The 129,944-nt window shown below is 59.1% G+C and overlaps 15 protein-coding genes and 1 long non-coding RNA gene across 36 annotated transcripts; 5 read left to right on the top strand and 11 right to left on the bottom strand.

Moving 5' to 3' along the window:
- Positions 1-9,201: 9,201 nt before the first annotated feature.
- On the bottom strand, positions 9,202-12,689 carry PRDX5 (peroxiredoxin 5). Of its 2 annotated transcripts, XM_030333947.2 has the most exons (6): positions 12,427-12,689; positions 10,811-10,945; positions 9,922-10,053; positions 9,800-9,838; positions 9,567-9,628; positions 9,202-9,457 (listed from the first exon to the last, which is right to left on the bottom strand). In XM_030333947.2, exons 1-6 carry the CDS (start codon positions 12,616-12,618, stop codon positions 9,352-9,354), a joined length of 666 nt encoding a protein of 221 aa, XP_030189807.1. In that variant the 5' UTR covers positions 12,619-12,689; the 3' UTR covers positions 9,202-9,351. The 2 variants fall into 2 exon arrangements, with proteins under 2 accessions (XP_030189807.1, XP_030189806.1); XM_030333946.1 differs by lacking the exon at positions 9,800-9,838 and having other exon boundaries at positions 12,427-12,686.
- Positions 12,690-13,253: 564 nt separating this feature from the next.
- On the top strand, positions 13,254-14,147 carry TRMT112 (tRNA methyltransferase subunit 11-2). Its single transcript, XM_030333949.1, has 4 exons — positions 13,254-13,404; positions 13,488-13,589; positions 13,716-13,805; positions 13,889-14,147. Exons 1-4 carry the CDS (start codon positions 13,327-13,329, stop codon positions 13,994-13,996), a joined length of 378 nt encoding a protein of 125 aa, XP_030189809.1. The 5' UTR covers positions 13,254-13,326; the 3' UTR covers positions 13,997-14,147.
- Positions 14,093-22,268, bottom strand: ESRRA (estrogen related receptor alpha). Of its 3 annotated transcripts, none has more exons than XM_032594907.1 (7): positions 22,057-22,268; positions 20,212-20,548; positions 16,811-16,927; positions 16,538-16,666; positions 15,957-16,124; positions 15,588-15,857; positions 14,093-15,152 (listed from the first exon to the last, which is right to left on the bottom strand). In XM_032594907.1, the coding sequence occupies exons 2-7, from the start codon at positions 20,534-20,536 to the stop codon at positions 14,893-14,895; spliced, it is 1,269 nt and encodes a 422-aa protein (XP_032450798.1). In that variant the 5' UTR covers positions 20,537-20,548; positions 22,057-22,268; the 3' UTR covers positions 14,093-14,892. The 3 variants fall into 3 exon arrangements, with proteins under 3 accessions (XP_032450798.1, XP_030189805.1, XP_030189804.1); XM_030333945.1 differs by lacking the exon at positions 22,057-22,268 and adding an exon at positions 20,908-21,401; XM_030333944.1 differs by lacking the exon at positions 22,057-22,268 and adding an exon at positions 21,043-21,401.
- A 709-nt stretch (positions 22,269-22,977) lies between these two features.
- Positions 22,978-25,867, bottom strand: CATSPERZ (catsper channel auxiliary subunit zeta). The gene is made up of 5 exons (XM_032595094.1): positions 25,847-25,867; positions 25,257-25,764; positions 24,248-24,327; positions 23,967-24,033; positions 22,978-23,212 (listed from the first exon to the last, which is right to left on the bottom strand). Exons 1-5 carry the CDS (start codon positions 25,865-25,867, stop codon positions 23,103-23,105), a joined length of 786 nt encoding a protein of 261 aa, XP_032450985.1. The 3' UTR covers positions 22,978-23,102.
- A 452-nt stretch (positions 25,868-26,319) lies between these two features.
- KCNK4 (potassium two pore domain channel subfamily K member 4) lies at positions 26,320-32,535 on the bottom strand. The gene is made up of 6 exons (XM_030333943.1): positions 32,120-32,535; positions 29,098-29,221; positions 28,789-28,949; positions 28,404-28,590; positions 27,727-27,866; positions 26,320-27,035 (listed from the first exon to the last, which is right to left on the bottom strand). Exons 1-6 carry the CDS (start codon positions 32,498-32,500, stop codon positions 26,631-26,633), a joined length of 1,398 nt encoding a protein of 465 aa, XP_030189803.1. The 5' UTR covers positions 32,501-32,535; the 3' UTR covers positions 26,320-26,630.
- Positions 32,536-35,607: 3,072 nt separating this feature from the next.
- Positions 35,608-40,282, bottom strand: GPR137 (G protein-coupled receptor 137). Of its 3 annotated transcripts, none has more exons than XM_030331438.1 (8): positions 39,685-40,282; positions 38,142-38,541; positions 38,001-38,050; positions 37,051-37,276; positions 36,782-36,931; positions 36,528-36,656; positions 36,303-36,421; positions 35,608-35,980 (listed from the first exon to the last, which is right to left on the bottom strand). In XM_030331438.1, the coding sequence occupies exons 2-8, from the start codon at positions 38,496-38,498 to the stop codon at positions 35,821-35,823; spliced, it is 1,191 nt and encodes a 396-aa protein (XP_030187298.1). In that variant the 5' UTR covers positions 38,499-38,541; positions 39,685-40,282; the 3' UTR covers positions 35,608-35,820. The 3 variants fall into 3 exon arrangements, with proteins under 3 accessions (XP_030187298.1, XP_030187299.1, XP_030187300.1); XM_030331439.1 differs by having other exon boundaries at positions 38,142-38,513; XM_030331440.1 differs by lacking the exon at positions 39,685-40,282 and having other exon boundaries at positions 36,303-36,394; positions 38,142-39,477.
- A 115-nt stretch (positions 40,283-40,397) lies between these two features.
- Positions 40,398-49,990, top strand: BAD (BCL2 associated agonist of cell death). Its single transcript, XM_030331441.1, has 4 exons — positions 40,398-40,468; positions 40,742-40,936; positions 48,753-48,946; positions 49,493-49,990. Exons 2-4 carry the CDS (start codon positions 40,750-40,752, stop codon positions 49,616-49,618), a joined length of 507 nt encoding a protein of 168 aa, XP_030187301.1. The 5' UTR covers positions 40,398-40,468; positions 40,742-40,749; the 3' UTR covers positions 49,619-49,990.
- A 477-nt stretch (positions 49,991-50,467) lies between these two features.
- PLCB3 (phospholipase C beta 3) lies at positions 50,468-67,270 on the bottom strand. 2 transcript variants are annotated; one of them, XM_032594906.1, is made up of 32 exons: positions 67,141-67,270; positions 64,576-64,653; positions 64,243-64,311; positions 64,021-64,161; positions 63,705-63,784; positions 63,570-63,623; positions 63,405-63,480; positions 63,201-63,301; positions 62,517-62,683; positions 62,285-62,431; positions 61,133-61,373; positions 60,872-60,956; positions 60,607-60,793; positions 59,601-59,806; positions 58,590-58,686; positions 58,421-58,505; positions 58,024-58,148; positions 57,585-57,739; positions 57,343-57,504; positions 56,603-56,702; positions 56,410-56,514; positions 56,097-56,188; positions 54,695-54,839; positions 54,569-54,604; positions 54,280-54,472; positions 53,778-53,919; positions 53,605-53,681; positions 53,397-53,486; positions 53,256-53,313; positions 52,815-52,901; positions 52,515-52,734; positions 50,468-51,450 (listed from the first exon to the last, which is right to left on the bottom strand). In XM_032594906.1, exons 1-31 carry the CDS (start codon positions 67,237-67,239, stop codon positions 52,531-52,533), a joined length of 3,684 nt encoding a protein of 1,227 aa, XP_032450797.1. In that variant the 5' UTR covers positions 67,240-67,270; the 3' UTR covers positions 50,468-51,450; positions 52,515-52,530. The 2 variants fall into 2 exon arrangements, with proteins under 2 accessions (XP_032450797.1, XP_030187297.1); XM_030331437.1 differs by lacking the exon at positions 50,468-51,450 and having other exon boundaries at positions 52,124-52,734.
- Positions 67,271-72,500: 5,230 nt separating this feature from the next.
- PPP1R14B (protein phosphatase 1 regulatory inhibitor subunit 14B) lies at positions 72,501-74,911 on the top strand. The gene is given in 5 exon segments (XM_030332435.1): positions 72,501-72,535; positions 72,537-72,924; positions 74,039-74,122; positions 74,442-74,474; positions 74,570-74,911. Coding segments are annotated over 5 exon segments (609 nt in total). The 3' UTR covers positions 74,639-74,911.
- Positions 74,912-75,309: 398 nt separating this feature from the next.
- On the bottom strand, positions 75,310-78,057 carry FKBP2 (FKBP prolyl isomerase 2). Of its 8 annotated transcripts, none has more exons than XM_030332429.1 (6): positions 77,966-78,057; positions 76,552-76,720; positions 76,110-76,222; positions 75,942-75,988; positions 75,559-75,594; positions 75,310-75,469 (listed from the first exon to the last, which is right to left on the bottom strand). In XM_030332429.1, exons 1-6 carry the CDS (start codon positions 78,025-78,027, stop codon positions 75,408-75,410), a joined length of 489 nt encoding a protein of 162 aa, XP_030188289.1. In that variant the 5' UTR covers positions 78,028-78,057; the 3' UTR covers positions 75,310-75,407. The 8 variants fall into 8 exon arrangements, with proteins under 8 accessions (XP_030188289.1, XP_030188292.1, XP_030188290.1 ...); XM_030332432.1 differs by lacking the exon at positions 77,966-78,057 and adding an exon at positions 77,564-77,643; XM_030332430.1 differs by lacking the exon at positions 77,966-78,057 and adding an exon at positions 77,437-77,496.
- Positions 78,058-83,659: 5,602 nt separating this feature from the next.
- On the bottom strand, positions 83,660-87,029 carry DNAJC4 (DnaJ heat shock protein family (Hsp40) member C4). The gene is given in 8 exon segments (XM_030332434.1): positions 83,660-83,801; positions 83,895-83,981; positions 84,705-84,866; positions 84,975-85,066; positions 85,068-85,157; positions 85,652-85,745; positions 86,628-86,725; positions 86,728-87,029. Coding segments are annotated over 8 exon segments (792 nt in total). The 5' UTR covers positions 86,755-87,029.
- A 526-nt stretch (positions 87,030-87,555) lies between these two features.
- Positions 87,556-90,168, bottom strand: NUDT22 (nudix hydrolase 22). Of its 7 annotated transcripts, none has more exons than XM_030333890.1 (6): positions 90,151-90,168; positions 89,312-89,809; positions 88,856-88,954; positions 88,265-88,362; positions 88,033-88,126; positions 87,556-87,721 (listed from the first exon to the last, which is right to left on the bottom strand). In XM_030333890.1, exons 2-6 carry the CDS (start codon positions 89,789-89,791, stop codon positions 87,611-87,613), a joined length of 882 nt encoding a protein of 293 aa, XP_030189750.1. In that variant the 5' UTR covers positions 89,792-89,809; positions 90,151-90,168; the 3' UTR covers positions 87,556-87,610. The 7 variants fall into 7 exon arrangements, with proteins under 7 accessions (XP_030189750.1, XP_030189752.1, XP_030189753.1 ...); XM_030333892.1 differs by having other exon boundaries at positions 90,084-90,157; XM_030333893.1 differs by having other exon boundaries at positions 90,091-90,153.
- Positions 90,169-90,238: 70 nt separating this feature from the next.
- Positions 90,239-93,528, top strand: TRPT1 (tRNA phosphotransferase 1). Of its 2 annotated transcripts, none has more exons than XM_030333896.1 (8): positions 90,239-90,283; positions 90,658-90,744; positions 91,001-91,082; positions 91,940-92,109; positions 92,201-92,375; positions 92,605-92,661; positions 92,737-92,847; positions 92,964-93,528. In XM_030333896.1, the coding sequence occupies exons 2-8, from the start codon at positions 90,670-90,672 to the stop codon at positions 93,053-93,055; spliced, it is 762 nt and encodes a 253-aa protein (XP_030189756.1). In that variant the 5' UTR covers positions 90,239-90,283; positions 90,658-90,669; the 3' UTR covers positions 93,056-93,528. The 2 variants fall into 2 exon arrangements, with proteins under 2 accessions (XP_030189756.1, XP_030189757.1); XM_030333897.1 differs by having other exon boundaries at positions 90,241-90,283; positions 90,661-90,744.
- FERMT3 (fermitin family member 3) lies at positions 93,042-112,393 on the bottom strand. Its single transcript, XM_030333886.1, has 15 exons — positions 112,263-112,393; positions 111,514-111,686; positions 108,420-108,653; positions 108,071-108,190; positions 107,815-107,983; positions 107,489-107,591; positions 96,233-96,340; positions 95,937-96,071; positions 95,801-95,850; positions 95,584-95,708; positions 95,273-95,379; positions 94,913-95,146; positions 94,426-94,550; positions 93,768-93,909; positions 93,042-93,603 (listed from the first exon to the last, which is right to left on the bottom strand). Exons 2-15 carry the CDS (start codon positions 111,671-111,673, stop codon positions 93,424-93,426), a joined length of 1,992 nt encoding a protein of 663 aa, XP_030189746.1. The 5' UTR covers positions 111,674-111,686; positions 112,263-112,393; the 3' UTR covers positions 93,042-93,423.
- Positions 112,263-118,785, top strand: LOC115526511. The gene is made up of 3 exons (XR_003972614.1): positions 112,263-112,346; positions 118,180-118,183; positions 118,766-118,785. It is a non-coding gene; the product is annotated as an uncharacterized LOC115526511 (long non-coding RNA).
- On the bottom strand, positions 114,724-127,845 carry STIP1 (stress induced phosphoprotein 1). Its single transcript, XM_030333887.1, has 14 exons — positions 127,741-127,845; positions 124,330-124,539; positions 123,699-123,840; positions 122,698-122,839; positions 121,577-121,745; positions 120,364-120,490; positions 120,169-120,271; positions 119,786-119,906; positions 119,032-119,128; positions 118,549-118,673; positions 116,312-116,348; positions 116,005-116,108; positions 115,623-115,795; positions 114,724-115,212 (listed from the first exon to the last, which is right to left on the bottom strand). Exons 1-14 carry the CDS (start codon positions 127,747-127,749, stop codon positions 115,140-115,142), a joined length of 1,632 nt encoding a protein of 543 aa, XP_030189747.1. The 5' UTR covers positions 127,750-127,845; the 3' UTR covers positions 114,724-115,139.
- Between the last annotated feature and the right edge of the window lie 2,099 nt (positions 127,846-129,944).

The raw sequence follows: 129,944 nt of genomic DNA, 5'->3' as shown, positions 1-129,944 counted from the left end.
GGAGAGTGGGAGCTGGGGACGGGCTTCCTCATCAGATGACAAAGAGATCCTGGGATCTCAAGGCTCAGTTAGCTGTTGAGGGATGTTCACCAGAGTCCAGCAGGGGTCCCTTCCCTTTGGCTGGATTTCTCCTGTAAAATTTTTTTCAGGGGCACCTGGGTGGGTCTGTCGATTAAGCGTCCAACTTCGGCTCAGGTCGTGATCTCGAGGTTCACGAGTTCGAGCCCCGCGTCGGGTTCTGTCTCTGGGCTGACAGCCCAGAGCCTGGAGCCTGCCTCGGATTCTGTGTCTCCCTCTCTCTCTCTGCCCCTCCCCCACTCGTGCTCTGTCTCTCTCTCTCTCTCTCAAAAATAGATAAACATTAAAAAATAAAAATAATAAGGAATGTAAACTGGTGCAGCCACTCTGGAAAACAGGATGGAGGTTCCTCAAAAAATTAAAAATAGAACTACCCTACGACCCAGCAATAGCACGACTAGGCATTTATCCAAGGGATACGGGTGTGCTGTTTCGAAGGGACACATGCACCCCATGTTTATAGCAGCGCTAATCGACAATAGCCAAAGTATGGAAAGAGCCCACATGTCCACCGATGGATGCATGGGTAAAGAAGATATGGGATATGGGTACAATGGAGTATTACTCGGCAATCAAAAAGAATATCTTGCCATTTGCAACTACGTGGATGGAACTGGAGGGTATTATGCTAAGTGAAATTAGTCAGAGAAAAACAAATATATGACTTCACTCATATGATGACTTTAAGAGACAAAGCAGATGAACATGAGGGGAGGGAAGCAAAAATAGTATAAAAACAGGGAGGGGGACAAAACATAGGAGACTCTTAAGTACGGAGACCAAACGGAGGGTTCTGGAGGGGTTGTGGGAGGGGGGAGGGGCTAAATGGGTCAGGGGCATTAAGGAATCTACTCCTGAAATCATCGTTGCCCTCTATGCTAACTGGACATAAATTAAAAAATAAATAAATTTAAAAAACAAAAATTAAAAAAAAGGGAAAGAAAATGTGTCCACACAGAACACTTTAAAAATAAATAGATGAGGGGCACCTGAGTGGCGCAGTCGGTTAAGCGTCCGACTTCAGCCAGGTCACGATCTCGCGGTCCGGGAGTTCGAGCCCCGCGTCGGGCTCTGGGCTGATGGCTCAGAGCCTGGAGCCTGCTTCCGATTCTGTGTCTCCCTCTCTCTCTGCCCCTCCCCCGTTCATGCTCTGTCTCTCTCTGTCCCAAAAATAAATAAACGTTGAAAAAAAAATTTTTTTAAAAATAAATAAATAGATGAAAAAATAAATAAGTAAATAAAAATAATAAAATAAAGTTTTTTCAGACCCGTGATCAAAAACGTCAAGACTGCGTAAAGGTACAGAAAAGAAACCAAGTCTCGCCCTCATCACTGCCAACCCCTACCCTCTGGACCACCCCCCCCCCCCCCCCGTTAGCATGTTCTATGTCATTTCTGAGATGCGGCTGCTCACGTCCGTCTGTAACAGGTGGATACAACCACACACGCAGGGCTGTGCACCTCCGTGCTTCGCAAAATATTTTACAATCTGCTTCATTTCTCTTCAGAGCCATTGGCCTTGGCCTTTTTAATGGCGACGTGGTATTCTGCTGCGTTGCTATTCCATCATCATTTAAACTCTGTCTTGTTGACAAATATTCTGAATATCTGCAGTGCTACAACGGCTCCCCTTCTCAGATATCTTTTTCTGGAAGTTTTTAAGCAAGTCCAATACCCACGACTGCCGGCATGGGGATCCACGGGAGACAGCCCGAGAAGCAGAGAATGACAGACAGACAGATGGACAACGTAGTCACCTGCAGTCCCGCCCCCCCACCCCCACCCCACGCCGGGGCTCAGCACAGGATAGGAGTGGTAGGGATCGCATCTCCCATCTCCCGGTTCCCTTCTGGTTTTGAATTCTCTGGATAGCCTGGTCCAACCCCAAAGGCCAGAGGCAGGAGGGCTCTGGCGTTCGAGGAAGCAGAGTCCAGGGAGGCCAGGCAAGTGGTGACCAGGTCCAGCCGGAGCCTGGGACCCACCAGGGCTGAGTCAGAGAGCCGCTTTTGCCCCCTGCCTGCAGCAGGCCCAGAGCCCCACCTGGTGCCTCCGAGGCCCTCCAGGAGCCCAGTTCCCTCGGCAGAAGATTCAGGGCTCAAGAATTAAAGAGAAAACACAGCCTCCAGGGCCTTCTGGGCACCTGGCCCTCTGGTGTTGGGTCTGAGGGACTCCCTCCCCCTCCCCCAAGCCTCTAAGAAGGGATGGTTTTCCTCTCTGCCACTTGGGGGTGGAAGTAGCTGAGCCAGAGTTGGGCAATTGCAGAAATGCCCAGCGGAGCGGCAGGAACCAGCCGCCAAGGAGGGAGGAGGCGGCGGGAAGCCAGAGCCAGGGAGGGCGGGACCCAGGGCCATGCACCCAAGTGCGGGGCCAGGTCCCTGGGGACTCGGGGAGCCACCTGCAGGACCTGGGCCCCAGCAGCCAAAGAGAGCATGCCGCAGTCCAGCCGCCACCACCTGACACTTGCCTTGCTCTCCCCAGGGTGCCCCCACACTCCTGGGGTGGGGGGGCACTCACCCGGCCTCATCCTGAGACTCTTCCCCAGGCAGACGCGAGCTCCGGTCCTCCTCCAGCCCGTCTCCACCCGGCGCCCAAGGAGTCTCTTGGAACTACTGGCTCGTGACCTTTTCCTGCTTAAATCCCTCCCATGTCTTCTCCCTGTGCGGTGAATCAAGTTCCACCCTCTCACCGGGACCTCCGAGGCCCTGCCGAGTGGCCCCAGCTGTCGGCAACCTGATCCCTTGCTTCTCCCCACCTCCTCTGGCGCGGGGCCCTCTCCGCTTCCTCAGTCTCCCACCCTGGACACCTTCGAATGTGCTGTTTCTCCAACCCGAACCGCCCCCCCCAACACACACACACACACACACACACACACACACACACACACACACCCTCCCTCTTCCCCCGTCCGGCTCCTTCTCACCCTGCTGGTCTTGCTTTGATGGCCTGTTTCTCGGAAGAGATTTTCCTTTTCTAAAGACCCCGGTCCTTTTCCCTAATAGCCTATCTCACTCTACATCCTCTCTGTTTGTGCACAGTGCCTGTGTGAGCGCCCCGACGGGCACCGACCACTGCCCCCGTGCTCTGTCCTTCACGTGGATTCACCGCTCAGTCCCCTCCTCCGTAGGTGTGTAAAATACCGGGGCTATTATTATCACCCCCCTTTTGTGAGGAAGAAACTGACGCACAGAGAGGTTAAGTCGCTTGCCTAAGGCCACACAGCCAGGAAGAGGAGGAGCCAAACTGCAGAAGGCGGCCGCATTAATGCTTCTGAACAAACGAATTCCTATTTCAGAGATCAGGAAAGTGAGGCTCAGCGCGAGGGGGTGGGAGCCAGCACAGTTAAGGGTAAAGCCAGCATTTCTTGGAGGACTCCAAAAGCTGCATCCCCTCCCCTCGCTCCCCCACTGCCTTGGGGATGCTGGGGGAGCAAGGCGGGAGGCCGGCACCCAGTTAGCAGGCACAGGGGAAGCAGCACCAAGCCCCACGGGTGCCAGCCTCACTCGTAATTAAAGACACGCACATTAAAGGCAGCTCCAAGAGACCATGAGCTATCCATCAAGCTGGCAAAAATAAACCCAGAAGGTAAAGCTCGGGTTGGCACACGGTGAGGAGAGAAGCCCACGTCACTGATGGCTGTCAAAACGGCCTCAGAGTTTCCAGAGCCCTTGGACCCAACACTCTAGCATTTGGGAACGCTCCCCGAGGAAGGACCCCAAGAAGAAACGAAAATAGAGAGTGTCGGAAGCCTCCCCTCGCCAAACACCGGAGACACCCCCGTGTCCACCGAGGGAAGCCAGCTAAGCTGTGGCCTCTGGATGAAATCCCATCCCTGCCCTCACCTGGTCTGCTCAGCCCAGACCTCGTTCCTCTCCCGCACCTTTGGGCTTTAACGAGGCTGTTCCCGCCACCTAGAAGACCCTTCCTGCCTCTGTTCGCGTTGTCTATCCATCTTTTAGCCACAGCTAGGAGCCGTTTTCCCCTCCCTTACCCCGTGGCGGGGCGGGCCAGTGGGCAGAGTCCTTCTGTCATACCCCAAACGCATCGAGGCAAGCACGGAGCTGTGGTGGCAGGGCCAGCTCCATTAGGACAGGAGCTCAGTGCCTGGAGTCCCACCTCGACGTAGTGCCAGCAGGGCCCGTGCCCAGAGCCCTCGGCGCCCTGTCCCTGGAGCCCAGCACAGCACGTGGCTCCGAGATGACCTTCGGCCGGGGGGGTGGGGATCAGGCAAGACACCCGATGTGACCAGAGGGCCACGTGGGGGCGAGCAGCACCTCCAGAAGGCCAAACATGCCTGTCATAACCAAATAAGGGTGTGCACACGGGCATCACTCAGAAGCCACTGAGATTCAAGATCTGTCACTCTAGTGGTGACAGTTATACAACTTGGTCAATAGACTAACCAACCACTCAACTGTGCCCTTTTAAATTTTTTTTTAACGTTTTATTTATTTTTGAGACAGGGAGAGACAGAGCATGAACAGGGGAGGGTCAGAGAGAGGGAGACACAGAACCCGAAACAGGCTTCAGGCTCTGAGCCATCAGCACAGAGCCCGACGCAGGGCTCGAACTCACAAGACCGCGAGATCATGACCTGAGCCGAAGTCGGCCGTTTAACTGACTGAGCCACCCAGGCGCCCCTCAACTGTGCCCTTTTAAAGAGTGGGTTTTACGGGGCACCTGGGTGGCTCGGTCAGGTAAGCGTCCAACTCTTGATTTCAGGTCAGATGATGATCTCACGGTCCATGAGTTGGAGCCCCGCATCGGGCTCTGCGCTGACAGCTCAGAGCCTGGAGCCTGCTTCGGGTTCTGTGTCTCCCTCTCTCTGCCCCTCCCCTGATCATGCTCTGTCTCTGTCTGTCTCTCAAAAATAAATAAATGTTTAAAAAAATGTTTTCAAGGGGCGCCTGGGTGGCGCAGTCGGTTAAGCGTCCGACTTCAGCCAGGTCACGATCTCGCGGTCCGGGAGTTCGAGCCCCGCATCGGGCTCTGGGCTGATGGCTCGGAGCCTGGAGCCTGTTTCCGATTCTGTGTCTCCCTCTCTCTCTGCCCCTCCCCCGTTCATGCTCTGTCTCTCTCTGTCCCAAAAATAAATAAACGTTGAAAAAAAAAATTAAAAAAAAAAAATGTTTTCAAAGATGGCAGATTGATATGCATGTTGATTAGCACCAAAAATCTGTGTATTCACGCAGATGTTATCCAAACTTTTGCAGCTGTATAAACACACACACACACACACACACACACACACACACACACACACAATTTTCTGTCTCTACTGTCTCAACATCCATGTGGCCAAAACTCAACCATGACCAGTACGGTGGGTTCCCCCTTGGGGTCAATACCCTCCCGATCATGGTACCTGCCTAACTACAGCCCAAACCTGGTCTGGGCCAGGAATGCCGCACCCCTCCAACCCTCTCTTTCTCTCAGAAGCTAATGCCTGACTCTAGGGCCTGGCCAAGACAACCGCTGGGGATGCTTTCCCAACCCCTTACCTCCTTAACCTGTGAGGCTTCAGGCGTCAGACAATGTATGGAGAATCCTGAGGACCTACATAATATGGATAATAAGAGAGTCACTAGCCCATTATACTGATGAGAAAACTGAGGCCCGGAGAGGCATAGTCACGGGAATCACAAATGACAGGACTGAGGTTTGACCTCTCTCCTAACTCCCAGCCCTTTCTCTACCCACATGCAGGCTTGCATGGTGGAGAGAAAGAATTCTTTTTGTGTTCTTTTTCTCTTTTAACCATGTTTTGGGTTCTGACTGCATGCCAGGCACTGTGCCCAGGGCTTTACATAACTCTCATCTGTTCCCCACAACAACTCTATGAGGTGGGTTGGATTATTCCTACTTTTTTTTTTTTTTTTGAGGTTTATTTATTTCTGAGACAGAGAGAGAGAGAGAGAGAGAGAGAGAGAGAGAGAGAGAGAATGTAAGTGGGGGAGGGGCAGAGAGAGAGGGGGAGACCCAGAATCCTTAGCAGGCTCCAGGCTCTGAGCTGGGGCTCGAACCCATGGACCACGAGATCATGACCCGAGCTGAAGTCAGACACCTAATTGACTGAGCCCCCAAGGCATCCCTATGATTAGTCCTACTTTAAAGATAAGGGAAGTGGGGTCAGGGAAACTAAATAGCCTGCCTGAGAAGGTCTGACCCTACTCTGTATAATGCCTCTCAGGTGGAGGTGGGGGCTCACCTGAAATTTCTGGAAGGACTTCAGGGGACGTCTTCAAAACCCTTAAAAAACATGCAGGTGTCCATATGTGCACACACATGTGCAAACATGCATTTTCTAAGGAAAAGGGCAAAGCTCTCAGCAGCTCATCAAAGGAACTCCTGGGGCTGCCTGGGTGGCTCAGTCAGTTTGGCTTAGGCCGTGATCTCATGGTTTGTGGGCTCGAGCGCCACGTTGGGCTCTGCACTGACCACGCATCCTGCTTAGGATTCTCTCCCTCCCTCTCTCTCTGCCCCTCTGCCCCCAAATAAATAAATAAGCATTAAAAATAAAAAAAGAAAAAAAGAAAAAAAGAACTCGAGCAAAACCCTTGGCCTTCCGGGTCGGAGTTGCTGTGCCCTTGGGAAGGTCAGGACAGGTGGGTGAGCTTTATCCAGAGATGTGCTGGGCGAGTGTCTCAGGGTTTGTTTTAACACGGGCCCTATGGCCACCAACAGCCCAGGCGGCTCATGCCCACTGCCCTGCCAGGTACAGCCCCGGGCCTCCAGAACCTGCTGGCCCTGGCCTGCCCTGCCCTTGTCTACAGGCCTGAAACACAGTCGGTCTGCCCTGGAGATGGGGCTCTCCACCAGATTCTCTTACAATGTGGTCGTTAATCTCAGGCCCTCCGGTATCCAGGGCCTCTCCCAGGACACCAGCCACCCGAGCAAGCTGAGATGTATGGCCACCTCCACTCACACCTGACTCTCATCCCTGCGGACCGAAGGGGCCACCAAGGCCCTGGAAGCCCCCTCAGAGGCCACTGAGGGGTAGCGACAGAGACTCAGCTTGCCCTGATGGCGAGGGGCTGCAGGGAAGAGAAATAGGGTCCGCAGCCCGTGGGGGAGCCGTTGGCCAGCCATTTGCAAGAGGCTCCGAGAGCCCAGCCGCTGACTTGGGTGCTGTCTCCACCTGCGGCTCTCAGGAGGCTCGAGACCACTCACTGGGGCGCACACAGGTGACCCTGGGGGAAACTCTCACTTGTATAACGAAAAGACTCAGGGAGACGGTGTCCAGACAAGCAAGGCCCTTTCTGCTGTCGTGTCATCGAGGACAGAGCTGTGAGCGGGAGCTTGGTAGAGGGAGATTATGAGGGATTGGGAAACTGGAGGGAGGGAGGCCCCTTGCCCTGCCCCAGCCCACGACCCCCAAGGGGCGGCAAGTTGTGGGATTTGAAGGGACAAAGGTCAGTGGGTGGGCCATCTCTGGCAGGGAGGTGGTCCCCCTGCTGAGTGCCCCCTTCACACAACACCACCTCTACTACCCGGCCCCCAGACCTCCAGCCGGTGGCCGCCCGACTCGCCCTCCCTCCCATCGTCCGACAGGTTTCCACGTCCCAGCCCCCACCTCCCTGCCGCCATCATCCATCGTCGGCATCCCTCCCTGTATTACCTACCACTCGCCGCCTCGCCCTGCCCCCTCACCGGCCCCGACCCGGCTCTGCCCCACCCCTCCCCACGTGGGAGCCCAGGTATGACACTCACCTGTCGCTGCCGCACAGAAATCCTTCACTGGCCTGAGGTGGCCACAGGGTGAAAGGTAAGCAGCTTACTGCCCAAGGTCTAGAAGGTTCCCCTGCCCTCCCTGCCCCCGTCTCGCTGCGCTGCTCTCTGCGCTGCTGGTGGCTGGGCTGTTCTGCTCTCCGTACCTGTGGCCACACTGTTCCTTCCCTCTGCCAGAAGGCCTCGATGCCACTGCCTCCAGGTCGTACCCTCCTCCCCCTCCCTGACCTTCTCCCCAGCCTCTCAGGAAGGGTGGCCTGCCCTGACCAGCTCTGGGGGTTGCGCCGCCACAGGGAAGGCACAGGGCAAGGCAGCCCCGGATGGTGAGTAAGGCCCACACCCATGCCTGCCCTGCGGCCAAGTGACTGGCTCAAATCCGAGCTCCTCTGAAGTGGCTGAAAGAGCTGGGCCCATTTGCTTAAAGTCTCTGAGCCGGAACAGGGCAGTAACAGCTTACTACCGACTGGATGACTACATCTGAACACGCAGTTCTAAGTATCTGCCCTCCTTAGGACTATGCTCCTAAACACAGCAGGGGCCTAGTAATCCCGCCCGGGCTGCCAAGTGCAAGGCTGCCCAGGGACAAAAGGCAGAAGCCCCGAAGGCAGGGCCCGGAGATAGCAATGGCCTCCCTGACCCCCAGCCCCTCACAGGACACCCAGCACTGGTCAGGCCTCATCTTCTTCCCCACACAGCTCACCTAGACTCCCCTCCCGGGAAGCTTTCCTGGACTCAATCAGTACTGCCCCCAGAGACGGTGCCCTTTGTACCCGTCAGGTGGTCTCAAGGCGCCAAGAGCCCTTTTGCGCTGAGGGTGCTCCTGGGAGGGGTTCGACAGAATCTACGAGAACGGTGGGGCTAAAGCTTGGCCCAGGTGGTGTGGGTGCCTCGAGCCAAAGCTCCCACCTTAAGGTTTAGGGTCTGAATGAGATCAGCCAAGGGTTGCCTGGGCGGCGCAGTCGGTTAGGCGCCGACTTGGCTCAGGTTGCGATCTTGCGGTTTATGCGTTCGAGCCCCGCGTCGGGCTTTGTGCTGACAGCTCAGAGCCTGGAGCCTGCTTCGGATTCTGTCTTTCTCTCCTCTCTCAAAAGTAAATAGATAAACATTTTAAGTGAGATCAGCCAACACCCAGAGATCAAACCATGGCTGCGAGCCAAGCTCTGTCCGCCTAGAGCCCTTCCAGATATACTCCCTCTGCACTGACCGTTCTTTCCCTTGTTTTTCAGACCACTGGCCCTTTCTCTGCTTCCTAACACTTCACTCAAAGGCTCTCCCCGACTGTCTCCTCAATTACATCAGGGTCCCCCATCAGCACCCCTTCAGCCCCTGCCCATAGTCTCACAGCCGTGACTGTGGTCAGGCCTGGCCCTCACCAACCAGCAATACACAACCAAGGAGTAAAGGTGAACCAGAAATGTTTATTGCAGAACTTTGGTCCAAGTTCCCATCAGGGAACTGGCCCCTCTTGGGTTTGGACTGGCGCCCTCTGTCCGGGGCTGCGCAGGTGAGACCGGGAGGGGGAGAAAGAGTATGTCTGGGCCCAGGGTCTCAGAGCTGCGAGATGATGTTGGAGGCCAGGCTGCAGGTGAGGCCTGTACCATCCGGTTCCACATTCAAGGACTTCACTACGCCATCCTCTACCACCATGGAGAACCTGCCAGAAGGAGAGACCGGGCCAACTGCAGCGGCCTGGGCCTGGAGGCTGGGAATGGAGATTGGAGGGGCGGCAGGGGAACCCCACAGGGGGACCCTCCCACTTTTACCTCTTGAGCCGTCGGTTTCCAAAGAGAGACACCAGTGAATCATCTAGTAACAAACCTGTCTCCTAAAAGGGAAGGCAGAGACAAGACCTAGAATCTTCCAGAACAGACCAAGCACTACCCCCACCCCACCCCACACACACCCAGCTGCTCCCCATATTAGCCTCCAAGTTCCTGTATCCAAAGCCTGGCAGAGGGATCACCCTCTAGGGTGGGGGTTGCAGGGGTACACTCACCTTCCCAAAGGCCCCTGTGGGGTCAGCCAAGAGCCTAACCTAAGGAGGAAGTAAAGGTCAAAAGAAAACTCCCATACCTGGCCCGTGACCCGCCCCCCCCCCCCCCAGCACCCACACCTCACCTTGCCTCCAGAGTTGTGAGCTCGTCCCCACTCTGCGGTGACAAAGACATCATTAACGCTCAGACAGGCTATCACCTGGACCCCTTTGGCCTTCAGAGCCCCAGCCTGCTCCACAAACCCTGGTAGGTGGGTCTAGGAGGGGGAAACGAAGGGTCAGCCCAGGGATACTTGCCTCGGCTCCTCAACCTCCCCTTGATCCCCAGGCCACCCTCACTTCCCTCTCTGACACCTTTGATCCAACAATGAGAAGCGTGTAAGCCACACTCCCTTCTTGCCTTGGCCACAAGGAAGCTCGGATCCAAACTTAAGTGTTCTGTGGTCACCACGAACTTCCCGTGGACAGGACTATAGTTTATTTACCCCAGTCCCAAGCGTCTTCCATAGAGCCCCTCGCCGGCAAAATCAGTAAGAGATGTTGGATTTGATTACAAAACCCTTTTCTCCTACGTTCCTGGCACCACTACTGTTTCACAGCCTCCCCAGATTTTCTGAAGGCTCTGGTGTCCTTCTTAACCATCACATCACCTGCATACTTTAAAAAAAATTTTTTAATGTTTATTTTTGAGAGAGAAAGAGAGAGAGAGAGAGAGAGAGAGAGAGAATGGGAGAGGGGCAGAGAGAAAGGGAGACAGAATCCGAAGCAGGCTCCACACTCAGAGCAAGCTATCAGCACAGAGCCTGATGCGGGGCTTGAACTCACAAACTGCGAGATCATGACCTGAGCCCAAGTCGGACGCTTAACCGGCTGAGCCACCCAGGGGCCCCTCACCTGCATACTCTTGTCGCAAACTGCCCTAGGACTACGCGGAAGACCTACGAACAACACAGACGAACAACACAGACGTGGGCACAAGACTCCAACTGCGGAGTCCCAGAAGGCAGGTCTCACCTTGGAACAGCCAGGGGTAAAGGCCCCAGGGACTCCAAACAGCACTCCCTTCTTGCCCTTGAACAGCTCTGCCAGGTTCACCTTGTTCCCAGGTTCCCCTTCGAAAACCTCCACCGAAGGGATGGCCTCTCCTACCTAGAGGGAAGGATTCGGTAAGGAGTTAGTTGGTTACCTGGTAAGTTACCAGAGGAGATTGACTAGATGAGGAGGGAAATGAGGGGGTGGATAAGGGAGGCCAAGGGTAGGGCGAGAAACCAGACCTGGCAATTGCTCCTGGTGGAGCGGAGTTGATAGAGTTGGAATGTCCCAACCTGTCCAAGCTTCCAGAGGTCCCTCCCTGTGACCCTCCCCTCCCCACCCCCACCCCCACCCGCCAGTTACTCCCAGGTTTCAAGGTGGCCCTATTCCTTTTACCAGCCTGTTGGTGACAACAGAAAAAGGGAGAGGCCTCTCTGGGTGTTGCAAGGGATTGAGTAAACACCACACTTTTCTGACCGTAATGAAGTGGGATAAATGGGCAGGGGAGGAAGGGCAAGGGCTCCATTTGGGGGTGAGGAGGAGACCGTGGCAACAGGGAGGGAGAGGACCCCGGCCAGGTCTGAGCATCCAACCCCCAGGAAGAGAAAACGGAGGGCAAAGGAAGGTGAGAACGTTGCCTGTAGGGAGGGGGGAAGGGGGAGGGGAGGAGACGGGATTGGGAGGGAAGTATAAAATAAAAGGAATCTCTCGGGGCACCTGGGTGGCTCAGTTGGTTAAGCGTGGGACTGATGATTTCTGCTCAGGTCACGATCTCACGGTTTGGGAGTTTGAGCCCCGATTCGGGCACCATGCTAAAAGCGTGTAGCCTGCTTAGGGATTCGCTCTCTCCCTCTCTCTCTCTCTGTCTCTCCCCCACTCTCTCTTTCTCAAAAACAAATAAATGAACGTTTTTTAAAAAGGAATCTCTCAAAAGGGATGGATTGGTCTACCTGGGAGTGTGTGAGGGCTTCGTGGAGCCAGAGGAGGCAAGCAAAAGAAGGGCGTGTCAGGAATTGGGAGGAAGAGTAAGCAGGAGGAGGAGGAGGTCTCAGAAGAGTGTGGAAGGGGAAGGAGGGGGTGGTTGCAAGGAGCAGGGGATGGTTCCAGATGAGGGGTGAAAGACTCGGAGAAGAGTGGGAATTAGCCACGGGAGAAGTGGAATGGGAGGAGGCACAATATTGGCCTTCACAAAAAACACTTGTTTCAAACGATGGGTGAAGAACGATGCCCTGCAATAGAACAAAAACGTACAAGAGGGTACGGGGTTGGGGGGGAGGGACATGTATGGGGGTTGAAAGGGGGTCCTGGACAAAGGAGATGGTTCCAGAAGGCGCAGCAGGCCATGGTATTCAATCGCCTGAAAATGGTGGAGACCCGTCACAGGGTGTCGCAGGGTGGAAGTGAAAGGGTGACGGGTGGATATGGGGCATGCACGGGGTCTCGCTGAGGGGATGAGGGAGAACTACGGAAGAGTCCAGCGCGGCGGGCAGCGGTCCGGAGGGCAGGAAAGAGGGTGATTCTCCTCCCGATCACCGGGACGGAGAACACTGGGAAGACGGGCGGGAGGGGAGGTCAGGCAGAGCCCGGCCAGCGGTCACCTTGATTGGGGCCATAGCTGGGGCGGCGCTTCTGAAACCGCAGGCCCCTCCGAGCGTCCACTCCCCTCCTCGTCGCCGATACCCTCCTGCTCTCGCCGCCGCCGATGCAGCCGACCCGATGGCAGTCGCCCGGACGAGAGCTGAGCCCGCCCTGCCACCTAGAAGACGCAGCCCAGCCAACTGCATGCCCATACCAGAGGCCACAATCGCTCCGCCCCCAGGCCCGAGCCTCGGCAGGAGGCGGGGCCTGGCGCTAAGCGCCCCCGCGGGACCCCGCGAAAGGCGGAGCCTCGGCTTCGCCCGCCCCCGGCGAGCCTCCTCCACCGCGCAGGCGTAGGGGCCCGTGCAGGGGCGGCGCTCCCGAGACGCTACGCTCGGCTTATTTACATTTGGGGCTGGACCACGGGGGCAGCAGCCAAGGGGCGGAGTTTCCGGCGGCCGCGCAACTTATTTGCATGCAAGGGTGGGGGTGTCGCTGTTTTGATGTGCCTCGTTTACGAACTCCTGCAGTGTTTCTTTGCCTTAACCGGAATTGAGGGGCGGGAGACGATGGTGTCAGGCGCCCGCGTGGGAGAAAAACATGGCTTATTTTGCATTCAACGAAGACCCCTGCATTGCGGCGGCTCTACATGTGATTTACACTATGCGTGATTTGTAGCGAATGGAAACCACTGGGCCTGCGCCGTGGCCATCGCCTGCCGAGACGCTTCCGGTAGCAGCGCGTGATTCGACCAAGCTTTTTCAAATACCTCCCCGGCTAGCACGAGAAGCTCCGTCATTCCGTCACTTCCGCTCCTCCAAGCCGTCCAATAGGACAGAGACTGGAGCGGCCCCGGAAGTGATGCCACGGAGTTTCTAGCTTTTTCCGGTTCCGGCCTGGGGAGATTCCGTTTTGGCGACATGAAGCTGCTCACCCACAACCTGCTGAGCTCGCATGTGCGGGGGGTGGGGCCCCGTGGCTTCCCTCTGCGCCTCCAGGTATCGGCCGGGGGCAGTCTCGCGCCCGTGTCCTGGGGGACCAGGATCCGGCCCCTGCCTCACAAAACCCCTCCGCCCCGCAGGCCACCGAGGTCCGCATCAACCCCGTGGAGTTCAACCCCGACTTCGTGGCGCGTATGATACCCAAGGTGGAGTGGGCGGCGCTTCTGGAGGCGGCGGATACCGTGAGGACCCTTCCCCACGCCCGTGCTCGCCCTGAGTGGGGGGGTGGACGGGGTCGGTCTCACCGCAGGCCAGGTAGCCTGGCAAGGGTCGGCATGCCCAGAGGTGATTTAGGCCTTTGCCCACAGTTGCACCTGGTCGAGGTACCCAAAGAGCCGATTGAAGGGTATGAGCATGACGAGAAGTTTCTGAGGAAGATGCACCACGTGCTGCTGGAGGTGAGAACCTGCCCGTCGCCCGTTTCCCCGGCCAATCAGGCCGATGCTTCAAGTGCTCAGCTCTGTGTCCCGCTTTCCCGCAGGTGGATGTGTTGGAGGGCACCCTGCAGTGCCCAGAGTCTGGACGTCTGTTTCCCATCAGTCGTGGGATCCCCAACATGCTGCTGAGCGATGAGGAAACTGAGACTTAATCGTGCGAGTCGCTAGTTTTTCATTCTGTAACTGTGTGTATCTTAGTTCAAGGTCATGTGTATCCCCAACCCTTGAGCCAGTGATACGCAAAACAGTGTTCTTGAGCTCGATATATTTTTTTTTTTTCTCATTAAAGGTTCAAAACCAAAAGCGGTTTCTCTTTGCAGCAAATATACATTAAAATAGAGTCTCTGTACAGCCAAGGGCTCTGGGCCCTGGCTTGCCCTATGTCCCTGCACCTCCCTGGCCAAACCCAAAAATAAATATAGTGTTATTGCTCTGCAGGGCATAGAGGCAGTGCTCCCCCTACCCCCTGAGGAGGCCGGGTGGGAGCTGATGGGGGGGGGGGAGGGGGACCCTGGCCACCCCAGGGGTCCAGGGGCTGGAGCCTGCTTGGAGTTATTGCTTCAAGGGGGGGGCAGTAATGCCCAATGCAAATGACGAGGAGAGGAGCGAAGGGGGCAGGGGCCTTTGCTCTCCAAAAACCCCTCTGCTCTGGAGAGAGGGCTGGATTAAGCAGCAGCAAAAGCATCACCCACTGGGAGACTGTGGCCTCCACTCCCTTCCCTCCCTGAGATCAGGCTTCCGCTCCCCCCCACAAACGTCCCCTGCAGCCCCCTATGGCTTCCGCAAGGCCCCCTTAACACCCCGGGGGCACGTTATGGCTTGCGAGGGACAGCACTGTGCCCAGAGCCTGGACACACACGTTCCCAGCTTCTAAGACCCCCTGGGAGGGGGGAGGGGAGGGCGCAGGGCCTGCTCCCAGGGGCTGATGGTATTGCCCTGGCCCTGCCAGCAGGCTGTGGCTCTGCCCAGACCCCAGCTCTGCCCCCTTGGGGCTGACCCCATACTGGGCGGGTCCTGCCAGCACCCCCACCCGTGCCCACCCCTTGCCTCAGTCCATCATGGCCTCGAGCATCTCCAAGAAGAGCTTGTGCATGGGCACCTTGCCCTCCAGCTTCACCCCATAGAAATGGGCCAGCACTTTGCCCGCTGTCTGGCGAAGGAGTGGCAACGTGAGCAGCAGCCTGCCTGCCCGCCGCCGCTCGGCGCCCCCTCCGGGGCCCGCCCGGCCTGCTTCGTACTCCAGCAGGGCCTCGTGTAGAGCTTCTCGCAGCTGCTCCACGGCCTCGGCATCCTCGATGTGCACAGAGTCTGCAAGCAGAGAGGAGAACGAGGCTGACGTGGGCCAGCTCCGGAAAGGGCACAGCCAACACCTGCTTGGGCACCCTTGGATGGGGCCCGAGAAGCCAGGCACAGGTTCGAGTGGCTGGCTGGGGCACCAACTCCCTGCCCCTGCCCAGGAGCCAGGGCCCACGCTTCCCCCCCGCCCCAACTATGGCCGCCTCTTGTCCTCCCCGCCTTCCCCTCCACTAAATCGTTCACCTTTCCGTGTGCGGGTGACGCTAGAGCTCAAAACCCTACGTGCGGTTCCTGGGCCTGCCCTCGGCTTCTTCGTGACTTTGCACAAATCACCCTTCTCCCCTAAGCCCCAGTTTTCCTGGTCGGCAAGATGAGACCGGGCCACCATCAGAGCTGCAAGCTGGAAGGCCTCAGGGAGACACCTGTCCCCGCCTGCCCCGGACTCACCTGAATTGGCAAGGGCCAGGGCTTTCAGCAGGACATACTCCTCACGCTCCAGCCTCAGGGCCTGTAGTCGCCTCACCAGCTGCAGCAGGGCAGCCCCTAGTTCCCCCAAGCCCGCTGCTCGCGCTCCCTCTTCATCCAGGACCAGGTCCTCGGCGAAGGCCAGCTCATCCTGCAGTGGCAGCGAGCGCTGGGCCACGCCCAACACCAAGACCTCCATCCATACGCTCTGCAGCACTGACATCTGGTCAGACAGGGACAGTGACGAGAAGCCTGGAGGGTGGTGGGAAGCAGACCTGGCTGAGCAAGTTCATCAGAGCCAGGCGTGGCCCGGCCTACACAGGGAAGCCCCACATCACCTGGCCCCTTTACCTGGGATGCTCTTGGCCCAGCTGATGGTGACCACGATCTCTCGGTCAAAGAGGTCACAGAGGGTAGCCACGGCCGGGAGGTGTCCGTCAGGGCCCGCTGGGTCAGGCATGGCATACAGCTTCTCAGGCTCAACCACCAGCAGATGGGACACCAGTGCATTTACCGGGGCTGCAGTGACAGTTGGAAGAGGCACTCGAATGCATCACCTTGCAGGCCCCTTCGGGGCCCAGCATCTTCCCGGAATTCCTTCCCCGATGGCCTTCTGAGGAGCCGCTGGCCAGCCACTCTTGGGACACCTGTCTCCAGGAAGGGCTCTCACTACTTCCCAGGGGAAAGCCAAGTCCACGGCCAAGTTCGGAGTGTGAGAAAAACCTGTCCCTGTGCCCAGCTGTGCGACTCAGGGACTGGTGAGAAAAAGGTATTTTCAAACACACGTCTTCAGGGAAATGGGAACAGACGAAGGGAAAATTGGGGTCCTGGTGCCCAAGATAACTACTGCTCTGGGGGGACTGACACCTAACGGGCCTCTCGTGTCCTGGCCCCACCCCAACCCTAGAGCTCCAAGGACCTCCAGCTCTCACCGGTTTTCCGAGGGCCTCCAGCTCCCGCCAGGGGTCCCGCAGGGAAGGAGCCCGGGAAGGGCAGTGGGTCCACCTCTGGCCGCCGCTTGTATTTCTGCCGCCCTCCCCGCACACGGTCCAGACGCACTCCTTGAATTGCAGGACAGCACTGTGTCCATGGGACTGGGGGGGGTACTTGCTCTACAGAGCCCCCCTGCCCAGTTGAGTCCACCAGAACTTCCCAGGCCTTACCCACCCCAGCCCCAGGCACCCGGGCCCCTGCCCAGCGCTCACCCTCCTTGAGCATGCCCACCCGCAGGCACTTGGTGAAGCGACAGGCCTGGCAAGCCTTGCGTCTCCGCTTGGTGATCTCGCACTCGTTGGAGGCCGGACAGCTGTACTCGATGCTCCCTGCCAGAAAGAGGCAGAGCTCCAGTGGCGGCCTCCCAGGGCCCAGAAGACAGGAGAGCCCCGACTCCCCCCGGCCCCGGGCAAGCGCAGGTCTAGAGAGAGCAGGGGTGCCGGGAGCGGGGCAGTGAGGGGAACGCCCCCCCCGCCCCGGGCCCCTTCCCTGGGCAAGGGAAGCCTGGGACCGGGGGAGCCAGGAGGCTGATCTCCACCCCGAGCCTCTTGTCAAGCTGCATCTCTGGGCCCTCCTGCCCTCAGCTGCTCTCCTCATCTTACTCGGCCTAGAGAAGCATCTAATGCTGCGGATCGTGTCCTGCTCCTACAAACACGAACGCTTTTTGTCTTTTGCCTCTAGAACGCCACATTCCTGGGGTGCCTGGGTGGCTCAGTCGGTTGAGCGTCCAACTTCGGCTTAGGTCATGATCTCACGGTTTGTGAGTTCGAGCCCCGCGTCGGGGCTCTGTGCTGACAGCTCAGAGCCTGGAGCCTGCTTCGGATTCTGTCTCCTTCTCTCTCTGCCCCTCCCCACTTGTGCTCTCTCTGTCTCTCAAAAATGAATAAACGTAAAAAAAAAAATTTAGAACGCCACACTCCTGGTTTCTCTTCCGTTGGAGAACCCCAGGGCTGCCCTCGGACCCTGTCCCCCCCGACTCAGATCCCATAGTGAGCTCACCAGTCGTGCGCCTTCAAATTTCTATCTCCAGACCCGCGTGAACGCTAGACTTCTATTCTACTGCCTCCTCGACATCTTGTACGTCTAGAAGGCGTTGCAAACTTAACCTGTCCTAAAAGCAGCCCCGGGCCCACCAGTCCCAACACCCACAGCTCCATCTGTCCAGGTCCTCGGGCAGAAATCCAGAAGAACATCTCTTCTCACACCCAAACCGAACCGGTCAACAAAGCCGGGGCCAGCTTGACCTCCTCGTAGGTCCAGACGCTGACCCGTTCTGCCCGGGCACCCGCTTCTTATCCTCGACCCCAGTTTACCATCACCTCACCGCACCTCGTGCTGGTCGCCTCCTCTGTCCTTTTCTCCTTCAGCGAGTGTGGACACGGGTGCCAGAGGCAACCCCTTAAACTCGAGTCAGATCCCGCCCCAACCTTGCTCAAAACCCTCCAGTGATTTCCCTTCCGGGTTAAAACCCGAGCGAGGCCGATGAGGCCTACAGCCCCCCACCCCGCCCCCCTTGCTGTGAGAGTGTCAGGTGCCCTTCTGCAGGCTTCGGCTGCTTGTCCCTGCCTGACGGCTTCTCAGCAGCTCTCCGCACCAGCTACGCACGTACGCATCTTCGTTATCTGTCTTCCCGCTTCGGCGTCTGCTTCATGAGGGCCAAGATCGCCGAGCGCGAGAACAGGGCCTGGCTGTAGAGCAGGTCCTAACGACTGGCTGAATGAACGCGTGGTGGCCCTCCCGGCCCCACAGGGCTACCACGAGGCCTGAGTGACGCAGCCAGCCAACGCGCCCTTGGCCCGCGCATTCCTTCCCACGGTGTGCCTTCTCCTATGCCCCACATCCAGGCCTGCGTGCACAGCTCAAGACACCTCCTCAGGGAAGACCTCCGGGAGAGCCCCCAGCCCGGCCAGGTTCCTTGGCACACATCCTGCTCGTCCCCCTCCTGCACGTGCAATGGCCGTACTACGACACTTCTGTGCAGCTCACCATTTTCTCGCTCCCCTCTGCTAGAATGTAAGTGGCTTCAGGACGGGAGCGGTTCTGCCACCGTCCCAGCTAGGTCCCCACGCCTGAAACAGTGGCCGGGACAGCCAAGCGCAGGTCTGTGAGGAACAAGGGCTCTGGAGGCCCATCCTGACACTATCACTTACCGACCGTGTGACCTCGGGCAAGTCCCGTACCTAAGCCCTCAACCCCTCAGTTTTCCCAGCGATAAAACTGGGATAAAAACAGGAGTTTCTACAAAGATGGCCGGTGAGAACTCAAGGGAATATCGGGGTAACACAGGCAGCATGGTTCACAGCGCCCAAATGCTCAACAAGTGATTGCCATTGGGGCGCCTGGGTAGCTCAGTCAGTCAAGCATCTGACTTCGGCTCAGGTCCGTGAGTTCGAGCCCCGCGTCGGGCTCTGTGCTGACAGCTGAGAGCGCGGAGCCTGCTTCGGATTCTGTGTCTCCCTCCCTCTCTGCCCCTCCCCGCCTCACGTGCACGCTTTCTGTCTCTGTCTTGCAAACATAAAAAACATTAAAAATCAAAAAAAAAAAAAAAAAAAAAACCAAAACTTGCTATTTACGGCTAGTGCTCAGTAAAGATTTGTCAACTGAGTCAACAGAGAGTGAAAGGTTCCAGGGTAGGTAGAACCTGTTAGTTCACTGACCTTCAGAACCAGAAGAGAGCACAAGTGGTTTTAGAGCAGTGGGTCTTGGCCAGATCAAAACCCACTGGAACGTCACAACCCACTGGGAGCCGTCGGTCCGAAGTTCAGTTATAAGTCATAAGCAGAGGCAGCAGTCAGCGGCGGACCTAAATCGACCCAAGTTCAAATCCCGGTTCTGCCATTTTCTACCTGTGGGACTCGAACAAGGTTTTAAAAGGCTTCCTGGGCCTCCGCCATGGTCCCAGTGCTGGCACCTTATGGGTTGCCGGGGGAGTAACAGATCAGACGCATAGAGGGCACAGTGCCTGGCTTAGGGTAAGCCCTCAAGAAATGCTCCCCAAAAGTACACGTTATCTAAGCCCTGAAGTAACCAGTGATTTCCATAAAAATGGAAGTAACAAGCACATCTCAAGTAATGCTTATGATGTCTCCGTCATGCTCACTCATGTTTTGCTGGGTTTTCCCTGAGTGAGAAGGATTCAGCAAATACTGGCAGCAGGCCTGTTTTACCTAAAAAGTCTTTTTAAAGTTAGGTGCCGAAGTATGACGTAGCCGCTCTCAGTTACCCATAAAAACCTGCCTTGTGCTGCTGCTGCTGCTGCTTTGGGGAAATCCACCAAAGGGGAATGTTCTATGCTGCTGAGAGGTGAGCAGCTGGCAGAAGCTAGAACAACATTTTGGAGCGGGCAGAGTCTGCCTCAAATCCTTCAGAGCCACTGTGGAAGGTGCTAGGCCTACAGTACCCAGAAACCTAGAAGGCTTCCCGAGGCCTCTCTCACGTTCCACCTCCCATCCATCAACACATCCTGGTGGCTTTCACTTTTTAGCAAAATGGCATTCCCAGGAGGTAGGAGGAACCCGGGAACCCCAAGTTGTACCGCAGCTGTCTGGGGGCCACCCGTTGGGGGACGCTAGGCCCAGAGGGCAAAGGGCATAGGAGTGTGGTGGGGGCTCACCCTGGATGGTCCTCTTGAAGAAGGCTTTGCAGGCCTCACAGGACGCCACGCCATAGTGGTAGCCGGAGGCCACATCCCCACAGACCAGGCAGAGGCGTTTGGGCAGGGAGCTGAGCACCAGCTTCCCACCACCCTGCTCGCCAGGCCCAGCCCCCTCCCCATCCTCCTCTTCCTTGTGGCCCGGGAGGCAGCGGGTGGGAGCTGGGCCAGGGGCCAGGGCCACTGGGGGCTCGGTTTCAGTCTCCGAGGAACCCTTTGGGCTGTCGGGGCTGGCTGGCTCTGCCTTGATGTAGAGAGGCTCAATGCCCACCACCTGGCTGGACATGGCGCTGGTCACCTGCAGGGAGAGACCTGTCAGGTCACAGGGAGACACCGGGATGGGGGATGGAGACACCGTGCCACCCGGGTTGCCCAACCCCAGGCCTAGAGCCAGGCTTCCAGACTCACTGAGGGGGAGGGAAGGGGGGCAGAGTCCAAGGAAGGGCTGCCCATGAAGACGCCCCCCCCCCAGCTGTTGCTATGGGAACAGAGTCTCCAAAGCCTCCAGGGCCTGTAACTGATGGCAAGGTCTCCCACTTGGGATCCCGGAGGAGGCCTGGAAACTCCTTACTCCCACTCAGAGCCCGGAAGCGGGTTAATCTTAGTCCCCAGGCAATCTTCAACCCCTTCTGGAATCCCCAGCCAGTAGCAAGGTACCTCTCAATTTTCACCAGATGTTGGGGACCTCGATGATCTCCCCCTCACCTGGGTGTCCTCCATTCAGAAGCGCAAACCAGGCACACAAGGGCAGTTGATGTGCTCACAAGTGTGGGTTCACACACTCCCACTCACCTGGGTTCTAGGTGTCTTCACATGCTCACACACGCTCACTCTCTGCGGGGCACTTCCCATGCCTCACCCATGGCCTTCCCCAAACCCCACCTCTCACTCGTGCTCCCATTAATCTTCACACACTCCCCCCAAAGTTCACACCCCATAAACAAAGTCACACTCAAGGCTCACAATCACCCCCCACACACAAACTCACTCCCACTCACCATGCCCCCCACACTGACACACACTGGCATAGACTTGTGGGAACACACTCAGAGCCTTTCCACACCTGACACACCGCCCCTCCTGCCCAAGCATGCCAATCCCAGGCCCACCGGCGGACGCGGCTCCACCTCCTTACACCCCACCCCACCCCCAACCCCCGGGAAGCACATTCACTCTTCCATTCCCGCTGCCGCAGAATCCTCCACCTCTGGGGCGCCCCGCCCCCCCCCAACCTGCGCACACCTACGGGAAGTTGCCTAAAGTTGCTTCGCCTCCCCTCCCCCTCCGCCCGCGGGGGACCTCTATCAGGTTATCAGGAAGTAAATGGGGAGCGCCAAGGAGGAGGAAGTTCTCCCCCGCCGGTGCGATGACCTTTGACCCAGAGAGGAGGGTGGCCCAAGGCCCCTTTGAGCGCCCCCACGTGGTCTTCAAAGCCCCTTCTCCAACAGGGAACCCTCCCTATCTTCCACCCCGGCCCGCCCCTGGGACTTCGACTTGCTCCAGGTGCCGGATTGAACCCTGCCCTGGGACTGGACCCGAGGCCCAAGCCTGACCCTGGCCAGGACCTGCAGCCCGAGCCAGAACCGGCCCCTGTCCCGGGCCGACGCACTAAGACCTGAACGCCGGATCCCGCCCAGACCCTAACCCCGTCTGGCTGTCGACCCGGTCCCAACCGTGACCCGGGCTGGTCCTGGAGCCGGACCCGCCCGGAGCCCGCCCCCCCGCCCGCCTCCCAACCGCGCTCGCACATGGCCCCCGCGCCCCGCCCGTCCACCCCCCCAGCGGCGCTCCCCTCCGCCCCCGGACCTGGGGCTCCGGCAGGGCGGGCGGGCAGGCATGGGGGCCGAGCGGCCCGGAGCGCCGGGGTGAGCCTGGGGCCGCGAACGGCCCCTCCTCCGCCGCCTCCTCGGGCCGCACCGCCCCGCCGCGCCGCGTCCCCTCACTCGGCGGCGCCGCCGGCGGCTTGTAGGACACAAAAGGACATCGCGGCCGCTTCCTACTCTGCTTCCTCCAGCTGACAGCGGGGGTGGGGCCGGCCGTGCGCATGCAAAGCAGGGGGCGGGGCTCGGCGCCCTATGCTAATCAGACAAGTGGGGCAGGCAGCGCCTGCGTGCCCGGACCGGTCGAGGCGGAGCCGGCGAAGCCAGAGGGCGGGCCTTCATGAAGGTCCCGCCCACCGCCGCCGAGCCAGATTGGCGCACTCGGGGAGGCGGCCGCCAAGGGGGAGGGGCCAGAGGAGACTCGGCGAGGGGGCTGGAACCATGAGCGCTCTTACGTAACGAAGGAGGCGGAGCGCGCTGTGCGCAAGAGGAGTGGGCGAGGTGGCTCAGGGGCCGCAGTTGCGGGGCAGGGAGACTTACATATGTAAATGAGGCGGGAGGAACAGAGAGGTTAGTGTAACTGCATATGCATGAAGGGCGGAGCGTAGCGTGCCCATACTAGAGAGGCGCTGCCCCTTTCCCTTCTCCCCCTTCCCCCAAGATTACTCCATCGGGGCACTTGGACCGCAGATCCAATATCCCCACAAAGCCGCTGGACCCGGGGTGGGAGAAGCAGACATAAAACATGCAAGAACTCCTGGATTTCAAGTCCCGGGAAGGCGGAGCCAATAGGGCCTGGACAGAAGAACGCTCAAGGTCACTGCGGTGACCGAGTGAAGGTCACGGGGAAAGGCGGGGCCACGTGCGTCCGCCTCACGCGGGCAGCCACGCACTGACTCACCGATTGTGCACAAGAGCCTTTTATTTCTCTAGGACTCAAATTCCACGTGGACGGGGTCAGGTTTGGGTCTGGGGACAGGACAAGGGCCCGGGGCTGGAGTCCGGTTGTCCCTCGAGCCCGAGGCGGTGCTCTCAGTACGCCAAGAGGTTCAGCCTCTTGCTCCGGCGCCTCTTGAGCCCTTCGATAGATCGCTGCAGCTGCTTGGTCAGGAAGTGGTCCCGGCCTATGGCTGACCGGTAGCCTGGAGGGCAGAGCTCCGCTTAGGTCAGTGAGCAGGGGGCATGGCCTCCCCAGCAGTGCGTGCCCCATGTGAGAATTGAGCAACCGCGGGTGATTTGGGGTGGCAGGAGCGCTTGGCGCTCGGGTGTGTGTTAATCTGGGAAACTTTGAATCTCCAAGGTGCTGGGCCCTGACGGTTTTCTTTCAAAAAGGTCAAGTCATACACCTGCACTCCAAACAGATGGGGGGTGTGGAGGAGGATCAGAGTGTTGAGGTGGAGGGTGGATGAGGGCAAGGTTAGCGATGTTGCAGGCCTGAACTAGGACAGTGGTAGCCTGCCGCTTTGTGAACCCCTGCTGGGCCACCCACTCTAAGTGATTAGCCAGCAACCCCTCCGTTATTTCATAAGCAGGGCAAACAAGGGAACTTTCACCCAAGGAATCCATTGTTCAGAGGTTCCTCACAGCACCAAGGGAGGGGGCCAAGACCCCACCAAGATTGTCATCCCCATTCGGCAGGGGGATGGAAACGGCTTTAGAAAAGCCACATCAGCTAAAAAGGAGCTGCCCCGAGGCGGGAGCCCAGGCCTCATGCTCTCCCCACTGGGTGTCCCTGTGGCCAGTCCCCCGACTTTTTACTTATGGTGGGGCTCCTGGAACATCGGTGGGTGGTAAGGGAATCTGACAGGGTAGTCACATCCTGAACTCCCACTCCCAGAAGCCTGAGCCCTGCAGAATCCCCCAGGGTCTCTTGTGGGGTCTGAGGGAGGGGCTTACTCCGGAGGGCTTTGGTGAGGATTTCCAGAGCTTCATTCTCCATGAGTTCCATCAGAGGCAGTGGCAGCTGGAGAGGCAGCAAGAGGTTCAGATGTCCAAGGGACCCCGGCCCTGCCCAGAGCTGAAGTGCCCCACCTGCTTGCTCCCTCTAGCCCCAAGACCCCCAACTAACATGCCTGCCCCACCACCCTACAAAACACCCTCACCCCTTCACCTCTGCCACCCCCACTCGCCCATCCCCCACTCCACTAAAACCCCTCATCTCCCTGGGTGCTGCTAACCCTGTTCTGCTGCTCTGCCCAGTAGGCTCGATGGGGTGTGTGCTTCAAGATATTGAGCGATGACTCTGAGGAAGACATTTCTGGGAGAAGAGAAAAGAGAGATCAGTCATCTCCGGACTGCTGGGTCCGCCCCGGAGGAGAGGAAATGTATGGGCAGGCATGTGATGGGGGGGGGGGGGGCTGCGGGGAGTGGCCTTCAGAGACCAGCCCCAGGTGCCACCTTATTGGAAAACAGTATGGGACAGTAATTTGCCACCCTGGGCTTTATTGTCCCCCTCACCAAGGTTCCAGTTCTGACTACCCCATTGTGTGAGGCTTAGGAGCAGTGACTGAAACTTTCTGACTCTCAAGTTCTTCGTCTGTAAAATGGGGTAATAAGAATGGCCCCTCTATAGAGGTTGTGAAGTTTAAGGCGATCGTGCAAAGGAAGTCCAGTGCCTGGCACTCAATAAATGGCAGTTACTATATTGTTATCAGTTCCAATCCCCTGATGAAGGGGCCCGGAGGCGGGGGGAGGGGAGGGAAGGGGGGCGGCGGGGGTCGGCGGGGGGGGGGGGGGGGCAATCCCCAAACAGTGCCCAGGAAGGAGGTACTTAAAAATTGTAACCAATGACTGAGTGAATGAAAGATAGGCACGTCCTCAACGAGAGCAAATCCATACACAAGAAAATAACTTCCTCCTCTCAACTATCCCAATGATTCCATTAAAAGCAGGAGTCCTACCGCGCTGCCTCTGCGCCTTTTTTTTGGGGGGGGGGGGGTTGTCTCGGGCCTGGCGCGCCTGGGCCACAGGACCTTGTATGACGCCTTCCCAGTAGGGGGCGCTCCAAGCATGATTGATTTAAAGCGTGAAAGATGAGAGAGGGCGCCCCGCCCAGGAAGGGAATCCTGGAAACTTGGGTCCCATAGCTTCCCACCCGCCTCCCCTCCACCTTATACCAGCAGATACTGAGGTCCTGGCCAGCCCCCTGCCCTGTGGATACCCACAGCCTGGTGAGGCCACACTGACCAATCTCGGTCTTGGAATCGACGTCCCCCTCCTCTAAATGGCTTCCCAGGGAGCTTTCCTGACGGAGCTGCAGCTCCAACAAGGAGTGGTCCTCCAGCTCCTCCTGCTTGAAACCGTCCTTGTACTCTCCGTGATCCCAACCACCGTCCGAGTCACGGCGGGCCTTCTCGTTGCACCACCGGCGAGTCTTGCTGTGTGGGCTGCTGTCCTCCAGGTCGGAGTCCTCGCAGACATTGGGCAGAGGCACATTCAGCTTCGACTGCGACAGCGTGGCCCTGGTCCACAGATTCCGGATGTCGTTGTCTGGTCTGGACGTGTCTGAGCCACCGCTGCCCAAAGACGCCTGTGGGCCACATACAACGAGGGAAGCCAAGGGCAGCGGGGAGTGGGGAAGGAGAGGAAGAGCAGGCCGGGGGGCGGGGATCCTGAGCCCTACCAGGGCCACGACTCCGTGGAGTCGGCTCAAGGCTCCGCTTTGGGCTCTTTGGGAGTTGCCCCGGGGCCAAGGCTGAGGGAGAGGAGAGCCGGGGACCCAAGCTGGACTCAGTCTGGGGGCTCGCAGGGTGTGGGGGCCCGGGAAGCGTTCTTACTCTGAAAGGCTTTTCCTCCATGGTTCTGCCCCCAACGGACCCAGTCGCCACAGGCCTCGGGGCAAGGAGGAGGGCGTCACGCTCCAGGAGCGGGGAGGGGCAGGGTCGCGTTCCCGAATGGCGCTGCGGGTCTCGCGAGGGAGAGTTCAATCTACAACCCCCACACTAGATGCCATTATCTCCTCCCCACCCACCCACACCCCCGCGCCCCCCACGTCTGTATTGAGCTTGGAGACGCACAGCCCGCCTTGGCACATTCCTAATCCGGACCCTCCTCGGTAGCCTCCCGGCAGAGACACGGGCCCAAGGGTGGCCCTTTCGGGTGCACGCGTGGCGGGAATGGGGGTGGGGGGTGGGGGAGGGAGGAGGCCCGGCCTGGGGGTCGCAGGAGGCCTGGCTTGCCCCGGAGGCGGCCCGACGCAAGCTCTCCCACACCCACTCGCGTTCCCGGAGCGCGCACGCCCGCAGCGGTGCAAACTGTTTTCGTTTATTGATGCAGGCTTTGAGGCACAGTCGTGAGGTGTTGTGAGGGACGGGCCCAGCCGGGACAGCGAGACAGAAAGCCTTGGGGGGTCTGCAAATGAATGAAGTGAGGAGAGGGCCAGGAGCCGGGCGGGGGGGGGGGGGGGGGGGGGGGAGGGGGGAGGGTGGCAGACAAGCAACCCGTAGCTTCCTCCCCAGGCCTCAGTCCGGTCGAAAGAGGCCTCTTTGGTCAAACAAGCAGAGCATGCCAGGGAGAGCTAGAACGAAGCCCTTTGAGAGGCCCGGGCCGGGGGTCCTGCCCCTACACCGGCACGCCTTTTTCCCGGGGACGCCCTGGGCCCCGCGGCCGCACGGGCTTCCGGGGAGGGTTAGGGGGGCGACGGCGACCCCGTGGCGCGCGGGGCAGCGCGCAGCCACGCTCGCTCTGGGTATCAGAGGACTCGTCGATGAAGGCCAGGTTCTCGCTGGGGTAATCCAGCGCGGAGGCGGTGGGCGGGGTGGGCGGGGACGGCGGGGTTGGCGGCTCGGCCTTCGCTGGGAGCGCAGGGGACAGGGGCCCGGCGGCGGGCTGCGCTGGGCACGGCGGTGGAGGCAGGAGTGGCCGCTCCTTCTCCAGCGGCGGTGGTGCCGTGGGCCCGACTCTCTGGGTCACCCGCGCCGTCACGGTGCCGGTCCAGCTGGCGGCCTGCGCCGTGAGGCCGCCCATCTGCGCGAGGAGTAAAGGGAGTCCTCGACCGACCGCGGGTCCTCTACCGCCTCGGCAACCCCGGGAACCTGACCCGTCGTCAATCAGGCACTGCCCCTCTTTTCCTCCTGGTCTTCCTGCCTCAGCCCCCCCCCCCCCCAGCGAGAGAAAAGGCTCATCAACCCAGCTACCCACTCTCCTCTCCTCCATCGGAACCTAAGAGCCCTCTTCTCCAGGAGCTTTTCTAGAAAGCCCCAGCTTTATTTCAGCCATCCTTCCGGTGCCCCCCAGAGACCTTTGCGTCCCTTATCGGGCTCCTCCGCCGGCTCAGCCAGTAAGGTGACACAATACCGGTCGCCCAGTTAAATGTGAATTTGGATAAACGACAAAGTAAATGTTGATATGTGTATATCCCTCCCATGCAATATTTGGGACACGCCTATTGTTATGTATGTGAAATTTACATTTAACTGGGCTTCCTGCTTTTTGTTTTGTTTTGGTTTGTTTCTAAATCTGGCAACCCTATCCAAGAGAGCAGAGATGGAGTCACCAGCAAACCGGCCCAAATGTAACCCTCTGTCCCTGGGCCGGGCGCACTCAGTCCCTGCCTTGAGAAGCCCACGCTCTGGAAGGGAGGCCAACGGGTCAGCCCGCTGGTACAGCGCTTCAGCACCACGGCGCAAGCGCAGCGCAGACCCAGGGGCGGGCCTACCTCTGCCCGAGTGCGCCGGGACACTACTCGAAGCCAGTTCCCGATGGTGGTGAGTACTGAGGCGAAGTAGGCCAGGCCGAGCAGGATCCAGAACCACACCAGCGGCTGGTAGGCTGCAGAGTTCTGGTTGGGGCTGGCGCCTGGGATACCACCGGGGGAGGCCAGAAAGATGTTGATTGTGGGGCAAGCGTTAAGCCTGTGAGCTGCTGGCTCACTGCCCCTCTTCCCAGCTCAGGGAGAGGATCCGCCCTCCCCAGGGCCATGGGTATGCGCTAGAGCGTGTGAATGCATGCACGTTGAGTGCGCGTGGCTTGGAGGTGTGCCAGGTGAGATTATGCAAGGGAGTGTGCTCGCGTGCAAAAGTGTAAACGTCTGTGAGGAGTGCACATATATAATATAAATGTGACGCGTGTGAGGGGTGCGCTTAACGTATGTGTGAGCATGCGTGGGGTGCGGGCATGCAAGAATGTAAGGGCATATGAGGTGTTGCATAGGTGCACAAATGTGAAGGTACATTCCGTGAGTGCGGGGAGGGATTGGAGCGAGCGCCTGTGAGCTCACATACACCACACGGAATTTGGAGGGAGAAGCGAGACTGCAGTCCCCCCCTCCCCCCCCCCCACCCCGGGCATCAATTAAGTGGCTAGGGAAGTGCAGCGCAGGAAAGGTGGCCTCACCGGCCACATAGTCCCCGAAGCCCACCGTGGTGAGCGTCACTACGACGAAGTAGATGGCCTCCAGCTTGCTCCAGCCCTCCACGTAGCAGAACACGAACGTGGGCGTGAGGACAAAGAGCAGGCAGCCAATCAACAGGAAGAGCACCGCGGATAGTATTCGCACCAGCTCCGGTGGCACGTGCCACTTCTGCAGGGAGGAGCAACGGCCCAGAGCCAAGAAGTCGCCAAAACCTCCGCCGTCGCGCCCCACACCGGCTCCTCCTCGAGCCCGTGCGCGAGGCTCTCGCGATCTCAGAGGCCCGCGCGCTCCCGGTGCCCGGGTGGGGACGTAGGGCAGGGTAACCCCAGCGTAACGCAAGGGCGCGCAGGGCGAGGAGCAGCTCACCAGGAAGATGGCTTCGATGTGACCGATGCCGCGGCGCAGAGAGGAGCCCAGCCGGTCCCCGACCCCTGCCAGCAGGATCCCGAACAACGGGATCCCCACCAGCGCGTAAAAGATGCAGAAGAGCCGCCCGGCATCTGTGCGCAGGGCCGCGTTGCCATAGCCTGGGCAGAGGGAGCGTGCAGGAGGTCGAGGGGCTGCCTGGCACCCACCTTCCTCCCTCTGCATTTTCCCCCTTGAGAAAGCCCAGCGGTCCCCTTGCCCCCCGCCTCCCCCCTCCCCCCACTCCACATGCTCAGTCCCCTCCCCCACCGATCGTGGTGATGATGGTGCCTGAGAAAAAGAAGGCGCTGCCCAGGTCCCAGGCTGAGTGGTTGCTGTTACTGGTTGAGTTGGTGTCAGGGTCCGCACCCCCTCCCAGGGCATCAGCCACCTCCTGCGGGACAAGGCGCAGAAGGAGGAACCTCAGTCCTTCCCTACTGTCCTGGCCAACCCCCTGGCCCTCCAGTCTCCAGAGTGGTTTCCTCCCTACCCCTCCCAGCTCTCCCCTTCCCCCTGGTCTTCTGAGGCCAGTCCCTCAGAGGAGACACTGCAGATTGGGTGGCCCAATTTTGTTTGGCCTCCACCTTGTTTTAGAAGCATTTTAGTCTTCTGTCCCTTAATTTCACGCAAACGATTGCAAATTTACAGCGGTCAGGAGCACAGACCCGGGCGCAGTCAGCCTGGGTTTAAATCTTGACCTCAGGCAAGTTAACACTCTGCCTGTTTCTGCCCCTGTCAAGTGGGGATGATGGTAATAGCACCTACCTCAGAGGGTTGTGAAGAGTTAAGGCACTCGCAACAAATTAAGCCCTGTGTATTTGTTAACTCAGTCCCCAGTGGTGATCATGCCCAGTGATGTCCAGCCCACCATTCCCATCTCCGCTATGGAAGGTGAGTTTGAGTTCCTTGCCTTAGAAAATCTGCTGGAAGTCAGGGGCCCTTCCCCCAGGAGGGTTCGGATGCCATCAGATTTTGCATCCAATATTTGAAGGTTCGTGGACACACAAGCCCCCGCCCACCCTGCTGAAGTCCAAGCCAAACCCTGCGCTACCTGGTTGGTCCTCAGTAGATATGATTAGATTAATGAAGTGGCCATGTGTCTGTCCCTCCTGCCACCTTGTAGGCCCCTCCAAGGCAGAGTCCGTGTTTTGAGAGTATCTGCCGTAAGTGACGGAGGAGCTCTTACCGAAGGAGCACAGAGCCACCGCACAGGGCCATGGAGGAGATCATAAAGCACATTCTTTCTCTCTGACTGCAATCCTCATTAGCAAGACCCATTCCAAATTCATCTTCTTAAGGCGACTGCCCCCAATCCTCTGTAGCTCCCTGCTGTCTTAGCATAGCATCCAAACTCCCAGCCCAGCATTCAAGTCCCTGTTCCCAACCTCCTTTTTTTCCAGTCTTCTCTCCTGGGGCTCCCATTGGGAACCCAAGCTGCCGTGACTTTACCCCCAGATTTTGAGATGATCCCATTTCCTGTCATAACAATTTTTAAATGAAGCCAAGAAGTGAAATGTATGATTAAAGTGATTTGATTTTTATTTTGCAAGACTTTTCCAATAAATTCACCACTTAGGGGGAAAAAAATCCTTTGTCATCCTGTGTGTTCTAATTTTTGCTTCCAGTGACGAGGCATCTGCTAAACCCAAGCTCTGCAAAACACTCTGAGCTTTCCAGCTTCCCCGCCTTTGCCCATGCTGTTCCTCTGCCGGTAGGTCTCTGGCAACCCAATCGCACATCTCTAAATCCTGCGCCTCTCACCTGCCTCCGGTCAATTTCCAGCTCCTTCCCAAGGCCCCTGGCTTCCCCCTCAAAGCCCCCAGCACCTAGCCCAGGGCCCGGCACACAACAGGTGTTTAACAGAGAAGGGAGCAAGGAAAGTTCCCTTTCCATTGAATCCTACAGTAACCTGTCCCTGGATCTGTCCCCTCATCCCGAAGTGACATCCTCTCCGGTATAGCCTGTACCTGCACCTGTTCCACCCCCTATGCATTTCCCTGGTCACCCTATGGTGTAGAGCACAGCACCTAGCAGCCAGTAGGTGCATAATTGCTGCCTCCCTAATTGTGGAAGAGAAAGCAGCTGTCGCCCACACTTCTAATTTCTGCCATTCCTTTTCTTCTTTTTTTATCCAGGGAAAAAGCATTTCCAGTGTGGAGAAAAAAATAGGTCAGATTCCCTCCCTCCCTTCCTCTGCCCTGTGGTCTGGCCAGACACATTCTCCTGCCCGGGCCTCTCTGAGCCTTCCTCTGCATTCTGGAAGTGTCAGAGAGGACGTCAGGCCGCCTGTGTCCCGGCCCCACCCTGCCCCTCATCTCGGCTCCTGGTCCTGCCACCTTGGGAATCAGCTGGAACACGGAGGCCTCCGTGCGTGCGGATGGCTCCTCCCTCCGAAAGAACAGGCGGAGAAAGAGGGGGACTCTTCAGTAAAGTAATAAACATTAATTTATTAACGTGAAACCTTGGAGGTTTTACATGACGTCGCTCAGAAATCAGAGGAAGCGACGAAGGTGCTTGCCTGACGGTACCCCCAGCAGGCTGAAGCCCGGCGCTGTTAGTCACTGAACCCAAAGCTGACCCCACCCCTGCCTTGCCCCTTCCTCCAGCCTTCTCATCATAAGCCCGTGCGCTGGCAGTGAAGGGGTGCCCAACCTGGCATCCCGGTGGCAAGCTTAGGGGATCCCGGAACCCTCTGAAATCACCCGGACGTGTTTACATGTGCGTTTTTCCAGGGGTCAGGGGGCGTGTTCAGTGTTCTTGGGTGTCTCCAAGGCATCGGTGACTCCAAAGCAGTAGAGAAACCAGTGTGGCGTGGCCAGGTTTAGGAGACAAAAATACTGCGCAGGGCGTATTTATTTTTAAAAACTATTCGCTGCTTAGTGGCTAAGATTCACAAGTATCCAGGCGCCCTGGGTTTCATCTGGCAACCCCTGAGCCGGTGAGGTAGGCCTGTGAAAATGTGACATATCTCACGGGCTCCAGCCATTTATTCATTTCTTCCTTCACTCGTTCCTTCACTCAACCACCGTCAGTCACACCGAAGAAGACAGTCCAGGGGCTCAGTCCAATGCCAGGCACGGCCAGGCAAATCAATGCCCCCATGGCCGCGATACTGAAAACCCAGAGAGCGGGATCCCGGCCTCTGGCCTGCGCCCCTCAGCGGCACCCTACCGTCAGGGGGTGCCGGTCTGGAAGCAGCAACCCAGCGCGGGGCCCCACTGGCGTGCAGCTAGTTTCGGGGGGAGGGGGGGTCACAGGTGACTGCTGAAGGGGCTCCTGCCCACCCACGCACCTTGATGAAGAGCCCCAGGTCCTGGTCGCTCACACATGGATGGGCCCTCAGGAACTTCTCTCGGACCTCCCCCAGCTCCCTCTGGGCCTGCTGCTCGTGGGGCTGCTCCAGGGCCTGGAACACCAGGGCACCGGATACCAAGTAGAGTAGGACCAGGGCCAGCAACGCCAGTAGGGTGGTGCTGCGCATGGCGCGCCCAGGGGCCCGGTTGACTCCACTGCCCGCCTGGGGAGGCCGGGCAGGGGGCTCCTGGGGAGCTGTGGTCACTGTGGGTAGAACCAGGGAGGCCGGGATCAATAACCTGGGCTGCCACCCCCACACCCTCCTCTTCCAACCCCCACACACCCAAAGGTCCTCGGAGTCCCCAGTCCTGCTGCCCATAGGTGTCCTATCTTCACCTCCCTCTGCCGGGACACTTGGGACCGGGGCACACCCAGTCCCCCCACCGCTGTCCTCCCCCTTACCTCCACTGCCCGGCCCTCAGCCCCCGTCCAGGGACTCCAGGACATGAGAAGAGAAGAGGGCACCGGGAAGGGAAAGGAAGGAGAGTGGAAGGGGGAAAGAGAGACTGAGCCTGCGGAGCGAGAGGCTGGACGAGCGAGAAAACACCGGGGGCCTGGAGGGGGCGTGAGGCAGCGGCTTCAGCGCAGGAGGCTGAGGGGGCGCGGAGGCGCGCGAAGAGACGGCTGGAGAGGCCGGACCGCGCAGGGCGGGGACGGGGATGGCGGGTCCCGGCTCCTCCGCTGCGGCTGCGGCAGCATCTTCGCGCTTCTCTCCCCCCCTCCCGCCTCTCCCCGCTCCGCGGCGACCCGCTGGGCCGGACGGGTAGCCTCCAGGGTCTCCCAGCGCCCCGCCGGGCTTTCGAGGAACCCAGGGGCGGGTCCCGGTCGCTGCGCAGAGCAGAGGCAGGGCGGAGGGGTGGGGGGCGGGGGGAGGGTGCTCGGTTCCGGGAAGGAACAGGGCGGGAGCGATAAGGGCCGAACCCGGGCAGCATCCTCCGGGACAGCTGTCAGCCCCCGGGACAGCGGGTGGCGGCGCCCACGCGCACACACGCGGGCACAAAGGCCCGCGCGCCCACGCTCCTCCCTGCGGCTCCCGCCCGCCCGGCTGCGCGGGCCGCACGCACACGCTCCACCGGCACGCTCCCCAGACTCACGGGCACACCCGGACCCCCAGGGGCGTGCGCGCCAGGCCGAGGCACCCCAGAGGTCCACGCGCACGTGTGCACACACTCCCGTGCACACACCCAGGCCGTCGGGCCACCGCGCAGCGCTCGCCACCCAGACACGCTGCACCCCCGCGGTTCGCTCCCACCGCCTCCCGAGTCTTCCACGCTGACGCCTGGGAGCGTGCGGGCGGCAGGACGCGCGGCCGCACGACTCCCGGAGGCGCCCACGCGCGGGAGGTGCGCGCCCCGCCCGGCCCGGCCCTCCCCCCACCCTGCGCACCCCTGCCGGGGAGTCCCGTCCGCGCCCCCGCTCCCGTCCCGCACCCCCCTCCCGCGCCAGCCCCGCACTCACTGTCGGCCCCGTTGCGGCTGCGGCTGCGGCTGCGGCTGCGGCCCGGGCTCCCGCGCGGCCTCGCCGGTGCCGGCTGGGCCGCGGAGGCGGCGGCGGCGGCAGGGGCGGAGCGGGCGGCCGCCGGGGCTGGGACCCCCCCCCCCCCCGCCGCCAGAAGCCCCCCTCCTTCCAAGTTTAACCCCTCCGGCGCCGCGCCTCCCTCCGTGCCGCGCCCTTGCCGCCGGCGCCCGGCCCTGCAGCACCTTACCTGCGGCCGCCCAGCCCCCCAATTCCGGCGGATCTCGGCAGGTGACGGGCCGAGGAGCCCGAGAGGGGCCGCCGCTGGGTCCGACCTGGAGTCTCAGACCGGAGTCCTGGTACTGCCCCGCCGGCCATCCAGTGTGGCCAGCGGCACGGCCCCAGCCTGGACATCTGCCGGCTCACCTCTCCGGACAGGCACCACGCTAACCTCCCAGCGTCTCCCAGCCCCATTATGGCCCTCAATTCCCCGCCCCTGGGGACAGCCTGGCCCTTGGGCTCAGCGCTCCTGAGGGAGGCGGCCCCGCGGGACAAAGGGGTGGGCGATCCACTGAAACAACCTGGAATTGGCTGAGGGAGGACTGGGACCCGGTTCTGGAAAGTCATGCTGGGGCACCTCCTGTCCCTCCTCATCCCTTGGTCCTCACCTCCGTGGCTAGTGCCAGGACTCCCCCCTTCCCCCCCCCCCCCCCCCCCGCAGCCTGAACAGCCAGGGCTCAGGAAGGTCTTGGAACTGCTCCCCTCTCGGTTCTCACCCACTTCTTTGCAAACCCCGATTTCTCTCTCCCCAAATCCTCTAGCCTGGGGTCCTCAGCCCTCACAGTGGGTGGTTTTGAGCCTGGGCTCTAAGGCTGACCACCCCCTACCAGGAGAGGGCGCAGCGGGTTACTACGTTCTCAAGAGCCTCCCAGTCCCTACTTACGGAAAAGGGATGATTAATTATCACCTCGGAGTGCTGTTCTGAGCATTAAAGAGGTATTTGTAAATGCTCAAAACAGAGGCTGGCACACACAATAAAGTGCCCTACAAATGTTAGTTTCCTTTCAACAAAAAGGGACTGTTCAGCTTCGAGCTGACTGGGAGTCTCAGATGCCCTCTCTGGAGGCCCTGAAGATCTGATGCCCAGGATAATCCCAAGTGAAGTTTCCAGACAGGAGCAGTACTAGGCCCCCAGGAACTACGAGGAGGTGTGATGACCAGGTACGTGGACAGGAGAGAGACCCTCTGATAAAGGAGTCCCAGCCATAGGGCAGATGACAGATATGCCAAGACTGTGGCAGCAGAAAGCAGTGACTGCGGTATCAGGGGCAGCCAGAGAAGGAGTCCCCAGGGCCACCAGGCAGACTATGTGGGGGCGGCCCAACTATCTGGCCACTTCCACACCTGATAGGGAGGTGGGGGCTCCTCAGTCCCAGGCCAGGTCCTTCCCTGGCCCTGAATGCCAGATTGGGCAGGATGACAGGGAAACGGGGTTTCCAGAAATCCTAATGCAACAAGGGTAACCGGCATATGAGACGCACGATCATCGTGCCGCAGGACCCAGGAGGGGGGACACGGCTCCCTGACCTGGAGATGAAAGACTTCATAAAGGAGATGACATTTGAAGCAGGTTTTGAGGAAAGAGTAGAAATCGTTCAAGTGAGGAAGAGACCGGAGAGGGAACAGGCTCTCCGGGCCTCCTTTCCCCTTAGACTGCAGGCTCCTGCCTCTCCCTGCCCACCAGCCTAGGTGGTTAAGTGACCCCTGCCCAGCCCAGCCGCTCCCTCGGAGGGCCGGGGTCCGATCAGCCTTCGACCGAAGACGCGATGGGGCAAGGAACACGAAGCAGACAACTGACAGACCGTGAACGGATGAGGGGCACAGACACTGTTTATTGAGCGGCAGGTGCAGGAGAGGTAGCTGGCTCCAGTGTAGAAGCAGAGGCGGCAGGTCATGCCAAGGTGCTGTAGGGCATCTGGCAGCCAGGGCCATGCCCCCCATCCTCGGGGACAGCACAAGCTCACTACGACAAGAGTAGCAAGGAGCTGGCCAGGGGAAGAGGCGGCCACAGCCTCCCATGATCCTGGGCAAGAAGCGGCAGGTGAACTTGGCACGGGGTGGGGTGGCGGGGCCTGGGATGGGAGGACCGGGGTCTGGGTGTTCTGGGGGGAGGACAGAAGGGGATCACGTCTGCGGGGTGGAGTAGAGACTGTGGTGGTGGCCACCTGGTCCCAGCACCTGGGAGAAGAGCAGAGGAGTGGTCCGTGTCTGGCTGCCCCCGCACCAGGCTGGCTCCCGCCCGATGGCGCCATACCAGCTGCCGGAGCCTAGGCTGCCTGACATGCTGCAGGCAGAAAAACAAGGGTCAGTCCCAAGGCAGTGACCGGGGCCACACTCACAGCAGCTGGGGGAGGGAGAGAGGCTCAGAACAGGGCCCGGTGCCCCAGCTTTCCAGCGCCCAGGGCCCGAACCCTCTGGACTGCGGCAAGCTGCATCTCGGGGTGGGAGGTGGAAGCCAGAGGGGACCTTACCTAGTACAGACAGGAAATGGGGGCCATGGCGGGGGTGGGGTCAAGGGGAAAGTGGCAAGACCAGGCTCTAGGTCCCCACGGTTCCGCAGGGCAGGCGGGCAGGCCGGAGGACCTGAGGGAGGCCGGGGCTCCTACCTGGTGCTCTCGCTCCGGCCACGCTCCCAGGAGCAGCCCTCATCCTCACAGTGCCCGGCCCGGTCGAAGAAGTAGGAACGGGAGCCAAAGACCTGCCCATTGAGGATGCGGCTGGTGCTCTGGGGGAGAAAGCCGCCATCATGCTTTCTCCCGCCCCACCGCTGGCTTCCCGCCAGACCCCAGCCCAGGGATTCCCAGTGTCCACCCCTCGCCACTGGCCCTCACCAGGTCCTGCGGGGGCCGGTGCACCCGGAAGAAGCCCACCAGCAGGGTGGTGGGCAGCAACTCCCACACAAAGAGGATGAGGCCAAACACCAGGTAGCCTTTGTTCCCCAGGTCGTTCACCAGGTCCGCCTAGGAGGGCAGGGGGTTGTGTCAATCGGCGGTCGTGCTGGCGGGGGCACCCGGACAGAGCCGAGGCCGATGGGGGGCCGAGAGCCATGGCTACTAAGGAGGCAGCAGACGAGCTGAACGCCCACCTGGTCAGAGACGTTGTACCAGTCATAATCGAAGGCATCCAGCCGGCTCCGGGGGGCCAAGGCCAGGGCTGCCAGGTTGTAGCAGGCCCGGCTGGCATAGAGCAGGACCATGGCGCCACCCATCGCAGCCGCCTGGCACACACTGGTCCCCTGGCACAGATGACAAGAGGGGACCCTCAGGGAAGGGAGGCTCCAGTCTCCTCCCCACCCTGAAGACCACTGCACGAAGACCCCGAAGGGCACCCGGGTATCGGGGCTTGGGGCCCTACCTTGGCCTCCAGGTAGATGCTGGTGGAGGGCGCCCGCCGGGCGACAAGGCAGAGGCAGGCGGCAAGAGACAGCGCGCAGATGACAAAGAGGGAGTCGCTCACCAGGACTCGCACCAGCAGGAGGGCCCAGGGCTGTGCCCGGCGCCGGCGGGACAGCACAGCACACAGCACATTCACCAGCAGGAAGAGCAGCGAGGCCCCCACGAAGGCCCCCCGGACGGCCAGCCTGTGGCCCACAGCACAGTCAGCCCCAGGCAGCCGTCCCTAGCGCTCACTGACCACCCGAACTCCCCCAGGAGACCCTAGTTGACGCCAGGGTCAGAACCAATCCAGGCCGACGCTGTCTGCACCCCGGCTCTCTGGTTTTACAGAAGGGGAAACCGAGGCCCAGTGAGGTCAGGTATGACCGACAGCTATGACACAGTGCACTGAGCACGGGACTGAGTCGAATGTAAGCCCTGACTCTGCCTTCCGCCGCATCTATGACCTTGAACGTGTGGCTTTACCTTGCTGGGCCTCAGTTCCCTCATCTCTCAGATGGGGATAATAACAGCCTCACGGGTAGGTCGTAAAAAATGTTTGTGAAAGCTCTCCCTAAACCGTAAGACGTTATACAAATGACAGGCTTATCACCGCCAGCCAAGGTCACCCAGAAGTGGCAGTCCGGGGCTTGCAAGGGCTGGAGCCTCCAGCCCTTCTTCCATCACGGAAGACACTGGGACCCTCTCCCCTCACGCTGCCATCACCGTTTCCATGATGGTTGCCCTTCACGGGTGTAATGCCTTTGCCGGGCCGTCTGCCGCAGGTGCCTAACTTTTCCAAGCCCTTCCACAAACACCTCCTAACTTGTCCTCACCTCAGCACTGCACAGGAGGGGGGCAAGAAATGGACACCAGCCTGGTCCCTAACCCCTGGCCTGGCGGGTGTGCCCACGTGTCCCATGTACTTACAAGCCTCGGCTCATCTCCGGCCGGCGCTTGGCCTTGGCCTTGAACACAACCTGGGAGCAGAGATGCCCATCATTCCTTCGGGCCCTGGGGGCTGGCCACCCCACGGCCCCCCCCCCTCCCCCCACCCGTTATCATGGTTACCTGGGCAAAGTAGAGGTTCATAAGCGTCAGCGTGAAGAACTGTAGGCAGACAGGGCAGCAGTAGAGAAGCCAAAAGGGCAGGGGTCCCAGGCGGTTGGCTCGGGGGGTATCTCGGAAGTAGAAGGAGAAGAGGGTGGTGCGCAAGGCAGCCCAGAGCAAACAGAGTGCCAGGAACACCGTCTGATAGCTGAGGCGCTTGTGCCCATATAGAAGCACCAGCCAGAGTTGGGCATAGACGGAAAAGAAGAGTAGGGCGTACAGGGTGGTGTAGGCCGCAGTCAGCCCCAGGGTCACGGCGGGAGGCAGCGCAGGCACCAGCCCGGCAGCAGGCACCAGGCCAGACAGGTTACTCTCCATGTCCGGAAGGGAGGCCTGAATCCCAGAGAACGAGCTGGAGGGGCTGGCAGGGGGCCAGGGAAATAAATATGGAGGGGTGGGAGTTGCAGGGTGCAGCGACAGAGACGGGGAGCTCAGGAGGAAAGAAGCTGTGACTGGCCAGGCCCTTCCTCCTCAACAGAGGGACCCTGCCCTTGCAGCGGGGCACAGGCAGCCTGGGGCCGGGGCCCCTCACTCTGGGGCGTGGAAGGACGGTCCCTCGCGAGGGCAGAGGCGGGAGGTGGGCAGGGTCTCCTCCCTGGGCCAGCCCCAGAGCGGGGTGAGGGGGTGCAGAGGCTGAAGGACAGGGGTCCCTGGCCTTGGTCGTTCGAGTCGTCTCGGCAGGAGGGGGAGAGCCGAGAGATACCCTTCGGCCGAGGGCAGCGGCCGCTGCGGGTGGGGCGCTCACCCCCCAGCTCTCCCCCTCCCCAAACTGGGGGTCTCTCTCCCCTCCAATAATCCGGATTGGGGACGGCCTCTGCCTTCTGTCCTCGGAATTCCGACGCTGCCCCCACCCCACCCCCCACTTCATCCACTCTCCAGCCTCGGGGGGCGGGAGGAGGCCGACGCCGGGTCCTCGGGACGCCGCCGGGGGAGCCGGCTCTGGTCGCTGGGACCCGGGGCTCCGGCTCCCCTGCTCCCCGGCTCCCGCTGCTCCGCCCCCTCCTGCGCCTGCGCCTGCGCGGGCGCCGTTGGCTACGCTAATCGCGCAGGGTCTGGCCCCACCAGCTCCGCAGCTGCGCGCCGAGTCGCGCCGCGCCCGGCGCGGAGCCGTTCGAGAATTGGCGCGAGCTGCGCCGCCGGCGGGCGCCCGGGGTTACTAGAGGCAGCGGGAGGCCGAGACGCTGGGGCGAAAGCGCAACCGGCGGGCGCGCGGGTGGGCCGTGCCCAGGGACGGCGGGCCTTGTTTGTTTGGGGGGCCGCCAGTTCCCATGCTTCTCTTGCCCATCCTCAAATCGAGATCGCGCCAGCCGGCCGGGGCGGGGGGGGGGGGGGCGGTAACGACTTCCCCTCACGGGCTCTCGGAAGGAAACTTCCGCCCACAGCCAAGATGGCCCCCGGGCCCCGCCCCCCCCCCCCCCCCCCGCTAGGGCTTAACCCGCAGGGCCCCGCAGTCCCCCGGAGGCGCGCCCGCCCCACGCCCTGGCCGGCCGCCGTTCCCGCTCACCTGGCCGGCTGCCCTCCCGGCGCGAAGCCCCCGCGGGTCCTACGGTCACCCACAACGGGGCCCCCTCTCCTGCGCCGGGGCAGTCATCCTGCCGGGGAGGAGGCTCCCTCGCTTATCTCGAGCTCTCCAGAGCTGGCGCGGGGAGTGGTGCCCCCGAGGCGGGCGGTGCGAGGTTTCCACTGTGGGGGAAGAGGGAGCGGGACTTCCCGACCCGGCTACCCAGTCCACTCGGAGCAGGGACAACAGCAACAACAATCGCATCCAGGTAGAGCAGTGACCACAGCAACAACGAATGCATCCGACGGCTGAGCTTCGGCTAAAGCTTTGCAAAGTGTTTTCACCCACAGTAGTCACCACTCGGTTTACAAAGTTCACTGGCTCCTGAGGGAGGTGTCATTATCCCCATTTTACAGGAGTGGAGACTAAAGTCCAGGGGGCTGAAGGGCTTGTCAGCAGAAGCTGGTCTCCGGGTTTCAAATGGGGACCCCAGAGAATCCCTTATCTGCTCCCACACACGTCCCAGGCCCAGGGATGTCGGGAACTGAGCAGCGGGAGGCGAGGAAGGGACCCAGGACGAAGGCGGTAGGCAGGGAGCAAGTCCCGCGGCGGGGGCGGAGACTGGGTCGGAAGCGGCCACGCCCCCTGGCCAGCCCTAGTGACATTTCAAAAGCTGATTGGGCCGGGTCGGTGACAGTTCCCGTTGCCCAGGCAACTAGGGCCGGGCTCCCTCAGTACTGGAGGGAGGCGGCAGGCCCGGGTCAGGGGCCTCGAGATCGGGCTTGGGGTAAGACTTGTGGGCCGTCACCTAGGGCAGGTTGGGCCGGGGCCTAGGTAGGGGCCTGGGACTACTTCACAGCACCAAGGCTCCAAAAGAGGAGATTTAGGTCGTGGGTGGACAGGCCGAGCGAGCTGCCCAGCTAGAGACGGGAGCCCGGGAGGCAGGGTGGACCTGGGGCTCTAAGGTGGGAGACAGAACCAGAGGTGTCTGCTGTCCGCTCCCTTCACCGAACACCATATGCCCCCTGTGTCCTGACTGCCTCCCATCTTGCCCCCACAGCCCAGAGCATGTTCCAGATCCCAGAGTTTGAGCCCAGCGAGCAGGAAGACTCGAGCCCTACGGATAGGGGCCTGGGCCCCAGCCCCACAGGGGACCGGCCCCGCGGCCCTGGCAAGCACCAGCGGACGGCCCCAGGCCTCCTCGGGGAAGCTGGTCACCAGCAGGGGCAGCCCGCCAGCAGCAACCACCATGGAGGTAGGTGTTCACCCCCCAGCCACCTGCCTGTCCGCCTTGGCCTTGCCCTCAGCCCAAGAACTCTCTGCATGCCAGCCATATCCACACGCACTGGGTGGCTGTAAGTCCCTGACCTCCTCTGCACCTCAGTTTCCTCTTCTGTGAAACAGAGCAAATGATCACCACCACTGTAGGGCTGTTGGGTCGATTAGCAGAAGTATATAGGAAGCACTTAATTATAGTGCCAGTGCATAGTCCATGGTCAAAGAGTGTAGCCGTTAGTGTAGGACCAGGACAGAGATCACCTAGAGGCAGGCAGTGAGCCAGAAAGGGGAAGTGACTTGCCTAAGGTCACACTTATCTGGCTGTTGGTGGGAAGCAGGGCTGGAAGACGCCAAGGTGCCCTGCCCTTGGCTTTGCATCTTCCCTGAAATCGCGCCTGACCCCCCCCCCCCCCGGTATGTTCTTTCCTGCCCTGTGGCTCACACCCACACTGGGGCTATCCTTGCCAGTTGCCAGGAGCAAGTGACCCCAAGAGACAGACGGCCCTTCCAGGACCAGCAGGTCTGCCCACACCGGCCCAGGGGACCCAGTGCTGAGATGGAAGGATGGAGAGCAGTGGCCCTTTCTCAGTAGTGCCCACCTCCCCTGCGCCCAACATAGGTTTGGCGCCTGGGAGAACCATAGAGACCCGAAAACAAAACTCGTATCCCTGACCTGCTGGGGCCTAAAAGACCCCATCCCCATTTCCAGGAACAAGAAGGCTTCCTGAGTCCTCCTGCACGCGCACACTTTGTCACGCTGAACTCCACAGACTTTCTTTAACTTCTTTAACATCCAGATCTTTGCACTCACTGTTTGCTCTGCTCGCTGCAGCTTTCCAGCCCCCACCTCGCTGTTCCTCCTCATCCCCTAGATCGAGTGCTCAGTTTCTTCTAGTTGAGCGGGGGAGAGACAAGCCATAAACAAACAAACACACACATGATATGATATGATGTGTCGAAGATGACAGACGCCGCGAGGCAGCGCAAGAAACAGTCATTCCTTTCTCTTTGGAACCCAGGGTTCCAGGGGCTGGGGGAGTGACTCTGACTGAGGTGGTCAGGGTCAGCCTCGGTGAGAAGCCACAGTGGAGCAGAGGTTGGAAGTGGGGAGGGGTGCGCCCTGCCCCTATTTGTGGAAAGACAGATCTGGCGGAAGGAGGGGCAAATGCGGAGGCCCTGAGGGCAGGACACCGTCTAGGCTCCAAAGGGGAGGGGAGTTGGAGAGGCAGTGAGGGATTGATGGCGGGGAGGGGCAGCGGGGCCGGGCCTCAAAGGCCAGTGTAATGACCTCGGCTTTCACCTGGAGCCGAGGCAGGGCGATCTGATTTGGGACCCAGAGCACCACCAGGGCCCCTGTGTTGAGACTAATCCGCGGTGGGGTAAAGCAGCGGTGGGGCCACCAGGGGAGGCTGCCGCTAGAGCCCCTTCGAGGGAGGATGGTGGCCTGGAAATAGCGGGACTCTGGGTTTATTCTGAAGGTAGAACTGGCAGGGTTTGCCGACCAACTGGACGCGGGGCGTGAGGGAAACAGAGGAGTCAGGGATGGCTGCCAGGAGTCTGGCTCGGGCACCCGGAAGGACGGGGTGGCTCCCAACTCTGGCGGAGCTGCGCCAAAATCGGGAGCCTCGTTTGGGCCAGGTCAGGTTAGAGGTGCCTTTTGGGCACCCAGCTGGAGGTTTCCAGCAGGGATATGGCCAAGGCGGGATTTGTAGGCGCGGGAGTTGTCCGTCACTGATGTAGCGTTCTGGGAGGCCCAGGGAGCGAGTGTAGACAGGCAAGGGCCTGGGCCGGGCCTGGAGCTTGGGTCTTCGGAGGGCAGCAGCCGAGGAGTAGCGGGAACGGGCGGCCGTCTGGGAGGGAAGCGGGGGGCAAGCAAGGCCTGCGCGGCAAGCGGGTGCTTCTGTCCGGAGGAGGCCTGGGAGCAGCGTGCTGGAGTTGCCAACGTGGGGCCTTTGCAGTCTGGGTGGCGAGGTGGCTGGAGGGCTGACCTCAGTTCAGCGGCGAGGGATAACGGGAGGAAGCGGTGGAGACAGAAAGGAGAACCCGCTTTGGGCAGCTGTGCTCCAGGAAAGGGAGCAGAGAGGTGGGCAGCAGCCGAAGGCCCAACGAAGGTCAAGGAAGGGTTTGTTTACTTTTTTTTGTTTTCTAGAAAGGGAAAAGAAAATAGCACGTTTAGCAGCTGATGGGAGTAATCCAGGAGCCAGGGGACTACTGGCTGCAGGAGAGAAGGCAGGCTAGCTGGAGTGATGTCCTTGAGTAGGAGAGAGGGTGTCCGGTGCCCGGGGAGGGGTGGCTCAACTAAACACGGGGCAGCGGACATGGGTGCGTGCGTCGTGGTGGGTAGATGCTTCGTGGAAACGAGTAGAAGTCTCTCTTGTGGGTGCTTCCAGTTTCTCCAGGAAAGGAAGCCAAGTCCTGAGCCAGGAGTAAGGATGGGGTTGAAGGAGAGAGGATCAGGTTTAAAGTGATCGACTCTCCCCAAGCGCGAGGTACGGAAAGCGTGCTGGGCAACGTCAAGGGCGCCACTGGGTTTTGCGGCCGCGAATTTCGGCGGAGGTGGCCTGGCTGTGCTCTCCTCCAGGCGCACTGGCGGCTGGTGGGTGTCCGTGGGGGCAGGCAGGGAGCTGGAGTTTCACCGGAGCTGTGTCTGCCTCAGCCCAGCTAGGGAGGGGTGCTTGAGGGTGTCTACAAGGGCGAGAATGGTCGGTGTGGGGTGGAAGCTTGCCCCGGGAATTCTAGCATCACCAGAGTGGGCGACCGAGGTGGGGGGCCAGCCAGGAAGGAGGTGGGAGGCTGGGGGTGGAGCTATTGAAGGTCCTGTCCACGGGGCTGAGAGTGAGGGCAGGGCTGGAGAAGGAGGGGCAAAGAGCAGGTGGCTGTGAGGGGGGAGGACTCCTTGGGTCCCGCGGATGAATGAGGACAGGGGGTGGGGGTGCCAGAGGGGGCACAACCTGAGAAAGTAGATGGGGAAGCGGGGAGTGAGAATAGTCTGAAGCAGCAATAAGGAGGGAGGGACGTGTGAGGAGGGCAGCAGGGGAGAAGGTAGCCATGGCACGAGAGGGCTGCACAGGAGTTCTTAAACTTTTGACTTAGTTTTCAACATCTAAAAAGCAAATGGGGGTGCCTGGGTGGCTCAGTCGGTTAAGCCTCCGACTTCGGCTCAGGTCATGAGCTCAAGTTCGGAAGTTCGAGCCCCGCGTCAGGTTCTGCACTGTCAGTGCAGAGCCTGCTTGGGATTCTCTCTCTCTCTCTCTCTCTCTCTCCCCCTCTCTCTCTGCCCCTCCCCCAATCGCGAGCATGCTCTCTCTTTCTCTCTCAAAATAAATAAACTTTAAAAAATAAAATGAAATATGGGGCACCTGGGTGGCTCAGTCGGTTAAGCATCTGATTTCAGCTCAGATCATGATCTCTCGGGTCGGGAGTTCGAGCCCCGCATTGGGTGAGCTTGAGCTCCGCTTCGGGTGAGCCCTGCTTCTCTCTCTCTCTCTCTCTCTCTCTCTCTCTCTGTCCCTCGTGGATTTTCTCTTTTCTTTCTGTCCCCCTCTCTCGCTCTTTCCTCCCCTCTCTGCTCCTTGCTCACTTGTTCCTTCTCTCTCTCTCAAAAGTAAATAAATAAAATAAAAAATAAAAAGCAAGTGATTTCCCCATAAAAGATCCACAAGTGCCAATGGCCTGCCCGAGCCACAGCCCCTGGACCCTCCAGACGGGCAGAGTCCTGTCACTCTTCATATTCCCTGACCCTTGGCCCCTGCGGGACTGCATTGGAAATGCCTCCGGGGCAGGGATGCAGCCACGTCTGGGGCTGTGACAGCCTCAGCGCATAGCCCAGTGCCTGGGACAGGCAGGTGGGTGGCGAGCCGTGGGTGCGTGGACGGCAGAGAGGGAAGGAAGGACGCCCCGTGGTCAGACCGCAGGGTTCAGACGTCAGTCCGCCTTCTGTTAGCAGGTTGAGCTTGAGCAGGCTAGTTAACTGTCTGTCTGCCTCAGTTTTCCCATCTGTAAAATGAGAAGAGAACTAGTCCTCCCTCATCGGGTTGTAGCGGGGATCTGCTGAGTCAATATGTGGACAAGAAGAGTAGAAGTTAGAACGAGAATGTATGTATAGGCCTTGAAAGCCACACCGAGGAGTTTGGACTATACCTCCTGGGCAGCGGGGAGCCATTGAAGGCTCCAGGCAGAAGACAGATACAGTTGAGTTTAGAGCAGGGGTTGGCAAACCACAGCCACAGGCTAAATCCCTTTTTTTTTTTTTTTTTTTTTGGTCAGCCCATGAGCTAAGAATGGCTTTGATATTTTTGAAATTTTAGTAGAATACACGAACATCGCCAATTATATATTGTTTACAGCTTCTTCCGAGCAATGACCCCAAAGCTGGATGGCTGTAACAGAGACCGTGTGGCCTGCGGTGCCCCGAATGCTTCCTTTCGGGTCCTTTATAAAAAAACATTTGCCAGCGCCGACTTTAGAGTGTTTTCTGATCTCATCAGCTCTGAGCAAGACGGGTTGTGTTCTTTGCAGGCCAGTAAGGGATTTTTGTACCCCAAATGACTTTAGGGTAGACAGGGAGTCTGGGCTGAGGCCTGCAGGTGCCGGGCGTGCTACCCGCTGGCGGGGTGAGCAGTATGTGAGCCCCAGCCCGTAGTAGAGGGCAGGATCCAAACGAGCGTTGCCTAATGGGAAAGCTTCACTGCCTCACGTTGCCTGGAAACCACGGTTTCTGTTTTTTCGGTTTTTATTTATTTATTTTGAGTCAGAGAGAGAGAGAGAGAGAGAGCATGTGTGAGAGTGCATGTGAGCAGGGGAAGGGCAGAAAGAAAGAGAATCCCAAGCAGGCTCCTTGAACCGATGAACCGTGAGATCATGATCGAAACCGAAATCAAGAGCCGGACCCTTAACCGACTGAGCCACCCAGGTGCCCCAGGGAACACCACGATTTTAATTTAATTAAGTGGGTCAGGATGCTCTCAGAAGCCTGAACGTGGATGTGTCCAGCCCCACGCGCTGACCCTGGAGCCCCCTGGTAAAGAACTTGAAGCTTTGCTGGGGCTTGGGGCCCCTCCAGCCAGAGGCCTCTCCCTCTCCCCCACCCCCGCCTCAGGCGGGCTCTCTGAGAAAACGGTGTGAGTAGACGAGCCCCAGCAGCCACCCAAGCTCACCCCCAGACCCCCAGGCAGAAGCCACGCCCTCTCCCACCCACTTCACTTCCCCAGAGTGGGAAGAGGCCACCTCTGCCCTGCCCAGGGATCGGGTGTGGCTGAGAACTGATTTGAGGGTGGGATGGTTCAGAGTGACCCCAGGGGAATTCACAGAAAATTCTTCAGTTGTTGTTTTTTGGGGTTTTTTTTCCCAGTAGAGAGAAGGAGACTTTTAAAAGCTTAGTTAAAAAAAAAAAAAAAAAAAAAAAAAGCTGTTTATACAAATGATCACCATTTGACAATGGTTGGATTGGCATTACTAAACCCATGGCTCTGGTAAAAAAAAACAAAACAAAAACCTACCCCTAGGATGGGCTCCCGGTAGAGCTGGCACTCACAGAAGGCCCAGAGGTGTCCTCCCCACACTGGACCCCCAGGGTGGCCCACGGTGCGCTGTTGGGAACCTGGGCACGAGCATTAAACATGGGGGCTTTTTTACGCCCCGGAGCCAGACTGGTTGGGTTTGGATCCCAGCTCTGCCACCTACTAGCTGTGTGACATTGGGGAAGTTACCTACCCTCTCTGTGCCTTGGTTTTCTCCCCTGTAAAATGGGGGCTGTGAGGAACCTTCCTCACAGAGTGTGCTGGGGATGTAATGAATTGACACACAGGGAACACTTCTGCTTGTTCTGGTTCCTGGGCGAGGGGGCAGTGCCCAGACCAAGTGCCCCCCTGCAAGCCATTCACTTTCTGAGTCTTGGACCTTGTATCTGTCACGTGATGGTCCCGGGGTTTTTTAAAAGCCAGCAAAGAACAGCGGGTGTTCCTTGAGCGCTTAAGCGGCCGGCTGGCTGTGTGACCTCCGGCCAGTTCCTCACCTCTAGGTGACTCCGTTTCTTCGTCTGTCATATAGGGAGGACTTAATGTCTGCCTCACTGGGAAGCTGGGAGCCTTCGGGATATAAAAGGGGCAGAATATGGTGCTCTGCTGGTGTCATCAGTTGTCGGGGTGGTCCTCGGAGACGGGGACTGCCCCCATGTCACGGAGGAAGGCAGTGAGGCCCCGACAGGTTAGGACAGGGCCCAAGCTCACAAAGCAGGAATCTGGCGGAGCTGGGGCCCATCTAGCTACGGACCCTTGCCTCTGCCTGCTCCCCACAGAACCGGACAGTGCCCCTCAGATGGGCCTGTTCTCATCAGGGGTCTTTCTATTCCTGACTCGTCCACACTCTATCCCCGATGCCGATTTCCGATTTAGCTTCCTGTTCCCCACGTCTACCTTGGAGTTCCCACCTGCCCTCCAGGCCTGGAGCGTGGTGAAGCTCAGAACAGCCGGGAGCTCTGATCCCTCCTCTTGGCCTAGGCCGTTCTGGATCCGGCATTTTCTTCCCTTCTCGGCTTTCTTAGCCATGGATCTGGAGCTGGGCCCCATGGGGGCCCTGCAGCCCCTGAAAGTGACCCACAGGGCTTTGTGTTAGGTTCTTGGCGAGAGGATGAGACACTGTTATCCCCTGGCCTCAAAGCCTGGCCTAAACTTTACTTCCTCCAGAATGCCTTCCCCGACAGATGTGCCTTGCTGTGGACGCCAAACGTGTCCCCCTGCATTTGCTCCGTGCTGTCTGGCACTCTTATTAACGTAGCTCTGGGGTTTTGCTCCTGGGAGTGGTTCTAGGTCTCTGTTGGTCTGGATATGGGGGTGGGGTTGGCAGGAGTGGGGGGACGGCGCACAGAACACAGGCCAGACAAACTCAACACGGGGAGGTAGCTGCGAATGCCTTCGGCTTACACTTTCATACTCTATTTTGGGACCTTTACACGGCCACTAGTAGCGGATGGGTTTATCCCCACACAGAGGTAAGCACGTGAGCTCTGGGAGTTGAAGGGTGGTCTGACGAGGGAAGAGGTGTAGCTCAATGGTTAATTCGCTGGACTCCACAGTTGCCAGCCAACCTCTAGGGACTTCGTGAGAGCTTCACATTGTGTGACCCTGGGCAAGTCTCAACTCTCTAAGCCTCCGTCTTCTCATCCGTAAAATGGAGGCAGTGTTAGTACTCACTTCTTAGGATGGCTAGGAGCATAATGAGGCTAGCACATAGTGAGCGCTCCATAATCATCACCTTAAGAAGTCAGCAGACCCTTCCAGACTCATTCTCCAAAGCAAGTGCTTTGGGAGGTACAGATATGTTGCTGACAGGTTCTTGTTCCGGGGGGGGGGGGGGGGGGGCGCGCCTAAGGTCTCCCTAGGCCAAGACAGTGAGACAAATGGGCACCTGCAGATCACTTGCAGAACTGGGAGTTCAGCCTTGACTCATCCAGGGGACTGGTCCCCAGAAGGGCTGGGAGGGCCCATGGTCTTGCGCTGAAAACTATACTACTGATTTCCTTATTTTGTGCTAGACACAGACGAAGGCCATTTAATACACTAAGGGCCTGGGCCCATTATTGGGGTTCAATTAAGATTTGTGGGATTCACGAGAAGTTAATTTGAATCTTCACAAAAGCCCCATGAGCTTCGCTTCATTTACATACGAAGGAACTCAACGGGGGCTCCGACGACGCGTACTGTGACATCCGCGGGCGGGGAGCTAGTGCTGAGGGCTTCGGCAAGGCTGGGGGCGCAGAGGAGTTGAGATTCACATCGCCCCCGCCCCCTGTGCAGGCGCTGGGGCTGTGGAGACCCGGAGTCGCCACAGCTCGTACCCCGCCGGGACCGAGGAGGATGAAGGGACGGAGGAGGAAGAGCCTAGCCCTTTCCGGGGTCGCTCGCGCTCAGCGCCCCCCAACCTCTGGGCTGCCCTGCGCTACGGCCGCGAGCTCCGGAGGATGAGCGACGAGTTCCAGGGCTCCTTCAAGGTGAGCGCCGGCCCCAAAGCATGTCGGGATCTGTAGTTCCGGAACGCCTCTTCCCGCTCTAGTCGGACCCTTCCTGAGTCCCGTGGCATGCCGGTATCTGTAGTCCAGGTCGTGCTTTAGAAAGCTAAAGCTCCTGGGTTCCCCAAATCCTTGGGGCACGAGGCATGCTGGTATTTGTGCTCCCGGTCGGCCCCTTTCGGATATCCGGGTTCTTAGGCCTCAACTAAAGAATTACTTTTTTTTTGAACTGCCCTCCAGTCTTCTAGATGCTAAGTCTCCGACTCTGGCGCTTACAGGGTCCTAGGCGTCCTCTCCCCGCACCCCTGGCATAGTGTCTAGGATCTAACCAGTCTCATTCCTAAGAGCCCAAGCGATCCTTCGAGCTTCCTAAAGTGGTCAGGAGGCCCCCTCGGTACACGGCATGCTGGAATCTACGGTCTTTAGGTCCGCCGCTTCTCAGCGGTGGGATTCCGGAGGTGGAGGGCTCCGACTCGGGATGCCAGGAGAAGCTAACTCATGTAACCCTTTCCTCCCCCCACCCCGAAGGGACTTCCACGCCCGAAGAGCGCGGGCACAGCGACGCAGATGCGGCAAAGCCCCAGCTGGACGCGCTTCATCCAGTCCTGGTGGGATCGGAACTTGGGGAGAGGAGGCTCCGCCCCCTCCCAGTGACCCGTCCCACAGCCCGAAACTCCCCGCTCCCGGCGCCGGCGGCGGCCATCTTGGGTGTGGGCGGAAGTCGTTTTGGCAAGACTTCTGCAAAAAAGAAGATCGGTCCTTTCCTTTTCGAAGGAGGCGATCTGACCCAAACCTGATTCTCTTCCGGTGTGTGCGAGGAGCATGGAGGATTTGGGCTCCGTCGGAAGTTTTGAAGTTTAGCCGCCCTTAGCCGCCGGAAGTGGCCCCGTGACCCTGCCCCCGGCGCGCGCCAGCGCCAAGTTGCAAGTCCGGGAAACCCCAACTTCACCAGAACCCTCTCCTCCGCGGTATCGGTGCGGGCCATCGCTCGCAACGAAGCGTGCTAATAAAGCCCGTGTTTGTGCCGCCGAGTCTCCCCTCTCCGTCGCTTGGGGCTTCGCAGGCAGGGGAAACGCTAGCGCGGACAGTTTCGAAAGATGCCGCCGTCTTACACATAAGGGAAAAGGAGGCTCTTTTTGAGTGACATCCTGGAACCGAGACCAGGAAGGGGTCCATGCTGCGACCAGAGCCGGGGCTGCCTGGCCTCGGGGACCTCCAGGTCCTTATCTCTAATATGGTCATTGGGAACTGCAAGCCGGCCGGCCGCCGTTACTCCGCACCCTGCAAACCGTGTCGCCGTCCCCCGGGGAGGGTCAGTTGTTCCTATTTGGGTCAGTCCTTTCAAACAGCTACTGTGTGGTCGGCCTGGGGCCAGCTCTGTTCAGGGAACTGGCCGGACGCACAAAGCGGGGGAGGGGACGATGGAAGAAGGCTGGTCCCAGAGCTGTGAATGGACTGATCACTAGGGAACCGAAAAGCTTCACCAGGACCTGGGCGCAGGGCTCCGAGCTCAATTCCAGAAAGATTTATTGGCGCCCCCTATAGACCAGCCAGCGCTTTGTAATGAGTATACAAAGATGAATTAGGCCACAACAGCCCCGCCGTCAGAAGCTTCCTGGCAGAGGTGAGCCAGCCTCTCAGAGTGGAGTTACCGCCAGCTGAGTGCTGTTAACAGGGACTGGTACCGGGGTGAGGGCCAGGGCAGAGGTGAGTTAGAGCTGGGACTTACTTAAAAAGAGAGATGGGGAAGGAAGCTGTCATTGCCAGCAGAGAAAAGAGTGGACCCATGAAAGGATATGGGGGAGCAGCAGAGGCCAGGATTCTGGGGGTCTGGAATGTCATACCCAGGAGTTTGGAGTTTAGCCTGGCCTTTGAGGATCCGGGGACTAACGTGGAGTGTTTCTTCTGTAAGGTAGTGGTGAGCCACGTCGGGAAGATAGGACTTGGTCATGGAATACGGTAGGCCAATCTGGGGACAGGACAAGGCCTGACCCCAGAAGCCGGGAAGGTCTGGACAATAACGGTATTAACCCTGAGGGAGCAGGGCAAAGGGGAGAGGCCCCCAGCCCCGGGAAGGGCCTTGCTCGGGCAGCCTTTTCTCTCTGGCCTCCCCGCCCTGTTTGCCTGAGGCTGCAGCAAAAACAAAGAAAGAAAACACTCAATTGGCAGGAGATAAGCCCAGATAAGAGGCTGCCTTCCTCTGGAGGAGGGAGGCAGTCGGCCCAGGAAGCCAGGAAGCCGGGAGAGGCCTTGAAGACGTGCCAGCCTGACCCTGCAGCAGAACCTAGCCGCGCCCTCGCTGCGGGGTCTCTGCCACTCCACGCTGTCCAGAGGCAGGAGAGAGCAGCATGGAGCAGGTCCTCCAACCTGGCCGGAAGACAGTCTGCCATAGAAGGTCCAGGCCCGCCCTGCCTCCAGGTCAGGACATCTTGACTTAGCTGTGGCCTGGCACACGGGACTTCTGCTCTGGGCCTCAGTTTCCTCATCTGTAAAACAGGCATAACATCTCCCTCACAGGGATGAGGGGGATGCTGGGTCTCCCAGTCCCTGTACGCATCTGTGACCGTCAGCTTCCCTTCTCCCAAGAGTCCCTTGGGAGAAGGGTCACTACTAGGTCCACCCATTCCCCACCTAGCGTATCACCCGAGAGCCCAGGTCCGGTCCCCTGATGTCGGGCAGGTTCCGAGCTGACAAGGTCCATCCCCAGTCAGAGTCAACTGCCTGCGAGGGGCCCAGAACCGCCTCGTCGGAAGATGCTGGGTGCTTGGGTCATATCAGGCAACAGGAAGGGGGGGCAGGGAAGGCTTCCTGAAGCAGAGGCCTAAGCCTTTGTGAAGGGAGGACAAGAAGGGCCCAGGAGGGAGAAAAGTAATGAGGGGGGGGGGGGAAGAAGCGATAGGCCCGAGACAGAGGACATAAAGGCGGAAAAGTGTGGGGGGGAGGTCACAGGACCTCTAATGTCAGGTCATCGGGGAGATCTGCAGGCCCCCAGCAAGGAGGTCTCAAGGTTAAAACCCAGCAACCCTTCACCGAGGGCCTGACCTCAACCCCACAAACCCTTTTTATAAAGATGAGGAAACTGAAGCCCGTAGAGCCAGACAGGGCCCAGGGCCCTCTCCAGAACTGCCCCACCCCAGACCACACTGCACACAGGGTCCCTGAAATCCACTTTTATTCATGTAAAAAAAAAAAAAAAATTCCCAAAGAAGAGAGCAAGAAGGTGACCCTACTTCCCAGAGCTCAAAGTCTCCGCCAGTGTTCCCGGGGGAAGTGAGGGAGACAACCCCCACTCTGGGGTGTGGGCACCAAGGGAGCGCAAAAACCTCCCGGCCCACAGTGACCCAGCACCTTCCTTAGGACTGAAGGCAGGAAGGAGGGGCTGGGGACTAACGGGGCCCCAGGAGGGTGCAGTAAGGGGGTTAGTGTGGGGTGCTTGCCCCGGTTTAAAAAAATAAAATTTCTAAAGATAAAAAGTTAAAAAAACAAAAACAAAAAAAAAGAGCCTTAGTGTCTTAGCTTCCTGCCCTCCCAGCACCCATCCTGTGGCCACCTCTCGCTCAGCCAGTTCAGAGCTTCGTATTCTCCTCTTGGCTCTCTGAGTCAGCGCCAGACAGGTGCCCGCCGCTCCCAGGTGCGTGACCGTTGCTGGCACAGGCCACCAGATGCCCGTCCCCCAGCCCCTCCGGCGTCTCGCCCAGCAGGCTCCGGCAGGCCTCCTGGGGCAGCCTTGCCCGCTGTTCCTGACACTCCTGGGCCAGTTGGGCCAGCAGCTGCGGGGGGGGGAGGAGGGGGAGTATCACAGGCGAGGCCGGGCCGCCCAGCGCCCTGCCCGCCTCCTCCAAGGCCTCACCTTGGGCTCTTCTTCGGCCAGCTGCTGCAGCACCTGCTGCTGCCCGGCCACCAGGCGTTCGTGCCGCTGCTTCTGGGCTTCCTCCAGCTGCGGGGCGGGGGGGGTGTTGGCAGGGGGGAGGCTCAGCCACGGGTCCCTATGGGAGGGGTCAGGGCCCTAGGGCTCTGGCTACGGAAGAAGTCAGGCAGGTGCGAGCCCCCCAGAGCTGCGGGGCCAGGATTCTGACGTGACCCAGCAAACATTCCAGACAGAGACTCCGACGCCATGGGACACTGTTACAGGCAGTTGGCTCCAGATAGGATGTCAGGGGGGCAAGAGAGGGCTGCGGGGCCCAGAGGGAAAAGGTTCTAGAAGTCCCTCTAGGATAATATAGCAGTAGGCCAGGCACTGAGATGGTCTTCTAATGAAGGAAGGAACAGGAGGGACCTGAGCCTCACTCACCCGACGGATGGAGTTGACGGACTCGGTGATGTGCCGACGGTTAATCTCTGTCAGTTCCCTGCAGGGAGCAAGACAGAGTGGGCTCGGTGCCCAGCCCCCCGGGCTCCCAGCCCCCAGCCCCCCTGGCCCCGGTGCCCTTACGCCTCCTTCTTATGTTTCTCCCTTGTCTTGGCTTCTGAGATACTGTTGTGGCGCTTCCTGTCCAGAATCTTCTGCAGTTCCTTCTTCTCCCTGGATGAGCCGGTGGCGGGGAGGAGGAAGGGTGGAGGGCAGGTCTGGGGGCTCTCCCCTCCTCCTAACAACACCAGGGAGCCCCCTGCCCCACCCATACAGGATCCTTGGCCTTCACCTCTCGTTCGTCTCCTTCAGCCGCTTGAACTGGGTGGCGTGAGCATCCAGGACGATCTCCCTGAGCCGCTGCTGAGCCTGCGGACGCGGACGGCCGCCAGGTGACACAGGCTGAGGCCGGGTCTGTCCGAGAGACAGGCCCCCACCCCGCTTGCTGCCCCACGCCCACCTCACCTGTCGCAGATGCTCCAGCCTCCGCTCGGCCTCTGTATCCGCCTGGGCCTCCCGCAGCTCCAGCAGACTCTGCACCTGTCTCTTCTGGAACTCTCGATACCGCTTCACCTCTTCCTCCCCCGCCTTCTCGTCCTCCCCGCCTCTGCAGGAAGAACCCCTCTGGGTGACACTCAGGTTGTCACAGGGACTCGGGCTGGGAGGGCGGTGTCCGTTATGCCAACAACGAGGCCCGTCAGTTCCATCCGAATGACGGGAGCCTGTGTGGGCACCGGTTGCTGGAAATACGTGCTCCTCGTGGGGGGGGGGGGGGTTCTAGAGCGATCTAGTTCCCCGGCAGGGAGGGCGGGACCCAACGTGGGAAGACTCTATCTCCCTGGCACCGGACCCTCCTCCCTGGGCGTCAAGGAGCTCACCTCGTGAAGAACCCCACGCACACACACCCCCGCACGTTCCCGTCACCGCGCACGGCACACACTCGCGTGCACGTGGTCTGGACACTCACAGGACACCCGGCCGCTGCAGGCACCTGCGCTCAGCCCGGGCCTGGGCCAAGCTGTCGAGCAACCGGCGAGTGAGGGCAACCGCCTTCCGCTGATGCTTCTTGTGCAGCTCCCGAAGCTCTCGCTCTTGCCGGCTCCGGAGTTTCACCAGAGCCTTGTGGCCTCGGAGCTCGTCCAGCGGGGCCGGGGCCACCTCTGCGGGCGACGGGGCAAAGGTGGGCGGGGCTGGGCCGGGGCAGGCCAACCCCGCAGGGGCGCCTCACCCCCTCCAGGACAGCCCCTGCCCCGCACCTGAGAGGAGGCTGGCGATGAGGTCGTCGCGCTGCCCTGGAGAGCAGAGGCAGGGCCGTGAGAGGCTGGCGGGCGGAAGAGCGGAGCTGCCCCCTCAGCCCACCCCGGGCCCGGGCTGCCCCTTACCTGGGCTGCTGAGGGAGGGGCTGGTAGGGGACGTGGCGGGGCCCGGGGGCCGGCGCGGGGAGATGTCCAGTGTGCTGGGTGTGGGGTTTGGGGTCACCGGCTGCTGCGATGGAGTCTCCTGGCAAGTTTCTGGGCCAACCTGAGCCTGAGGGGGAGAAAGCGGAATGCTCTTTCCAGAAATGCCGTTCTCTCCAGGCCCTTCTGTCCCACCTCCCGGGGCTCCCCGATGCCCCTGGTCCGCTTCCCTCGGCCCGTCTGGCCTGGACTCCCCATCTAGAATATGGGGCTGTTGAACACCCACAAGAGAAATAAGAGGTAATAAGGTAAGCATTTCTAGAACCCCGGTTCCACGCAGGGTGTGGGGCAGATAACGTGAGGTCGCGTCCCCAGGATCCCGGGCCCCCGTGCATGTGCTCGGGACCTTCCAGATTGTTCAGGAAAACCTTGGCCCCACCCCAAGCTTCCTCCCCCTTTCCCAGTCCCCCTCCACCCTCACCCACAGCTGCTCATCTTCCTCGTTGCTTAGCTCCTGATTAAATCAATGAAGGAAGTGACCGCAGAGTGGGCACCAGCCTCTCCCGCTGACAGCTCCAGCAGCCTCATTTCTCTGCCTGCCACAGGCCCCGGGGGACCGGCTCTAGCTGTGCGGGCAAGCCTCTGCTCCTGACCCCTCCCCACAGAAGCCACTGCCCATCTCCTGGCCCCCAGGACCCCAGGGTTTAAAAGCTTCTGTGGCTTGCAACCGCTTTGGTGAAGCAGCCGAACCCTGCCCTTCAGCTGGAGAGATTCCAGCCCGGGTCTGTCCTGAAAGCCTCCCGCACGCAAAAGGGGTAGTTTCCACCTCCTTACGACGTGGACAGTCACCCAAGGCAGCTGAACCTACTGAGTCTGAAAGGCCAGAGGCCCCACACCAGGCGGCATGGCAGAATGGCCGGCGTTGGAGGCCCGGCTGGAGAGCCTCGGTGTCCCCATCTCTACACTGGGGTGGCAGGACGCGACTCAGGTGACAGGGGGCGGGGGGGGGGAGGATTCTAGGAGTCGAGTCGGTGAAAAGAGCTCACACCGGGCCAGGCACAGATCTGACGCTCAGCATACCCTTGGCTCTATTGTCTACTCTGGACGAGAGGAGCCAAAAGGGGAACCGACCCCGCAGGCAGAGGGTGTGGGTGAATGCCATCGGGCTGGCGTCGACAGTAAGGCAGTGAACAGCTCCACTCGGGGAGAGGGGCCAGACCACCAGCTGGCACTGGGATAGGGCAGTGTGGGCAGGGGAGCGTGGAGAAGACGGGGTCCAGAGATCAGCCCTCACCGCCCCGCCCCACCCACACCCCCAGCAGCCCCAAGGGTCCAAGTCACCCGGAGCCTGCTGTCTCCCGCTCGCCCCTGACCTGCCCTGGCTCACCTCGCTCTCCCCGATGAGGGCGGCCAACTGCTTGGCCCTCTGGTCCATCAGGCTGACATGCTTGATGGGGTTGATCAGGGCCTCTGCGTAGTCTGGGTGGGGAGCAGAGGCCAAGGGTCTCAGAGACAGAACCCCCGGGGCCACACCTTCCCCACTGCTCTGGTTTCACGGAAGGACCACGGAACCCAAACCCGCCCTCGGGGCTGTTCACCACCCTCAGCTGGGGCCACCTGGCTCAGCCACTGCCGGACCCTGCCGGCACGCCTGTCCCCCACCCTGCCTGGCCAGCCCCCCACCCCCCGCCCCTGCTCACCCTGGTGGTCATCAGGAATATAGTCGGAGGCTTCGGTGTATATGAGCAGGGCTGGCAGGCAGAGCGGCTGGTTGGCCTCGTTCCGCAGGCAAATGTAGTGGTACCCTGGGAGGGGGGGACGGCAAGGTGGCTGGGCCCCACCGGGTACCCGCACACACCGCCCCTGTGCTTCCCAGAGCCCAGCTGGCCTCACCTGAACGGATGGCAGAGACGGGCAGAATCCGATGCCCCACAAACTTGCCGCCTTCCTCAAAGGCCGCGATGCGCAGCGAAGCCAGCGTGGGGAGCACCACCTGAGGGCCCAGACCGGTGCTGAGCCAGGGAGCTGACCCACGGCCACCGCGTCCACAGGGCCACAGCTGACCACAGCCACCAAGGCCAGCGCTCCGAGTGGACCCTCAGACGAGCTGACCCAATCACTGACCATCGGTCACCGTCGCCACTAAACCAGTGGTGGCCTCCACGGCCTGGCCAAACCGATGGCGAGCAGCAGAGAGAAACGGGCAGACCCCTCCAGGCACCGCTCTCATGGGACGGTCCCGGTCATGGCCAGGTTAGAAACTGTACAGTGAGCCTTGGGTCCGGGACGGAGCCACACCCACCCCAGCGGCGCACCGAGGTCCAGTCCGTCCGGGAGGCGGGCCAGAGCTGGCATGAGCCTGCGGCTGTGATCTCAGACAGGTCCTTCCTGCCTCAGCGAGGGGGTGGGCTGCCCCCGCTCCTCATGGGGGGCGCTGCAGGCCCTCCTGCTGTCTCACCTTCCTGTGCTCTTCTTAAAGGCTGCAGAGGGCAAGGAGCCCAGGCCTGACCCTGTCACACGCGGGGCCTGGAGGTGACAGGCGCACCCGCCTTCCGACTCCTGACCACCAACCCATGCACCTGCTTCCTGCTGCCCCGAGGGCCCGGCGGGGCGGGTGCAGGCCCCGGGCTCACCTTGGGGAAGTCAAAGGGTTCCTCATCCCACACAGGATTGAATGAGTTCCCCTGAGACGTCCGAGTGCGGTATTTGCGCCGTGTGTCAACGGGGAGGCCAAACATGTCCACCTCCACGTAGATGCCCACCTTCCTGTCGGACAGGAACTGCCCCGAGATCACCTGAGGGGGCCAGGAGGGTGAGGTGGCTGCGAAGAGTCCCGCCCCCAGGACACCCTGCCAGGGCCCTCCCCTGGCCCCACCTTGACCCGCAAGGCATTGGCCACGATGCCGTCCACGATGACTTCGGTGAAGGGGTCGAAGGACTTGTCCGGCCGCCGCATGAACTCGGGCTTGAGCAGGTAGCCGCTGCGCCCGTTGTACTCAAACACACCCGCGTTGAGCTGCATCGCCACATCTGGGGGTGACGTGGGGATGGCAAAGGTCAGCCAGCCCCCTGGGGTCAGGAGTCGGGAAGGACAGTTCAATGCAGAGGGAGGACCGGGGACCGGGAGGGTCAGATCAAGTGGGATCAGGGGGAAAGGTCAGCCAAGGTCAGGAGTTGAGGTGAGCCAAGGTCTTGGTTTGGTCTGGAGATCTGGGATCAGGCGGTCAGAAGTCCTTTCGGACAAGGTCAGCGGGGTCGCAGAGCAGAAACTGGCGAGGTTGGAAGCCGGGGGGTCGAGGCAGGCTGGTGCTCACCCAGGGTCTGAAAGTTGAGGGCCACAAGCTGGCAGCCCACGTTCCAGAAGAGCTGGGGCATGTAGTTGGAGGAGTCCACGCGGGTGCCCTTGGGGTAGATGCGGCTGAGCTGTTGTTTATTGTATCTGAGGTGGGCAGTCAGGGGCCATGCTCTTTACCGGCCCCCGCCCCAGGCCCACGCTGCGCTCCTGTGAACCCCCTTCCCGGCCTCTGCCCCTCCGGCCCCCCTGCCTCTCGGCCTAGCCCCCATGCAGTCTCCCAGGCTAGCCCCAAGCCCAGGCCAAGGTGCTCGAGGGTGAGGACCCTGCGCAGGTGGCGTAAGCGGGATCAGAACATCCGAGCCCGCCTGCGAGCACCCCCACCCTGGTCCGCCAGCCCCGGCAATGCGGAAGGATACTCCACAAACTCCATGGGGCTCTTGGTCAGTTGCTCCATGGCCTTGGTTTCCACGAAGGATGACATCTCGAAGCATTTGTTCCTCTCTGGGGGAGGGGGGGGCGGGGGGCGGGGTCAGGTCTGGAGAGGCTGGGCTGGCTCCTACTCCCACCATCTCCCACCCCACTCACTTCGAGCAGCCTCAAAGGACTTGAACTTGACAGGCTCGATGTAGTTGACGAGTGTTGACATCTCCTCAGTGGCATTGACTTCACTGCTGGCAGTGCCCTGTGGCCGCCAAAGACAGGGTCGGCAGGGCCATGCCCCCCAGCCATCAGCTGGAAGTTGCCTCATCTGCCCCCTGCCAGGAGGGAGGTCCTGACCCTCTGCCCGCCTCTGCAATTGCACTGCCCAGTGGCTCTCAGCAAGGGCCCCAGCCGCTCCGTGGACCGTCAGTCCTGGTCCCATCTGCCCCACAGGCTTCTCTCTGGAGCCTTGGCGACGTGCCCTGGGCCCCACCTTCCTCCTTTGCCTCCTGCCTCCCTGATCCTTGGAAGCTGGCACTCGTCACCCAACCCCAGGGACTCGGTTATTCACGTGCAGACGAGCCATTATTTCCAACTACCACCTTGCCATCTCCTCTCGGCTGACCCACCAAGAGCCTTGAACTTGACACCCTCAATGCTGAGCTTGGCCACGCCTGCACACACCCGCACACACCCTTCCCCACTCCGGTCCCCTCCCAAATCTGACCTCAGGATCCACCTTTCCTGTCACCGCGGCTCCTCTCGGAACTCAACACTCCCTTGTCTTACACTGCCCCTTCCTGCACTCTCCAGTCCTGCCACAGGGCCTTTGTACACAAGCGTACGTACGTGATGTTCCTCTTCCTCAGGTCTAATCGCCTAACCTCCCCGCCCAGGTCAGTCTCTCCTTCTTCCCCCCCAGTTCTGCCCCCTAACTCACCCTCCCCCGGCCCAGTCATGAGCATAACTTCACACTTGCTTCCGTGCCTATGTCCCTATGACCCCCTCCTCCCCCCATCCCCCCACACACCCTGGGAACTCCAAGAGAACCGGAATAACATCTGATCATGGTCAGACCCAGTACACAGTGCTGTGTCTGGCACACAGTAGGTGTTCAGCGAACGCTTGGGGAATTAAAACACGCTGCGTCTGCCTCTTCCCGCCTGTGGGACTGACCTCATCTGAGGTCGGCTTTTTGGGATCTGCCTGTTCCTCCTCTTCCTCGTCTTCCTCCTCATCCTCACGGTCGGCAGATCCAAGAGCATCAGGGCCCCGCTGTAGCCCCTCCTCGCCCAGAGACTTCCGAGGCTCCAGGCTGGGCTTCTCAAGGCCCAGCTCTTCCCCATTGCTCAGGCCCAGGCAGCTGTCAGAGCTGGGGGACCCTGCAGGAAACAGGGCCACAGGGGTCCTCAAACATAGACGCTCAGGAGCCACGAGGGGCTGTGTGTGGAGGCGACTCAGTGGGGAGGTCAGGGGGTGATCTCAGGGCAGCGTGGCTGGGGGTAGGAGCAGAAGCCAAGAGTAGTACATAGGGGTCACGGGTCAAAGGTCAGGGTCCAGAGTCCTATCCATCAGAGAGGTAGGTAGCGTGGCTCAGAAGGGTGAGAAGCCAGGAACTGAGATACAGGTGCCTTGGCAGTGGGGGTAAAGGATGACACAGTGGGATTCCCAAGTCAGGCGTCAATCAGAGCCATACCCAACGAGGTGGCTCAGTGAGGTGAGCGGTCGGGGTCACATGCCCAGGGGACTTCGATAAAGTGAGAGGTCAAGGGTTAGCTAAAATCATAACCAAGGGGTAGACGGACTCAGTGAGGGTCACAGAAGAGGGGTTGGAGGTCTGAGGGCCACACCCGAAGCATGAGGAGGTAGTTCATGGAGGTCAGAGGCCAGAGGTCAGAATTCAGGGTCATAATCTGGTTAACAGGAGGGCTCTGCGAGGTGGGAAACTGAGGTTGAGGGGTCAGAAATCGGATGGAACCAAATCCAGCTGGGCTATAGTTCAGTGAAGTCAGTGCCCGGGGACAGGGGTCAGAGGTCCCATCATCAGCTGCGTGGCAGTAAGAGACCCCGCGGGGAGGGAGGTCAGGCCGGGAGCCGCAGGAGCGTCACTGGGGAGGTGGAACTCAGTGAGGTTAAGAGTTCAGGGTCAGGATCGGGGGTGAAGGCCGGGCAGGGGCCATACCGAGCTGAGGTGAGGAGGGCTCGGTGGCGGCAGAGCTCTCGCTCAGGGCCGAGTTGCTCTGCTCCAGCGGCCGCTTGCGAATGGAGCTGTTGGGGACACCAGTGCTGGGCTGGTGTCGCTTCTTGTTCTTCACCAGGATGCGGCCCATCAGGTCCTGGGGGCTGGGCAGGGGGACGCCTGGGGCCAGCTGGCGGGCACAGACAGGTCAGGGCCTGCAGGGGCGCCCTCACCCCCCACGCCCTGCCCCAGTGCCAAGCCCTCATACCGGGTACTTGTCCAGTGGGTCGATGAGCAGCGCGTCCCCGAAGATCGAACGACAGTACTCGGCCATCTTCGCCTGCTGCTTTGCCCTGTGGGGCCAAGGTCAAAGGTCAGAAGTTCCTGGACGGGGTGGGGTGAAGCTGACTTCAGTCCCCAGGGGAGACCAAAGGCCCTCGGGGTCAGAGGGTCACAGGAACAAAGAGTGCCCTGGAGGGATGGCTGTCTTGGGCCGATCGGGGGGTCCCCGGGTCAGGGGCCCACTCACGAGTCCACGTGGTTCTCGAAGGAGAGGATGACAGGGTAGGGCGAGGTCTTGAAGGCGGTTTCCGCAATGGCCTCGAGCACGTCTCGCAGCGGCACCTCGGTGGTCATGGTGAAGCCGTGGGTGATAAAGGGCTCCTCCTCCGGGGGCCGCCCTTTCCACACGTCCAGCTCCACGCAGCGGCAGCCCCAGAGCAGTGCCTGCCGGTACATCTCCACCGACGACGTCCCAGCCAGCTGCCCCGCTGGCGGCCAGGCTCCATCACCACAGCCGCCCGGCCAGCCGGGGTCCTCACCCTCCTCCCCAGGCCCGCCACGGCCCCTCAACCAGCCATGCTGGAGATGCAGAGGCCCCCGCGGTGGCCGGGCCCGGGCTGTCTGGCCAGCCCTCCATCACCCCTTAATTCACTGTGGAACCAGCATCATCTCTCCTAAAATCCCCCAGGGCGGGGCCCACGTCCTGCCACCCAGCCCCTGGCGTCCATCCAAACCGGGCAGAGTCAGCATCGAGCAGGGCTGGCTGATGGCTGGTTCCTTCGCCGGGGCTCATCCTCTCTCAGATAAACATCCCCCTCCTATCTACTGGCCTCAAGTGGAGAGTTGTCCCCAACACCCCACGGCCCTTCATTTCCCTTTCCTCCTTTCACTGCCTGCCGTCGCCCTGGAATAGCCTCCATCACCTCCTGCCCGGGGAGGCCCCTCGCTGCCTCCCATGCAATCTCTGCAGAGCACCTGCTCCCTTTATTGGGCCTCATCGCCTCCCCTGAATAACACCCTCCGAAAAGCCCTTCCCGCCCACTTAGGATAAATCCAAATGCCTCCGGTGCCCTGGTCTAGCCCTGCCTCCTTCTCTCACTCCCTCTCACCTCTACCTGCCCCAGCAGCCATCCCGCCTCCGGCCTCCTTCCTGCTGAAGCCCACCACACGGTGACCTGCGCCCAGCCTCAGTGTCCCTTCGCAGGCCAGCCCTTCCCCAGCAAAGGCTTCTGGGCCATCTGGGAAATGTGCCCATGCAGGGAAGCCCCGCTCCCCTGGGGTAGGCGGCCTGTTGCCTGCCTGCATCCCTAGGACGGGTCACCTCCAAACAAGGGAGGTGACGTGTGGGGCAGAGGTCATGGATGCCACCGCTCCAGCTGCCCGAGGGTGGCTCACTCACCTGTGAGATAGGTGTTGTGTGAGGAGTTGATGAAGTAGGCGCTTAGCGGCTGGGTCATGTCCGCGCTCAGATCCAGGGCCTCCAAGGGCAGGATTCCATTCTCCTCACCCCCCAGGTAGCGGCTGAAGCCCTCCATGGACATCTGGTCTGGGGGATGGGTGGGCTCAGCCGGGTCAGTTGGGGCGCCTCCTGCTGCCAGCCCCCAACTCCGACTGGCTCCCCTCCGGCTCACCTCGTTCCAGGAACTGCTGGTTGGGCTCATACTTCTCAATGAGCAGCCGGGCCTGGGAGGGCCGCAGGGGTGGATACAGCACCTCGTTGAGCCTCGGGTCCCGTTGCTTCTGGTTGATGAAGTCCATGAGCTGCTCCAGCGTCAGGTATGGCTTGCCCTTGGCGCCTCTAAAGGGGGTAGGAAGCTGAGTCAGGCTAGAGCCTCCCCAGCCCCTGCTCCAGGCCCTCGCCCCGGGAGAAGAGGAAAGTTCTGGGCCTGGCTCTAGCACCTGCTGATTGGGACTTGGGCAAACGGCGGTGCCCCCCGGGCCTCAGTTTTCCCATCCACCCTCCTAACCACCAGGTGCCGGCATTGACATTAGCAAGGGCTTTGGAGGCCACAGAGTGTTTGGCCCGCTATGCCTGCTTCCCAACTTCAGCCCCAGTCTTCACTCGCTGTGTGAGCTCAGGCAAAGTCCCACAGCACATCGAATCCCCTCGGTCCCCAGCCCCGGGCACAGGCTGATGAAAGTAACCCCAGCCAAGGATCAGCACAGAGCAGTTCACGGCACAGCCTCGGCCCCAGCCCTGGCGCACGGGGACCCCCGGCCGTGCCGCTTCCCCTGGCTGTGCCGGAAAGAAGGAATGCCGGCAGAGGCCAGACACAGCGCTCTGGGGGCTGGGAGGTGGGCCCAGCCCTGCTCACATCTCCAGCAGGATCTTGTCAATGTCTGGCCGCAGACACAGCTTATTCAGGAACCGCTCGAAGATTTCCAAGGAGAATTCGTCGGGCCGGATGGACTCACTCTGGGGACCAGAAGCGTGGGGTGAGAACCCAAGAGGCCAGCGAGCCCAAGAGACCAGACACCCTCCGTGACATCCTCCGTTGCTCCTGTCCCGGCCTCCTCACCCGGTTGAAATTGAGGCCACAGGATTCCAGCGCAGTCTCGACGCGCTTCTTATCTGCTGAGAACATCTTCAGGATGCTGAGCAGGTGAGAGGGGTCAGGGTCAGTGGGGGCAAAGGTCACTAAGGTGGGGGCAGGAGAGAAGGTGCTGAGGCAAGGGGTACTCACTTCTTCACTGGGATCCGTCCATCCTGGTTCACCTGCAGCTTCAGCTTGGTGTATCTGGGGAGGCAGGCAGAAGGGTCACGCCTTGGGCGTGGCCACCTGAACCCCCGACACCCCCCAGGCAGGCCCGGGACTCACGCTTTTCTCAGAAAGGTGTTCCGGGAGGCGTTCTGAGCCAGGATGTTCATAGCCAGCTTGAACAGCTCCTCGGTCCAGACCTGAGGGGTCAGGAGACAGGGTGGGGGGGTGAGTGAACGGGGAACAGAGGGGTTGGCCCAGCCCCAGCCCACACCCAGAACCAGGTACGTCCATAGTGAAGTGCTTAAATACTGCCTTGTCAGAGGCTGATTAGAAATAGGGGTAGAGGACAGCCTAGGACACAATGGATGCTCACTAAGTGATGGCTGACTCAGCAGTGGGGCTCCCCAGGGCCGACCCTTTGGCCCCAGCCCACCTTGGCTGTGTCATCCTGCACGGCCATGAAGTTCAAGAATGTTGTATTCACCGGGTCTGGCCCGGCCACCACTGTCATCAACTTCTCCTCCAGCCGGGTGTCAGGGCCTCCAAAGCCCAGCACCTCTCGGATCTTGGGGTCCTGAGTAGTTGAAAGCCAAGGGTAAAGAGGGGTCCCCCCAAGGCCTCGCTCCCACCCTCGGTCCGGGACCCCATCACTCACCTTGGGCAGGCGGGCATAACGGCCCGTCCGCGTGTCCCTGATAGAACTGATGTCCAGGGTGTCCACCTCCTGGGGAAACCAGATGCCAGAGTAGGGCTGAGAGGCTATGGGACGGGAGCCAGGGGCCCCCAAGATCTGCCCCCTGGGCCAGGGAGTGGCTACCCCCTGCTGTAGCCCCAGCCTCAGCCCCCGCCCTTAGCACTTCCTGTCCAGGGAGCCGTGGGAGAGGTCAGCCAGCAGCTGGGCCCCACCCTCCTGGGTGGGTAGGAGGGATTCAAGGGTCAGGGCCAGGGGTCCTAGACCTGAGCAAGTTGTACCAGTGCCCACCCTCACCATGTTGGGTCCTGTCCAGTACAGGAAGAAGCCATTGGGGTCTACACGCAGGGTCACCAGGTTCCGACTGGAAGCCTCCTGGGGACGGGACGGGAAAGCAGGGGTCAGTGAGTGAGGGCTGTGGCCCAGGCTTGATCCCTGGACTCCCTCCGGCCATCCACCCCCATGCTCCTGCCACCGAGTGAAAACGAAGCGTCATCCAGCCCACAGGTCCTTTGTGGTTCCCTACAGTTCTTGGATAAAGCTCACGCGATTGTCCCTGGCGTGACATTTGGGGTCCCAATGCCCCTCCCGCCCCCACCTGTATCCTACTCTAAGACTCAGTCACAGGGACCACTGACTCCCTTTCCCTTCCTCCAGCTTTTCCACTGTTGCTCCTCTGCTAGGATATCCTCTCCTTCCTTCTCTACCCATGAAATCTGACCCCCCCTCCCCAGACCCCAACCCTGGGCTCAATTTCCTCAGAGGGTCTGACAGCTCCCTAGTGGTCGGAGGCCCCTGGAGCCCCCTGCAGAATATTTACGGATTGAAAGCAGAGGGTTTGGAAGTCTGACTTCCACAGCTTTTGTGTCCCCCGGGGCCTCATGACAACCAGTCAGCCCTTACATCTGCCTCAAAGCCCATGACCACCCCCCCCACCCTGCACCCAACTGGAGTCTCACAGTCTTGTGGCTCCCCCTAACCTTACAGAACACAGACTGAGTCCCCCCAGAAGGGGACTCACCCTGCCCTTGGGACTAGACGGTGAATTCTGTCTTCCCTTCCCTCAAACAGCCCTGCGGCTGGCAGAAGGACAAGGAAGGGTATGCCAGCTCCATTTTCTGAGGAGGATCTGGTCCCTGGCACACTCCCAGGGCCACCCTTGTGCGACTCAGGACGAGCAGCTAGAGCTGGGGGGAGGGTCATCCAGACCAAGTGGCCCTCTATGAGCTCACTCAGTCCTCCTAACAACCTTATGAAGTCCGTGCTATCCTACTTCCCATTTAACAGATGAGGATTCCGAGGCACAGGGAGGCTAGGTGCTTGCTTAAGGTCAAAAGGAGGTGCTAGCACCTGCTCGCAGGCAGTATGGCTCCAGAGTCCCATGGCCTGGGCAGCAAGGAAGCAGGACTCCTGCTGGGCTCTCAGCTCGTGGCCTTAGCTGCCACCCCATTATGGGGACCGGAGTTAGTCTCTACTTTCCAGACTCAGTTTCCTTTTCTGGTGAATGGATCTGCAACCGGCCCCGCCCATCTCTTTTCTTACAAAGGACAGGAGGCCTTGGAACTTTAGGGATGCGGGGACGTCCCCGCCTCACTGTGCTGACGCCCATCCTCAGCCCCTCTCTGGGGTTCCCAACCCTGCCCTGGGGCTCAGGTCCCCCAGTAGTGTGAGGAGAGGGGAGTTCTGTGGGTACCGACCCCAGGGCCTTCCCCTGCCCCTTCCCTGGTGTCTGGCCTTCAAAAACAGTCCAGGCCCCCTGCTCTTCAGCCCCAAGTCCCAGTCAGCAACCCCCACCCCACCCCCAGGGCCCTCTCCCAGTTCCCACTTCCTTATTTGGGTTTATCACACTGGAAGGAAAAGGAGAAACTTTTCCCTTGCGCGAGACTGGGGGGAGGGGTCTCCTCTGGTCCCTGGAGTTCCCAGGCACCCCTCTAAGGCACACCTGCTGCCTCAGGCCACGCCCCCAGCCCCTCCCCCCAGCTCCCACGCCTACCCGCCCCACCCAGCCGGAAAGGAGCTCAGAGTCTTCCAGGCCTCTGGCCTGACTGGGAAGGAGCAGCGGGGAGGCTCAGGCAGGCGGGGTGGAGGCCCTGGGGAAGGAGGGGCCCAGGGGGCAGAGGAGGGGGCGGTGTAAAAACGAGGGTGGGGCGCAGGAAGGGGCGGGGAGCTGCAGGTGGGGGCCGGGGCCTCTAGGAAGCACCAGGGGCAGGGGCGGTAGAAAGGGGGGCCAGGATTTATTGGGTTTCAAAGTCCCTGATGCTAAGAAGTGGAGAGCAAAGTTCCCCAGGAGTGGAGGAACTTGGGGGGCAAAGACTCCACTAGGGGGTGACTTGGTGCTCTCTCCTGAGCCTTGAGCTGGGATGGGCTCCTGAAGCAGGGCAAAAGGGTGCAGCAAGAATGGGGTGAAAAAGTGATGAATGGAGAACAATGTTCAGGCTAGGGTACTAGGAAGAATGGGGGTGCGCTGAGCCAGATTGGGGGCCAGGGTCCTCCAGCCAGAGTCTAGTGCTGGGCAGTGGTCTGGGGACCAGGCCGGGGTTGGGGGAACCAGAATTAGACCGGGAGGGAGGGGTGGAAAGAGAGAGTGAAAAGGGGGGTCCGGGATTCATTGGGGTTCAAGGTCTCCGGGCCAAGGAGTGGAAATCCAAATTTTCCACAGCTGAAGGGATTGGGGGTGGGGTTGGGGGCCAAAGTCTTCATTACGGGCACGACTCAAGTTTCCGGAGCACAAGCGAGACTGGCTGGGGGGGGGGGGGGGAGCACCGTGGCCAGCCCAGGCTCGGGTGGGGGTCCCCGGCATCTGACTGAGTTTCAGCGAGGGAGTCCCAGGATCTGGGTGGAACAGGGGGCCCCCGCGCTTACCTCGTCCCATTTGATGAACTTACTCCCGCGCCGCAGGGTCTCTACCACGGTGGGCGGCTCCAGCTGCAGCGCGTGGACGCCGGGCCTGGCGCCCGCCATGGCCCGGCCGGGGGCGAGTCGGGGACCCACGGAGCCCCGACGGGGACCGACGGCGCCGCTGCTCCGTCAGCGCGCTCCCGCACGGCCCGCTCCGGCCCCGCGGCGTCAGCGCCCGCCCGCCCGCCAGTCTGTCCCGGACAGACCAGAGAATCGGCGGGGCCCGGGTGGGGCGGGGCGGGGGCGGGGCCGCTTTGGCCCCGCCCCTCCCTGTCGCGTCGGGCCCGCCCGCCCCGCGTCCGCGGCTCCCCCTGGCGGTCGGGGCGGCGACTGCAGCCAGGGGGGGATGGGGCAGGGACATACCTGGACCCCGGCACTTCGCGGGGGGTGCTCTTCTCGACTTGCTTGGGGTTGGAGGAGAGCGCTTGGCGCCAGGGCGATTGTTAGGGGTACGGCCAGAGAGACTGGGTGTAGAGGGCGGTACTGAAGACCGAGAGGGTTCAGCCCGCTAGGTTTCGGAGGGGCGGGGACGAGGGTACTACTGGAGGGCCAGACAGGGGCCTGGGGCGCCTTGCCCCCACCACACTCCAGCAGCACTTAGCTGAATGCAGGAAAAGCCACTCCCACCCCACCCCCTCTGCCCTCACTTCGCCTCACCCCCCCTCCCCACCCCTGCTGCAGCTCGGTCTCCCCCTCCCTGGGAGCACTTAGCCAGCTAATGGGCCTCCTGCCGGCTGGCGCCCCTCCCCCGTCCCTAGCCCGGGGAGGCCGGGCGCCTGCCGCCTCCTTTAAGGACCTAAGCATCCCGGCCTTCCAGAGTGAGCCCTAGAATAGCCCCCTCGTTCTGCAGACCCCCATGACGGAACCTGGAGCCCGTTGGGCTTCCTACGGAACACTGTGAAGGAGACAACTGGTCGCTTGCCCAAAGGGTTCAGAAGCCTCGTGGGTGTCCACGAACAAGGGGGTTGAGGAGGGGCTCCGCAGTGCCTGGCCTACAGCAGGTGCCCTGAAATCTGTGCTCCAGAGATGGGAGGGGGGAAGGCGCATGGGCACCAGGATAGGTGGGGGCTGCAGCCCCTCCCGCAGGGCTTGGCTGGGGGGGCTCCTGCCTGGGGGCCCTGTGGGAGCCCCCCAATACAGAGGCAGTAGCAGCAGTAGGTTTAAAGTAGAACTCATCCAGAGGGGCCAGCCAGTCACCTAGAAACCCAGAAAGAGACTGGAGCTGGTTCTAGGGGAGGAGGGGGCAGTCAAGGAGGAGCGGGCCCTGCAGGCCCCTTCGCCCCAGGCCCTCAGGCCTCCAAGGGGAGCCCTGCCTGGCACTGGCCATTCCCCAAATCCCCACCTTGTTGGCCACCAACTCTAACCTAACGAATCTCCCTGCCTTTGGTAGAAGCCCTGTGGGTGTGATTATTATCTCCATTTGAGGCCCAGAGAGGGGAAGAGACTTGCCCAAGGTCACACAGCTTTGTAGGAGGATTTGAGCCCTCTGACTTGAAGGCTGGCTCATCCTGCTTCCACTCCTTGCCCTTCAGGAGACAAGAAAGGAGGACAGGACTTGTGATCCTCTTGTCCTCTCTCACAAGAGCAGCAGGGTCATACCCTTCAGAGATCGGAGACCACTGGCTCTCATTGGCAGAGCCCTGCAGGGTGGGGAGTGGCCTTTGCTCCCACAGGCTTAGGTTCAAGTCTACCAACAAAACTCAGTCCTTCTGTGCCTCAGTCACCTTGCCCAGAAGCTGGAGGTTGTCAGAGGATGAATAAGCATATGGGTACAAAATGACCCCGAGCCACAGGCCACTGGACATCTGAGGAGTGGCTAGCAGACCGTGGGGGCATCAGGGAGGAAGAGGAGAGGGCACAGATCAGCCCTGGGGCAGGGGGCCTGCCGGCCAATGGCAGGGCTAACAGGGCCTAGAGGCAGGCCCTGAGCGTAGGGGCCTGAGCTGTGGGTCCTAGGCCTTGGGCAGGGATACTTCGTAGAAATGCTGGGCAGCGGCTCCTTGGAAAACAGGATGGGAGCCTGTTTCCCAAGCCTGAGCCTCTCCTCTCTCCCCCCACCACCGTCATGTCTCCCGAGGCTAGGGCAGCCCCATTAAAGGACTCCTTCCTCCTGGACACTTTCTTCCAGTCCTGGTGATGGTAATAGGGTTTCTCGGCAAGCAGTAAATGGCGGAAGGAAGGCAGTCTTTCCGCCTCTACCCTCGATTAAGGAGCGGTTGTGGCCCACGGGACCCTCTCCAGGGCTTCTGGTCCAAGGAGACACTGAAAGGAGCCTTAGCTGCACTCTGGTGGCCGGTGGGGGGCGGGGGCTGGAACCCCAGGTGGGGTGGGGCTGGGGAGGCCACAGTCTGAGGGCTGGCTAGGATAAGGAGGAGCACCATACTCCGGTCCCCGGGAGGATTCAGGCAAGAGAGCAAGGGCTGAGATGTGGGACTTCAGCGCCGAGCTCTCAGCCCCCAACCACCGGAGGTTGGTAGAATCAGCCCCTTGAAGAGGCTCAGAGCCGGTAAGTGACTTGCCCGCGGCCTCTCAGCGTGCTGGGCAGAGCTCGGATTTGAACCCGCTTCGTCCACTCCCAGGTTCTGTGCAGGGCAAGCCCAGCTTCCACCTCTGCACTGACCGTTCTCAGGATAGGTGGCCATGGGGAAGGACTGAACATGGTAGAGATGTCATAGAAAGTAGAGAGAGGGAGAGTTGGGAAGAGCATCGTCAGCTCCTCCCCACCCTGCCCAGAGAACCCCAGGGGTACCGTGAAATTTGGACCGGACAGGAAGGCCTCCCTCAGGGGAGGAGGGATAGGAGAGTCATCACTCAGGGTCCAGCCTCTAGGAGGCAGAGCTGGGGCTGGTACCCAGATCTTTATGGACTGTAGGCTCCACTGCCACAGCAAGTTATGGTACGCATATCCCCACTCGTAACTCTGAGCACCCCTAAGGCCTGAATCAATGCTCTAGTTCAGAAAGAGCCGACCTGCCCTGGTAGGGTGAGGTGGGGTGTGGTGGGGAACTTGGACTTGGGTAAATTGGCTCAGAGCCAGAGGCCGGGCCAGGGATGGGGCTCCTGGTGGAAAGGCTGGGTCCTGCCTAATCTGCAAGGGTAAGGGTTAGCCCTCCACCAGCTCTCCAGGCTGGATGAAGGGAGGATAAGGCCAGGACAAGGGCTGGGGAGGGAGGTGAGCCCATTCTACCTGCCCTGGAATGAGCCCTGTGAGCCTGCCCTCAAACCCAGGGCCCTCAAGGAGAAGCCCACCTTGCTATTCCCCCCAGCGCACACACACACACAACACACACACCACACACACACACCATCCCCAGCCTCTGGGTTCATTGTCTCTTTTTCTCAACTACACAGTAAGCCTAACAACGTTCTGGATTTGAGTTTGGCTGCAGCACCGGCTGTGTGACCCCGGGCCACTCTCAGCCTCTCTGAACCCTGCCTGCTACAGAGGGCTTCTGTGGCATCCAGAGAGAAAGTGTCTGTGAGAGGCTGGGACAGAAACACTGACTGCCCCTCAGATCCTGAGACTCAGTCTGGGACTGCGAAGGGCGAGCCTGCTATCAGTGGAAGCATCTCGGAGGAGCTATACAACCTTGTTGAGTGGTATCTGGGGGTAGGGGGATAAGTAGAGACCTTGTGACAGGGGGCCTGAGCTCCCTCTCTAGCTGTGTTGGTCAACCTCTGTGATACAGTCATTGAAACTTCCACATCTTTTCTTAGTTAACCTTCCGACGGAGCACCTGGGTGGCTCAGTCAGTTAAGCGTCTTGATATCGGCTTAGGTTGTGATCTCACAGTCTTGGGATCAAACCCCACCTCGGGCTCCACACTAACGACATGGAGCCTGCTTGAGATTCTCTCTCTCTCTCCTCTCTCTCTGCCCCCCCTGCTCACGCGCGCTCTCTCAAAATAAATAAGCTTAACCTTCTGAGGAAATGCTAGATACAGAGGAAGCCATTCATTCTTTCACTCGGTCATTTATTCAGCCAATAGTTACAAGTCTGGCTCTGTTACCGGGAGCTCAGCAAGAATCGGGTCATTTGCCCCATCTGCGTGATTCTGAAGCCCAGCCGGTCCCTGTGCTTTGGGCATCAACAGTAAACAAGGACCACACAGATCTTGGCCCCATGGAGCACACAGCCTAGAAGTGGGAGACAGTGATCACATAAGAGAAAGACTATTCAAAGATCCAGAACTCAAAGGGTGCCGGCATGAGATACACCATCTGTTTGAGAGAGGTGGGCCAGCTAAGGCGCCTGTGAGATCTGAAGGACAGAAGAGCCGCAGGGCGGAGGATCTGTGGGAGGGAGAATGAGGCGGAACCGACTCTGGCTGGAACCGACTGTGTGGAACCGACTGTGAGGAACGCTTTTTATGGGTCGTCATTCTTATCTTTATTATCGGGAGTGCCGGCTCCCCTATTTCCCAGCCCTTTACTCCTGCGTTTCCTCTTTGTACACATAGAGGTTGCGGGGTGCGAAGGGCCGCGCCCTGTCGAAGCCGCCGAACGAGGGCGCCCCAAACAAGTTCTGCGCTTCCCCTCCCTGGCTCCGCTGAGGGGGAGGGGCGGTCAGGCACGGCCAGGCCCTGAGAACTACATTTCCCATAATCCCGTTCCCCATCGCCATCTTGGCCGGTGGGCGGTGGCAGCCTAGGGTCTGGCCCTTCAGGCAGTTGAGCCGGCTCCGTTCACCCCTAATCCGGGCCTCCAGCATGGGTGGTGCGGGACCTCGCCGAGTAGGGTGTCCGGGGACCTGGGCAGCTCCTGTCCGCCTTCTCCACCCCTCCACTCCTGCGAGCCTGGGCCACGTGTCGGTCTACGCGGAGAAGGTTGCTTGCCTTCCGCTGGCCAGGGACCTGAGGACCTAGACGTCGGGGGCTCCCACGTCTCCTCTCCAGACCCCCGCCCTGCGCATTGTGCCCACTCCCCTCCATTCCCAGATGGCCCCTGTTTTTGCGTCAGTGAGGACAGAACACTAGGGTCCCGGCGGGAGCGCAAATCCTGGTACCGGGCACTTAGAACGCCTGGGTTTGAGGCAGAAAGGTTAAAAGGGATAGCGGACAGCCAGGCCCAAACCCCTGACGACTAGACCCTCCCCTAGCCCCTGCCCGGGGGCGGGGTGGGAGTGAGGGGCCTGCAGCGGGACTGGCCCTTTAAGGGGGTGTGGTCGGGGGGGCGGGGAAGCGAGTGAGACAGAGAAAGCGGCTTCGGCGGCGGCGGCGGCTGCGGCGGCGGCGGCGGCTCGGGCGGCGGCCGCGGGGGACAAAGGGCGGGCGGATCGGGGGGGAGGGGGCGGGGCGCGGCCAGGCCAGGCCCGGGGGCTCCGCATGCTGCAGCTGCCCCCGGGCGCCCCCCCGCCGCCCTAGCCGCGGAGCAGCGCGGAGGCCAGCCCGCGAGTTAACCCGAGCCAGCGGCCCGGAGCCAGCCGGCGGGCGTCCCGGAGGCGGCGGCGCAGGGAGGGCCCGACGCGCGCACGTGGCCCCGGCGGCCGCCATGGCGGACAGCGGCCCCGCGGGGGGCGCGGCGTTGGCAGCCCCGGCCCCTGGGCCGGGCAGTGGTGGCCCAGGGCCCCGCGTCTACTTTCAGAGCCCCCCTGGGGCTGCAGGCGAGGGCCCAGGCGGCGCGGACGACGAGGGCCCAGTGAGGCGCCAAGGGAAGGTCACGGTCAAGTACGACCGCAAGGAGCTACGGAAGCGCCTCAACCTGGAGGAGTGGATCTTGGAGCAGCTCACTCGCCTCTACGACTGCCAGGTGTGTCCCTTGCTCTGCGCCGACACCCTAAAATCGTTCCCTAGTCGGACTGCTTGGGAACCCCGCCTTGCGCCTGCCTGTCACCCGGAGTCAATGGGCGCTCCGCTTCCGCGCGCTCCCCTCCCTTTCTGTACTCCCCGCCCCCAGTGTATGCTCTTTCTTGTCTGACCTTAGGTCACTCCTATCTTTTCCCTCATGACTCCCTCATGTCACTACTCTGGTCAAGCTTGGGGTCCTCAAGAAGCCTCAAGGGATAGCCTGGGCCATGGGCAGGAGGCAAGAGGCTAGTCTGGGCTGGCGGTGGTAAGGTGATCTACCTAGTGCTTCGTAGCCTAAACTGGTTAAAAGGCGCAAGCCTGGTGGGGTTGTAAAGGGTCTGGGCTGTTCTACTGGGCTAGCCTGCAGCTCCATTTTGGTGTAGGGGCAGGCTAGCCTGTCCTCTGGGTTTTGGTTCTCCACCCCATGACTCCTTCCTTGCTCAAATGGTGACTCAGGCCCCTGGGGGGCAGGGTGGAGGAGTGGGCTTGCCCTGTGCTGCCTACCCTAGACCAGCCCTGGAATGCAGCTGGCTCCAGACTGGATAGACGCTTCCTGGGTGGGGGGAGGGGTGGCAGGCACCCCCTCCCTCAGCAAAGTATGGGCTCTTTGTTTCCCCATTACCAGCCCTGGGTCCTTCCCCATGACCCCTCACCCTTTACTTCCTCCCCACTCCTGGGAAGCTGTGACAGGTGTTTGGGGGAGGGGAAGGGGCTGTGATGAGTTGGGACAGATGGCCCCACCTGTGCACTGATTGAGATGGAGCCCGGAAGTTGGGACAACACATCTGCAGGGTTCTCAGCCCAGGGTCCCCAAGCCTTTGCTGTCTGGCCCTGTTTGGCACCCAGGGTGCCCAACTGGCAGGGACAGGAAGCTCCCCCCCCCCCCCCCCGCCATCGGGCATTTTGCCTTGGCACAGGCCTGATCTGTTTTCTTCCTCAGACAGCTGCTGCTGTCTGCTGGGCAAAGAAGCCTGGCTCATTCTGCGGTAAGGCAGGGGCCTCAGCCGGAGCCCCTCTCACACCCTCTCTCCCAACTCAGGCCCTTGTCTCTCCCTCCTCCCCCACCCCCACCCCAGGAAGAGGAAATACCAGAGTTGGAGATTGATGTGGATGAACTCCTGGACATGGAAAGTGATGATACCCGGGCTGCCAGGGTCAAGGTGAGAGAGGGGCCGGGAGGCATCAGGGCCAGGTAGGGAGATCGGGGAATAGAGAGCTGCCTGGACGCATGGCCCCCTGGGGAAGCGAGGCTCTAAATTTACGCCTTCTTTGGTTTTAGTCAGCCAGCCTTTGGGATGCTGGGCCTCAGCTTCTGCTTCTGTCAAATGGGGCTAATGGTGCTTGTCCAGCCGTTGAGTAGCTGTGGTATCGCCTGTGCCTCGGGGGGTGGCCCCAGTCCCTTGGAAATGGGTACAGGTGAGCTCTAGGCCCCTGGTCCTTAGAACTCACAGCTATACTTGTCCCCCCATGCCCTCCCAGGAGCTGCTGGTTGACTGTTACAAACCCACTGAGGTAAGTATGTGGCTGTCCCAGAGGCTGGGGTGAGAGGAGCCTGGGCTTCTGTCATCTTGGGGTCTGGCCTCCCTGATGTCTTCCCTCCTGTCCAGGCCTTCATCTCTGGCCTGCTGGACAAGATCCGGGGCATGCAGAAGCTGAGCACACCCCAGAAGAAGTAAGGGTCCTCGACCCACATGAATGGTGGCTCCCACAGGACAATCGCTGCCCCCCGACCTCGTAGCAACAGCAATACCGGGGGGGCCCTGCGGCCAGGCCTGGCGCCATGAGCAGGGCTCCCCGTGCCCCTGGCCCAGGGGCCTCTTCCCTGCCCCCTCAGTTTTCCATTTTGGGGTTTTTTATTGTTATTAAACTGATGGGACTTTTTGTGTTTTTATATTGATTCTGCGGCGCGGCCCTTTAATAAAGCTAGGATATGCCTTTGGTGCAGCTAACGGGCTCAGCTGGTCTCTTTTAGGGGGGACACACTCCTCTACAACTGTTGTCGGTGCAGCTTCTCCCCAGGTGGCTGCAGGCCTTCCTGAGGGCCACGTAGCCATGACGATAGCCCAGTGCCGGCTCCCACACCATGAGCTCCAAGTGGCTGGGGAGCTGGAGTGGGGGGAGCGGTGTCGCTGTTGGCAGTTAGGAACACTCCTTTTCCCTCTGGGCAAGGACCACCGTCCCACCTAGGGCCTGGCCCTCACGATCCCCCTGCCACTGAATCTACACCCCCAGGTCCTGCAGCCAATAAAGAAGAGGCGTGGGGGGTACCAGGGGAGAGGGTAGGCTGAAGTTGAACATGTGGCTTCTAAGTCTCTCAGGGCCCACAAACAAACACAGGCTCACTTCGTGGGCTTTAAGGGATTTTTTTTTTTTTCTTTCTTTCTTTCTTTCTTTAAACAGTCTGGTCCCTGATGGGGGCCTCTCCACTGCCCCTCCCCAGTTTGGCTACAGTTCTGAACGTCGCTCAATTTTGAGCAGCTCCACCTCAAACACGAGGGTTGCACCACCTGCAGGGGAGAAATGAGGACAGAGTGAGAACCGGGGCCACAGGAAGAAGAGATGGTGGGCAGGAGATGGGGGCAGGAAGGCATCTTACCTGGAATCTTTGGGGGAGCTCCCCGCTCTCCATACCCTGTCAAAGATGCGAAAGAAAAAGTGAGCTGTGACCGGGCAGAGAGAGAGAGAGAGAGGTGTTCTGCAGACATTCGGGCTGAAGCCAGGCCTCTGCCCATCGCAACAAGAAAGCCAGAAATGGAGACAAGCAAGGGGCTACAAAAGGCCCAGTAGAGGGCAGAGGGTGGGCGCCAGAACCAAGTGCCCTAAGGGTCTCGCCCTGTTCTCACTACTGGATACAGCTAGACTGGGAAGACACATAATGAACGGATGGGACAGAGGCCAATGCAGCGGCAAACCAGTCTCCACCCTTCCCCAGACCCCCCCCCCCAACTCCCCTTTCCAGGCTCAGGAAAGGCCTCTTACCCAACTCTGATGGGATCACCAGCTTCCGTTTTTCTCCCTCACACATCCTGCAGGACAACACCTGTTCAGCGCATGGCAAGCACCCAGGCCCCCTGCCCCCCACCCCATCCCTGGGGTTTGCCTCCCACTATCAACCTCCTCAACCACAGCCATGGCCCCCTGACTCACCCCAGCAGCCCCTGGTCCCAGCCCTTGATGACCTGGCCTGTGCCCAGGGAGAAGACAAAGGGCTGGTTCTGGGGCAGGCTGCTGTCAAATTCCGTCCCATCTTCCAGCTTCCCCTGTGGGACCATGGGAAGGCCAGTGAAGAGGAGGCTCCACTCTGACACACCTCCCCACCCAGCAGCTATCCCCAAGCTGGCTCCCCATTGGCAGCCATAATCCTAGGAGGGGACAGAACCTTGGGCAGCTTGCAGTACGTCGTCACTGCTTGCTGGTGCCAAGCCGGGGATCAGACAGTCAACAGCAGGGAAGAGCTATAGAAACTAGTGTAAAAGGGAGACAGGACTTGCCCACGGTCACCCACCTCCTTGGCTGAGCAATCTGGCTTCCAAGTCCTTTCAGGTCCCCAGAAGCCCCACCCACCCCAATGTCCCACTCCCTCACCCACCGTGTAGTGCATGTGCAGGACGTCCCCCTTGCGCGACTTGATGGGACAGTGGTCTACCCGCTTCTTGACCCCGATCTGCAGCTTCCGTTTGCCCTCGGCCCCCGCAGCAGTGGCCAGGGCACTCAGGCAGATGGACAATACTGTCAGGACCCAGCTCAGCCTCATGTCTCTGCGGGGACAGACCCCGACCAACCGACCGGGGGGAGGGCAGGGAGGGCATGGAATATGGGCAGGTACCAGGAGGATTCCACCCCCACCGTACCTTGCCTGCCCACGGGGATCCCCTTGTCCCGGGTCACCACCCCCTCCCCCGGGCTCCGCAGCCACACTTACCAGTCCAGTGAGAAGGGGGCTTGCCCGAGGACCCCAGCAGCGGGGGGAGGGGGTCAGGGGAGGCCACAGCAGCCAGGGCCCCGCCCCTGTGCTCACCCCCAGCCCTTCCTTCCCTCCCGGTCCCCAGCTCCACTCTTCAATTCCCGCCCGTCCCTTTACGCAAAGTCCAGACCTTATCTGGCTGCCCAGCAGTTGCCTCGACGGAGCGATCCCATTCACGCCACACCCAGTTGCCCCCCGCCCAGCACACCCACACCTCTGAGGCCGCTGCAGGGGGCCTGCCCCGAGGCACCCACACATCGCCGCTGGGTGGCTCCGGGGAGCCCCGATCCTCCGGAGGCACCCCCCAGGCCGGGCCTGTGCCTCCGCCCGGGGCGCCGCCCCAGCTCTGAGCCCTCGGGGGCCTGCGGGGTACCCAGACCGGCCCCGTGTCTGGTGGCCGCCGAGCCCGCTCCACCCACACCCCCTCTCCCGGGGGAGTTCTCGGCCTACCGCGTCCCCAGGCCCGGCCCCCGCGGAGACCGCCCCCGCGTGGACGCCCCGGGCCATTACCTGGGCCTACGCCTTCGCTTTGCTCCTTGACCCCACCCTTTAGCGGACGTAGTTCCGCCCCTTGCCCTGGAGCCCCGCCCTCGATAGAACTAGACGCTCTTTCCTGAACTGTAGCCACGCCACTCACCGACTGAAGGCCCGCCCCCAGTGCCTGGGCTCCGTCCCCTTCGGTCTCCAAACCCGAGGCTCCGCCTTCCGCCTGTTCCAGCTCCTCCTCCAGGGACCAGGCTCCGCCCCCCACCTGTCCTAGCTCCGTCCCCAGTCCCGGAGCTCTGCCTTCTACTGGCACCAGCTCAGAGGTTCCACCCGTCTCCGTCCCACGTCCCGCCCCGACTCCCGGGGCTCCGCCCCGTGCGGCGTGAAAACCCTCCCCCTGCGGCATCCCCAGACAGCTCCGACCCCACCCCCAATTTCCCCCTGACCTATCCCTCGTTGACACTCGCAGCCCCGGCCCGCTCCTGCCCGGCCTGATCCAGCCTGCCCCCGTGCACCCCGGCTCCCCCCAGCCCGGGCTGTGGCCCCCGCTCACCTCCTCGCCGCGCCCCCGGAGTCAACCCCAGTCGTGCTGCCGCCTGTGCGCAGGCGCGTCATCGTCGCCACCAGGCCGGGCCACGCCGCCCGCCCTCATTGGACTGTGCGAAGCCCGCTGCCGCACGCCGGGCGGAGCGGCCTTTCCCCCTGCTCCGCCCCCGCGCCGACACGTGACCACGCGCTACTTCCGGTGGATCTGTAGCCGGTAAGGTTAGGTGAAAGTGACTTCCTAAAGTGCTTTCGGCACTTCCGGCCGAGGTGAAATTAAGGTCAGGCCAACGCGGGTTCCCGGAGGGGGTCTCGAGACGCCATTTTATCTCGCCCCCAGGCTCTCCCACGGCGCTCTCGCTTGACCCTGGGCCTCTTCAGGGTCCACGGGCTCCAGTGGGAAGAGCCTGGGCCTCAGACTTGAGTTTGGGTTTGGGCTGTGCGCTTCGTTGGCAGTGTGACCTTGAGCGAATGCTTTGGCCTGGTAGGATCTGGAAGGCCCTGTAAGGTGGGCTTGTCAACACCCACTGGCAGGGCCACTGTAGGAGTGCGCCGTGACGTGCTCCACCAGGCCCTGGCCCACGGCCGATGCGCGCCCTTTTCTCCGCCCAGCATCCGGGCCTGCCTCTGCCTGCCGCACTTGACCCCCGAGTCCTGACGGCAGCGGTCCGGGGCCCATTCCCCACCCACACTGGTATTTTCAGGTGCCCCGGCGCTCAGCAGCGCGCCGAAAACATCTGTCCGTGGAAGTAACGAACTTGTAGTTGGGAGGTAACAAACTTGAGTGTGAGAGATAGACTTGGGGGTCAAATCTCCAGGTCAGTCAGCCTTTCTGAGCCTATTTCCTTAATTGAAAGAGAAAGATCATTAGCAGCGCTGACCTTAGAATGGAGGACCAAGCGAGGGGTGCGGTGTGCGGTGAAGCCTTGTGTGTGCCCAGCACATAAGTGGGCCGGGGGAGGGGTGGGAGTTCTGGTGTCCCCTGACCCTCATCTGTCTCACTTGAATGGAGCAATGGCATGGTCAGCGACAGCACAGCTGAGAAGAATGATTGGAAACTGGTAATCACCGTCGGGAATGGTCTCTTCTGGTTTAACCCCACCCCTGCCCAGGGCCCAGCAAGATCACTACCATGCCCTCCAATCTAACACCTCAGAGAAGGCCTCCGTTTGGGTAGCTGCGTTCTGCCTCCGGTGAACCTCTGTCCCCGAATGTCCTGCCCCAGCAAGGCAAAGCATGGATACCCAAAGATGGCCTGTGGTCCACCCCAGGGGCCCTGGAGGCTGCAGGGAGAAGGCTGGGCACTGAGCTTAGGCTGGGTCAGAGAAAGGTCAGGAGAATCCCAAGCGGGGGCTGGTGAGGGTGGGGGGAAATTGGTTGGGCTGAGGGAACGTGTCTCCCACACCAAGCCCACCAGCCACAGCCCTTTGGTAGTTCCCTTTCAAGGAGGTGGGGACAGGGCAGGTGCGTGGCTTTAGAGTGAAGCTGAAGGAAGTAGCTTAAATACAGAGTAACAAAAACAGAGTGCCGCCTGGCAGAGAAGATGGGTTTTTCTATCAAGTGAAGACACATTCCTGGAGCCCAAGGGCTGGGACCATAGCAATCGTCCGTTCCCTCCATATGCGCCTGTGGAAACTGAGGCTCAGAAAGAGGGGGCAGCGACAGCCAAGATCATTCAGCGGATCTGGGTCCCACCTCAAGGTCACTGGCCATAACGGACCGTCTCCTTCCAGAAAGGAGCTTTTGTGATGAGCAGGGCGGGGCAGGGCCTGGATGTAACAGGATTGCGAAGAGTGCACAGTTCTGGCTCTACCTGATGGGGGACCTTGGGCCTCATTGCCGCCATCTACACAATGAGGGAGTGAGACAGGCTCGGGGTCTAGGACGTAGTGCGATGCAGAGTGCCTGAATCGCCCAGCCTGGACAGCGGCAAACAATGACACAGGCAGGGACAGATCCTTCCATCTCTTTTATCAGGGTTGGGGGTCCCAGTTCTTAACACCGCAGCCCAAGTCCCCAGTATCTGCAGAGGATTGGCGCCTCGGGGGGGGACAGTGGAGCCAGCTGTGAAGACGCTCGCTTGCACGTGGTGGTTGGAAATCGAGACGGGACCCCTTCTCTCCCGAGTTCGTCCATGACCCCTGGTGCTGCGACACGTCTCCTCGTCCGGCCGCCCACCCTGTTGGAGGGCGGCCTTGGGAGAGACCAGGGACAGCTGGAAAGTCCTCTGAGAGGCCCAGGTCCGGGAGCACTTTCTGCCCACACTGAGGTCTAGGGACTGGGCACTTCTCAACACGTTGCCCTGTTGTCCTCCTCTGGGATGTGGCCTGTGAGGCAAGTGGCCCTGCTGAGTCTGAAAGGCAACGTGTCACCTTCGCAGCTTCCGGCACCTGAGGAAGGGAGGAAGGGTTCTGTTCATGCGGGCACAGCTCAGCCCCTGCTCCCTAGGTCCACCCTCCTGTAACCTTCTGTGAACCCCATTCTCTCCTAACACTCCTGGCGAGCTCACACGAGGTCACCCCATGGCCCAGCTGCGGAAGGGAGGAGTGGTGAGCAGCGTCTCAGACAAGGGTGGACAAGGGTTCCACTCTGTCCCCTGGCCTCTCAGAGCCCACGAGGAGGGCACACATGTCTACCACGGGGGCTTTGAGCAAGGCCCAGAGCTTTGCAAATTGGAAAGCAATCTCTCCCACTTTGACTGCAGATGTGACCTCCTCCAGGGCATCTCTGACCGCTCAGAATCCGCGTCAGGTGCCCCTTACCTCAGCCCTTGACCTCCTCTGCTGGCGTCACAAATCCTGACGTCTGACTCCCACATTTAGAATGTGAGCCTTGGTCAATATTTGTTCAACACACTCAATAGTTTCCTCTCCCTGGCTCTTCTCCACTGGCAGGCTCACCTTGGACCTGCTCCAAGGGCCTTGATGCCTCCCCAAACAAACACGACCCCACCAGTCCTCACCTGCAGGTGTCTGGGTTGAGCTCTAAGCCCCGCCCTTGGCAACGGAGGAAGCTGCGGCGTCGGCAGCGGCAGCGGCAGGTCCGGGGGTCAGGGCGCTGGCGGCGCTGGGTGCAGCGTGGGCAGAGGGGCCTGGGGCTGGAGTGGGATGGGTGATGTCAGCTGGGGAGGGTGCTCCGGGGGCAGAGTCCCAGCCCGGAACAGAGCGGGGCTGGGGACGGTGGTGGGGAGTGGAAGCCCTAGGAGGAGAAGCAACATGTCTGGGGCGGGAAGGAAAAGTCTTCCCGGGAGCTGGGTTGGATGGGAGCACACAGACTCGGGGAGCAGAGGAAAAGGGGAGAGGGGGACACAGGGGGGAGAAAGAGGGGCGGGACTGCAGCCTCCCGGCACACTCATACACCCCCTGCCCCATCCACACGTTACATCCTGGGTGTGGGGTCTGGGCTCCAACCCCACCTCGGCAAGAGCCCATGAGACTCACCTGTCTGGCTTCACAGCACTCTCTCTCTTTTTTGGTCTGAAAAGTAAGAGGGACAGACAGAGACAAGGAAGAGGAAGAGAATCAGAAGAGCCAAGCATCCTGCTCTTACCCCAGATCCCAGGCCTAACCCAGTTCCAGTCTTGGAAACCTGGCCTCCACTGTGGTGTACCCCCCTGCCCAGCACCCCCCAAGCCTGGTCTCTGGGAGCTCAGAAGTGGGGCCCGGCTGGCACCTGCATTCACACTGGCTGTGTTCTTCCAGGGACATCTCGCCCAGCTGACTGCTCGGGTAACGGATCATGAGTATCTGTACTCCAGAGATAGGGGACACACGGTGTGAGAGATCATGAGAGAGACAGAGGAAGGGAATGCTCCGTGGGCTGGAGGAACAGCTTGCCCAGCCAAGGCTCTGGCCATTCCTCCCACCACTACCCCCCGGAGCCCCAGCATCCACCCCAGCTGGGCACGCCCACCGGCCCCAGTACCTGCATTCGGACTTGGTGCTGCCTGTGGGCACGCACTCCAGGCCGTCGTCAGGGCAGCAGCCACCACAGCGCTGCACGGTCACACAGCTGGGCACCAGCTGCTTGGCCACGGTGCCCATGAGCTCCACGGTCAGGGGCACCACCACCTCCCGTGGCTGGCAGGTGGCACGGGCATACACGTCTATCCATGACACCACTGGGGGCAGAAGCATAAGTGTTAAGCCCCCACTGGGTTTCCTGTAGCCGCTCCCGGGTTCCCCTATCTCCTGTACCCTGCAGCTGTTCTCCCTAATTCCTTCGTCCCAGCCACCTCCACTAGCTCCCTCTCTGCCCTCAAAACCTGTCTTCCCCTGCCCAGGAACCCCACTGCCTCAATTTTCTCTTCTGTAAAATGGGCAGAATAAAAAAAGTTTGCATCTTAGAGCGTGGCCCTGATTACACAAGATGATGAGCAAACCCTCTTGATGATGGCTAGCGCGGTTATTGTTACTATTATCTTCTGGGGCCGGGGGTATCAGGCTGGGAACAGGGCCCTGTAGGAGAGAAGAGAACTGAACTCAAAAGTGCTCTCTAGGAAGGGCTAGCCCTGTCGCTGTTCCCAGGGGTCTGCCTTGCGGTCTAAAGGCTGCAACTCCTCTAGGACATTTTTCCCCGATTGCTCTGCTCCTGGGGTCACTCTAGCTTTACCTTCTCTGGCCACCTGGGACCTGCCCTGGCCACGACCCGCCAGGCGCACTCTGCCGGTGGCGGCGGCGACGTCGAATCTCCAAGCCTGGGGCCCGACGGATTCGGAGGCCTCAGGTCAGGAGGGGGCACAGGGGCGCCCAACGAGTCCTGCGGGACCGAGCGGCTCCGCCCCCGGTCGAGCCCGGGGACGGGGTGGAGCAGGGGAGTGGCCGGGGCTGGGCTGGCGGGCTGGCGGGCTGGCGGGCAGGGACTCCTCCCGGGGGATGCCCTGGCCGGATTCCCGCCACGCCCCGGTCCTCAGCCCGACCCGCGGATCCCGAGGCCGAGGCCGCTCCGCGTCTCCCCACTTCCGCCAACCTTGAGAGAGGGCAGGCGGGCGGGCGGGCGGGATGTCGGGGACGCACGTAACTGGGCGGGGGCAGATGCAGGAGCGGGCGAGCAGCAGGAGGGCAGGAGAAGGGGGCGAATGGGGGGAGGGGGGAGGAAGGGGGAGCGCATAGAAATACGGAGGCGCAGGGGGAGGCGGCAGAGAGAAATGGAGAGGGAACGGGCGAGGAGGGGGGGGGCGGGGCGCGGGGGGAGGATCTCGAGGCTCCGAGCCTGAGCGCAGGCAGAGCAAGCGCAGCGCAGCAGCGGAGGCCGGAGGAGCCGGGCGGGACGGGCGGCGGTGGTGGCGGGCGGCGGCGGGGACGGCGGGGGCGGCGGGGGGCCGGGCCCGGGCTGGCGGGCGGGCGGCTCATGGACCCAGAACGCGCTCCCACACCGGGCCGCGGGGCGGGGGCGGGGCGGGGGCGGGGGGGGGGCGAGGCCGCCGCCGGGGCCCGCCCCTCCACACACCCCCCCTCCGCCACAGCAGGGGAAAGGGGACGCGCCGCCCAGGGGGCCGGGCTCCCGGGTCGCAGCCGCCAGGACCCGGAGGGGGGGTGCTGTCCACCCCTCCTTCCCCCCCTCCCCCCGGCGAGGCCCGGGATGGGGGCGCTGGGCCTGAAGCAAGGAGCTGGACATGAGCTTTGAGAATCATTTTATTGCACGCGTTTTGGGGAGGGAGTCCCCCGGGGTAGCAAGGAGGGTAACAACACAGAGCAGGCCCGTCCTAGCGGGCCGCTCCGGGGCCGGGGCCGGGGCCGGGGCCGGGGCCTGTGCCCGGAGGCACGATCTCTGGGATGTCTGGGCCTCCAGGTCGGGGCTGCAGCTGCTGCCTCTGCACTCGCTCCTGGAGCTTGGCTCTGTTGGCCCTGCGGGAGAGAGCACCTGGGTGGTCAGGACAGAGGATCCTGGAGGGTGATGTCAGGACAGTAAAGAGAAGGCAGGACAGAGCAGGGACGGACCTGGCCCGGGCCCGTGTGTCATTGTAGATGGCTGTGATGATCCGATCCTTTTCATCCATGAAGCTGCGGTGGATCTGCTCCAGCTTCCTGCAAGGGGGTTGCAATTAACCCTGGGTTTCCCAATCCCTGCTGTCCCCGAGATCCACCCCACCCCCACCCCCACCACGCCACTCTAGGGTCTCAAAGTTTTCCATCTGTGAGGACCTCTGCCTAACTGCCTGTGCTAGGCAGGGAGAGGGGCACCGAAGGGCCGGGACTTATCCAGGGACCACTGATGACCCAGGTCCCTGGCTGTCTTGTTGAAGGTGGTGACAGCAGCTCCAAACACCAGGGTGTTCCTCACAGGAGACTAGAAAGAGCGTTACACCTAACTCCCATCACTGAACTAGGCAGCGGGCACCAGCCTTTAGGTATCTTTGTCATAGAACCTCAGTGTCTGTGCCATGCATAAAAGTGGCAGGGAGACAGCCGATTGCCAAACAAGGGAGGACAGTTGCTGGTGAGGCCCAGTTCCAATGCATTTCCTTTGGGTGCACGATTTTGGTTGGCTCCAGCACACCCTGGCAGCCGGCATCAAAGATTTACATTCAAATCACAAAACTCTGAAAAGGACAACGTTCGCCTTCAGCGAGTGTAGAGCTGCCTTTGCCAAGTAAGGAGAGGCCCCGGAGACCTGTCTCGGGCAATTCTTAGCTGGAGGGGCACAGAAGTGCAGGCCACGGGGGTGGGGGGCTTGCGTGGCTGACCACACTGGGCTTCCCCGGCCCTCCGCCCTCTGACCATCACCCCAGGGAGAAGGCAGGGATGTACCTGAAAGCAACATAGTGCAGGCCCATGCCCGCCAACATGATCAGGAGGCAGTACCCCAGCACCCGCTGGTTGTGCTTGTGCTGCTGCTGCCTCGACTCTGGTCGCTGAGGCCTCACACTGTGAAACTGGGCCCAGTATTGGGCATTGGGGGATTCCCAGGAGCTGCTGGGAGGGAGAAGGAAGGACAAGGTGGGGATGAGGCTCCCTGGGAGACGGGGGGGGGGGGGGGGGGGGGGGGAAGGGACGAGGCCAGGGGCAGGACGACTGTACCTGTGTGCTTGAGCAGACCCAGGACGGGCTGTTCTTCCTGGAGACTTTGGAGAAGTGGCTGAGCAGAGCTGGCGATCATAGCTAGGGCGGCTCTTCCTCCCGGCTGAGCACTCGGTATGCTTCGCTCAGCTCCACAAAGCGGCTATGCAGGGCCGGGTTCCCGGGGTCCCGGTCAGGGTGCAGCTGGGGTGGGGCAGGACTCCCTTCAGGTCTTTTTCCACGTCCGTTCACAGAACCCGTCCCCACCATGTCCACCCACAAAGACTCAGATCATTCCCAGAGGCCCTGCCTGGACAGTAACCCTCACTCTCAGGGCTGCCCACCCGTCCAGAAGGCCAGAGAGTCAGGAAGCACAGACTCCTGCCCCCTCCCCTTGTTCAAGCCCTCCCCACCAGCTGCCTGGCTCTAGCAATATGCCCTGGTCCAAGCTTTCTCTAGAGCAGGCAGGTCAAAAGAAACAAGCCCAGCCCACCACACACAACCCCTGGCTCCTACCCCCAACCTTTCCTCCCAACGGGCCTAACCTCTGCCCTCGGGGCATCTCTCGCTCTCTATACATGCCAAGGGAATGTGGCACCATCCAGAGTGAGCCACTCAGCACCATTCCTGGGAATGTGAAGTGTACCCTATCTGGCTCAGACTTACACCCCCTCCTCCCCACCCAGGGCCACTGGTACCTCTTTGGACTTGGAGAAGAAAGCTCGTTTAACTTCTTCAGTGCTGGCACTAGGATGCACCCCTAACAGTTCATAGTAGTTCCTGGGGCCAGACCTGTGGAGATAGGCCAAAAACTGCAGGGGCTATGGAAACACAGAGAATATTCCTCTCCTCCGCCTCTCAGCCCTTCTGGGCCACACTCAGTAACCAGGAGGTGAGAAAGCTGAGGCTGCTGCCAAGGGAGATCTATCTCCAAATCATCCCTCCCTTTTTGAACACTTCAGGCATGGTGCAGATCAGAACATCTCATAGTGTAGCCCTCAGATCCCTTGGCTCAGAACCACCCAGAAAGCCTGTTTAAAAAAAACAGATTCCAGGGGCGCCTGGATGGCTTCGTCAGTTGAGCGTCCGACTTCGGCTCAGGTCATGATCTCATGGTTCGTGAGTTTGAGCCCCGCGTCGGGCTCTGTGCTGACAGCTCAGAGCCTGGAGCCTGTTTCGGATTCTGTGTCTCCCTCTCTCTCTGCCCCTGCTGTGCTTGCACTCTGACTCTCAAAAAGGGAATAAACTGTTAAAAACAATATATTAAAAAAAACAAAACAAAACAGATCCCTCAACCCCCACTTAATCCTGCAGAACAGGGCCCAGAAATCTGTATTTTTGTAAATCCCCCCATCCCCACCCCCAAGCCCCCAAGTGAGTTATGCCCACTGATGCTTGACCACTAGAGTTGTGAAAAGAGCACTGAGCCTGGCTTGGACTCAAATTCCACTTTTTGCCACTTAACTCGCTGTATGATCTGAGGGATCGTCCCTTAATCTTTGATCTTGTCTCCTCAGTAGTGAAGGTGAGGTTACCTGAAGCAAGCCCGTACAGCACCTGACAGCAAGTACAGAGATCACAACTATCATAGTACCCAGGTCCAAGCCTAGAGCTGGGCAGGCCTTCCTCAACCCACTGGGTGACGGGGGCCATGCCCCCCGGCCCCCGACTCACCGCTGCCCGGTGGCCGCTGAGAAGAGCCGGGTGGGAGGGCTGCGGGGCCATAACCGGCACAGGCACAGGGACAGCATGGCGACAGGCAGACGGCTGGTTGAAACGAGGCCACCAAAGAGCAGTGCATTGAGACCAGGATGGGACCAGACGTCAAGCACTCCGGGGCCAAAGTGGAGGGTCCAGCCCCGTTTACTTGCGAAGGCAAACTGAAGCAGGCTTGGGAGACCCAGGGGCAGTGGGGCCTCCTTTACTCAGGACCAGACCCCAGTGTCCTGAATCTGTCCCTGCTTCTGACCCGCGCGTCCTGGGACCTCCCCCACACTGGTCTCGGCGTCCGGGACAACCAGTCCCGGACGCGGAGACCCTCTCCCCACCACCCTGGCGGGAGGAGGTGAAGGAGGAGCCACGCCAAGCCCCGCCTCCGCTGCGCTCAAGGATTTCGCGGCCACTGCCGGCTCTGCGCCTATTCAGGCTCCACCTCCACGTTCTCATTGGCCTAGACGCTCGGGCCACGCCCACCAAGCCGGAAGGCCCGGACTGCTTCGGAAGGCCCCACCCCCGCACGCCCATTGGCCTTTGGCGCTCGGGCCCACCCAACGAGGTCGAGGCCCGCGGACCTGCGGAAAGACGCCGGCGTTGCCGTCCTCAGTGAGGCTGTCCGCCCCGCTTTTGTGGCTTCGTCCCGGGAACATACCTGTTACTCTGCTCTGCAGCGAGGTGTCCTTTATAAAGCAGCTATAGGAGACCCGGACCCTCACCACAGCCTGGGCAAGGAGGCACGGCCCTCATCTCAGTTTGCAGACGGCAAAAACTGAGGCTGGGTTTCTTTGTTTTTGTTTTCCCCCCCAGGACACTCGCCCCGTCTCTCTCGCACACCCAGATCTCTCCCAGCGCCCGTTCCCTGTCTCATGAAAACAGCAGATGCCGATGGAATCCAAGAATAAAGTCCTTTATTATCTTTCAAGTTGTGATAGGGCTGGGGACTAGGGCGACTCAGGCCGGACTTCCTGGACCTGGTTGTAGAGGAAAATAGCGCCTTTGGCCGAGGGGCAGAGCTCAGCCCACATTTCGGTCTCCTGCAACCTCCGCACGCTCTGTGGGGAGAAAGTAAGACTCCCTTACGTCCAGCCCTCGGGTCTCTTGCAGGGGCCGTGCCCAGTGTTCCTGAGCCTCAGAACCCTCTGCACTTCACCGTCCCTAGGGAGACACGTTAAGGAGGCTGTAGAGGTTCCTGGACCTCTCTTGGGCTGAGGGCATCCCCAGTGAAGTCTTGTGGCCCTGGAGGAAAGCTCTAAGATTTGGCGGCTTCATCTGACCCAGCCCCGGTCAGCCATAGATCACCAGGCCTACACAAGCCCCAACACCAGCAGCTTGTCCAAGCAAGATACATCTTGCTTCTCCACACCTGTGTTTCCACAAAGATGATTCCTGTAGATTCGTGGGCCTCAGCTCCCCCACTTACGTAGTGCTTCTTCACCTGCTCAGAAGTCAGGCTGCACCTGCACAAGGACATGAGAGTGGCGTGGGGAGTGCCCAGTCCCTGGAGGGTCCTTGTGGAACCCCAGCTGCCTCAGCCATTCCCCTCAGCCACCCACCTACCCCAGGACCCAGGACCCTGCACCCCAGAGCTCACTCACTGGACGTAGAACTCGGCACTGGCACGGCCGGCACTGGTCTCATTGCGGGCAATGCCCAACAGCCGTGGCTGGCTCAGGGTGTGCAGCGGCACATTCACCTGGGGCAGGGGGTCCACCAGTCAGTGCCCGGTGTCCCCATCCCTGCCCCTCTCAAGGGAGAACGTTACCCTTGTACAGCATTTTACAGCTTGCAGTTCAAGTGCCCAGAATCACAGAATGTCAGAGCCCGGGCATGTTCATGTTACAGATGGGAAAGCAGAACCTGAGATATTGAACAACCAACCGCTCAAGGTCACCCAAGGCAAGTTCATCGTGACTGGGACTCTCATTTACTCCTCTCATCAACAAAAGGGGTGGTGGGTGGAAACAGGCAAGACATTTATCGTTGTTCTCCTTGTAAAGGGGAAGAGCTTGAGGCACGCAGAAACGAGGGCTAGAGTTCCACTCCACTTGTGTCTAGCTGCAAAGCCAAGCTCTTTCCTCAATGCCAGATGCCTGCAGACCCTCCCGCCAGCCCACACCTGTGGAATTCTGGTATGTTCTACCCCCTCCCTTCTTGCCCGCCTGTCGGGGCCACCCCTCCTCACTCACCTCGTCACAGATCTCCTGGAGAACACTGGAGAAGAGTTCGTGCACCACCAGCTCCCCAGGGAGGTCTTTGTGCAGGGGGCTGTCACCAGGGCACAGGGCCTGGGAGAGGTCAGGCTCAGCCCCTATCCCCATCTCTTCCCAGCCTGCCTCCCCACATATTTGCTGGCCCTGAGGGCCTGGTTAGGCACAGAGTTGAGTCTTGGTGATCCCCCGACCCGGGCCCACCTTTTCCAGATGGAAAACCAGAAATCCAGCTAGGTCCTCTGCCCCCCAGCCCCCACCCCTCCCCATCATTCCCTAGCTTCCCACAGGCCTGGGAGAAGGGTCAGTGGGGAGGCTGAGGTGCTGCCCTGAGCAGACTTTCAGAGAAGCACTAGGCCAATCCCCCCTTTAAGGGATGAAGAAAACAAAGCTGAACTGAGTCTTTGTGCCTTTGCACCCAGGCCGGCATCTCACCTGAGGCTCAGGGTGCCCGCCAGGCACGTCCACCAGTCCAGGTGCCTCAGCCACCTGCCGAGAGCGACGCAGGAAGACAAGGAAGTTATCTGCAGTGGCCAGTGTGGCGCCAACCCCCAGCGGGTCTGCCAGGTAGGCCTGCTTGTCACCCCAGTCAGTGGCCCCCTGCTGTCGCAGCCAGGCAGCTGAGCTGGCCCAGTTAGTGCCCAGGAAGTCTCGGTAGGAAGTAAGGCCCAGGCGCAGGAGCAGCTGTGGCCCCCGTGAGCCAGTGGGTGCCAGGATGGCTGAGTGCAGGCGGAACTTGGGGGCGTCAAAGAGCCAGGGCTGAGCCTGCAGCCGGCTCTCCCAGATGGCAGCGATGGCCCGGTCCCCTCCTGGTAGTGGGCGACGGTCATAGTCTGGGCTCAGCTCAGCCTGCACCTGCTCCTCCGGCAGCCCACCTGGGGGGCACTGCAGCAGCAGGGACACTTCAGGGTCCATAGTCTGGACGGGGCAGCTCTGGGGGGAGGACACAGCCGGGCTTGTCACCCTGAGAGCCCCACAGCGACCCTTGGCCCCGGCAGCTGGCCCCCTCTGCCACAGACCTCCCGAGGTGTACCCCCAGCCCTTCTGTACCCCCTTGACCACTCCCTGGGCAGTGAAGTGTCTTATCCTAAGAGCCCGGAGGTCCCTGCAGCCAGACATCCCTGGGACTCACGCGCATCACAACCACCCCGCGGTCCTGGGTCCAGCCACCCCTTTATGCCCACTTCTCCCAAACCCAGGATCCTGCCTTCAACCTCTGATGCGCCGGGACCCCTTCCGGGGTCCGGAAGCTCAAACGTCCAGCCGGCACTCACCGGCCGACGCGGCCCGCAGGCTCCTCCCCTTCGCCTGAAGCGGAAGTGCCCGCCCCCTTCTTCCTCGGCTTCTCATTGGCCGCTCCCTGGCCCGGGGCCCTCGGGGTCGGCTGCTCGGCCACCACCGGAGTTGGTGAGCCTGCTAGTCTCTGTCTTCCTCCTCCCAGCTCTGTCTTGGCCTGCTCAGAAGCTTCCGCCCCGTTAGCCTGAACGCCCGGCCCCCTCCTCAGGCCCGCTTTGCGGGGCAGACCCGCGAGCCTGGAGCGCGGCGGCTCCTTTCCCCCCCCCCCCCCCCGGGAGCCGTGGCGGACACAGTGTGACCTTGGGCAAATCTTGCTTGCCGGGCCTCAGTTTCCCTATTTGCAGGCGGGAGTTGGGGGTGGGAAGTGAATTTAATGAGCTGAATGTCCCCGTCCCAGCTCTCACATCCTGAGGCTTTGTGACTTGCTGGGCAGGGTGGGGACATGAAAGGGTCCTTAACAGTCCCCACATTATCACTGTACCCAGCAGGTCTTAGCCATGAACTCCCCTGGAGGAAGGAGGCAGGAAGCTGCAGGACCCAGGGGGAGAAGGGCTCACAGACCCCGGGAACAGGTGCGCCCCCTCCACCCTCACCACCCCACCCCACCCCCTTTCTTGGCGGGAGGGTAAAGGAGGAGGACGACTCAGCCCTGGCTCCTTGGAATATGCTGGGGGGATGGGAGTGAGCGCTGATGGGTCATACTCTTCCCAGAGAGCACAGGGATTCCTCTCCCTCTGGTCTCCCTCTGCAGCGGGTCACTCAGAGTTCAGGGTGGGCAGCAGGGCAGGAGCACTACAGGGACCAGGGGCCACCTCTGGGCTCTTACAGGACCGAGATGTGCAACTGTCCAAGGCTTTATCCTACGCTCTGCGTCACGGGGCCCTGAAGCTGGGGCTTCCCATGAGGGCTGGTAAGTGAGAGTCTTAAAGACTGGGGTGAGGAGTGGTTGGAGGGAGGGAGCAGTATGAGCCTATCTGTGGCTGTCCTACCCCATGGCCCTATGGGGACGGTACAGAGGGCACATCCTCTCCATTTTCAGGGAACCCCGAGGTCCAGAGCCCATTATCATGTCTGGAGCAAACTGGGAGAGGACCCTCTGTCCAGGCCATGCCTGGTGATACCTGTGGTGCAGTGGCCCAATAAACACTTACCCCAGGAGTGGGCACTGGGGGGTATTGAAGTAACTGGTGTTTATTGAGTACCCACTCTGGGAAGGGTACTATGCTAAAAAGGGTCACTTTATCTTTGTGACCCTCCGTGAGGCAGATCCCATTCCCATGTAAGTGGAGGAAACTGAGGCCCAGAAAGGGCCGCCCGTTCGCCTGAAGCGGAAGCGCCCGCCCCCTTCTTTATCGACTTCTCATTGGCCGCTCCCTGTGCCCGGGGCCCTCGGGGTCGGCTGCTCGGCCACCACCGGAGTTGGTGAGCCCGCTAGTCTGTCTTCCTCTTCCCAGCTCTGTCTTGGCCTGCTCAGAAGCTTCCGCCCCGTTAGTCTGAACGCCCGGCCCCCTCCTCAGGCCCGCTTTGCGGGGCAGACCCGCGAGCCTGGAGCGCGGCGGCTCCTTTTCCCCCCCGGGAGCCGTGGCGGACACAGTGTGACCTTGGGCAAATCTTGCTTGTCGGGCCTCAGTTTCCCTATCTGCGCCAGAAGGTCACACGGATGAGCCCCTGTGACTCCCCCCCCACCCAGGCCCAGGCTCTGTTCTGGTTGCCTGGAGTTCCCCCTCTTAACTTTGACCCAGGCCTGAGCACCCTGCCTGTCTGCAGATGGCTTCGTGCCCCTGGATGCCCTCCTCCAGCTGCCCCAGTTCTGCGGCTTCTCAGCTGAGGATGTTCGGCGCGTGGTGGACACCAACCAGAAACAGCGGTTCGCCCTGCAGCCAGGGGACCCCAGCACTGGCCCTCTCATCCGGGCCAATCAGGGTCACTCCCTGCAGGTGGGGGCTTAAGGGGACACGTGGGAGAGCCCGGTGGGACCCCTGCCTGTGAGGGGGGTCTCACTGCTGTCTGTTCCCCCACTTGTCCCAGGTACCTGAGTTGGAGCTGATGCCCCTGGAGACCCCCCAGGCCCTGCCCCTGACGCTCGTCCATGGCACATTCTGGCGGCACTGGCCTTCCATCCTGCTCAAGGGCCTGTCCTGCCGGGGAAGGACACATATCCACCTGGCCCCAGGACTGCCTGGGGACCCCGGTGTCATCAGTGGTCAGTGCCCCTCCCCAGCTACTCCCACCCACTTTCTCCTACCAGGTCCCTCTCCCAAGGGTCAAGCTACCTCCAGGCATAGCTCCTCTTGTCCGAGGCCACTATATACTCTGCGTGGTGCAGTAACCCCTTCCCCGCACCGAGCCCGGGACCTCCCACTGAGCCTGCCCAAGTTTGGAGACTGCCACCCCCCGAGCACCCCAGGTCCCAGCTCCAATTGTCTCCACAGGCATTCGGCCAAATTGCGAAGTGGCCGTGTTCATCGATGGGCCCCTGGCCCTGGCAGGTGAGTCTTGACACAGCAGGGACTGCCCTAGGGCTTCAGAGAAGGCATGAGTCACATCTCCGGCCTTGTCTGCAGACGGGGTCCCCTTCTTCCGCTCTGCCAACGGAGTGATCCTGACTCCGGGGAACGCCGATGGCTTCCTGCTTCCCAAGTACTTCAAGGAGGCCCTGCAGCTACGCCCTACCCGTGAGAACCACCACCCTACGCCCTCCTGTGCCCTCTGCCCTCTCCTCTTTGCCAGCTCCCAGCCCCAGGCTGACTGTGAGGCCTCCCTTTCCCTCACCAACTCTTGTCTCTCTCAGGAAAGTCCCTGTCCTTGGCTGGTGATGAAGAGACCGAGCGTCAGAGTGGCCCCAAGCACAGCGCCAGAGGAAAAAGGATGACCCAACAATAAAATATTTATTTAAAAAAACAACAACAAAAAAAGGAATGTAGAAAGATGACAAAACAGAAATTCCAGTTGGAAACCATGAATTATCCTGTAGCTACAGCCGGGCTTCTTGATGTGCTCAGGACTACAGCTAGGTCGGGGGTGTTGGTCTCGGCCACTCGGACAAGGAGAGGGTGGGCGTCGTACGAGCTCATAGCCCACCCTCTCTAGCCCCCGGGGGATGGCAGAGTCTGGTCCAGTTAGGTCCCCGGTCTGCACGAAGCCAGTTGACAGCAGGGGAGCGTGCCCAGCTCAGTGCCTGTCTGGAGAGGGTGTGGGCTTAGGAGTGGCCAGAGCAGGTAGTGAGCAAAGTGGGGACAATAAGACAGGCCTCAGAAGGCCTCGTGGCCTCCTGTGAGCTGCAGGAAGAGGTCCTCGTCCAGTTCTTCCCCGCGGGCCCGCTCCCTTGTCGACAGGAAAATGTAGCCCCCGATGTACTCGTGCACAATGCGGCAGCTGGCAGACACGCAGCTGAAAGCCACGTTGATGTGCTCGTCAAACTCGATGGCGACCTGCAGAGTGAGCGGTCAGAGGGGCTGGTGGGGGTGGGATAAGAGAGCAGCCCCTGTCCTGCCCTGGCTGGGTCTGGCCTGGCCGCTGCGGTCTGGCCCCACCCCTGGCCGCGCCCTGCTTCCCCCCGCCCCCCACCTCCGCCCCGTCCTCACTCCTGGCCCACCTGCCGGATGTCCCAGTTGACGTTCCACTGGCGCATGTTGCTGAAGCGCCAGGTCTTGACCACGTCGCCCACGGCCAAGTCGATGCGGATCAGTCTGTTGTTGGCGATGCCCAGGATCTCATCCTTCCTGCTGCCCTTGAACCTAATTCCCCGGGGAGGACAGAGTGTGAGCAAGAACCCCCCCCCCCCCCCCCCGCAGATAGCCCGGTGCCGTGCTCCGGAGCACGCTGTGCTCCTGTCATTTAGGTTCTCTGAGCCTCAAGTTCCTCTTCTGGAAGACGAGGGTTAACTGATCTAATCGTTATACTAGCATTCTAGGCAGCATCAGGCAAAGTGTCCAGGCCTTTCAGTAACGACTTTTGTGGGTACCGTCGTCATCTGTTGCCTGGCTGTCTCTGCAGGCTGGGAAAACGGGCAGAGGGCACTCGGTGTCACAGCAGCGGACCGCGGCCTCGAGAGGGACCGGGCTGCGGCAGAGCTGGGACAGGAGCTGGGACTCCTGCCCTCCTGGCCTGGTCTCTTGCTCTGGTGTCTGCTGCGGGGGCGCAGGAGGGCAGGGCACCCAGGGGGCGCCCGCACAGAGCAGGAAGGGAGGCTTCGGGGGTGCCCTCTCCGGGCAGGAGGGGAGGGCAGAGGGGGGCTGGGGCGGGGCCCGTACCTGACCACGACATAGGAGATGCCAAAGTCGGGCAGGGACTGCCAGGCCTGGATGAAGCGCAGCTGGGCCTCGGACAGCGAAAGTTGGGCCACGTTCTGGTGGGCTTCCAGGATCCGTGGGGTGAGCTGCGGGACCACATCGGTGAGGGGCGGCCCCGAAGTCCCTGAGACCCCCTGCCTGTCCCCATCAGGGAGACCGGATGCTGAGCCTGGAGCAGGGGCGGGGCCCAGCGCGGGGCCTCCACTGGGCGCCCTCGCACCACTCAGCAGACAGTTGCTGAGCCAGGCCCTGAGGTGGACTCGGGCAGCCGGGCCGTGACCCCTCCCAGGGGGTGGGGACCCGCATGCATGCTCCGTCTCAAGGACAAGGGTAGGAGGAGGAACGAGTGAGCACGTGGCTTTCTAGAGGAAGGCTCTGTGGAGATCCAGGGGCCAAGGGTGGCCAGGTAAAAGCCGTGGTCGTTCCCCCCACCCACTTCCTTTGGCACCTGCTTGGCCTTGAACTTCCGCTGGAAGCGTGGGGCAACAAGGCCGTAGGGGTTGAGGCCCTCGGCAGAGGCGTCAGGGCCCTGGGGGTGGTTGCCTGAGCCCCCGCCACCCGTCCGCTGCAGGCTGAGGAAGGCCAGAATGGCCTGCACCTCGCTGGCGTAGCTGCTGTCTGCCATGGTGCGACCCTTAGAGGCCAGTCGGCAGCCGGCCATCCAGTGGGCGTACTGCTTCTCCTGGGGTGCGAGGACAGGGGAGGGTGGTGAGGGGCTCGCCGGGCTCTGGTTCGGCCCCCCCCGGCCCTGTCCCCAGCCCCACTCCGGCTTCGGCCCGGGGCTGACCCCTGCCAGACCCTCACTTACATCCTGGCACCGCAGGTGGATCTCACTCATGCCCTCGGGGGAGGGTACTAGGAGTTTGATGCAGAACTTCTGGCCGGAGACATTGACATCGGGGACTACCTCACAGCCTAGAGGGAGACGAAGGGGTGGGTAGGAGGCTGGGTGGGGGGCGGCCCTGCCTGAGAGGTCCCTGGGAGAATGCCGGCCCAGCACAGTGCCTCAGGACAGAGGGTATCTTCCCTCTACCCCGAGGGGGAAACTGAGGTGGGCCAGGTGGGCCCCCAGCCAGCTCCTGCCCTTGTCCCCGTCCTGGCCCGGCGGCCCTCACTCACCCTTGAGGTTGAGCTGCTGAATGGGGTCCCCCGGGGCCTCCTCCTGGCTCTTGTAGTAGGACAGCGTGGTCTCCTTGAACACCACCCAGTGCTGGCGGTACCCTTTTAGGGTCAGCTTCCGGGGCCTGAGGGTGAGGCAGGTGTGTGACAGGCCGTGTGCTCCGTCTCCACACTGGGCCCCCTCCAGCGGCGCTGCCGACCCTGGGCCCGAACTCACCGGAAGATCCGGAGATGGTCCTTGAGCTCTGGGATGGTGGTGAGGTTGTCCTGGGGGGGAAGAGGAGTCAGAGGAGGGCCAGGTCTCCGCACGCGACCCTGACCCCGACGCCAGCCCGACCCGGGCTCCTCCTCACCAGCACGTCTGTGGGCGCCGACCCCTCCAGCTTCACCTCCAGGTTGTTCAGGGCCGCGTCCAGGTCGTCCAGCCCGGGGTCTGCGGCGGCGGGTTCGCCCGCCTCCCCACTCTGGGACAGCTTGTTGATGTGGTACTGGGTGGGGCACATGGCCAGGGAGGGCTGGGTGGGCAGCCCAGGAGCCCACAGGGCCCTAAGCGGGGCGTCCCGAAGACGGGGCCCCACCCCGGAAGACCCTCCCTGCCCTGGGTCTGGCCCGCGCCCCGGCCCCCCAGGTCCCCTGGCCCGCCGGGCACCTGCAGGGCTGCAAACACCATCATCTCCTCCTCGGTGCAGTCGGTCTCCTCCAACAGCAGGTCCCACCGCGCCTGCTCGTACAGCTGGGTCAGCCGCACCGGGTCCGTCTGCGGCAGGGGTGGGGGAGGCTGGGTTGGTCAGGTGCCAAGTGCCCCCGGCACCCTGTGCGCCCAGACCCCTCGAGCCTCAGCCTCCAGCCCTGCCCCCTGCACAGTGCCAAGTTCGTCTAGCGGCCCCACACGGGCAACAGACCCCCAACTCCAGCCGTATGGCCTGCCCGGGCAAGTGGCACCCATCTCTCTGTAAAGCTTCCCAGTCCAACGTCGACTGCATGACTGTTGCGTGCCCGTGGGGGCAGAAGGGGGACCGAGGAAACCAATCAATGAAGGAATAAGGTGATTCAAGACTTCGATAAAAGCAATCAAGGAAGTAGCTTCCGTGGGGCCTTTCACTCATGCCCTTGGACAAGGGCACCACGAGGACGATGGCGATGACAGAGGATGGAACTGGGATGCATGGAGCTCCTCCTGAGGAAGCATTCAGGGGAGTTGTCCTTGAGGAATGTCGGACTGCCCTGTGGCCTGAAGGATGGCCATGGGCCACTGACGGAAAGAGTGATAGGAAGAACCTTCCAGAAAGAAGGAACAGGGACTGCAAAGCTCACGGGTCAGAAGACCAAGCCCATGGTCCCCCTGCAACGCGCCACAACTGACAGCAAAGGCGTAAAAAGGGTCAACCCAAAGGGACGAAGGGAGCGGGAATCCTTGCAGGTGAGGCATGCGGACGACATTTTGGAAGATGGAAAGCAGAAACGTGAACCGGAACTGAGTTACGGGGAGAGAGAGAGAGCGGGATTGCTTACCCGTCTCCCCTCTTCTGTTCTGTGGTAGAGGCACTAATGAGTTCTGAAAATAGGCAGAAAACAAACAGCAAAAAGAACACAGATCTGGACAGAGGCATCCAGGGCACCTGGCGGCCCCTGACAGGCTCCCCACCGGGATCCTCCGGCCGAGAGGTGAGGGTGGGGAGGCAGAAGGACGGCAGAAGGGGTCTAAAAGGAGCCGGTGCCCCCACTCCCTGCAGCCCAGTGACAGCCAGGCACCTGGCAGAGGAGAGATTTACGCTCTGGCGATGGTGAGTCAGAGACAGTCTAGGCACAGCTGGGCGAGGGACGGCACTGTGCTAGAAACAGATGAAGAAAGTTGACGTTCTGAAAGGTGAGACTCCCCCAAGTCCCACGGTCGCCTAAGACATTGGCAGTGAGCCTTCTGTTCCCAGTCGGGAGATCAGAGGGTTCACTGCTGAGAAACTGACCAGCCAAAGAGAAACCCCTTACAAAAAATGGCATCCTTACCCCAGCGCCCCCAGGAAGCCCCCAGAGTGCCAAGCTCTATTCACCCGCTCAGGGTTTTCAGGGGCTTCCCGGAGCCTTGCCTCTCACCACGAAAGGGCAGGCAGGGATCACCCGCGTGTAAGGGAAGCTGCTGACGTCAACCACAGGGACCAAGATGAACAGCAGAGAAAGAGCTTAGAGGAAATGAAATCAGTAGGGAGCAGAAGAAAACTTCGACCAGTCAAAATCCTTAGAAAGACAAAATGCTGCGCTCCTAAAACATGATTATAAAGGTTTAGTAATTAAGACTGCAGTCGAGCTGGAATTGATATTCTTATGTGGATATCTGTTTGTTTGTTTGTTTTTTGTTTTTTTTTTAAATTTTTTTTCCAACGTTTTTTATTTATTTTGGGACAGAGAGAGACAGAGCATGAACGGGGGAGGGGCAGAGAGAGAGGGAGACACAGAATCGGAAACAGGCTCCAGGCTCCGAGCCATCAGCCCAGAGCCCGACGCGGGGCTCGAACTCACGGACCGCGAGATCGTGACCTGGCTGAAGTCGGACGCTTAACCGACTGCGCCACCCAGGCGCCCCACTGTTTGTTTGTTTTTAACATGGGTACCCTGGGGCGCCTGGGTGACTCAGTCGGTTAAGCATCTGACTCTTGATTTCAGCTCAGGTCATGATCTAGTGGTCATGAGATCGAGACCTGTGTTGGGCTCAGCATTGGATGTGGAGTCTGCTTGAGATTCTCTTTCTCTCTCTCTCTGCCCCACCCCTGCTCATGCTCACTCCCTCTCTCCCTCTTAAAATAAATAAACATTAAAAATACATATATAGGTATCCAATGGACCCAGTATCATTTATTGATTCGTTTATCCGTTCCCAGTGACCCTGGGGTCACCTTTGTTCTAAGTCAGGGGAATATAAACGTATGGGTCTCTCTCTGACTCTCTGTGGTTCCATTGGTCAACCTGTCTCTCCAGCTGGACTGCAGATCTAAATACTAAAGTTAAAACAATAAAGCTTTTAGAGAAAAATAGGACTACATCTTTGTGATCTTGGAATTAAAAAAATAGATATTCTTTTTTTTAATTTTTTTTTTAACGTTTATTTATTTTTGAGACAGAGAGAGGCAGAGCATGAATAGGGGAGAGACAGAGAGAGAGGGAGACACAGAATCTGAAACAGGCTCCAGGCTCTGAGCTGTCAGCACAGAGCCCGACGCGGGGCTCGAACTCACGGACCATGAGATCGTGACCTGAGCCGAAGTCAGACGCTTAACCGACCGAGCCACCCAGGTGCCCCTATTCTTTTTTTTTTAATGTTTATTTATTTCTGAGACAGAAAGAGACAGCATGAGTAGGGGAGGGGCAGAGAGAGAGATCTCACAAACCGTGAGATCATGACCTGAGCTGATGTCGGTCGCTCAACCGACTGAGCCACCCAGGCGCCCCCCCCCCTCCAAAAAAAAAGATTTCTTAAACAGGACACAAAAGATATCAATCATAAAAGAAAAAAAATATTTGAAAATAGAAGGCAGATTATATTAAAATTAGGAAGGTCTTTTTATCAAAATAAACCATCAAGAGAATGAAAAGGCAAAGCACGGGGTGGGAGGACACAGTCACAATATACTTATCTGACAAAGTATTACTCATGTACAGAATATATAAAGACCTCCTATAAAGCAATAGGAAAGATAAGCAACTCAACATTAAAAGTTGTCAAAAAAGGGACGCCTGGGGTGGCTCAGTCTGTTAAGCATCCGATCTCGGCTCAGGTTATGATCTCACGGTTTGTGAGTTCGAGCCCCGCGTCAGGCTCTGTGCTGACAGCTCGGAGCCTGGAGCCTGCTTCGGATTCTGTGTCTCCCTCTCTCTCTGACCCTCCCCCATTCATGCTCTGTCTCTCTCTTGTCTCAAAAATAAATAAACATTAAAAAAATTTTTTCTGAAGTTGTCAAAAAAAAAAAAAAAAGAAAAGTTGAACAGAAACTTGACAAAAGAGGATATCCAAATGGCTAGTAGCCATATGAAAAAGGGCTCCACCTGATTAGTCATCAGGGAAATGTGAATTAAAGTCACATAGGAAGCACATAGTGGTTGTCTGGGGTTGGGTGTGGGAGGGGCAGTTACTACAAATAGTACTAGAGAAATTTCTGGGGTGATGAAATACCTCCCTCAAAACTTGATTGTGGTGATGGCTGCACAACTGTGTAAATTTGCTAAAGATAATCGAACTGCATGCTTACACTGAGTGATTTTGTTGGCATGTGAGTTACAGCTAAGTAAAGCTGTTAAAAAAACAACAACAAATAAGCAAAAAAACCATACGAGGGACCATTACACACCTACCAGAACGGTTACCACAAAAAAAGAGAGGAAATACCAAGTGCCGGTAAAGTTGTGGAACAAGGGACATTCTCATGCACCTGTTGAGAAATGTGTGCAGAAATGTGTGCATATGTTCACCGGAAGACATTACAGGAATGTTCATAGCATCCTTATTCATAATCGTCTCAATCTGGAGATTGTGCAATGCCCATCAGCAGTAGAACGGACAGTGAATTGGGGTATATTGACATAAAGGAACGTCGCACACCAATGAGAGAGAATAGGCTACAACTATGTGTAACATACAAGCATGTGACTCATACAAACATAATGCTGAGTGACAACAGCCAGACAACTGCGTGATTTCATTGATGTAGATTTCAACACAGTCAAAACCATCTATCGTGTGAGGATTAATCTTAGTGCCGCCCCAACCAGGGGAGATACTGCCTGGAAGTGGTAGGAAGGAGGCTTCTGGGGGCTGGTAAAGTCCTGTTGCTTGATGTGTTGGATACATTTGTACATTGCTCTAAAAGCATGTTATACTAAAACAAAAAACAAAAAAACTTTACAAAGGAACACTCAGAAGACAAGAGCTCTTAGAACGTAAAAATGTAGTTGCAGAAATTAAAAATTCAACACATCATTTGAAAGATAAGTCAAAGCACTGTCCAGAAAGTAAAACAAAAAGACTTAGAAATGACAAAGAACAAGGGGCACCTGACTGGCTCAGTTGGTAGAGTGTGCGACTCTTGATCTCGGGATTGTGAGTTTGAGCCCCACAGTGGGTGTAGAGATTACTTACAAATAAAAAATCTTAGGAGCACCTGGGTGGCTCGGTCGGTTAAGCATTTGACTTTGGCTTGGGTCAGGATCTCACGGTTCGTGGGCTCGAGCCCCGTGTCGGGCTCTGTGCTGACAGCTCAGAGCCTGGAGCCTGCTTCAGATTCTATGTCTCTCTCTCTCTCTCTCTCTCTCTCTCTCTCTCTCTCTCTCTCCCCTGCTCATGCTTTGTCTCTTTCTCTCTCAAAAATAAACATTTAAGAAAGAAAGAAAGAAAGAAAGAAAGAACCTTAAAAAATGACAAAGACACGATAAATGTCTACATTGTTTTCTTTGAAGAATCAATCCAGGGGGTCTAATATCGACTGAGTTCCAGCAGAAAGGAACAGAAAACTGGCGGGGAGGAAATGATTGAGATTATTTAGGGTATTTCTCCAGAACTGAAAGACTCAGGTTTCTGACTTGAAAGGGCTCAGCAAGTGTGCAGGTCAGTCAACAAAGACAGATCCTTACTAGGACATAGTATTAAGAGATTTCAAAGCATCATGAGATAAAGAGAAGATCTAAAAGCTTCTGGTACCTCCCCTCCCCGTCCAAGAAAAAATAAAAAGGTCTCATACGAAAGGACTGAAAATAAAAATGGCACTAGACTCCGCAATAGTAACACCGAGAACCAGAAGGACAAGGGGAAGGTGGCTTCAGATGTGGCAGAAGAATGTTTCCAACCTAGAATTCTACACCTGGCCAAACTATCACGCACGTGAGGGTAGAGTAGTGAACTTTTCAGACATGCAGGATTTCAACGCCTTTATCGGGTTAGGGGAAGCTGCTGAAACGTATGTTTCATTCAGAATGATGAGTGAGGGGCGCCTGGGTGGCTCCCTCGGTTAAGCATCCGACCTCAGCTCAGGTCATGATCTCGTGGTTCGTGAGTTCGAGCCCCAAGTCGGGCTCTGTGCTGACAGTTCAGAGCCTGGAGCCTGCTTTGGATTCTGTGTCTCTGTGTCTGTCTCTGTCTCTCTCAAAAATAAATAAAACATTAAAAAAAAAAATGAAGGAACAAGTCAACAGAGGAACACAGAAGATTCAGGAACCAAGAAGTCCAGTAGAGGAATTCCCAGGAAATAGACAAGGGCAGTCCAAGGACAGTAGCTGTGCAGAGATCCCACTCTACGGTTCCAAGAGAACAATGACGCTGACTGATTACCTAACGTGATCCACCCCAAAGGAGAAGCCACAGCCACGTAGAGAATACCCAGAGAGCCATGTGGGGAGGGGGTCTCTCTTCTAACTGTGCACAATTAATAGAAAAATAAGAAAATAAAATATAACAATTGTGCACTATGAGAAAATGTTGTTTTTAAACTTTTGTTTTAAAAACAAACGAGAACAGGGGCGCCTGGCTGGCTCATTGGCAAAGCATATGACTCTTGATCTCGGGGTTGTGAGTTCAAGCCCCACGAGGCATGTGGAGATTACTTACAAATACAATCTCGAAAAAAATAAAAACAAAGAGAACAACAAAGACCCGTCGCTGGATTTTAGATACTGGACAAGAGACCACACAGAACAGTGGTCCCGACGGAAGGGAAACAAACACAGTGAATCCTACGATTGCCCCAGATTGCTTACTGCCCAGAGAGAGCCCAGCCTATTTCCCGAGCTGAAGAAATAGAGTTGAGCATTTGGTGAGCCACGGCAGCTAGATTTCACAGGACACAGGACTGGAGAGGAGAGAGCTGCCCAGAGAGAAAGCTCCGGAGATCAGCAGAGGGCTCCTCCTGAGTCTTTAGCTAAGCACTGATCGACGTATGGGTGGAAGGAAATTACCCAAAGCTGATGGGAAAAGAAACATTTGAAAGGAGCCAGGTGGAACATTTGCCAGCAGTAACCTACGGGGGGAAATAGTTCACGCTCCCCAAAAGCCAGATTAGAGAAACCTCATGATGCATGGCACATTGGGAAGAGTTCTCAGAAGGCAATTGTCTCAGTAATGGGGTAAATTAGCCCTAGATGAGCGGCTGCTTTTGTCCTGTCTAATTAATATTCAAAGCAAGCCTTGGAAGGATTGAATTGTCTCCAAGTAGTTTAACTTCATCCCTAAACAAAATTTAAAAATAGTTAAAGGGGGCGCCTGGGTGGCGCAGTCGGTTAAGTGTCCGACTTCAGCCAGGTCACGATCTTGCGGTCCGGAGTTCGAGCCCCGCGTCAAGCTCTGGGCTGATGGCTCAGAGCCTGGAGCCTGTTTCCGATTCTGTGTCTCCCTCTCTCTCTGCCCCTCCCCCGTTCATGCTCTGTCTCTCTCTGTCCCAAAAATAAAATAAAAGTTGAAAAAAAAAATTTAAAAAAATAAATAAAAATAAAAATAGTTAAAGGACTACAAAAAAAAAAAAAAATCTAGCACCCAAGAACATAAAAAGATTGCATTGTCTGCATCAAATAAAAAATGACCAGGCGGGGCGCCTGGGTGGCTCTGTCGGTTAAGCAGCCGACTTCGGCTCAGGTCACGATCTCGCGGTTTGTGAGTTCAAGCCCCGCATCGGGGCTCTGTACTGACGGTTCAGAGCCTGGAGCCTGCTAAGGATTCTGGGTCTCTCTCTCGCTCTCTCTGCCCCTCCTCTCCTCACACTCTCTTTCTCTCTCTCTCTCCAAAATAAATAAACATTAAAAAAAAAAAAAATGACCAGGGATGAAAACAAGCAGAAAAATACAACTCATAATGAGGAGTCCATAGAAACAGATCCAGAAATGAGACAGATGATAGAATGAGTAGGTACAATCAGGAAAAGTTATTATAAATATATCACGTGTGTTGAAGGAGGTAGAGAAAAACAGGAGCATGTTAAGGAGAGACTATTAAAAAGGTCACAATTAAACTTCTAGGCATGAAATCCACGGCAGATTAGATGTGGCAGAAGAAAAGATTAGTAAACTTGAAGATATAGCAAGAGGGCGCTTGAGTGTCTCAGTTGGTTAAGTGGCCAACTCTTGATCTCTGCTCAGGTCATGATCTCACAGTTCATGAGTTCGAGCCCCACATCGGGCTCTGTGCTGACAGCTCGGAGCCTGGAGCCTGCTTCAGATTCTGTGTCTCCCTCTCCCTCTGCCCCTCCCCTGCTTGTGCTCTGTCTCTCTCTCTCTCTCTGTCTCTCTCTCAAAAATAAAGAAACATTAAAATTTTTTTTAAAAAATAAGACTTGAAGAGACATCTAAAAAAAACGAACAGGGCATTAGTGGGCTGTGGGACAATCCTAAGTAGTCCAATAGTTTATATAATTAGAATCTCATCAAGAGAGGGGGCAGGAAGAAACCTCTGCAAAATTTTTCAAATTTGGGGCGCCTGGGTGGCTCAGTCGGTTGAGCATCCGACTTCGGCTGAGGTCATGATCTCGCAGTTTGTGAGTTCAAGCCCCGCGTTGGGCTCTGTGCTGACAGCTTGGAGCCTGGAGCCTGCTTCCGATTCTGTGTCTCCCTCTCTCTCTCTGCCCCTCCCCTGCTCATGCTCTGTCTCTCTCTGTCTCTCAAGGATGAATAAATGTTTAAAAATATATATATATATATATATATATATAATTTTTCAAATTTGACACAAACTGTCAACTCACAGATACAAGAAGCTCACTGAACCCCACGCATGAGAAACCTGAAGGGAACCAAGGCACATGATAATCATGTTGTTTTAAGGCAGTGATTCAGAAATCATAAAAGTAGTCAGGAGAAAAGACACATTGCATACACATGAATAAAGAATGACAGGGGACCCTGCTGGGAGCCACGCAAGCCACAGGACGGTGTGGGGACATTTCTTTAGAGTACCGTTAAGTAACAAAACTGTCAACCAAGGATTCTACACCGAGCTCTCACTATCAAAGGCGAAATAACGAGTTATTCAGACATACAAAAGCTGAAAAAGAATCATCACCAGTAGATCAAGCACCACAAGAAATGTTCAAGGAAGTCCTTCGGGCGGACAGAAAATGATACCAGCTGGAAATCTGTATCTATGCACAGGCATAAAGAGACAGGAAACGGTGAATGTGTGGGCAGAAATAAAAGACTGTTATATTTTTTAAAATGTCTTTACAGGACAGTTGGCTGATGGAACTGAATCTTGATTATTCTGATGTCAACATCCTCGTTTTGATACTGTTTGTGGACACTGGGTAAAGGGTACCCAGGTATCTAGGATCTCGGGGATTCTTTTTTTTTTTTTAAGATTTTATTTTATTTATTTATGCTCAAAAGTGTATTTATTTTGAGAGAGCCGATATCAAGAGTTGGATGCCCAACCAACTGAGCCACCCAGGCACCCCTAATATTTTATTTTTCAGTAACCTCTACATCCAACGGGGGGGTGCGAACTCACAACCCCGAGATCACGAATCACACGCCCCACCAGCTGAGCCAGGCAGGCGCCCCTCTGTGCATCACTTCTCCCAACCTGCCTGGGGATCTCCAGCTATCACAAAACACCAAGTTTCACAAAAAACGACTGACTGGTTAAAGTAAAAAATAATAGCGATGGCCACTCAACCGTTCTACTCCTAGATGTACACCCAAGAGAAATGAAAAGACAGGACCGCTCAAAAAAACCTGTATGTGAATATTCACGGAAGCATCATTCATTAATAGCCAACACGTGGGCGGGGGGAAACGAAACATCTAGTGATTGCTGAATGGATAAATAAAATGTGGCATACCCACGCAACGAAATGCCATTTTGCGGGGCGCCCGGGTGGCTCTGTCGCTTAAGCCTCTGACCTCAGCGCAGGTCACGATCTCACAGCTCGAATAAAACAGCGAAACACGCTAAAACATGAAAACATGATGCCAACGGAAAGAAGCCAGTCACAAAAAGCCACACATTGTGAGATCTTCTTTATATGAAACGTCTGAAAAGGGCAAATCTAGAGACACAGAAGGGAGACTAGGAGTTGCCTGGGGCTTGAGGGTCAGGAATAAACGGGAGGGACCGCTGATGGGGATGATTTTGGAGGAGGTGATGAAAAGGTTACAAAACGTGCTGATGGCTGCCCAACTCTGTGAATGTACTAGAAACCATTGGGTTATACACTCTGAATGGACCAAGGATACGGTATGTGAATTATTTCTCGATACAGCCGTCATAATGACAGCAACGACAAGAATGGCAATGTCTCGCAGGCTTTGACACAAGCAGAATCCAAGAATGTGATAACGAGAATATAGAGGCTGGGAGGGGACATACAACCGTCCTGTTGTCAGGTTCTCGTGCAGAAGTGGTAGAATATTATTGGATGGGAATAGTATATGTGTACTATAACCCCTAAAGCAACCACTCAAAAAATTTTTGGCGGGGGTGGGACGGCGCCTGCGTGGCTCAGTCAGTTAAGCGTCCGACTCTTGGTTTCGGCTCAGGTCATGATCCCACGGTTTGTGAGTTCGAGCCCAGGGTCAGGCTCCACACTGACAGCATGAAGCCTCCTTGGGATTCTCTCTCTTTCTCTCTCCCTGCCCTTTCCTGCTCACTCTCTATCTGTCTCTCAAAATAAATAAGTAAACTTCAAAAAAAAAGTTTTTAAGTATAGCTAAATAAACTAATATAAAGGAGATAAAATGGAATCATGGAAACCGCTCAAGGAAAGGAAGGCAGGAGAAACAGAAGGAAACAACAACAAATCCCCAGGAGAGGGAGGGGCTGAGTGTAGAGGGGAGGAAGGGGGACAGATAGGTGCGCAGGGACCAGATCAGGCAATGGCCCGGGGGCTGGGCAGCGGGGGGGCAGTAAGCGGCCATAGGAGTGAGTTGACCCCTAGGGTATGCTCATTCTAGGTGCGGTGTGGAGGGTGGGGAGTGCGCCAACCCACGTGACACAGACGAAAAGCAGGTGGTTTGGGATTTTCATTCAAGGGACTGATGAACGGGACGGGACGCAAGATGGATGAGGTGGGAGGGAGGGAGGGAAAGGGAAGGATCCAGAATGGTGTAAGTGCGGCCTTTCGTAACGACTCCATGAAAGGTGGGAGGATGGCTGAGGAGTGAGTTTCTGGGCTTGCTGACCCCCAGAGGCTGCGGGGACAGGAGGAGACCGGGGCAGCCCGGACAGGACATCTGGAGACACCCCCCCCCCCAGCCCGCCTCGCCCCAGCTCCCAGTGAGCAGCGGACAAACAGTAGGTGTGCTTCCACTGTGTGGATGGGGACAGAAGCCGCTAGGACAGATTTGGCTGAGGAGAGAGAGGGAGTCCAGGAGCACCCAAAGGAAAGACTTGGAACCAGGAGGCAGGAGTCCGGGGAGCAAGGACACTGAAAACAGCATTTAGAAGTTCTGCAGTAAAGGGTGGGGGTGGGGGGGCAAGAGAAGGGGTCACAGGTAAGGGAGCACGTGTGGGGGCCTGACAGTTTCTGAGAGGGACGCATGGAGCCCGTCGATCGCTGGTGGGGACGGCGGGCAGGGAGGGGGAGACACACGCAGCCCCTGCCCGCCAAGCCTCGCCCCTGCCCACCCAAACCTACAGCGTCACCGCTGCCAGGAAGCCTTCTCTGAGTACAGGTGCCAGGTACCTGCCACCGGAGCAGGCTGCTGGGGGCACTCGCCGCTGTCTACACTGCTCTGCGGTCATTACCTGCCCGACAGCCCCCCGAGAGACAGGCCTGACATCGGTCCCGGCTCAGCACCTTGTTGGCGGAACTAATAAACAGGAGTGTGGATTGGCAGACGCCCTAGGAGTCTCTCGCGTTCCCCGAGCCCAGACCCCCGACCCTAAATCCCCATGTCTCATCGACCCAGCCCCCCCCTTCCCCCCTGCCCCGACCCAGCGCACCTTGGGATCCAGGTCGAAAAAGCTGTAGTACTTAAAGCGAAGCCAGAGCATGTCCCCCGCCTTGACACCCTGCTGCATGAGGCACCGCGACGAGTCCAGCCACCTGGCCCACAGCACAGGGCAGAGGTCAGGGCTGAGGCAGGAAAGCTTCCGGGGCATGGTGGGGGCTGGGCAGGGGGCTTGGGGGCAGGCACGCATATAAGAAAGGCCCGGAGACAGGAGGTATGGATTTGGGGTAAGGATACAGGGGAGGGCATGGACCTGGAGGTGGGAGCCCGGACACAAGGGGACATGGCTCCGGGGCGCAGACCCGGCCAGCCGTGCACCTGCTGTGGAGCTGGGTCTTGTCCAACAGGGAGCTGGGCCGAGGCAGGCGCTGCAGCACGAGGGGGTCCGGCGGTGGCTGCGGCCGGCTCAGCATGTGATAGCAGGCCTCGGTCTGCGCACTGTCTGAGAAGTGGGCTGGCATCCCCCGGAACAACGCAGGTGCCACGCCTGGAGGGCAGGTCGGGGTCAAACAGGCCTCAGGGGCCCCGGCGCCGGTGCCCAGCCCCCCGGCCTGCCCCGGCTGTCTGTGCTCACCCCCGGCCAGGACGACCTTGGTCAGGTCATACAACTCCTCTTCCGGCTCCTTCTCCTTCTTCTTCTTCTCCTTCTTCTCAGGAGCCCGGAGCAGAGACAGTTCCTCAGCATGCCGGATACCTGAGGGGAGCTGGGACCTCAGCAGGGGCCCGGGACCTGCCCCGTGACCTCCCGCTCCACTCCTGGGTACTTTGGGGCAGGTCACGGCCCTGCAGGCGGGATAGGGAACAGGACCGTAAGGACAAGGTGACAGTGACTGGGCCTTGTAAAGCAGGGAGACCTGGCCCCTCGCAGGACCTTGCAGGGTGGAAGATGGGGGTGGGGGGTGGGGAAGCAGCAGGGGACTCACTGAGGAGGCGGCAGATGGCAGCCACCGCCTGGAAGAGGGGCTGGGAGAAGCTGGCCCGGAGGCGCACGGCGCGGCGATTGGGCAGCCGCAGGATGATGGGCCGGTGCTGGGGTCCGAAGAAGAGGCGGGCGTCAGCCAGGATACCGTACTTGTCCAGTGTCCAGTGGGTCTGCAGCAGCCACTGTCTTTTCTGTTCCCACCAAATGGCGTGGTCTGACCAGTCCTGCTTGCGCTCTGGGGGGGCACGGGGGAAGGGGATGTGCATCAGCCGCGGAGCACAAGCGCGGTCCCTCCCCGGCCCAAGGCAAGGGCGGGCCAGGCTGGGTTGGCTTGGGGTCTAGGACTGAGGTCACGGCGGAATAGCTCTTTGCTGGCTGACCCTGCTCATTTCTCCGGGCTCAGTCGCGACCTCACTTCCCAGGGGAAGCCCCCCGACCCAGATCCAGGTGCCCCGATCTTAGTGCCTCCAGCCCACTGGGCTCCCCCACCCCCCCCATCCAGCACCTCGCCGGCCTTCCTGGGAACCCAGGAGGCAGAGGCCCTGTTGGACTGGAGCCTGGGACTGTGCCCGGCACGCGGCAGCGGGCACTCCGGAAACATTTCTTGGTTACGAGCTCTGTGACCTTGGCCGAGGCCTTAACCTCTCTGGGCCGCAGTTTTCTAGCTCGTGAGATGTGGGCAGTCATCACTCTGAGCCCGTGGGCACCGAACGACGCCTGCGCAGTGTCTGTGACGTTTGACGCAGGCACGTGAATGCCGACGAGGGAGGACACGGTCAGAAATGTGAAGACTTCTCTCGTGCTGCAGCTGGTGACAGGGGACGCATCTCCCTCCAGGACGGCGAGCTGAGGTGTGGTGAGCACAGGGGATGGGCCCAGCCCTCTAGAACGTGCCCAGTCCTTCCTCGCCAGCGGCGCAGGTCTCCTCTCCACCCACACTGGCCCCTGCCCTCCCTCCAGTTCCCTCCTTAGTGTCACAGAGCTGCTTAAATGCAAGAGATTCTCTGGCTCCATCTGGCCCACCTCTCAAGACGCTTGAGCCTCTGCTCTCGCTCTGTTCTTGGCTTTGTGGCACCCACTCCCCCACCTCCTCTTGCCCTTGGTTCGTGTTTTGTCCTCCTTGGCCCTTTTATCCCGGCCCGCCCCCCGTCCTTCCCTGCTCCAGGTCCCCGTCCTTCCCCAACCACGGCCTCTTTCCGGGGCTCGTCTAGTCCACAGCTTCGTCTTCCTGCTCCGATCCCCAAACTCACGGCACCTCAGGGTCAGGCCCTGCCCCGTGCCCCAGGCCAGAAACCCACACGCCCACCGGCTTCGGCCATTCCAGAAACTTGTTCACCAGGCCATGCGCCTGCCTCTGGGGCAGAAATGCGGCGACTCCGAAGCATTCGTGGTGGGTGAAACTCACTCTGTCTGATGCTGGACAGAGGCTCTTCTCCCCGCTTGCTGACTTCTCAGCACGGGTGACAGGACCTCCCTGCCAGGCCTCAGCTCTGTCTCTTTCACTTTTAGCCTCCACATTTAATCGATGCCAATCTCACCCTCCTGCCCATGCTCACTACCCACGGTAAGAGGCCTTGTCTCCCTGCCTCCAGCCCACCCCCTACCTGAGGGGCCTGTCCACGTGTGAGCCTTAGCCACTGAAAGGCCCTTCGGTGGCCACTTTCCACCTCCGGGGTAGTCCAAACTCCTACCGGCGACCACCCCAGTCTCTTCTGATCACACTCCGGGCGTCCTCCCTGGCCTGGAGGCCCCAGTTCGGAACACCCCCATGCTCCAACATCACTCCTTGCCCTCCCGGTGATGGGCCCCCTGTCGGGACTCTCCTGGGGTGTCTCCCTGTCCTGGCTCCAGCCCCCGTGCCGTCTGTCTCTCCCCCTGTCCTGGCGGCTGTGGGGTCAGTCTCACCTGCCGGACCACACTCCAGGTGGCACGGGGTTTGGCTGGACTGAGCCCCAGTAGACATTGATACACTAAGGAATGAGCGGGATTAGGAGGGGTGGGGACAATGTCCCCGTTGCGGGGGACAGGAGCCGAAGGGATTTTCCCCGGTGGGCCCAGCAGTGCGTGGAGGGATCAGGTCTGCCTGTCTGTCTGTCTGTCTGTCTGTCTGACTGACTCCTCGTTGAGGCCTCTTGCAATGCTCGCGTGCCCCGCCAGGAAGCCGACCAGGTCTTCCCTTGGGGCCCCGTCTCTTCGCCCCCTCTGCCTTGGCTCAGCCCGGGCCCGTCGGCCTCTTGGTCTGACACCCAATCTCCTGAGGGACCCTCTGTTCCCCACTTCGGCTTTCACAGCCTCCTGGGTGCTGCCTGTTGGAAGCCCCCCCCCCACCCCGCTACCTCAGCCTTGTGGCCAGGCTGTCCCCGGGGCGGGGGGCCCGTCCGTCCACAAGCCAACTCATCTGCCTCCCAGGCTGCACGTGATGGGGTGGCTGGGTCTGAGGAGGCCTGCCCGCCCCCCCCCCCCCACTACCCGCAGGTGGCCCAGGCCCCAGAGGTCTCCTGGCTGAAACGATCATGGGCCTGCCTTCCCGCTCTGCCTTTTGGGGGTGTGCCTGCTGCCCGCCCAGGAAGGGGCAGCCCCTCTCCCCAACAGGGGAAGGGGACGAGAAGCCCCCATGTCACTAGCCCCGCTCCTCTCCACGCCTGCCTGGTACCACAGGCTGCTGTGCTGTAACTTCCTGTGGGGGCAGGGCCTTCCCACCCAGGCCAGGCCTGTCACCAGCCTGCTGAGGGCTTCCGCCCTGCAGAGAGGGTATGGGAGCGGGCCTGGTCTCCCCTCAGACCCTGAATGGCACCTCTGCCTCGGCCCGGGCAAGGCCCCTCTTGCCCCTAGGAGTGGGCGAACGGACTGGGGCCAGGTCTGCTCCCTGGGGACTTAGCAGAACCAGCTAGGGTGGGAGGAAGGGAGGGAGACTGCGGGAGGGAGGGGAAGTTGGGGAAATGTCTTTTTTGGAACCAGATGATTAAGGTGGTGCCTGAGTCACTGCGGCAGGGTTATCGAGAGCTGCACAGTCAGATGGCCCGGAAGTGCCCAGGGACCCAGTTATAGCCGCCCCATGGTGCTGAGGTCAGCAGCGGGGGCAGCGGTTCACTCACTAATCTCCTCCACGATCTTCAGGAGCACCCCGCCGATGTGCGACTCCCCCGTGACCCGGAGGGTGACTGACTCGGCCTCCGGGTCCTCCTCTCCCACAAACACCCGCAGCTCCCAGGACGAGTCGATGTAGTCGCCGGTGGCCGTCTTCATTCCCGCCATGGCTGCGGCGACTCTACGGAGGGTGGGAAGGAGGCAACGTGGGCAGGGTGCCGGGGCCTGCTAGGCTGCCCGTGTTCAAGTCCAGGGGGCCCCGTGGTGACCTGGACAGGCGGCCAGTATGTCATGGCAGCATCACGGGTCCAAGACACGGGTGCCAATTTGTTCCAGGCAAGCCTCAGGCCCCCTCGCCATTACCGGTGGTTTAGCTGAATTGGTGTTGTCCGACCCGCTCCCACCTTCCAGATAGGAAGACTGAGTCCGGGTAAAAGTAAGAAGGGGGCTCACCCAAGATCACTCAGCTTGAAGCCAGCGCCCGGCACAACCCCTCTCTGCTTCCCCGGCTCCCATTTTGCCCCCAAGCCCACCCTGGAGGGGTGGCAGCTGCCCACCCTGGAGAGAGTTGTGGACCCAGGTCAGGAGATACGTCCAACCCTGGCCCAAAGCTCAGATCCAAACATCCCAAACCAGCCGCGGCCTCTTTAGGGTGGTGGAAAGTCCAGAGTGTCCCGTGGAGAGAGGCATGTGGGCAGAGGGGCCGTAGGAGGGTGAAGGAAAGGGTCCCTGGGCCTTCAGCCGCGGCCCCACTTACCTTGCCTGGTAGGGTTTGGGGGCTGCAGGTGTGGTGGCTGGAGTACCGCCCACTCCCGGCCTCAGTCTAAACACCTGCAGATCAGTGAGTGCTTCCTTCCCCCTCTTCTCTGTCTCTGGAGCTTCCTTCAGAGGGCAGCCCCTTGCACCTCCTTATCAGGAGTGGGGCGGGCTCAGCCCCTCCCCAGGGCGGGCTGGCGCTGGGTGCAGGAAGCGAGTTGCCAACATGTGGAGGGTTCCAGTTGGGGCCCCACCTTTGTTCCCAGTGAGCACAGGAAGCAAGGAAGGAATGGGCCCGTGCCCCCTGCCCCCCCCGCCCCCCCCCCCGCCCTCCGCCACCACGAAGTGTCCCTCATCTGGAGGGAAGCTCGGTTCAAACCAGAAAAGCCACCAACTCCTGTTTCCTGCACGAACCGTCCCCTGTAGGAAGCCATCTCCCATCTCCAGCCTGTCACAAAGTGGCGGCCTTTGGGCCATGAAACACCACCGGGCTGTCAAGAGAGAAAGTCATGCCATTGAAAGGATCGGATCCGGGTTATTTAGGAACCTGGGAGGTCAAGCAAGTTCAAGCCCTAGAGGTCCCTTGTCACCACAGACCCTTGAAGAAGACTCCGAGGGGGAAACAACTTTCTTTTCTGGGCCCCCCATAAGAGCCTGTTTTTAAACATGTAAACCTCAGAGCCGTGCAGGGGAATGGCTGAACAGAAACTGGCCCCTGGTCATTCACCACCTCCCCACCCCACCTCCACTCTGTCCCTCTACATGTGATGCGCTTGATCAGTAACCCCCAAGGGTCCCTCCTGTCAGGCCCCTACTCAGATGTGACCTTGGAGGGTCCCATCATCTGCACTGGGATGTAAGCTTTTTTTTTTTTTTTTTTAATCTTTATTTTTGAGAGACAGAGCGTGAGTAGGGGAGGAAGATAGAGAGGAGGAGACACAGAATCCGAAGCAGGCTCCAGGCTCTGAGCTGTCAGCACACAGCCCGACGCGGGGCTCGAACCCACGAACGGCGAGATCACGACCTGAGCCAAAGTCGGACACGGGATGTAAGCTTTAGGCCTTGTGCTCACTGCTGGCTCCTGGCAGGAATGGAGCCTTTCTAGAGAGAATGGGTTTGGGGCCGGAGGGAACAGAGCCTCTGGTCAGTGGCGCCGCAGTGCAGCAGGGCGCCCGCGGAGATGAGGCCCTTCCGAACTTGCCACCCAGATGGAGGAGGGGGGCCTGCCGGAGATTCCCAGGGGAAGGCCAGTGTATGCAAAGTCAAGGCAGCAGGAAGTGCAGCCGGCTGCTGGCCTCAGCAGCTTCCTAGCTCAGAAAGCTGCTCCGTTGGAGCAAATGAGGAAGTTTCACTCCCACCCTAGTCCGAGGTTTTAGAGTTTGCTGCAATCACGTTCAAGTGGAATTAAAAGCCTACTCGAAGTTTGGTTAAGAGCAGTGAGGTCTTTTTTTTTGTGGTTGCCAAATGATCCTTTATTGAAGGATTTTCCTTCGTAGTTCTCGACTAGCTGGGCATCCCACCCCTGCTGACGTCATCTATGGTGTCACGAGGCCCTCGACAAGGCCGCTCCCACGGGGCAGTCTCCAGCATCTCAATGGTTCCATTGAGTTCTCTAGCTAAAGGCTGGTGCCGTATGCTGGGCACTGTTGACAAGCTCATCGCAAGTGAGTATTTTGACCATGCTTCAAGTCTTCCTGGTCTCCTGGCAGCTCCTTGGAGGCTCTGATCAGGGCAGCGGCAGAAGGTACGCCCTGGATCAGGGGCCTGTCCCCAACAGTTTTACTGTCCTCCTCAGGCCCTTCCAATCACTGGCTGCCTCGGCAACGTCATCACGGTTTTTCGTGACAGTGGGGCCAACTGACAGCAGGCCGGGGTGGATGTGGTATCCCCAGCGGGCACATCGGGTATAGGATTTTGATCTCACTGGGGTTGAACTTGAGGCAGCATGGCGGAAGTGGCAGGTGCGGGATGAAACCCGATCTGGAGAAAGGTGCACGGGGGCCTCCTCCGAGCAAAGAGCCAGAAGTGAGAGTGGGGAGTTCTCTCAAAACGAAAACAGAGCAGCTGACAGATTGGGTCTCCCAAGAAGGTGGTCCAAAGACTCTCATACCGGCAAACATTTTTTGCTCTTGCCCGGGAGCCGGTGTTCTCTCCATCCAGCTGGTTTCCGGCAGAGATTAGAGGGTGAAGAGCGAAACAGCACAGGAAATTACCCGAACCTCTGGAGTTGGTGCCCTTCTGGATGGGGAAGCACCCCACCCCCCAACCCTTTCAGCTGGCGTGGGGCGACAGCGCCACCTAGTGACCGAAGCACGGAGGTCACCCAGGGCGGCCTCATTACAAAGAGGCTCTGGTTCCCAGTCAGCTCACACTCCCACCTCTCCCACACTCCGGGTGGGAACCCTGCGGGACCTCGGCCTCAAAGTCATTTAGCAAAACAAAATTACAAGGACATAACAACGTATAACCACGCCCGACTGGCTTGTTTTATTGGAGAAGGGACGTGGAGTTAACAACGTGAAGACAGGTGGGAGCTGAGGTCGGGAAGAACACCCTCCCCTCCCTGTACGTGCCCACTGCCCCAAATAAAAAATAACCAACTATGGGAGAGCAGCCGAGACAGCGACTGAGGGCGGGGAAGGGAACACGGAACCCGAGGGCGGCAGAAGAGACCATGCGTGTGCTGGGAGGGCCCAGAGGCAGCGGCGGTGCGAGTAACGTGAGTACGAGTCTCTGTGTCTTCCACGTGGGTCTATATAAATATAGAGACAGAAGTCGTTCGCTTTCCCCTGCTCTCCCCTCTGCTCGGCGCGGCTGGCCGCGGTCCCGGCTCCTCTTTCCACACGAGGGCGAAGGGAAGGGGATGACGAGGAAGTCATCACCGAATTGCGATCAGACCCACATCCATCAGCTTCTGGATCTTCTGTGCTATTACAGGATTCTTTAAGTGTCTGATGGGGAAAAAAAAAAACCAAGTTAGGTGAAATGAGACTTGACCTGAAAAGGGCTTTCTGCTCTCGAAGCCACCCCCATGCGACCCCCCCGAAAGGCGCCAACAGGAGGCGGCTGAAGGGTCTCCGGAGAGGACCGTTCTGTGAAGGCCCCGGCCCCGCCCGGCAGGAGCCCACGGACACAGCTTTCAGCCGAGGCCGCTCCGTCTTCCCGCCAGGCGGCTCCAGCTACCGTGGCCGACGCAGCAAGGAGGCCCTTTGGGCTCCCCGCCAACGGCCCCGCCGCCTTTTCGACGGAAGAGAACACACGGCGGCCGCTCGCCCGGACCGATCACGTCCCTACCCACCTTGTGCGGCCGCACCTCTCTCCACCTCGTCCCCCGGGGCCACCTCCGCCCCCCTCTACTTACTCGCTGAGCGCCTGGGGGTCCTTCTGCATCTGTTCCAGGATGAGCCGCATGGCCGGGTCACTCATGATCTGCTGCACCTCGGGGTCGGCCATGGCCCGTCGCTTCACGTCCTCGGGGCTGTCGTGCCGGTTGTACTGGGCCATCATACAGCGCTGGTACCCGTCTGCCGCCTCCTGCGTCCCAGCAAAGCCAACAGGGGAGGGCGTTAGCACTAACCGGGTCACCGTTTCAGCCCAGACAACAGAGGAAACGGAGAAGTGGGAAGTCAGAGAGAAGCGGGCAAGAGGAAAGGGTCGGTGAAGAAACACCGAGAGGACCCGGAGGAGGACCGGAGGCAGGGGAGAGACTCCCCCCCACCCCCGGAGGCCAGAAGCAGCCTCACCTTACAGTTGGAGTCCAGATCTAAGGCCTTCTGGTAGACGTCCATGGCTTTCGTGTAGTCCTTCATCGCTTCCAGGGCAGCCGCTTTCCGCGTGTACCCCTTGACTGCGGACAGACGGGAGCGGTGAGGCGTTTTCCAGAACGGGGCTCCAAGGGACACCACTCCCACCCTGTCTGTCATGCGAACGCCAACATCCTTTCCCCCACCCCGCTGGCGCCGCTGGCTCCTGCCGCAGGCCCCTCTCTCGGCCCCTCTCGCGCTCTCTGGGCCACGTCCAGGGACGGAGAGGGAGCGGGAAAGCACTTACTGAAGGTCGGCTCTAGCTGGATGCATTCCTCACAGTCCTGGGCAGGAGAGGAAAGGAGAAAATTAGGCTCGTTCCTTCAGATAAACTACCCTAAAGCAGAATGATCAACAGAACTCTTCGCCTGGCCCCACGACAGGGTTCTTTCGCATCCGGCGCTTCTGTTAACCCGGGCATCTGGGCCGTTTCACAGACGGCCCAGCCGAGGCGGCTGGGAGAGCAAGTCAAGCAGAACCACGAGGGACGGCCATTCCAGACTATGGACCGCCGACCCCACCTAAGGCGAGCGGCCTAAACTCTTCAAAAGGCTGAGATTATGGGAAAAAATGAAAAAGTGGGCAAAGTTCTCGTTTGAGGAACTGAAGAGGACATGACAACCAGAGGAAACACACAACCTGGACACGGGCAGCTTTCAAGGGGATTTGGGGGGAAATCTGAGGAGAGGACCTCAGCAGATGGCCCTCTGGCCTTCAGTCCACGACCAGGCGGTGCGACTGACACCGTGACTGGAAGGGAAGAATCCTTTCAGGAAAAGCACACTCAGGAGCGCAGAGTGCCAAAACCTAGCCTACTTCTTTTCGCAGATGGTTCCACGAAAACGCATCCCTACTTCTTGCCAAAAGAGGTGGAGGGCACACAGACGTTCTGGCTATTTCTGTTTGAAGTACCTACAAGGTGGAAAATCCCAGCGAAAAGAATGCAATGCGGTAGAGTTTCAACACCCCGGCCCGCTTGCAACTATTCCAGCCAAAAAGCTAGATCAGAAATGGTTCCGTTCACTGTTCCCCTTTGTGTAGCTGGGGGAGGACGTGCTCTTCCTCACAGGCAACTGCCGAGGTCCTGCACTTCGCAAACCAACCTGTTTTTGACGTTGCCCTTGTACCCATACGGGTGACCTTTCGAAGCCAGGCACAGGCCCAGAAGTTAGTGGCCTCAAAAAACAAAACCCGTGTGTGTCTCTAGATGGGTCACATTTTGTCACCTTCCCAGAAGATGGTCCGGGGATGGACCACACTTTAAAAATCGTCTAGCCTCCCTCTCTCTGCCCCTCCCCCACTCACACTCGTCTCTCTCAAAAATAAACACTTAAAAAAAAAAGGAAGGGGGGCCTGAGTGGCTCCATTGGTTGGGCCTCCCTGGTTGGCTCAGAGGTCATGATCTCGCGGTCTGTGAGTTCAAGCCCCGCATCGGGCTCTGTGCTGACAGCTCGGAGCTTGGGGCCCACTTCGGATTCTGTGTCTCTTTTCTCTCTGCCCCTCCCCTGCTCGCGCGCGGTCTCTTGCAAAAATAAACATAAAAAAAATTCAAAGTCATCTAGAGAACAGTTTAGAAATCGCCAACAGAGGTACAGAGCAGGTCATGTTCAAGAGAGCAACGAAGATTTCCTTTCCAGCGTCGACATCATCACACGAGACCATACTCAATATGCCCGAGAACAGCAGAGCTGCTAAGGGAGCTAATCAAAAAAGGACCAAAGATGGCAAAGCTTCTGCGGGAAACGATGCCACGGCTCTTCAGTATAAACGCACACATAATTACAGGCAAACAAACACTGTGCTGCCCCAGGATGCAGCACCACCGCTGGGAGAGGATGCCTAGAAGATCAGAAAGCGGGGTACCTGTGCGAGGTAACAGTACTCAGCCTTCAGGAGGAAAGAAACACGGACACCTGCTACAGCACGACGCTCAGTGAAATGAGCCACACACAAAAGAACAAATACTGGATGGTTCTACTTACAGGAGGTCCCTATAGAGGGGTCACATTCAGAGAGCCAAAGAGTGGAATGGTAGCCGCCAGGGGTCGGGGGAGTGGGAGTTAGTGTTCAAAGGGTGCACTTTCAGTTTGGGAAGATGGAAAGGTTCTCGATGAGGAAGGTGGCGATGGGTGCACAACAATGGGAATGGACTTGACCCCAATGAACTGAACATGTAAAGTGTTAAAAAAAAAAAAAAAGGGAGAGGGGGGAGGGGAAGTGATGGGGAAGAAAAAGAGTCCATCATCGGCGAAGATGGAAACGGATCCACGTTTCCAAATATTCCCAACCACACTAACAACAGATGGGCCAGGACTGAGCTAGCACACGTCCAGCATCTTACAAACCTCACACGCATGGCACCATCCCTCTAAGATCAAAGTAAGAACATCAAAAAGACGTTGACGACGTGAAAAGAGAAAAAAACGTTCCTCACGCACAGATTCGCTGCCGTAACAGGCACCGCACACGCCCAGATGTGCCCACCTTGAGCGCCAGCTGAAACTCCAGGAGTTTGGTGTAGCAGGCGGCTCGATTGCTGTACAATTTGGCATCTTTTGGGTTCCGCTTGATGGCTTCTGTGTAATGCTTCATGGCCTGGGGATAATCCCCTGGGAAAGGAAAGAAGAAACTTTTTTAGAAAGCAAAAAGCCACCCTCCTCCCCCACCGAGGGCATTTAGCTGGCAGTCTGCCAAGGCACAGAGAACACGTCTGCATCACTCATCACTCATCCAGAAGCTCTGTCACCTGAGCTGGAATGTACCTTTAATGTTTATTTTTGCACAGTGACAGAGCGCAAGTGGGAAGGGGCAGAGAGAGGGAGCGACAGAATCCGAAGCAGACTCCAGGCTCTGAGCTATCAGCACAGAGGCTGACGCGGGGCTTGAACTCATGGACTGTGAGATCATGACCTAAGCCAAAGCGGGACGCTTAACCGACTGAGTCACTCAGGCGCCCCTGTAACATACCTTTCTGAAAACATTCGTTGCCTTTGTTCTTTTCCTCCAAGGCCAGGTCGGGGTTTATATAGGCCAGCCGCTCTTGCTCCTTCAGAATTTTCTCCGCCTAAGAAAAAATAATCCTTGGAGTAATCATTTACACTGTTGGACACCTAAACATTGGACTAAAATAAGGGTCTGATTCAGATTTTGATTTGCAGAAAGTACCGTCAGCAACATTTTAGTTTTTGTTCAGAGCATGCAACTCTTCATCATCTTGGGGCTGGGAGTCTGAGCCCAGGTCAGGTAAAGAGATTACTTACTTAAAAACAAAAGAATTACACCTTCCTCATCATGAAAACACACAGTGAAACGATGAGCAGTACTGACATATGCTTGGTACAAGATTAAGCGTGAATATGAGGCATGTGTTAACAGCACAATTCACTTTCTGACCCGTCTTTTTGTGAATAAAAATCGACCCCACTCCGTAATTTAGGACAACTGGCATGATAACACAACGCTTTGGTTGTGTAAAATAAAAAAAAAATCTTAAGTCACAATAATAACCCTAAGCGCACTGACCTTCAGTAAAAGGTTACGATCTTGGCCGACAAAAAGGACAGCAAAAAAATCGCGGTTACTCCTTACACGTTGTCAAGTGACAAGGACGAGGTATAAAATGACCAAAGACACGACTTAAAAAAAATCTTAACGGTTCATTATTAAACGTAATGCTACAGCGGATAAGAAATACCAGGCCCCGTATTCTTTCCCTACCCACCTGTTGGCATTTCTTGAGCACATCCGGGGTTCGGTGCTCTGCCAAAGACTTGTTGTAGAAATGGATGGCGTCCTTATACTTTTCCTCTTTGAAGTACGAGTTGCCAATTCGAGCATAAGCTCTAACGAAACAAGCAGAAAAGGAATGTGCTGAGAGCAAAGCAGAGACAAGGGCAGCTCCTGGAGAGAAGCCCCCCGCCCCCACCCCGCTCGGACATCACACCCTCCAAACACCTCTTGTCTGGACGCCTGTGGCCTCCCGTCCAGCCCACGGCTTACAGAGCAGGCGGTGTGGCCAGCAACCCTCCTCCCCACGCAGGAAAACTTAGGTCTTGGACATCGACCCCCCACACCACTCGAGGTACCGCCGAAGGTCGCGCGTACTTGGCAATCTGTCGATAGTCTTCTCGGTTTTCTCGCCCCACTTCGATGGCCTTCTCACAGAGCTCCCGGCATTTACTGTAGTCGCCCTTCTCGAAGTACACGGCTGCCGGGCAGGATGGTTAACGAAGAGTCAACCCGTGTCCCTCCCCGGGACCGCCCGACGACAACGCACTCACCCCTCGGCCTGGGCCTCACCTGCTTGATTGGTCATGTAAGTCATGTTGGTGGGGTCCAGGTCCTTGGCTCTGTCGTAGTGCTTCAAGGCCGTGTCAAAGTCTTTCTTCTTGTAGGCCTCGTTCCCCAACTCTTTTTCTTTCAGCGCCTAGATGAGGTGTGGAAGGAGCACTGAGCAAACCGAACGGAGGCGGCAAAGAGCTTGCGACCCGTCACGGGCCGAGCAGCGCGCACGACTAGCCTTGTGTGCGGGAGCACGGTCCCCGCGCTGCGGCCACTTCTCAGCCAGCTGCAGGATTAAAGGCAGAGGGCTGTTAGAACGGGACGCTAATGGGGTGCTTGGGTGGCTCAGGTCATGATTTCGCAGTTTGTGAGTTCGAGCCCCGTGTGGGGCTCTGTGCTGACAGCTCAGAGCCTGGAGCCTGCTTCGGATCCTGTGTCTCCCTGTCTCTCAATGATAAACATTAAAAAACAAAAAAAGGAAAAGAATGGGATGCTAAGGTCTCACCTCTGCCTCCTCTAAAACTCCCCCTTTTCTATCTACTCTCCTGGATTTGGTCAGAAAATAAAGGGCTTTTTCAGGGGAGAGAGAGTCCCTCCGACCTGAAGCAAGTTGGGAGAGAACAGCAGTTTTCTACCCGGTTTGACCAGGGGATGCTGACAAGGGTCTGTCCCCAGGGCACGAGTCTCAGCACGGCGCTCCACCGCCCACACCACAGGGCCAGCTTCCAACTTCGAGACACCCCGAACAACCGACGCTTACTCATGTGAAAGCGCTTAATTTGGCAACAATCTGTTGTTCCTGATAAGAGAGGAAATAAAATCCCCCAAGCACACGCCTCCCGCTCTGGAAGCCAGTGTCACTAAGTGGACAACTGTCAACTACACACCACGTCCAACCAGAAAACAGAGCCTGAGAACGCGCGTAGACGACATCCTTCTGGGTCACAGCAAGGACAAGGGTCACCCAAAACCTGACCGGCTTGCCCTGACCCACACCCACGCTGGTGGCACGGGCGCAGCTCCGGGGACCACGGAAGGGCAGCTCGCGCAGCCACAGGTCCCACACGCGCCGTGCTTATGAAATCGCTCGGAAAGGGAAGCGTTTCACACGCCGACCGCTCCGACGGAAAACAGTGACCCAGCGCTCAACGACGACAGCCGCCCCCGCGTCCCGGACGTCCTGTGGACAACGCTGTTCGAAACGTGCGAGAGGAAGGAGGAAAAACAAGACCTGCTTCTTATTCTCTGGAAGATCTTCTTCCATCGGCTCTGGCTTGGTGTCCTTCTTGGGAGGCGGCGGCGGAGGCGGCGCGGCCACTTCCTCGTCCTCATCCATGCTGCCCAGGTCGACCCCCAGCAGGACGCTGAGCGTCGTCATGATCCGGGGATCCTGCAGTTTCCTAGCAGTGGTTTAAAAAAAAAAAAGAGAAGAGAAAAGAAAAGAAAAGCACAATGATTTATTATTTCTCCTCACAACTGATTTTAGTATTAGGTTTTCAAATAAGAATTCAGTGCAATAACTCTCATCCCTCCTTTGGAAACAGTGACTTTTTTAAGTTTGTTCGAAAGAGAGAGACAGAAGGCACACAGGTGTGCGCAGGGGAGAGACACACAAGGAGAGAAAAACCCAAGCAGGCTCCGCACCTGTCAGCACAGAGCCCGAGGCAGGGCTCGAACGCACAACGCCGGGATCACGTACCTGAGCTGAAATCAAGTCAGACGCCTGACTGAGTCACCCAGGCAGCCCTGCCCACAACGGAGCTTAAACCCACATTTGCCGCTAAACCTCAGATTACCGTGTAAGAGAGCTGCTCACCCACAGAAAAAACTGCGAGATTCTGCACCAGCCATGAGGTACCACCGGGGAATACTCAACCCTTCAAAAATCCATTCCCGATGAGCTAACAGATGTCAAATTTACTTCTCGAAGCCAGGAGACACAAAGAGGGACGGGATCTCAGGAGTCAGAGATTCAGTCACAAATACCAGTATGACTAAGAGACGCATCTTTACACCTGACACCCTCTTCCACCATGACCTTCCGCTGCAACATCCCAGGAGACAGCGTCTGATATGTATGGAAAGGATAGACTTGGCGCCAGATCAGAATTATAGGAGAGCAGCAAAGAGGCACTTGAAGGTTAGGAATGAAGATTCCAAATTATTCCGACACGTGTCCTCTTTAACCCTTTCCAGAAGGACAAACCAACAAATACCTACCGCTCACTGGAGAAAAACAAAGGCAGAAACCCTGCTGTCTGAGGAACACCTCTACACACACACACAGGATCCCAGAAAAGAAGTACCACGTTCACACCCATTTCCAGAGACAACAGTGCTGTCTCAACTTACGTGCCCAGGTCGGACGGTTTGCTTCTCAGTTGTTCTATCAGTTCCCGGTAGGTAGGATCAGCGAGCAGTGTCCTCGTCCTGGGGTCGCTCTCCAACTTCTGGTACAGATTGGGCATGTTGAAAGGGTTCATGAACTTCCTCTCTGTTCCGAACAAAGGGAAGCACATGATGAGAAGTCAGTTCACTTGAGTTTTATGCCCCCTAGCCCACCAGACATTTGGAGGGAGCCTCGAAGTTAATCCCATTAAAAAAATTTCAAGGTGTGTTTTGGGGCGCCTGGGTGGCTCGGTCGGTTAAGCATCCAACTTCGGCTCAGGTTGTGATCCCATGGTTTGTGGGTTTGAGCCCCACACTGGGCTCTGTGCTGACAGCTCAGAACCTGGAGCCTGCTTCGGATTCTGTGTCTCCCTCTCTCTCAAAAAGTAAACATTAAGGGAAAAGAAAAAAAAAAAAAGGTGTGTTTTGTTTCTGAGACAGAGAGCGAGCTGGGGGAGGGGCAGGGAGCGGGGGAGGGGGAGAGGGAGGGAGAGAGGGAGGGAGGGAGAGAGGGAGGGAGGGAGGGAGGGAGGGAGGGAGGGAGGGAGGGAGAGAGAAAATCCCCAGCAGGCTCCATGCTGCCCATGCAGAAACCAACACCGGGCTCAAACCTACAAACCGTGAGACCACGACCTGAGCAGAGATCAAGAGTTGGACTTTTTTTTTTTTTTTAACGTTTACTTGTAATTGAGAGACAGAAAGAGAGCATGAACATGGGAGAGAGAGACAGAGGAGGAGACACAGAATCCAAAGCAGGCTCCAGGCTCCGAGCTGTCAGCACAGAGCCCGACACGGGGCTTGAACCCACAAACAGTAAGATCACGACCCAAGCCGAAGTCGGACACTCCACCGAGCCACCCAGGCGCCCCTGAGAGTTGGAACGTTTAACTGGGCCGCCCAGGTGCCCCAAAGTTAGTCCCGTTAAAAAAAAGAAAGAAAGAAACCAACAGCGTACTGGGGCCTACCTGCCAACCGGGCCTCCATATTCTGTAAGCCCTCTTTGAGCTGAGGATTATTTGCTTCATGTTTTAAACCCTCTTCATAGGTTCTCTTGGCTTCTTCAAATCGGTTTAAGAACTCAAGAGCTGCTGCTTTTCGCGAATAGCCCTTAAACCAAAAAGAAAGAACACGACAAAATAAAGAACACCTAGGAGTCCAGAAGACGAACTTCAAAGAAGCTATTTTACGCTCCCTGGGACAAAATGGATATTCACGTGAAGGCCAAAGGAAAACAGGAGGAGAAGCACGTAACGCCAAGACTGAAAGCCGTAAGGATCCAGCCACATCTCAAAGACGCTCACCCGCCCCACCTCGATTCATCTTCCGACCCAGTGTCGTCCGCTCCTCTGGTGGCATTTTCTTTCTCAGTAGCGCCAAAGATCAGACCTGCCTTCACAACTGACGGCACCTCGGATGTGACAAGTGCCACGACTCTGAGGAGCATCCTCCAACCGGGAGGACAGCGGAGGGGCGATACACTATGCAGTCTACTGGGACGGGCAGCCAGCCGGGTCGGGAGGGCCCAGTATTTGAAAACAGCACGCCAAGGAGGCATTTCTGTGAAGCGTCAGGAGCCCCGGTCCACCCACGGCTCACCTTGCCCCAGTCGGGCTTCAGGTCCACGGTTTTGCAGCCATCCTCATAAGCCTTCTGGTAGTCACCTTTCTTGGCGTAGGCCGCTGAGCGATTGCTGTAGAGCACGTGGTTCTGGGGATCCAACTTGATGGCCTCAGAGTAGCACTGTAACGCATCATCGATGTTGCCAGCACTCAGGGCCTTATTGCCCTTCTCTTTCAGCTCGTTTACCTGAGGAAAGAAGGAACCAATGTAGTTTCTTCCGTAACACACTATTTGTTGTTACGCTATTTTTTCATGTTTTTCCTAGTTCTTGAGAGAGAGAACGTGCGTGCGCAAGCGGGGAGGGGCAGAAGACCCAAAGCAGGCTCCATGCTGACAGCAGTGGGCCCGATGTGGGGCTTGAACTCACGGACTGCAAGATCATGACTTGAGCCGAAGTTGGACCCTTAAACCGACTGAGCCACCCAGGTGCGTCGGTCCCAATTTTTTAAAAAATTTTTTTTAATGTTTATTATTTTTGAGACAGAGCATGAATGGGGGAGGGGCAGAGAGAGAGGGAGACACAGAATTGGAAGCAGGCTCCAGGCTCTGAGCTGTCAGCACAGAGCCCGACGCGGGGCTCGAACTCACGGACCACGAGATCGTGACCTGAGCTGAAGTCGGACGCTTAACCGACCGAGCCACCCAGACGCCCCATCCAGTCCCAATTTTTTAAGCGACACTCATACTTCGGTGGTCAACAAAAAAGATACTTTACACACCGAGAGAAAGAAAGCGTAAGTGAATTCATTTGCCATCTCCCACACCTTCGGGTGGGGCCCACAAGAAAAGTAAGTAACCAGGAAAAGCAGGCTGACGCCTCGCTCTCCGCTGGCTCCAGTTCGGAGGAACGCGCGTGGCAGCCACTCTTTGCTCAAAGCCTCCACCTGGGGCTGACGAAGCCACTCTAGAACACACTCATGAGCTCCTTTCGTGGAAAAAGAAATCCACTGGCACGCGGATGCCAAGAAGCCCAAACGGTAAACCGAACACAGGCCTAGCGGCCTAGTCGGTCACTCCTCGAAGAGACCATGGCGAAGGGAGGAGCAGGAGTGTGCAGGGACACAGGCCCCCCCCGCGAGAGACCTGAAGGCTTCGCGATGGCTTCTTGGGAGCCTCAAGATGCTTACCCGCAATCAGAGGAAGAACCTATTTCCATTCCCAGGTGGGGTAACCCATCACAACGTGGTAGAGCTAACTCCCCAGATCAGTTTTTGCCGCGTTTAATTATTACTATAAAAGATACACAAGATAATAACAACCTACTTGCGGTTTAATCCCCTACCCTCTCAAACGTTCAGAACGTGGTCCTGATTATAGGGCTTCTCCTACACCATTCTCTCTCCAGATCTATCATCCAGCCATGAGCCAGCACGGACTGATGCAAGAAAGAAGTGTTAAGGGAAACACTTCTGGAGCCTCGGGGCAAACCGATTGGGAAGTTCCCTCCATCAGCCAGAGATGTGAGAGAGACAGCCTTGAAAAAGGAAAAGTCCGGCAAACAGGGCCAAATCTAGCAAGGGATAAAAATCTTCGAACCCGGGAAGGAGACCAGAAAGCAAAAACTTAAAAAGCTAGTATCAAGCCGCAGCTGAGAACGGCGCCATGGAGTTCTTGTCTCTCCCACAAAACACCCCTTTCCACACGGAGCACTGACCAGCAGGTCAGGAAATCAAGCCTGCAGGTGGTGACCAGCACTTTAAAAGATCAGGTAGGATAGAAAATACCAGCACACCAGGCACATGATGGCAAATGCCATTATGCTAAATAAACGCGCTACACGGTCGCAGGTCCAAACTGGGTCTCGGGTACAAGGTGTATTACCCTGGGATTTATCTGAAAAGCGCGAAGTTTAAAACATCAAAACATGAAAAACTGGACACTCAAATGCCTCCACCTTGGATTATTTCCTAAAACTGAAATCCGGATCTCCAAGCTGAAGATGAAAACCAAAGGCAGAGGCGTCGCATGTCCAACCGGCCCAGGAGAGCAGGTCCTGACACACAGAGGTAAACCGCCAGGCTGCCTGCACTACAATCACAAAGTTGCCGTCCTGACTTCACTCGTTCATTCACGGTCTGCCCCTACTATGTGTTTTAGCTCTATCTAGTCTACCTACAACGGGTGGTGCGATTTTAAAAAGTTTTTTTTTTTTTCCTATTTTGACAAACCCCTTTAATTGAAGAGTGATGTATTTCTCATTCCAGAGCTCATTTTCTTGTCCATACCTCAGTCTGTTTAATCCCAGATGCAACTTTACTATCCCAAGTGAGCAAAAACTTTTTAACCCCTCCATTTCCACTCTTTCTTAATTTACCAAAGAGGCTCCAGATCTGGTTAATCGTTACGCTTCCGCTGACCGTTTCCGACTGAAAATCTCTCCAGGCTTTTCACAACCTGCGGGCTGCGGAGGATACAATTAAGCCACCGAAAAGCAACCAGCCGCGGTTACAAACTCGGTCCCCTAAAAACGAGCGGGGCAAATAACTTACTTCTTGCTGCTTATCTACAGAGCCTACTACACGAGATTTTCTACAGCGACCAATTCCTCCTTGGGTAACCAGAAACCAACTTTCCAGAAATATCAGCCTTCAGCTACTCTCGAATCACACACACACCCCAAAACAGAAAAAAGAACGGGAGGAGCCACACATCTCTCTGCAAGACGCTGCTAAACCTGGACTGGTTCTAAGGACTTTCGCCGCACCGTCCCTTTCCTGCACCAGGCAGGTAAGTCGGCCCACTACTCTTCAAACCTTCCATCAACGCTCTTCCATCCCGGCCTTTCCAGATGCAGGAAAAGTAGGATGTGCTACCTGGCTACTTCCAGTGTATTTCCGTCCCCGCTCCCTGCATCCCTCCAAGTTAACTGTGACCAAGTCCGGGTGGCTTCTCCGTCGGCAATCCCCGCTCTCCCGGGTGGCGCATTCCCTGGTGTGCACCCGGTCCCTCCCGCCGGTTCCGAAGCCCCCCGCCCACCTCCATCCCTCCCAGCGCCGCCCTACCCACCGCCCCCCCCCCCCCGCCGGCTCAGTCCAGGGCCACCTCCCGGGAGGCCTCCGGGGCCCAGCCACGGCCTCTCTTCCCGCCGCGGGCCCGACTTAGAGCCGGACTGTCGCCGTCCCCCGGTTCTCCTCGCCGAGCCGGCAGGCGACGGGCGCTGAGTGGACCCCCGCGCCCCCCGCGGCCCGGGCCTGGCTACATTGCTCACCTCCCGCCCGGTGGGCCGCGGCCCTCACGCCCTCGCCTCCCCAGCTGCTCGCCCGGCCCCAGGCCGCCGCCCCGACCGCCTCGATTAGCGCCCGCCCCGCTGCCGCTCCTCCACTCGCGGCCCGGCCTCGGCCTGTCCCCGAGTGGCCCCGGGGCCTCGGCCCGCCCCTCCCCCTTCACCTGCTCCATAGCCCAGCCAGGAACCCCGTTGAATCGACTCCGTCCGCTCCGCGTTCCCAACCGCACGCGCCGCCTTCTGGAACCTACTAGAAGCTGCCGGGACCCCCGGATCCCGCCCCTTCCTCGCCTGCTCACTGGTCGCGCTCCCCGAGGGGGCTTTCTATCCTTCCCTACTATTGGCTTGAAGTCTGGCCCATCATCTTTGCTTCTCTATCATTGGACACCTGAGAGTAAGCCCTCAGCCCTGCCTCCTCCGCGCCTCCGGATTGGACTCTTCCCGACAAGCCCCGCCCACCCCAGACTCCACGATTGGAGGGAGGGGCGCCCTTCTGCGACGAGGATTGGTCGCTTGGCCCGCCAATCGTGGCCGCGCTGGCCGCGCCCATTGGTCCTGTTCTTTCTGGAAATTTCCACCTCTCCCATTGGGCTGACGGACTCCGTGAGGGAACCTCCTTCAGGTTAAAAAAAAAAAAAAAAAAAGTCGATTGGGCGGAGAGTTGCCGACACTCTGCGGTGATAGGCTTAAACGGCTACCCTTCAAAAGGCGGGGTTTCACCTCTGCAGGGGTTTATGGGAATCTCAGGACCCCGCGGTTCTCTGCCGCGGTGGCTCTGGCGGCCTGGGGGGGGGGGGGGGGGGGTGGTCGCCGCGCCGCTTCCGGCTCCGTGGACTGCGAGTCCGGCCCAGGCGACCCGCTGCTCCCCGGCGACGCAGAGCCCCCGGGTCCCGGCCGGTGGGGGCGACGTCTGGGTCGACCTCGGGAGAGCTCCCGGGCCGTGCCCAGATCCCGCCGTTAGTAGCCGAAGGGTCGAAAACACCGAAGGAGCTGGGACTTGGGTGGGACGGACCCGGGGTCTCACCCTGGGGAGGCCGGGGGGACTCGCTGGATCCCTTCGTGTTAACGGGTCGGACAGTGCGGGGCCGTGGGAGGTGTCCCGTTCATGCAGTAATTTCTTTACCGCTCGGTGAAGGGAGCCATTATTTGAGGATGGTGGTGGGGGGGGGAGGTAACAATGACGTCAGTGACGCGCTCGGTCACCTACTGGCGGGCGGTGGCGGCCCCGGGAGGGCCTTTTGCAGCCGAGAGGCAGGGCAACGTGCGAGAGCACCCGGGGCAGCCAAAGGGTTTAGAGCGTGGAGGAGAGAAGCTGGTTTTTCCTCCTGGGCCGGTGTGTGCTTCACGGAACAAAGAAGCCGCACGACAGGTCTGCTGAAGGCTTGGATGAGGGTCTTGGGGCCTGCTGTGTCCTTGTATCCCGCCTTCCTTCCCCAGTGCCGTCCCTGCCCAGGGTTTTAAGTGTCCCCTCTATGGCAATGGCTTGTGTCTCCAGCTTCCTCTTTTATCCTAGCTGTCTCTGGTCCGTTCTTAACCTTGCAGCCAAGGTCACTGCAGATCCGCACCCCTTGCTTGAAACTCTTGGAGGCTTTAGACTGGGGCTCAGGGCCTGTGTGACCTGGCAGGCCTGCTTTGGCCGCCTCCTTCCCTGCCCTCCCATTTTCAGCACCAGACTCCGGCCCCCTGACCTCTCCTAGGTGGGCTCCTTCACTCCGAGCCTGCCTGCAAACTGTTCCCTCTGCTGGGTTCCCCCTTCCACCAACTCTGCCGGGTTGATTCCCGCGCCCTGCCGGGCCGAGATGGGCTGTCAGGGTTCCTTAACAGTCCGCCTCCAACAAGTAGACTAATTTCTGCCCACTCTCACTTGCTTTCACTGTGGACTCTACGTGTGTCCGTTTTTGCACAGAGTCTGGTACATAGTAGGTGTTCATCAACCCATCGAATATCATTGAATGTGTCAGGTGCGACGGTCCGCTGGAGAAAATGCAGTAAAGAAAGCTGACAAAAATCGTTGTTCTTGTGGCACTCCTTCCAGAATTGTTTTTAATGTCTTTATTTCTTTTTGAGAGAGAGCAGGAGAGGGGTGGAGAGAGAGACAGAAGCCAAAGAAGCCTCCAAGCTCTGTCTGAGCTGTCAGCACAGAGCCCGACGCGGGGCTCAAACCCACCCACAAGCTGTGAGATCGTGCCCGGAGCCGGTCAGACGCTTAACCGACTGAGCCACCCAGGCACCCCCTGTGGCACTCATTCTGGCGAGGGAGACGCACCTAAAAAGTTTCTAGGGCATATCTGCTCAAGTGTAGTGGAGAAAAATGAAGCAGGGAATGGGTTAAGGAGTGTTAGATGAGGGTGATGGTGTTACATTCTTA

The sequence above is a fragment of the Lynx canadensis genome, chromosome D1 (assembly GCF_007474595.2).
Source record: "Lynx canadensis isolate LIC74 chromosome D1, mLynCan4.pri.v2, whole genome shotgun sequence".
NCBI lineage: Eukaryota > Metazoa > Chordata > Mammalia > Carnivora > Felidae > Lynx > Lynx canadensis.
The sequence above is the reverse complement of the archived record's forward strand: the minus strand, read 5'-3'. Positions and strand labels throughout refer to the sequence as shown.

What these genes read in the sequence shown, in the direction of transcription:
- GPR137 (XM_030331438.1), bottom strand. Translation starts at nt 38,498, where the DNA reads ATGGAGAGTAACCTGTCTGGCCTGGTGCCTGCTGCCGGGCTGGTGCCT. An exon ending in GCATCTACCTGGAGGCCAAG is followed by an intron (nt 36,932 to 37,050) that starts GTAGGGCCCCAA and finishes CATCTGTGCCAG; the next exon opens with GGGACCAGTGTGTGCCAGGC. An exon ending in GGTACAACGTCTCTGACCAG is followed by an intron (nt 36,657 to 36,781) that starts GTGGGCGTTCAG and finishes CTGCCCTCCTAG; the next exon opens with GCGGACCTGGTGAACGACCT.
- BAD (XM_030331441.1), top strand. Translation starts at nt 40,750, where the DNA reads ATGTTCCAGATCCCAGAGTTTGAGCCCAGCGAGCAGGAAGACTCGAGC. An exon ending in CAGCAGCAACCACCATGGAG is followed by an intron (nt 40,937 to 48,752) that starts GTAGGTGTTCAC and finishes CCCCCTGTGCAG; the next exon opens with GCGCTGGGGCTGTGGAGACC. An exon ending in AGTTCCAGGGCTCCTTCAAG is followed by an intron (nt 48,947 to 49,492) that starts GTGAGCGCCGGC and finishes CCCACCCCGAAG; the next exon opens with GGACTTCCACGCCCGAAGAG.
- CATSPERZ (XM_032595094.1), bottom strand. Translation starts at nt 25,867, where the DNA reads ATGGAGGAAAAGCCTTTCAGA. An exon ending in CGATTCCAAGACCGAGATTG is followed by an intron (nt 24,328 to 25,256) that starts GTCAGTGTGGCC and finishes CTCTTCTCCCAG; the next exon opens with AAATGTCTTCCTCAGAGTCA. An exon ending in GGGCAGAGCAGCAGAACAGG is followed by an intron (nt 24,034 to 24,247) that starts GTTAGCAGCACC and finishes CTGCCTCTCCAG; the next exon opens with CTGCCACTGCCTCTGATGGA.
- TRMT112 (XM_030333949.1), top strand. Translation starts at nt 13,327, where the DNA reads ATGAAGCTGCTCACCCACAACCTGCTGAGCTCGCATGTGCGGGGGGTG. An exon ending in GCTTCCCTCTGCGCCTCCAG is followed by an intron (nt 13,405 to 13,487) that starts GTATCGGCCGGG and finishes TCCGCCCCGCAG; the next exon opens with GCCACCGAGGTCCGCATCAA. An exon ending in TTCTGGAGGCGGCGGATACC is followed by an intron (nt 13,590 to 13,715) that starts GTGAGGACCCTT and finishes CTTTGCCCACAG; the next exon opens with TTGCACCTGGTCGAGGTACC.
- PRDX5 (XM_030333947.2), bottom strand. Translation starts at nt 12,618, where the DNA reads ATGGGCATGCAGTTGGCTGGGCTGCGTCTTCTAGGTGGCAGGGCGGGC. An exon ending in TTACCCCTGGCTGTTCCAAG is followed by an intron (nt 10,054 to 10,810) that starts GTGAGACCTGCC and finishes TCCCCCTCCTAG; the next exon opens with ACCCACCTACCAGGGTTTGT. An exon ending in CCACAGGGGCCTTTGGGAAG is followed by an intron (nt 9,629 to 9,799) that starts GTGAGTGTACCC and finishes CTTCCCTTTTAG; the next exon opens with GAGACAGGTTTGTTACTAGA.
- FERMT3 (XM_030333886.1), bottom strand. Translation starts at nt 111,673, where the DNA reads ATGGCGGGAATGAAGACGGCCACCGGCGACTACATCGACTCGTCCTGG. An exon ending in GAAGATCGTGGAGGAGATTA is followed by an intron (nt 108,654 to 111,513) that starts GTGAGTGAACCG and finishes GTGCCCCCCCAG; the next exon opens with AGCGCAAGCAGGACTGGTCA. An exon ending in CAAGGTCGTCCTGGCCGGGG is followed by an intron (nt 107,984 to 108,070) that starts GTGAGCACAGAC and finishes CCTGCCCTCCAG; the next exon opens with GCGTGGCACCTGCGTTGTTC.
- PLCB3 (XM_032594906.1), bottom strand. Translation starts at nt 67,239, where the DNA reads ATGGCGGGCGCCAGGCCCGGCGTCCACGCGCTGCAGCTGGAGCCGCCC. An exon ending in GGCTGGAGCATCTGCGACAG is followed by an intron (nt 53,682 to 53,777) that starts GTGAGGTGGGCG and finishes CCGCGTCCGCAG; the next exon opens with GCTCAGCAGCGGCTCAGGGA. An exon ending in TGGCCGAAGAAGAGCCCAAG is followed by an intron (nt 52,735 to 52,814) that starts GTGAGGCCTTGG and finishes CCCCCCCCGCAG; the next exon opens with CTGCTGGCCCAACTGGCCCA.
- FKBP2 (XM_030332425.1), bottom strand. Translation starts at nt 77,433, where the DNA reads ATGGCCCGGGGCGTCCACGCGGGGGCGGTCTCCGCGGGGGCCGGGCCT. An exon ending in TCCTGCACATGCACTACACG is followed by an intron (nt 76,223 to 76,551) that starts GTGGGTGAGGGA and finishes ATGGTCCCACAG; the next exon opens with GGGAAGCTGGAAGATGGGAC. An exon ending in GGTGATCCCATCAGAGTTGG is followed by an intron (nt 75,595 to 75,941) that starts GTAAGAGGCCTT and finishes CATCTTTGACAG; the next exon opens with GGTATGGAGAGCGGGGAGCT.
- KCNK4 (XM_030333943.1), bottom strand. Translation starts at nt 32,500, where the DNA reads ATGGGCAGCAGGACTGGGGACTCCGAGGACCTTTGGGTGTGTGGGGGT. An exon ending in ACCTGGGGCTCTTCATCAAG is followed by an intron (nt 29,222 to 32,119) that starts GTGCGTGGGTGG and finishes CTTGTCCCGCAG; the next exon opens with GAGGTGGCTGATGCCCTGGG. An exon ending in CTTCGGGGACTATGTGGCCG is followed by an intron (nt 27,867 to 28,403) that starts GTGAGGCCACCT and finishes GTGGTATCCCAG; the next exon opens with GCGCCAGCCCCAACCAGAAC.
- NUDT22 (XM_030333888.1), bottom strand. Translation starts at nt 89,995, where the DNA reads ATGTCTGGCTGCAGGGACCTCCGGGCTCTTAGGATAAGACACTTCACT. An exon ending in TCCAGGAGATCTGTGACGAG is followed by an intron (nt 88,363 to 88,855) that starts GTGAGTGAGGAG and finishes CCCCTGCCCCAG; the next exon opens with GTGAATGTGCCGCTGCACAC. An exon ending in AGTGCCGAGTTCTACGTCCA is followed by an intron (nt 88,127 to 88,264) that starts GTGAGTGAGCTC and finishes GTCCTTGTGCAG; the next exon opens with GTGCAGCCTGACTTCTGAGC.
- STIP1 (XM_030333887.1), bottom strand. An exon ending in TGAAGCCCGACTGGGGCAAG is followed by an intron (nt 123,841 to 124,329) that starts GTGAGCCGTGGG and finishes TTTTGGTTTAAG; the next exon opens with GGCTATTCGCGAAAAGCAGC. An exon ending in AGTTTCAGCTGGCGCTCAAG is followed by an intron (nt 116,349 to 118,548) that starts GTGGGCACATCT and finishes TCTCCTGCCCAG; the next exon opens with GACTGTGAGGAATGCATCCA.
- TRPT1 (XM_030333896.1), top strand. Translation starts at nt 90,670, where the DNA reads ATGAACTCCCCTGGAGGAAGGAGGCAGGAAGCTGCAGGACCCAGGGGG. An exon ending in GGGGCTTCCCATGAGGGCTG is followed by an intron (nt 91,083 to 91,939) that starts GTAAGTGAGAGT and finishes GCCTGTCTGCAG; the next exon opens with ATGGCTTCGTGCCCCTGGAT. An exon ending in TGGGCCCCTGGCCCTGGCAG is followed by an intron (nt 92,662 to 92,736) that starts GTGAGTCTTGAC and finishes CCTTGTCTGCAG; the next exon opens with ACGGGGTCCCCTTCTTCCGC.
- ESRRA (XM_030333944.1), bottom strand. Translation starts at nt 21,102, where the DNA reads ATGGGAAGTGCCCCGCAGAGAGTGAGCGTGTGTGAGCATGTGAAGACA. An exon ending in CTTCAAGAGGACCATCCAGG is followed by an intron (nt 16,928 to 20,211) that starts GTGAGCCCCCAC and finishes TCTTTCTGGCAG; the next exon opens with GGAGCATCGAGTACAGCTGT. An exon ending in TGGAGGCCCTCGGAAAACCG is followed by an intron (nt 16,125 to 16,537) that starts GTGAGAGCTGGA and finishes CTGTCACTGCAG; the next exon opens with CCCCGGTAAATGCACTGGTG.